The following is a 140,891-nucleotide window of genomic DNA, read 5'->3' on the forward strand; positions in this document are numbered from 1 at the left end:
TCCGGGCAGAGTCTTCCTGTAACTAGAGTTGGGGACGAGGTCCGGCTCCCGTAGGAGTCCGGGCTGAGTCTTCCTGCAATTGGAGTTGTGGGTGAAGTCCGGCTCCCGTAGGAGTCCGGACGAAGTTTACCTGTAAGTGAAGTCATGGGCGGAGTCCGGCTCCCGTAGGAGTCCGGACTAAGTCTGCCTGCAGCCGGAGTCGGGGACGAGGTCCGGCTCCCGTAGGAGTCCAGGCAGAGTCTTCCTGTAACCAGAGTTGGGGACGAGGTCCGGCTCCCGTAGGAGTCCGGGTTGAGTCTTCCTGCAATTGGAGTTATGGGCGAAGTCCGGCTCCCGTAGGAGTCCGGACGAAGTCTGCCTGCAGCTGGAGTCAGGGACGAGGTCTGGCTCCCGTAGGAGTCCGGACTGAGTCTTCCTGCAATTAGAGTTGTGGGTGAAGTCCGGCTCCCGTAGGAGTCCGGACGAAGTTTACTTGTAAGTAAAGTCGTGGGCGGAGTCCGGCTCCCGTAGGAGTCCGGACGAAGTCTGCCTACAGTCAGAGTCGGGGACGAGGTCCGGCTCCCATAGGGGTCCGGGCAGAGTCTTCCTGTAACCAGAGTTGGGGACGAGGTCCGGCTCCCGTAGGAGTCCGGGCTGAGTCTTCCTGCAATTGGAGTTGTGGGTGAAGTCCGGCTCCCGTAGGAGTCCGGACGAAGTCTGCCTGTAGCCGGAGTCAGGGACGAGGTCCGGCTCCCGTAGGAGTCCGGGCTGAGTCTTCCTGCAATTGGAGTTGTGGGTGAAGTCCGGCTCCCGTAGGAGTCTGGACGAAGTTTACCTGTAAGTGAAGTCATGGGCGGAGTCCGGCTCCCGTAGGAGTCCGGACGAAGTCTGCCTGCAGCCGGAGTCAGGGACGAGGTCCGGCTCTCGTAGGAGTCCGGGCAGAGTCTTCCTGTAACCAGAGTTGGGGATGAGGTCCGGCTCCCGTAGGAGTCTGGGCTGAGTCTTCCTGCAATTGGAGTTATGGGCGAAGTCCGGCTCCTGCAGGAGTCCGGACGAAGTCTGTCTGCAGCCGGAGTCAGGGACGAGGTCCGGCTCCCGTAGGAGTCCGGGCTGAGTCTTCCTACAATTGGAGTTGTGGGTGAAGTCCGGCTCCCGTAGGAGTCCGGACGAAGTTTACCAGTAGTTGAGGTCGGGGACGGAGTTCGGCTCCCGTAGGAGTCCGGGCAGAGTCTTCCTGTAACCTGAGTTGGGGACGAAGTTCGGCTCCCATAGGAGTCCGGACTGAGTCTTCCGACGGTCGGTCGACCACCGCCGAACTTGGGTGGAATCCACCCGTCATGGTGAGTCAGGTCGATGTTGGTGGGGGTTCATCCGTCGGCAGAACTTGGGAATGTTGCGGAGGCTCGGCCGCCAGAGAGGTTCGGCGAGGTGTCGTCGGAGGGTCTGACGTCAATAGAATCCCCGGAGGGTCGCCCCTATCACGAACTTCGGCTGGAAGGTATTTTATACCCAACAACAGACATTACGACCGACTGATCCAGGTCGTGAACCTCTAAGGTTGCCACATTAAAATGGCTAACAAAGGCACGGATCGACTCCCCCTCCTTCTGCTTGATGGTGTAGAGATAGTCGGACCACTTCTGCTGTCGCTGGCTACTAACAAAGTGATCGATGAAAGACCGACATAGCTCTTCAAAAAAGTGAATTAAGGCCGATTTCAAACTTGAGTACCACTACCGAGTTGCCCCTTTAAAGATAGTAGAAAATGCTCAACAGAGGATGCCATCTGTCGCTCCTTGAAGGAGCATCGCCGCTTTGAAAGTCTCCAAATAATTGACAGGGTCGGCAGTCCCATCATAGGTCTCAAACTGGGACACCTTAAAGTGCTGAGGGAGTGGCTCCTGTATTATTCTCGACATAAAAGGTGGCTCGCTATTGAACCTTTCGTAGGGCTACACCAAAAAGGTATTATTGAGAGCATTCTCAATCTTTTTATCGAATGCCTGGAACCTTCTCTCTATGGCAAGATTCCGGACGGTGCAGGTTTCAGAGTACTGGGGTGAGTGCTGATCAGGGGTTGAATCATGCCCTAATCACGAGCTGGGAGATCGCCGCCTTGTCGGTTGCTGGACTTTAAGGCGGCTCTGACGAGTCTGTCTACTCTTTAGACTCTAAGGAAGCACTTACGGCTGCTCAGGTTGTAGTGGCGGCTAGAAAATCGGATTCGATGAGGGTGTCGCCATAGGTGGCACTGGCGGCACCATCGAGGAAAGTACTAATGGCACTGCTAAAGGGAGTACAGGAGTAGCCTGATCAGGCTATGGTGCCGTCAGTGGAGGCATAGGAACAATTTGAACCACCTGGATAATGGTTGACAGAGTTTGGACCTACTAGAAGAGCAGGTTGAAATGGTTTGCCATGACTAGTGCTAACTGAGTTGGTGGAGGAGTCTCCGTCACTGGTGGCTATACCTGGCTGTCAGCCTGATCCCCTGTCTGACAGAAGGTGATGACGTTGGAGAGACGAGATGAGACTCACGTTGGTGATATGATGCGAAGATTACACCCTTCTTCTATCTGTTGCTGCTTATTTCGGCTAAGGTCGGAAGGTGAACAACTGGACCTTGCGCAGTGATGCTGGAGTACTGCAAAACAAAATCCAAATCGAAGATTTTGGCTCCGACAAGGACCCTCCGATGCTCAAGTTAGGAATCAGAGAACAATAAAAGCAGCAACTGGTTCTCTAAGAGGGGTTACTTATTTGGATCCTCGGGGCTTTAGTTATTTATAGAGGATATGGTTGAAAAATCGTAAGAACGTGTGGTTCCGAGGTTATTGGGCTATTGGACGTATTGGTAGTGGGTGAGATATTCTAGCCTTTATTTGCTCCTGCGAGATATAAAAAATTAGTTATGTCCAAACTTATCCACTCAGAATGAATAGCTACTGTACGTACTAAGAAATTGGCTGTCTGAGATAATAGAAGAAGCTCACATGCCAGATGGACCACATATCAGACTGGATATAAATAGCTCAGCTCCACATACCTTAGTCCGATGGTTGGGTCGACAATCACGAAGACAGCTCGTTGGCCTGAGGTATCCATGATAATTGTTATGGTGGTATCCGACAACCCGACAACTTCGAAGCTGCACGTTTTTTTGGTTGTTTAGTCATATCCTCTATAAATAACTAGAGTCTCGATGACTTAGATAAGTAACCTCTCTCAAAGAATCAGTTGCTATTTTCATTGTTCTCTGATTTCTGATTTAAACGTTAGAGGTTCTTCGTTGGAGTGAAAACTTTTGATTCAAATTTTTTTTACAGATCACTCCAGCACCATTGCGTAAAATCCAATTATTCGCTTTCTGACCTCAACTGATACAAACAGCAATAATTATCAAAAAATTAAAAATTAAAAAAATAAATATAGTATAGTGAAATAATCAAATTATTAATTGGGAAAGAAAACCGTTAGCAGTTGCAGCCATCCACCTCCAGGATGATGAATATGATAGACAAACAAAATTGTATGCGGGTGCCGTGTTATTTAGCAATCGCCATGCGGCTAAGCATCCTCGAGACGGAGAGAGAGAGAGAGAGGCCATTGAGTTTTCTTGGCGGAGACTGGTCGAGATTTCAGTCAAACCCGGCCGCGCCGACTTCGTTTCTTCCGCCACCCGCGTGGCCGCATAAAAGACAAACCGGAGCCTCTCGGGTCCCAGCGAAACGCGGGGCGCACACGTTGGCGCCCATCTCACCGTCCATCCGCTGCCCCTTCCAAATCCAAAGCAGACCTCTCTTTGGTCTTTGGAGGGGGCCAAGGAGGGCACTTTTTGGTTATTTATATGCCCAGTCGGACCGCTCTTGATGCGCCGCCCTGCTTCTCCTCTCTATTTCTTCGGGTCCCTGCTCTCGTCTTCCCCAAGTAGGCGGTTTGTCGGCCGATCTCCTACCAGGATCGGGATTCGAGGTGTGTAGATCATTTTAGATTGATTCCGTTCCGAAATCCTATTTTTCTGCCTTTGGAATGCAAGAAAAACAAATTATGCCGATGTTGTTTTTTATTTTTCCCGTTCCTCCTCTTTTGTTTTTTTTTAAAAAATATTTCTTGGTTTTTTATCCAAAAATCCGAATTTTGTCCTGGATTGGAGGTCAACAGCTCCATCTGGGTTTCGTCAAAATCTGATTGTGTTCTTGGAATGCACAAAGGTTTCTTGTTGGATTTCTTTTCCCGTCCGTTTCTCTTTATTTTTGTGGAGGAAAAAAAAAATCGCTACTCATTATAGATGCTCTCTGGAATATGTAGACTGTGTGGCATGGTTGCCCGACTGCAAACGAAGCTGTTTCTAGATACTACATTTACGGATCATCTGCCCTTCTGGTTCCCCTGATTTTTTTTAGGATGCATTATTTTAATTTCTCTTTTAGGGTTTTCTTTCCCCGAATTTTGGATTTTGATTATGTTTAGGAAAACTGGAGTTGGCTTGCCTTGGTGTTAGACTTGTAGTTTCATTCTCCCGAATTCGATTTTGTAAAATTTCGTCTTCAAAATTTCCTTCTTTTGAGATGGGTTCCATAGGTTTCTGAGTGTTTTTTTTTTTTTTGATGTTTTTTTTCTTCTGGATCGCTTGACCTGCCTCATCGGTAATTAGGTTGAAAAAAATAAAGAAAACAAAGATATTGAAACGTCGATCGTTCCGTAGTTGGATGCAAAAACAGAGATTTTTGTTATGAATTATAACTTCTCCTTTTTTTTTTTTTTTTTTTTTGAATTTTTCCTGCAGAGTTTTGGGGTGATCTCTAGTCCTTTTCAGAGCAGAGAAGGGGCCATCTTTTTCTCAAAAGACCCCCTTTTCCATCTCTTTCCCTTTCGACCTCTCAAGTTTCTGATTTCTATTGCTTGCTCCTCCCATAGTCCAGTCATGGCCGAACCATTGCTCAATAAAGCGTCCGCGAGCCGGCTTCCCAGCTTCACACAATCGGTGAAGCTCAAGTATGTTAAACTCGGTTACCACTACCTCATCACCCATGCCATGTACCTCTTCCTCACACCACTCCTCGTCCTTGTGGCTGCCCAGCTTTCTACCTTCTCCGTCCAAGACCTCCATGACCTCTGGGATCACCTCCGGTTTAACCTGGTCTCCGTGATCCTCTGCTCCACGCTCCTCGTCTTCCTCTCCACCCTCTACCTCCTCACCCGCCCTCGGCCGGTCTATCTTGTCAACTTCGCATGCTACAAGCCGGAGGAGGCCCGGAGGTGCACCAGGCAAATCTTTATGGAGCGGTCTGCGCTGACGGGCTCCTTCACAGAAGAGAACCTCCAATTCCAGCGTAAGATCCTCGAAAGGTCAGGCCTTGGTGAGAACACGTACCTTCCGGAGGCGGTCCTCAATGTCCCTCCCAATCCCTCCATGGCTGAGGCCAGGAAGGAAGCCAGGGCTGTGATGTTTGGCGCCATCGACGAACTTTTCGCCAAGACCAATGTGAAGCCCAAGGACATCGGGATCTTGGTTGTGAATTGTAGCTTGTTCAATCCGACCCCCTCGCTTTCTGCCATGGTGGTGAACCATTACAAGCTTCGCGGGAACATTCTGAGCTATAACTTAGGTGGGATGGGCTGCAGCGCAGGGCTGCTTTCCATCGATCTCGCCAAGGATCTTCTTCAAGTTCACCCCAGTACCTATGCCTTGGTCATCAGCATGGAGAACATCACCTTGAACTGGTACTTCGGCAACAACCGCTCCATGCTCGTGTCCAACTGCTTGTTCCGAATGGGTGGGGCTGCAATCCTTCTCTCCAACAGGAGTTCCGACCGCGGGCGCTCCAAGTACCAATTGGTTCACACGGTTAGAACGCACAAAGGTGCTGATGATAAGTGCTTCAGCTGTGTCACCCAGGAAGAGGATGCTGATGGGAAAATTGGTGTATCTCTTTCGAAAGACCTGATGGGAGTTGCTGGCGATGCCTTGAAGACCAACATCACGACGTTGGGTCCTCTTGTCTTACCCATGTCCGAACAGTTGCTCTTCTTTGCTACATTGGTGGGGAGGAAGATCCTCAAGATGAAGAAGATTAGGCCCTACATCCCTGACTTCAAGTTGGCCTTCGAACATTTCTGCATTCATGCTGGGGGAAGGGCTGTGTTGGATGAACTGGAGAAGAACTTGCAGCTTTCCGAGTGGCACATGGAGCCTTCGAGGATGACACTCTACAGATTTGGAAACACTTCAAGTAGTTCCCTCTGGTACGAACTGGCATACACTGAAGGGAAAGGAAGGGTTGCCAAAAGGGATAGAATTTGGCAGATCGCATTCGGATCGGGATTCAAGTGTAACAGTGCCGTATGGAAGGCTTTGAAGACGATCGATCCTGCAGAGGAAAAGAACCCCTGGATGGATGAGATCCACAACTTCCCAGTTGAGGTTCCAAGGGTATCAGCAATTTGAATCAATAGTCCTGCCGGGGATGCGAGCTGCAAGTCCCTGACTGACGTCGGGTGATGAATCTGGTCTCATAGCTTGCAATAATTTGTTAGGATGATCCTCTTATTTTTTTTTTGGTGCAGCTATGCAGGATGCGATCACTGATTCAAAAGCCTGGATGAATTTTATCATGTGGTTTAACTTATGCTGGCTTGAGCCATTGACTCTGCTTAAATATTAGTTGTTTGGTCTAGAATTTTAATACTTCGATCAAAACTTGCAGCTGTGAGCATGGTTGGAATTTATTTATCTTATATTTTTCAGCCCACAGTTCTCGGAGTGTTTTTGTTGACGACTAGATTTATGCCAACAATATGAGGTCTATGGCAGGTCGTTCATATAAAAGCTAAATGCTTTGTCAACATACTTTTCTTTGTGATATTGTCATGCTCTTAGATCCTCTAGCTTGTTTGTCTATCCAAATTACAGCTCAAAATATGTGGAAAATTGCGAACATCTGCTCGGCCAAGGCCATGGACAGCCTGATTTTGCTGTGCTGCTGACGCTGCTTCCTTGTTTTTGAAGAAATAAAGACAAAGACTTGGAAGGGGTTCTAACCCCATCCTCTATAAAGAAGCAGAAGCCTCTTGAATCTTCACTGTCAAGCACCTACTTTTCTTTTCTCTGAAGCTGGAGGGAATGAATCGCAAAGCAACGGTACAATAACCACCCTCCCCCAAGCCCAGGTTCCAGACATACAATGTTTGGCGCCGGTAAAGCTTAAATGTCAACACTGAATACGGGAGCCAATTCGAGAGTCGACACCTTTCATAATCGAACCCCTATCTCTTGTCTTAAACTGTAATGAAGTATACCATCCGAACTAATGCTCGATGGTGTAGTCCTTACCTTTGTTGAAAACAGCCTAAGTCACAGCTGTGCTTCCACGGCTACCGTTGTCTCAAGATCTAAAATTTGGAGGCCCAAATATTCCTTACCTATTTCGTGGTAGATTCCGGCTTGGCTTGTATTCGCATCCTAGAATCCTTCTGGGTAACTTTAGAGGGATCGAAAAGGTCAGATTGTACTCTTGTCTAATAAATTGTAAGTCTATCATCAAGGTCAAGGAAGAATTCCTGATGGCAGTAAAAAAACGAACCCTGCCCGATGTCCATACATTTAGGATCTGTGCAAGCCAAGCCAAGGATGATGGCCGCTTCGTGTTTCGACGTATTGCCTTTGCTCCATAACCTTTGGCAGCCTGGCCGGTAGGCTACACAAGTCCCCTGCCATCAACTCTTGATTTCTGTCTAAGCGACGGGTTACATGTAACCACAGCAGGAGCATAGTTCTGCTATCAACCTGTGATGCCTCACATGCATAACTCCGGAGCCCTGATTGCAGCAAACAAAGAGATAGCAGCACGGGATGCAACTCCGGAGCTCTGATTGCAGCAAACAAAGAGATAGCAGCACCAGCATGCTGATGCTGTTACTCACCCCTGTGGCCAACACGTCATAATGCAAAAGCATAACCCAAAGCGTAGTCAAACTGCCATGCATGAGAAGCGATTTAAGGCGATATCCAGACAGATCAAGCACACCTTGAAAGCATACTGCTGATTTCTGAGCGCCAAACGGCTAAGTTTTTGTTGTTAGCCTTAGACATTGAAGTTCATATGCAGCAGTCCAGCATGCGTTATCATACCTATCCAGATTTTGAAGCTAAGGACCATGGCAAGCCAAAATCTTGGCGCTCACATCTTGAGACACGTCTCATGCCATGGATATTATAGTCAAAATTTTATGACAAGCAAAAACTGATATCATAACCGTTCAAATAAGAGAAACCAGGGATCACGGTCATTTCAAATATTAACTTCAACTCAAAGCAAAGAGGTTTTAAATCTAACCTCCCCCGAACCCAAAAAAAAAAAGGATAAAGAAAAACATAAAAAAATTGCTTTGTAGCATGACCCAGCAGGCCCAAACACGAGCCAGCTTACGAGGCGCAGCTCTTTTCATCATCATGACTAATGAATTACCGTTTGATGCATCTCTCTGCCAATATGCCAGCTTCGTTCGAGAATCATCAATTAGCATAAGTTTCTATTGGTGCAGAAATTGATCGACTTGTTAATAAAATCTGACTGATGAGCGTACCCCCCACCCCGTAGCAGCTTTGGCATGTTTCTCGTGGTCAAAAGATTTTATGCTTTGTAATCTGCTGAGAGATGCGTACAAGGTATCCCTTTGGTCAGTTCGAGTACAATTCATGTGCCGGGATAGCAAAATAAACTAACGATCTTTTGTCCTCAGCAGATATTCCTTCCACAAGTTTTTTATCAAAATAATATTAAAAAAATTATAAAAATCAATATATTTTTCAACTTATTTACAAAAATGATGCAAAATCATAAAACAACATTTCAAATGATATTTTTTTTGAGAGCAAATACCATTTCAAATGGCGTTTCTTCGCTCCACGTCTTCTCTCCCCGTCTCCCATGGAATCAAAAGATCAAAAAAAAAAAATCATTATTTGTAACGACATTTTCAAAAGCATCATTTCAAATGATATTTTTAAAGACGCCATAACAAATGGCATTTTTTTGATTACACCCCCTCCATTCAAAAAAATCCATCCAATGGTAAAAAAAAAAAAAAAAATAGAAAACCATTCCATACCATCCCCGTACCATTCCGTATCGATCTATACCAGCCCAAACCGAATTTTTTACTAATTTACTATTAATTTTAAAATAATTTATGAAAATAATATTCTTCAAAAAGTATTTATGAAGATGCTGTTCGAAAGAAAGTCGCCCTATAGTCGCCTTATCATAGGGCGACTTTAGACGCCACCTAATCCGCCCTCACGCCACGTAGGAGTGCTGAATCAGCCAAAAAAATCATGGTGTGGAAGGGCAACTCTAAGAGTCACCATATCAAAGGGCGACTCATAAAACCGCCCTACTACACGGCAACTTTATGAGAATTCTCCCACCTCTCATCCTCCGATCGGATCCGATCGGATCCTCCCAGCTCTTATCCTCTGGTCAGATCGGATCCTTCCAGCTCTCATCCTCCGGTCAGATCCGATCGTCCTCCGATCGAATCCGGATCCTCCCAGCTCTCATTCTCCAATCGAATCCTCCCAGCTCTCATCCTTCGATATCCTCCAGTCGGATCCTCCCAGCTCTCATCCTTCGGTCGGATCTGATCGGATCCTCCCAGCTCTCATCCTTCGGTCGGATCCGATTGTCCTCTGATCGGATCCTCCCAGCTCTCATCCTCCGATCGGATCCGATCAAAGGTCATGGTTCGATGATCATATGTGATCAGATAGAGCCACCCTACTATAGGACGACCTACTATAAAGAGAGGGAGATGATCTCCAAGATGTCCAATCATCATCATGGATGTGCACTGATATGAGCAGATGCCTGTGACCTAATTGGACCGGCGGTCGCTCATCTCCAAGGATGTCGCTAATGTCCAACTAGCACCATTTTGATGTGCACTTACGCTTGCATGTTGCAGGCACTCGTGACTTGCTTGGCACCCATGACTTGCTCGGCATCTGGATGCCGTGACCTGACCTAAAGTTTTCGTGATCTGACCTAAAGTTTTCGTGACCCAACAGGAGTAAGCCAAGATGTAAGCACCTAGAGGGATCAAGATGTAGGCGCCTATATCTGGCTTGTTTTTTGATTTTAGGCGACTACATGTGATCCTATTTTAGGCAGCTTCTTCCATCACTTTTATATATTTCTAAATCATCGAATTAGTTCAGAATATCCACTCCTCAATCTTTTTTCCCTTCCGTTTCTCTCAGAATCCCTAGTTCTCATCTTCACAACCATCTCCACTTACGTCTTGAATCCAAACTAAAAATCTCCTTTTCAAGTTAAAAACCTCCTTCCATCTCCTTCTCGGCCAATGGCTCCAAAGATGCGTCTTCCCCAATGCCAAAGAGTAAGCAGAAGTGAAAAAAGCAGAAGGGGAGAAGAAAGCAGAAGGGGAAGGGGAAGAGAAGCAAGTGAAGCACCATCACCTCCTCTGAGAACTCCTCCTCCTTCAAGATTACCTCCTTCGAGAACTCCAGTAAGTGATAAAAATATTCTCTTTAGCCGTATTGTTGATATGAATTTTTTAGATTCGGAAGGATTTGAGATTGCAAACTTAATTAGAGCCATGGGATGAAAATTTATCTGCACTGCTGAAGTCTCAATATTTATGAAGTTAGTTAGAGAATTTTATGAGAATATTTTATTTGAAGAACATACCGTATCATTTTCAGTTAAAGGAAAAAAAATTATTTAGATGATGAAATATTAGGAGAAATTTTAAAACTTCCAACCATAGGTGAGCTGCGGGACAGTAGAAGAGATAGAACCACAAGAGCAGAAACTGTTATTGGGGTAGAGGATCATGGTCAATTTCAGAAAATTCATGGAAGATACTTAAATATTGAAATGAGACTACTCCATATAATTATTTGGTGGATTATACAACTTGGAGGATTTGATACTGTAACAGAGAGGGATTTAGGAATTATATATCATGTAGTCAAATGTATCCCACTCAACCTTCCAAGAATAATAATCAAGGTTATACAAAAAGCAGTGGGTAGGGCACAGATATTTCTGCCTTATGCCATGATGTTAACCCATGTCTTTAAACATTTAGAGTAAGAATTCAGGATGAACAATCAACAAAATTAGGTAGAGGTAGAAAAATCAATGAAGGAGCCCTGCACAGAATGTATTGGTTTAAAATTGATGGTGAGTGGACTAGAAAGGATGGAAGGAGAAAACATATGGATGAAGATATTTCAGTTGAGGAAGCAAGATCTAGGAGTGAAGCAGGACCTTCTTCCAGGAGGAAGAATGAAGCAGGACCTTCTAGGTCTATGGAGGGTATGGAATCTGTTGAGCAAATGAGGATGACTCTAGATATGGTCAGTGTAATCACTCGGGAGGTTGTATCTATTTTTCAGTCATTGTCTTCAGGAGAGAGCACTGCACATATGGATCCGCTAATAAATAATTTTTCTTCGTTCAAGCAAAAATTAGATAACCTTATTTCAGCAGTGTAGGATATAAGACAGGACATTCGTAATTTAGTTTATCGTATCGAAGAATTAGAGAGATGTTCGCCTCATACAGATATGCAACATCAGCTAGACGAGATTATCTGTACTCTTAGAGTGCTCCAGAGTGCGATACAGAGAGAATCAGGTGGAATAGAAAGATAAAATATTCTCTCTACTGGATTGACTACAGTTTTACAGAATATTGTCCGGATCGGCCAACAGATGAATATTCTTATTTCAAATCTTTCAAGTGATCAATCCAGTCAGCTTTCTCTCAGTCAGCCTCTTCCTAGTCAGCCATCCTCCTCTAGACCATCCTCATCTGCTCGTCATTCTCATCTGCTCGTCGCTATCACCCTGCTGTTCAAGCTGATCCAAAGGATTAGATTATCAGATTTTATATCTTCTGTGGTGTGATGATATCATAGTTTTTAGTTGTATATATTGTGTGGTGTGATGATGTAGTACTGTATTTCTTGTAGCAGTTTTTAATTTATGGTATGAATATATCTTTTTGGTATGAAAGGATGATGTTGAATGGTTAAATAGTGTTAAATGATTAAATATTAGATAATTTTAATAATTAATTTTTTTGTGTAACTAATATAGTATAAATTGTAACATTAATGATTACAAAATTATTTTAGTATGTACAAATATCACAACTATTGAAAGCTGTATATATCAAGATATTGGGGCCTCCTATGCGTCCGTCTCTCGTAAACGCATCTCATCTCTGGCTGTCGATGGTACAGTTTGAAGTCGTCTATCCTCTGAGACAACTCGCATAGTATCAATAAGGTCGTCTATAATATCGATAAGTGCTCGATCCTTACATCCAACAATGATCGAATGGAATCCACTCCTTGCCGTATGATATAGCGATATGATCCTTTAAAACTGTAAAAAAATAAATATTACTCATAAGAATATTAATAACATAACAAAATAAGATAAAAGTAAAATATACTTACCCCAATATCCATCATACCATCCGAAGCACGGAACCTCATCTCGGGACGCTAACTCATCAATGGTGAAATGAATCGTCTGGTGATGCTCCTGTACCATTGCAGATATAGATTATAATAATCCATCATGGGAAGCATGGGTGGACCAGCAACAATCAAATCCTCTCGTCGCTCCCATGCATCAATATGCTCCCGATGCTTTTGAACCCAATCATGAAGATGTCACCCTCATCGATCCAAATGGTGGAGAGCATCTCGAGTGTCATATGATGGGGGAACGTCCTGGTGCATGCCAAACTGTCGCATCAAGTGCTCCGAACAATAAATCTCTACGATGTCGAAACAAATAGAGGTGTGCGTGTCCTCTATACATGCTGATCTGATGGGCATATCTCGGGTAATGTGGCCAATATATCTAGTGTGTAAGGCACCCATAATATCTGATAATCACGCTGCTGATCTAACTGATCCCTATAATATATAACTACGTGCGGCACCGGATTGCCAGCACCAATCAATCGAATCCTCCACCTGTCCAAAATAAAGCCACTATGTTATTATATGAAAATATACAGTCATTTATCATGTAAAATCAATGCTATTAGTTACATACCTGCATCCTAGTGGATCAACCTGATCATGCTGTACACCACTAAATGGACCCTTAAAAGCAGCATCATCCACATCCAATGAAACATGTCCAGCTACATATATAAGTATATCTTGCTACATATATAAGTAGTAAGAGTAGTATTAGATAATGTATATGATTTTAATAAGATTTTTTTTATAAAAATATAAGTAGTAAGAGTAGGATTGGAATGCTTACACCGCATCTAAAATAGTCTGTGACCGATGGTGCTCCTGCAATGTAAGAATACTCCTATCTCGAGGGCCTAGATGCCGTGGATTGTAAGCCATAACCTGCTAATGAACCTAAAATAATGATATATATTCCAAGTGTATTAGAGTATGAGAAATATGATAGCCATTCATTTCATGAGAAATATAATTTTCAATGCATGAAAATGATGATGTCACTAATTCATTATTAGTAAATATCTGGTAGTACAATATTGTCACATCATACAACTTAAACACACAATACAGTTCATCTCTGGATATAAAACAACATTGAAAATACAATCTCATAAAAATATATAAAATAATATTGAAAATATATTTTCGGAGCTTTTAATTTCTTCTACTGATAGTCAGAGTTTAATCTTTGACCAGCACTAACACAACCACCATCATCTAAATTTATGTTGTTAAAAAATTATGGGGGTTCGTGCAAACGAGGTTGAGGTTCTCCCACATAAATATCAGGCTGAACATCTTCATCACTATCTTTATCTTCATCATCATCACTGTTACTGTCATCATCCATCCAATAGTCTTCATCTTCACTGTCATTTGATTCAAAACCTAGATTATCAAAATTTATTCCACCGCCTATCCAGCATCGTCCCCTATATGATTGTCGTATCTCGCATTTACTACTACTTCCACCATAGGAGAAATCACCGTAGCAGAAGACATCACAAAAAAAATTACCATAGGACTTTGAATAATTGGACAACTAGGACCAGCAGTAGTAGAATATTGTTCTGCAAACATGATCTCAACACTATCGGTTTGCATCATAGAAGTTACGAAAGGCGAGGAAAATCCAAGAGTATTGTCCTCTTGGATTAAAAGCCGACTATAGTACCTAAAACTCGGTACATCTTCCTTTTTAATATATAATTTTAAAAATCGACATTCTAAATATTTCAAAGAAAATATCAGCATATTTTGAACATCTTCATCATCATCAATTGAAACTAAAAAGGGACGAAATTACCACCGAACCAAAGAGGGGACAGGTGGGGGTGGGGCGGCTACCGCCAGGCCAAAAGGGGGGCAGGGTTGCTGTCGACCGAAGGCTAGAGGGGTGGGGGGGGCGACCACCGCCGATAGAGGGAGAGAAGAAGGAGAAGAGGGGGAAGAGGAAGAGAAAAAGAAAGAAGAACTTATCGACACAGTGAGTTCGTCGTAGATCGATCGGAGCGAGGATCGACAGTGAACGGATAGAGAAAAGACAAGATTCGATAGTGCACAGATGAAAAACAAAACAAAAAAGAAAAAAAAGACTTAAGTTGTTTGGATCTTTCAAAGTGTTATTTGAAATGATATTTTTAAAAATATAATTACAAATAACAATTTTTTTTTGATACTTTGATTTCATGAAAAACGGAAGTAAAAGATGACGTAGAACGAAGAAAAACTATTTCAAATGATATTTTTTTAAAAAAAATATTATTTAAAATAATATTTGATAATTTTATATCATTTTTATAAATAAATTAAAAGACGTATTAATTTTATAAAAAAAATAATATTATTTAAATAAAAAACTCTTCCTGCCCAGCAAACTCGAGTTCTGGAGCCAATAACTCAGGTACAGTCCAAAACGACAAACACCCTCGGCCAAACGCAAAACCAACTCCAAAACTGGGTTGCACAGGCTCAATTGTTTTCAGCAGCAACGTTACCCACCAACCCAAGTTGTTGTGCTTGACTTTATGCAAATAAAGCTGAACCTTCAAGCCTCCTTGTGCATTAAGAAAAATCTGGTAATAGGACATCACAATACCCCAGGAAGGACATGGTTTAACGCCTGGTACTTGCATCATCTGCTGGCTGCTGGTCTTTCAGTCCTCATGCACAATTTTCTTTCTTTTTTCCCCTCTGGGTTTCTTCTTTTTGGGTTGAGACAAGAAGCCATTTATATAGTACCACCACACTAATATAACTCCACAAAGATCAAAATATTAAATATACAGCACAAGGTTTTTAAGTTTCTTTATAAAGGATTGTTCAATAAAGCACATGGAACCTCGGCTGGTTATTCTTAGAAGACGGCTGCAATTAAGCATGAGAAGGGCACCCATTTAATAGCAACCACACCCTCCAAAGCTTAGAGGGGGTAATTGGATCAATAAGGAATAAGCCTTCTTATACGCTATCGAGCGCAGCATCGGGAATCTAGTGAGGCAGCATCCTACCCCTCGCTAGGTCCATCCTTGCTAATGTGAAAACCCTCGATTTTCCGAGCAACTTCATTTGCACCAACCTTCACTTTTCCAGCAGAACCGTTCGCCCCGGTCACCTCATTCTCATCAGCAGTGGCAGGACTCATCTGCCATATTCTTATGGTCCCATCTTCTGAACCTGAAGCATATGATTCACCTACTGGAGAAAACCGTACACAATGGACAGGTCCATGATGACCCTTATTGCAAGCTGAACGCAGGCAAAAGAACATCCATATCACATTGGAGTAAAGAGCTATGAGGAACCAATGAACCAACTAATCATAACATGAAATTATCTGCATGAATTGCGGTCTAAATAAGACTTTAAACTTACTGATCTGCTCCCCAGTATGAAAATCAAAAACATGAATCCACATATCTTCGCCTCCAGCAATGAATCTGTTGCCAAGTTTTGGTTCAAGCGAAGCTGATTCAACAGTACATGGCATGTTGTAGCTTTTAACAAGTCCAAAACTGATGACCAACAATCAAGAAATCAAAGTAAGTAAGAAGAGAATGCCAGCCAGCCAGCCACAGAGAGAGAGAGAGAGAGAGAGAGGCATAAAAATGTGCTAAGAAAGCTTACTGGTTTGCATCCCAAAACTTGACAGATGATCCATCAGCAGTAGTGATATATCTGCCATCTTGGCTAACTTCAGCACTGGTAACGGGTGACTTGGTCTCAAGAGTTTGGACAATATTTCCACTTCTTACATCCCATAACCTGTGCGGTAGTTGAGTAAAATGTTGAGGAAGAAGGGGAGGGGGGTGGGAGGCTAAATTTCATGCCACTAAGTTTATATAATGGTCAAGACCATGTTACAGCATAACTTATGAGAAATAATGAAAACAACCATACTGGCAAAAATGAATGGACGCTAAGAGTACAGCAATCCATGTATATTTGATGTTTGTGACTGGGCATGGGACTTAAATTATAACAATTCCTGATCGTTTATATGATAACTCAAATTAGCAAGGCATCGGTAATTCTACATTAGCAAAGTCTGTTCACAAATATACATTATGCATTGGCCGCAACCATATGAAAATAGAAAAGTAGGTCAAGGATGATGGAAAAAAGATCGGATTAGAATATCTGTGGAGGAAGAAATAAACACACCTCACACCCCCAATATCGGTGCAAGAACTTAATATTGTCTGATCACTATGAAGCCAAGCAACAGTTCTAATCGAACCAGGTGATTTATCAACTTCTCTTGGAGGTGCATCTGGATGATTCAAATCAAATATCCGTAACATTTTTTCGACTCCTCCAGTGAGCAACAGGTGTGTGTCCTGCAGCCAGTGTTTAACGAGTCAAAGAAAAAGGAAAACAAGTGCCAGCTGAAATGCACCAACAAACGAACATGATGTCCTCCTAGGAAAGCTCCTGGTCCAATATTACCACGACACAAGTGCTTCTTGTCCCTAACTAACAAGGAAATTCAATTAAACTGCTGCTCAAAAAGCATATTTCAACTATAACCTTGGTGCTACAGCCAAAATGTCCAAATTTTTTAAACAAAACTCACCAGTGCGTGTTGCATCACAGTTAGATGATTGAATGTGTGTGTCACTATGGACTCATCCGGTTTGCGTGAAGAATTTTCCCTCATTGGAATGGGAAGCTGATGCTTAAGTATATAATACCTAGGAAAATGACTTTGCATGTTTGGTTGACCATGAAAATGTGACATAGGAAACACACTTCCCAAAATGACTTATGTTTGGTTAAACATTTACTTTCTTTAAAAAGTTGTATAAAATACTTATTATGCCCTTAATAAAGTTGTGCTAAATACCTGTAAAACATCACATGCATAATTTTTAATAGATATTTTTAAATCTAAAAATATTTTAGAATACATTTAGATATTTTAAAATCTTGAAATACTTTAAATATTTAAAAATAGTTATTATAAATATTTTAGTAAGTTGAGCTTTTAGAGTTTAACAATTTTTGATAATTAAACAAGTTTTTTATTATGATAATTATTAATAATTGTTAATATCTTCTCATATTAAAATTACTACAACTTTTTTATGTTATGGTAATTTTCAATAGTCTAAGATTAACTATTAAAAATAGGTATTGAGAAGATCATGATAGCTTAAGGGCATTTTTGGTTAAGAAAAATTATCACAATTCCTAGCCCATGAGAAAGTGGCTTTCCCAAGTCCTACATGAGTTTTTTCCTTATGAAATATAGGAAACTTATTCCCATGGGAAAGCTACTTTTCCATCTCTCTCTTTTGAAACCTCCAACCTAATATAAGGCATTTTTTTCATTTTCTTGGTGACCATACTCCCCCTCTTCCCATGAACCAAATGAATCTTGTACATTTAACTCATTGAAGAAATAAAAATTCAACCTCTTGCATATATGGAATTCCAGATTAAACATCAATCACAAATTACATTAACAATTAAAAGCAATGATATCAAGATAAGCCATGCTGCCAAACCATCAAAAGCATTGCAACTTGCATCATACTTCATCAACATGTAAGAGAATTTGGGAACACAACAATAAACCACTTCATCAAGAACATAAAAGTCAACTTTGAAAGACCCTCTCCACTTGCCCCCCACCCCACAAGCCCCAAAAAAAACCAAAAAAATCACAGCAATACCAATACCAACTACTACAACCACCACAGCAGAACAGAAGGGGAAAAAGGGGAAGAAACAGAAAGGTCACATTCCTCTCACATGGTGTCTAGATACCACAAAATATCTGCAGTAGAACTGTGGGAGGAATAAATGTAAATCCAGTAGAATACCACTAAATGACAAAATTAACACATACAATAAATAGGGGAGTTTTTAAGACCCAAAATCAAATTGTATGAATCAATTAAAAGAAGGCCTCATTTACCTCGGAAAAGGCACATGCGCGAACAATGTGCTTGTGTTCAAACGAGTGTAATTCATCTCCAGTTAATGCATCCCATATTTTCCTGCAAAAAGGTAAACACAATAGAATCCTAGTTACTTTTCCATAAACATAAAGCATACTATATCCAACAGCTTGAATAACCTTTCTCAAAAAAACGAAACAGCTTGAATAACATAATTGACATTCTGCAGGGAAGGTACACCCTTCCAAACAACTAGCCTAAGCAAAACATCCCACTGACCATGAGTTTAAACAAGTACTAAAGACATCAAAGACAATATATTACTGCTAATCTCCTGATTATCAACAGTCTATACATACTTCACATTATAAAATTGATTCTTGAAGGATGTTTTCATGTTGAAAGATGTTTTCATGTAGCAGCAAAAAACTTAGGGTGCGTTTGGTTAGCCATTAAAAAAATATTTTTTTTGCATTTTGATTTCTAAAGAGCAAAAATTAAAAAGTAATGTTTGATAACACCGTGAAAAGCAAAAAGCAAACATCAAAATAATCAAAATAATTACTTTATATGCAAAGCAAAAAATTTTTGCTTTCCAAAACTTGCTTTTCTACTTTTTTTTGCTTCCCCACATCTAAAACGCCAAACCAAAAAGTAAAGAGTCCGAATTCTTTTTCCTCGTCGAGCTCTTCATCTCTTCATCCCCTTCTCCCTCTCTTTCTGAATCTTTCTCTCTCGTCGAGCTCTTCACCTGTCATCTCCAAACGTTGCTTGTTTGCTTTTTGCTTTTACTCAAAAAAAATAAAAAATACTTTTTAAAAATCAAAAAGTGTAACCAAACGCACCCTTAATATTTATGGACATAATCTCCAACACCTAATCAGCAATAATTTTACCCATAGCATATTATTACACATACATGCTAGAGGGCATCACTAGGTAGCTCATATTACACAATAAGATGGCCCCTAATGGTCGATATCTTCTTAACTACAATACAGACAAGGACGCTAGTCCACAGTTATTTGGATTCTCCACTAAGCTACCTCAATAGACAGCTTCATGATCACCAATTGCATTAGTCCACATACAGGCCACATATTGAAATAGATGACGAAGGGTTGGAAAAATGAAAAGCAGCCTGATATTTAGCAATCAAGAGATGTAGATGAATGATTGTAAAAGATTGCATTGTTATTTGGTCAAAATCAATCGTACATATGTTTTATATAGTAATAAACAAGAGAAGGAAAGCACATAAATCTCCTTGATGTGGTAATAAACAAGAGAAGGTTGGTTTATAAAAATCAACAGTAGTCATTCCTGAACTACAAAACAATAAAAGTAAATAAATGACATACTTGGAATAAATTCCCAACAGTCATTGGATGCTTCCATTCTTTTTAAGAACTTAATGAAGCTTATCTTTGAATTCCCTCAAGCTGGAAAAATCTTGATTGCAGCAAGGAAAAAAAAAAAAAAGAAACGGCATATTGTAGGTGACAATGTGCCTTCACCATTTAAGACAGACATAATTGATTAATCATGTGAAACATATGGCTACTCTGTAGATCCCATATAGACTATTAAATAATCATCAGATCATATGTATATATTTGATATGTACACCTCTATCTTTATTACTATAGTAATCCATCCATCCATAACCATCCAGCCTTTTTATATTTTTAGAGCTGTAATCTCTGAAGAATCATATACTAACTATTGTGACCACCGACCAGTCAACCAGAAAGAATGCATATAATGACTCTACATATTAACATAAACTTAACCCTGGAACATATCTCTATCCAAGTCTCTGGCCATGAATCAAAAAATCCTCCTAGCGAAGAATGTGGAGGAAAGGGCAGGATGGGGTTGCTTGCTCTTCTGCCCCGCACCGACACCCACCACCCCTATCAAATGGATAAATAAATTCAATAACCTTAAAGCATGCTTAAGTCAGCTGTCCAAAAACTGACAATTGCTGAATATTTCTACCACACAACTAAAATGCTTTAACACTGAATGGTACTTTCTCATCGTATTAGCAAGGCTAGCAATATAAGGCCCATAATGTCGCTCATTATTGTAAGGATGCTACATTTCATAACTTAAATCATTAATTTGGATCTCATTGTTGGACCAAGGACAAAAGTACCAATGTGCTAAGGTCATGCTAGTCACATGTTGCCATGAAATTGTATGATATTGGGCAATGCTACACAGCCACAAGCATAAGCAAAGCAAATATGGTCTATGTCCTGAATGAAAATTTGACCAGCATGCATCATACAAACATGCATACAACCATAACATGCATGTACCTGGCATTATAAGTACCATGTTGTACCATGTAGTAAGCGGCATACCATATCAATCTATTAGGGATAGCAACGGGTTGGGTTTTGGTCCGATCGACCAATACTCGCACCCGCCCTATTATGAGAAAGCCCATACCCATACCTGTCTAGTACTAGTCGCGGGTTAGGTCAGGTAGAATAAAGGATGCAGGTTGGATCGGGTTGGGTCGAGTATACCCATCTTGCCTCGGGTCAGATCACATTGGGTCAGACCTCATAAAATCCTCAAACCCTACAAACAATCATCGTTCTATCAAGATTAAGATCTCAAAACCCATGGGATCAACTCCCCCCGCCACAACTCACATGAGATCCCCCGGCGATCTCCCTCAAGTGCTCTCCTTCCCCACAGATCTCCCAAGAAGAGAATGAAATGAAAAGAAAAGGAAGCGAAAAGAGAAAAAATCTTAGGTGCCCTCCTTCCCCACAGATCTCCAAAAAAGAGAATGAAATGAAGATAAAATAAGCAAAGAGGAAAAAAATGAGGGCAAAAGTCTTACCTTTTAAATTTTTCTGTCTTTCCTTTGTTTGCATGGATTTTGCTTATGGTTTTCCCCAATTTTTCCTTTATGTTTTCCATCCTCCGGAGTCTCAATTGGGTGGGAGGCTTGGAGCGGCCAAATAGGAGGGTTTTCCTCCGATTTTTCCCTTTTTTTTTCCATCCTCAGGAGTCTTGATTGAGTGGGAGGCTTGGAGCGGCCGAATAGGGAAGCAAGCCTCAATCGAGAGGGAGGTTGGAGTGGCCGAATAGGGAAGCTTACGATGGCTAGGGCTTTGTGTTGGGTCTTTATATATAAGAGTTTAAACAGTAGGTGAGTGAGAGTGCGCGCGCGCGCGCGTGTGTGTAGGGTTGGGTTTGGGGCAGGGCATACTATTATCCGTACTCGATCCGAATCCGCTTCGGATTTTTTTTTCTAGAACCCATATCCACCCCGAATTTTAATTGGATCGAGTCGGACAAAATTGCAAAGCCTACAATCTATACAATGTCAATATGATACAAGGGCTTAACACATCCCCATCCTAACACATGGTACAGATGTGATGCCAACTCGACCAGTATACCATTTGTCGATACAGTGTGCACCACATCATATCAACAAGGTATCATAAAGCCCAATACCAAGACTTAAAATATTGCCTATATTTGTCAAACTTGCATATGATACAATACCTTTGTTGCTTTCATGAAGTGGTGTATTTTGCTCTATTGAGAACATCTGAAATTATTGTTTACTTCCTCTTCTAAACAATATAAAGTGATGATGATATATAAGACTCAACTACATGCAAGGAAGAAAATTCATCTATTCCTTCAAAATCAAAAGAATGAAGGTGGTTCCAGTGGTGATAATTATATTATTTGTCATTTGTACTTGTTCCATCAACCTACCTCTTTATATTTTGTTTTGGTCAAGAATACGAACTCATATGGTAGTAATATAAATATATTAAATAATTTCATATTAAATAACTAGACAGAATGTTTTTATCATTAGACATCTATGCATGGCCTTGTGATGGTGAAAATTAGACTTGATATTTTTGCCCCTCTACATTCATATATACTTTCATTTTTAGCACTTTCTAAATTTTTCAAAAAAACATAAAGAATCTTGTCTAAGATTCAACACAATTTAATCCTCCATGATTTATGACTTGATCCTGAACCTAACAACATTACTATTGTTCTCATCAGCAAGAGCCTGAATGCACATGAAAAGAAAATCATGTTTCACTGATAACAGATGCACACAAATATGTAAAACATCTTGTTATAGAATAAAAATAAATGACATTTAGAGTAATGTATTAAGCTTTGAAAACATTTATTCTGAGAAACATGCCTCTTAAATTTCTAGTCATCAGTAATGTAGTAGTATGAAAGCAGGAGAAAAAAATATTCACAAAATTGTTGCAGAAATTCATAATACTAAACAGCTTTTTTAAATAATTTAGAAGTTATTGCATTCAAAAGTTTCGTAAAGCTTTGATGATCTAACAAATCCCATCTTAAGCATTCTGCTTTCCTTGGCACTGTAATCTCCAATACCAAAATGGAGTTTTTCAGAGAACTATAAATGCTCTCTGCTAACCTAATTTGCTTTTTTCAATTTTCTTTACCCTAATCCATCATCCTTCTATTCTAACAAGCCTCCACTGCTACAAAGTCAGTCAAAGAAACATGTTAATATCAGAAATACTGATCATCCAAAGTAATCTCAATGCATCCAAACCACTATCTATTCTCACTTAATGTTGTTATTCACAATTTCCAGATGTCCCTAATTGGACCAGAGAATTGGTTTGTGTTGTCTAAAATCCTCATCCTAGCTACAAGTTCATATACTGAAGCTCATGAGTGGTACATTGCCCAAACAAATAATACAATAGAAACAAGCTTATGCGGAGAGCTTAATAACTCGTACTTCATAAAATAAGAAGAAATAGGATCATGATTATGTCCTAAACCCTTGATAGGCATATGTAATTCCTGACTATGAGAAAGCAGGTGCAGAGTATTATTTGACTCCTAAGGAAGAATTCCATTGGGTTGAATTGGAATAAGACTACTTAAACACATTTTTTCCACTTAAACCCATCAAACACTGTTTTGCAAGCTACGTCGTTCCAAGCCTCAAACAGGCATGTCAAAAGTTGAAAAGGATTATTTTTTGGGAATAATCTGGAGGAAAACTGCACAGTTCTTTACTCCAAAGCAAAGAGGATTAAGAATAAGTTCACCCATTTATTTTGGGCTAACTCATACCACAACCAAACACAGCATATGGCAGTAATGCTGGATATTGAAAGTTTGGATCCTCGTAGCTTTGAAAGATGTAGATTGTCAAAATGGTACATCAATTCTAACAAGCCAAATAGATCTTGTACAAAGTTGTCACATAGCCCATGTTTTCAGAAGCAAGAAAACACAAAATTGATGAATAAATTAAAGAAAAGGATCATGTCCAGAATAAACTTAAAAATCCCTACGTGAAGATACAGAGAGAGAACCTAGAATATTTCATGGATGAAATTAGACATCAAACTAGTAAAGCAAGCAGAAAATTGCAAGCTTTAAGCAAAAAGCATGAATAAAAAAAACCAGATATTGCAATATTTTCAAAAAGAAAACAAGACAACCATAGAACTTGCAGGTTCCGAAAGCAAAATTCTTTGTGGAAATACATCATCATTGGTCAAGCATCCATAAACATCATCACATTGTATTTAAAAAAAAAAAAAAAAAGAGACAAGCATGATTCATTTGCCATTCTGAATTGTTTGTGACTTTCATTAGCTTTAACAGTAGCCACTAAAATAAATAAGATCACATACGCTGTGAAATCAGCTGAACCAGATGCAGCGCGTAAACCATTGGTATCAAGGCAGCAACTCCAGACGGCACCCTTATGCCCTTCAAAAGTTCCAATCCAGTCTCCTGTCTCACCATTTCTCAGCATAGGACTGGCATCTGAAAATTTTAATAATTACTTTTATTATTACATAACCTAACATGTTCCACTAATCAGTACAATGCATTTGAAAAAGATTTAATATGTAGTTTTAAACACCCTATCCTTCGATTATGTCTAGACATATATTCATTTCATTATTTACTGGCTGTATAAACTATGATGGAAGTTAAAGAAAAGGACATTAACTTTAAACAAAAATTAGAATGGATTTAAAAATGAAAAAGAAAAACCTTAAGCATAACCAACCCTAAACTTCCACATATACAAAGCAACAGTATAAACACTTTCAAAAAAAGGTTCAGATGAATCCAAACTATGAACAATCCATTAAATATAAACCACAGATAGTAGATCCAGGAGAGAATGATGGCAGCCTTTATTCAAACCTGGCACTTTACATTTCAAATCTCACTATTTCATGCACCAAAGTAAAAAATTAGTTTACTTAACATAAATCATCAAGGTGAATACAACTTACTATGGAATAAACACTCAACATATTAATTAATTGTTAATGACTTAAATTACATTTTCACACAAAGAAAAAAATAATGGAGCAAAATATTGCTAATATACTTTACAGTTTACACAATTTTATTATATCAACTTCGATATTTGGAGTTTCTCGCCTGCAAAAGATGAGGGCCCATTAAAAAGGACCACCAGTGATGTGCCATTTAGTATAAATGGCCACTAACCCATGGTTACCTGAAATAGGAGCGGGTGCGGGAGTAATTTAGGTCAGGTTACAGGGAAGCCTACCTCTCAAAAATCAAAAATCAGAACAGGAAGTGCTTAGGAAACTGCTGTGAGAATGTATTTCTTTGGAGATTCCAAAACAGGTGCAGCACGCCAGCACCCCTTATATGAGTTCCCTGCGGCTAAGCATTAACCTTTTAGTTTCCTTAAGTCAATACCAATAGCATTCTTTTTTCTCCAGCAGTGCCAAATGTTCATGTTAATGGAAAGTGGCATTCTTTTTCCTTTTTGACATATCAATATCCTTTTCAGCAAATGATTGTCTAACAATACAGTATCACGTTTCCAGGCATCAACCAAGAATAAGGAGCCTGTTAATTAAAGATTGATTGTTCACTTTTGGCAGGACAATAACCACTGCCCACCAGTAACCAGAGTGTACTGGGGCAAAACTCAATATATTGCTCATCTCACATCCTGCTGCCTGAGATGTTGTCTACTTCACATCATATATGTCACATTAAAGACAACTCTCCATCTACCAATCTTTATTCTCTCAAAAATTTAACCTTGCTCATAAAGCATGCATAGAAAGAGAAATTTAAAAACTTGATCCGACACTTCCAGTAGTACTTTTTAAGTTTTATTAGAGAAAAATAAATCTAAAGTATATATTGGCAAAAGACCGCTTTTCTTGGATCCATCTGTGAACAGAAAAGATACCGAATTAGGAGGGCAAAAGAAGAAATGCGCACCTTTGCTCGCGCTGATGAGAAAGAATCCGTCTGGAGTAACGGGGCTGTAGAACAAATCCACCACCGGCCGCGAATGTCCATGGCAGACGAGAGGAACGGCCACCTTTCTCTTCTCCATCCAAGAATCTAAAAGGCAAGACCCTCAACCCTAAAGAATCCTTTCGGCAAAATCGAAAGGAAGGCGATCGAATACCAACTAAAAAAACTCTCACTATCCAGAAACCCTAGCCCCAAAAACGACCACTAACAATCTCGAGATCCCAACCCTCGTCAGAATGTTTTTTGTTTGAAAAAAAGAAATCGAAGGCAATCGAAGCCCTCTGTAACGATCGAGAAGAACCGTGTGGAGATTGAAATGTATAATTTTTACACTTTTTAAACTAAAATTTTAATTACGCAACAAAAACGAAAAAGAAAAAAAAAAAATGGACAAAACCAGGGAGCGGGGGCGGGGGCTAGGTAGGAGAATGAGAGTAGATGAGCAGGTCCTTACATCGGAGGGTTGACGGAACGTTACCAAGAGGGAGCTACTATGTTGGTCTTCCACATGTAACGCGTTGTTGCGGGTTGTTTCTGATGGAGAGTCCTGACCGTTGGATATAGATTGGCTGCGATGATCTGATCTTCTAGTTTTTGCGCTGTCGTTCATCTGGAGGGAAAATTGGGCTGCTAGGCCCAACTGACTAATGGGCCGATATGTTTGGATTGGACTTGTCCATTAGAGCACATTTCGCGTGAAACTGGAACTAATGGGCCGATATGTTAAGGGCGGCCACCAATATGGGCCCACCTAGTCCTAGTAAAATCCTCCCTTTCTGCCCTACAAAAAGGCCAATGATTAGTGTTGATGAGATTGGGAGATTGAAAAACCCCTTTCAACCCCTTAACATCTCTTGTTCTGTTTTCCATTAATTTTCAATGATCTCTAATTGGATCAGATGGTGAGCAAAAAGAATTTGAGTAGGATTTATCATCATCTGGAAAACTAAATATCCTGCAGTGTTCTGAAAAGGAGCACAGCTTCCCTCTACCAATTTGATCACTATGATTTATTTGTGCAAAGAATGATCCAAATCTTGCTATTTATCATGAGATTTTTTTTTCAGGGTTTATATGCTATTCGAGAGTATAATAGTAATTTTTCATTGCATATTTTGATTTGTCATGCTTTGAGATTGGGATATAAATCCATATTTGAACATATCCAAATTAAGCATCTGAATGTACCCATATCTATATCTATGTCAATAACAAAATATTTTTTTTATAAAAAGGATAATGATATAAATAGACAGTCACCGAATTCATATCTTTCCATTTCCAATCCTATTTAATCTAATATATGGATCTTTAGGAAAATAAGTAATAATATTGGCATATCTTAATACAATTTACGTTCTATTTAAAGATATGATTGATTTGAGAGTTCATAAAACTTGGCCATTCCACATTTGTCCATATTTAAGATAAATATGTGTATAAATAATTGTACCTGATTAATATCCATATTTATATTATATTTAATAAATAAAAATGAAGATATATATGGATACATTGATATCTGACATGCTTGCAACTCAAATGTCAATAATAATGATGATAATAAAAGCATCATGCACGAGCAATGAATTGCTTATGTTTCTACTTTCAAGACAAAAAAAAGAGTGCACCATTTGACTTTCTTATTATATTTATATATCTTCCAAGAAACAAATATAAAATTTTTATCTGACAAGGACATATTTGGATGCAAAAAAATTTATTTAGAATCCTTGATTTTCTCAAAAAAAACTTGATATTCTCTAAAAATCTAATATTTTTTATTTCTTTAGTTCACTTTAAATCTAGTGATATTGAGAAATTTATAACTAGCTTTCTAAAAAAAAAATCCATTCTTACGAAAAGACTTAGTTTTTCTTTTCATTTCTTGTGAATTTTTTTGCAAATAAGAATATCCTTAGTTTCTAGCTATTTATTAGAAGAAAAGATATATTTCAAGCTTTTTAACTTGTTAAAGATGAGATATAAAGAATGCCAATGATTCGAAGGCGATGGCTATTGACCGCTGTATAAAAATGGTTCCTTCTTATCTCTTCTAGATCCCTATTGAAATATAATCATTATGGAGGAGACTATTGCAATCAAAAAAAAAAAAAAAAACAGAAGAACAAACCAAAACATCAATATAGGTAATATAAACTTTGCCTTTCAAAACCTAGTTGGTCAAGTTAAAATCAATCCAATGATCAAACTTAAGTTAGCATAAGTGTTGGGCTAATTTCTAATTAGGTCAAAATAATTCTATAATGGCTTTATCTTAATAAACTCCATCTGTCAAAAATACAAAGAATTAAAGACATCTAAATATTTTGGAAAGAAGGAGAGCTTTTAATTCAATCAATACGATCATAGAAAGAATGAAGTAATTTAAATACAACATAATATCATCTCTCTGAGTCTGTTATATATAAATAATTACTAAAATTATAGATTCAAAAATCAATGGTAAGTTTTGCTTCTGGAAAACTCTTGTAAAAAAAGAGGATTTCTATACACAAAGTATGACCAAGCAATATCCTGAATGGAAAAAATGATTTTGTTTTACTAAAGATTAAGCCATAAACAAGCAAAAATTACTAAAATTGAATCTCGAACAAACAATGCATCAAAATTTTTATATTTTATCTTTAGATGGAAACTTTAGGGGGATATCTTTTAGAACCTATCTGGTCTAAATAACCATTTGTATACAGCTTATGTAATTATATTTTGTTTTAGTAATTCTAGACCATATAAAGATTAGTGCTAGCTGAATTAGCCAAATTGCTTATTTCAGTTATTAGGAAACAAAGAAAATAGTCTTTGGTTTGAACTCTTGATGGGTTAGGAATTGGGTAATTGTACATGTGAAGGATTTCTTGCAAAGAAGGAGCGTAAGGAGTATGTTCAGCGATCCCTAGTAGATCATTTTATAGTTTTGGCTACACATTATGCGACCCAACCCAACTGTTTGCAACTTACTCGATCATGAAAAATATATCCACTCGGATGTTCCATTTACTCATCGAACCCAGCGACATTGGCTCCACCCAGGATTTTATTATTATTATCATAAATATTGTTACATTTAATCATCAAACTTGATAAATCTTAACATTTTTACCTTCCCAAAAACAAAAGAGTACGTGCTAAGTACTCGCGCAGATGGTCTACCCCGTTACACTCCTCTATGACTCACCTTGACCAATCCATCCCTTCCACGTGCAGGGACCAGATATTTTGGACATTGGGCCTGGTTGTAGCTTCGGGATCTGGCCAGGTCGGGCTGGGCTGGGACAGGTGGGTTAGCTTGACGCGAGTCATTGGAGCGGCTCAACCGTAGATTACCGGTCCGCCCGTCCAATTACAACTTGTAAGGGTACTATCGTAATTTTGTTCCATTCGCTTTGCCAGCCGACTGTATTTGGGAATATAAAAGGCCCAGGACAAGCTTTTATCGAGGGATGGGAAGGTAGAAGAAAGAAAGGGATTGGAGATGGCGACGGTGGCGGTCGAGAAGCAGGCGGTGGCGGCGATGGGGGAGAAGCAGGCGGTGGTGGAAGGAGAGATGTTCTCGTCGGCGGCGAAGGTAAGGGGAGGAGGAGGAGGAGAAGGGCTGCGGCAGTACTACCTGCAGCACATCCACGACCTCCAGCTTCAGCTCCGTCAGAAGACGCACAACCTCAACCGCCTCGAGGCCCAGCGCAACGAGCTCAACTCCCGAGGTCAGTGCCCCCCCTTCCCGAAACCGTAACCCTAGCCTCAATTTTGTTCGCCATGGAGGTTTCTTGTTTTTGTCGTAGTCGAAACCCTAATTATGATGCGAAGTGAATGCGGGAATTTTGGCTGGCAATATTGGTCGCATCATCATCATCATCATTATTGTTATTGTGATCGTTTGATTGCTTGTTATTTGATCTGGACATGTTTGAAAGCTTGGAGTTCTTTTGGCGGGCATTCTTTGGAAGAAAACTCCTGATTCTTTTTATACTTTGGGCAGTTAATGAAGGATTTTCCGTTTATAAGTTGGTTTTTCTCTTCAAGCGCAACGTCAGGATCTGGGTTCGGATGGTCTGAGATCAAACTTTAGAGTTTCAATAGAAACAACTAGTGAGACCTTTTTGCGTCTTTGTATGATATTTTGCTTTGATGTCATGATTAGGCATTTTTCTCACCGGATGTAGTATCATAGCATATAGTTTTCTAGAATGTTGTATGTTATTTAATCATTCCATTCATGTTATCTACAGGGCATTTTTAGTTTATGTAATATATATAGGAAAAATTTCTGGAACGTGGTTTTGCTACAATTCACCATCTAAGCTTCCAAGTGTGCTCCGGATCTGCCATCATCTAAATATGATGCTAACATTTTCATTCAATATGTTTGCTGATTCATTTCTTGGTTATGATCCCTTCTCCAAAGAAAAATCCTATCACTTCCTGTTGACTAGTGTCAGTGATGTTGTAAATGGTTATCGCAATTGCAGTAAGAATGCTCCGAGAGGAGCTACAACTACTTCAAGAGCCTGGGTCGTATGTTGGTGAGGTGGTGAAAGTTATGGGGAAATCAAAGGTCTTAGTCAAGGTTAGTTATGGAGTTCGACTGCATATGCTTTCCTTAGTGAGGCAGGATTCATTTTATGATTTATCTGCTAATGCTGTTTAGCTAATTCTAGATGTCAGATGTCTTAGCTTATGTTCTTGTTTTTGGAAATTCTTTTCTTCATTCTATCATATAAAATTTGATAAAAGATAAGGATGTTAAAAGCTTCTGGAATCTCTTGTATGTTCTATTGCTTGCTCTGAAATATGATATTATTTATGCTTCTTTAGCTACTGCTGTTCCACCTATGCTGGAACTTCAGATGTCTTCCCATGTGGTATTGTCTTTAGAAATTCTTTTCTGCATTCAATCAGATGAAATATATTAAAAACAATTCATGTCCAAAGCTTTTAGAACCTCTTGCGGTTACAATGGTGTAAACTTGCAGGCTATTGCTTGCTCCAAAAATATGATATTGTTTCTGATTCATGGTATTGGACTATAGATTAATAGATCACCTAGACACCCAGCCTGATGATATATGATCATAAGTGACGTATAACAGGAGGCACCTTTTTCTCGAGGCTTATGGCTATATGTCTGGTCCAGATGAGTCTTTACAGGTCATTCTCTCAGAGCTTATGGCTGTGCCTAGGAAATTGTGACTTAGCATTTGCCACTGAACTACCTCAAGAATTTAAATTAACTGAATTATGTGCTCACCTAACAAGCCACTGCAAGAAGGTGCCTCTAACAGCTTGATTCATAAAAAACATATGCATACATGTGTATGTATGTATGTCTTGAAGATCCTAAACCTCACATGTTTGAACATACCTTCATTATAAGAGTTGAAGGTCCTAGGACATTTGTTTCCAGTGCGAGACATAAGATGATTCAATTCTTGAGTTTTAAGCTTCAAAGTAACATTTTCAGGTGAATATGACTCTCCCCACAAGTTGCCTGATTGTTGCTGATCTAATTAGTGATTGGAGTCAAGTAAGTTCTGGCAGGACATCCTACGGAACACCAGGATGGGGTGCCATCCTATATATTGGGACAGGACTGTTCTGCCATTGTCCTAGCATCTTGATTGGGGCGTCTTGGGACATTCACCATCCTAAATGTCAGGACGGGGCGGGATGGCTGCACGTCCTATTCCATTGGAAAATCGAGATAGCCTCGTCTTCTGGGATTTAAATCCTTGATTAGAGTTGAATGTAGCTTAATCCAAATGTTTTTAGTCAATCTTGTGTGTTCATCTGTTGTAAGGGCAAGGAAGTAGGTTGGTAGATATGTCCTCTGAGAAGGAATATATCTTCTTGGATGGCGCATTTTAGTATCTTGACAATTGACAACCAAGAATATGTTTTCTTTTAGAGTAACGTACCAAAGTATATCCTAAAGTAACTTATATAAAGCAATATTTTGTTTCCACTATTGTAGGTTGAAATAGGTGACCCGATTACTGAGAACAAGTTGCCTGTTTCACAGTGAACATGTTATAAAAGAATCACCCATTTTCTTTGATTGATGAAATTTGATGAATTATCTGCATTTTATGCAAGTGACATCTGTGACACAGTATCAGTATATTAATTGGATACAATTATGACTGTTATTATTCTGAGATGTCATAGAAGTTGGTTTGAAACTCGCATATTCATAGTCTATTTAGTACTGTTTTGTTTGTTTCTTTGTTTGTTTATTTGATTATTTATTTGCTTATTTATGTTCTACAGTTTCCTTTCAGTCATTTTACATTTTCTGGTGATATGAGCCATGAAATGCCGCTCTATGGTGTTGAACTTTGTCTCAGATCTTTTGCATGCATCTATCTGCATTCCATTATAGGGTATTTACAGTTTACATTGTTACTGATCAACACTTATTTAGTCCTTGTGTTCATCTGAATAGTTATTGTGTTTGAATATAATTCCAAAACCAAGCAAGATTCTAAGAGTGAACCTTAATTTTCTGAATCTGAAGCAAACAGTTGCGGATTCGGGTCTTAATTACTAGAAGAGGAGGTAAATGTGGGAGCCAATGCAGATGTAGGGAAGTAGGTCTGTTAGAAAAACTTAAATAAGAAATGCTTGGGAAGCATGTGCAATCCAAAGTGGGTAGGCCACCCTTAGTGAAGACCTCTTGCTGCTAAGAAACTTTGGATGCTAGAACAAGAAAGTCGAGTCATGAAGATAATTAGGTTATGAAAGTTCATCAGCATAATTTGAGCATAGTTAGTAAATAACATAGTGATAAAAAACTTTGTGAATCGTTATGCATGCAATATGAAGAAAAAATAATGAACAGTGCATTTTATAATTGAGGTAAGTTGGATTTTTTTGGTCAAATGCTATTGGTACATCTATGGTAGTTGATTTAGGATTCAGGACAAGGTGAAAGCATTAGGAAGCAGGTGCGACAGCATAAGTGAGATTTCAGAGAGGCTGTAGCATCGTAAGTAAAAAATCCCAGCTACAATTGGGGTGTGCTTGGTTAGAATTGTTTAAAAGTGAAGGTGGTCACTTTCTCGAAGTGACTACAGGGTCAGTCTGCTGAACCAAACATGCAGAAGTTGCTTAGTTCTCTTGGAACTTGGAACCCACTTCAGGCTTGCCACTTCCCCCAAACCATGCTCCTGTAAGGGAAACTCAACTATGCAACTCAACTTCGCAGTATCTGCACAATAAATATGATGCTTGTGGTGTATCCTCTGGATCTGCTTTTGTTTTGTGTTTTCTTATATCAAGTTATGTTAGCACAATGCTTCAGATTTCAGGAGGTTCTTTTAAATAACTATGAACTATCTTGCTGGGTTTCTTTTTTGGAGCTCATACTTTGAGGTGTGTTCTTATTTCATGCTAGGTAACTCATGAGTAACAATGATGGCTGTATCTTATTCTGTTTACAAAGAAACTTATTTGCATATTATTCTGGTGATATATATTCTTTTCGATAGTGCTTGCTTTTTGTATGCTGTGAAGCAGTTGTAACGAGTGTCTACGATTCAAACACTTGGATATTTCTTTCAGGTTCATCCAGAAGGGAAATACGTTGTGGATATTGATAAGAACATTGATATAACAAAGATCACACCGTCAACCAGAGTTGCTCTTCGTAATGATAGTTATGTGCTTCACCTAATCTTGCCTAGCAAAGTGGATCCTTTAGTTAATCTTATGAAAGTTGAAAAGGTTCCTGATTCTACTTATGACATGATTGGCGGTCTTGACCAGCAAATCAAAGAGATAAAGGAGGTCAGTAAAGTGGAAAAAGCTTTTATATGCAGTGCTTGATTATTGAGCATAGGCTATATGTGTGTCATTGTTTCTCTATGAGGCCTGTGCACTAAACATGTACTACTTCAGGTCATTGAGCTTCCAATCAAACATCCTGAATTATTTGAAAGCCTTGGAATAGCTCAACCAAAGGTATATATCATGACAGCATATCAGTATCATTTGTTTTGCAATCAACTCTATATTCAATGGTGAAGATTCTAATGCTAGATTTTTCCCAGGGAGTGTTGCTTTATGGGCCTCCAGGTACTGGGAAGACTCTGCTAGCAAGAGCTGTTGCCCATCATACTGATTGCACCTTCATTCGAGTTTCTGGATCTGAGTTGGTTCAGAAATACATTGGAGAAGGCTCCAGAATGGTCCGGGAACTCTTTGTTATGGCTAGGTGTGTTAGATTCTTGTCAATATCAGCTTTTTAACATCTTGATATCGTAAATATCATTGTAAAATTCTTCATTGTTAGTACTTTATGATCCTCAATAAAGAAAATGGACATAGTAAATTAATAATGAAGATGAAACCCTTCTTTTGCAATCTGTCCCTTGTGGAGATCTAAGAGTTGATGGCATAGAACCGAGTGCCTACTTCATTACTTCTAAGAATTTATGTTTGTGTCCCTTGATGTTAGAAAGTTATGAAAGATCATGACACAATCATGATTTGTCTCTAGCAGTGCTAATAATTTAAGTACTTTGTGCAATACTTTCCAAAACAGGGAACATGCGCCGTCAATCATCTTCATGGATGAAATCGACAGCATTGGATCTGCTAGAATGGAGTCAGGCACTGGCAATGGTGACAGTGAAGTTCAACGTACCATGCTTGAGCTTCTCAACCAGCTTGATGGATTTGAAGCATCAAACAAGATCAAGGTACATTGCACCTTGTTTATGGAGTTATTTTAATTGGTTCTGGGTATGTCACCCATGAAATACATTTTTTTTAAAAAAGAATGTTCCATACAGGTTCTGATGGCCACAAACCGGATAGACATCTTGGATCAAGCGCTCCTCAGGCCTGGTCGGATAGATAGAAAAATTGAGTTCCCTAACCCAAATGAAGAGGTATGTGATATGGTGACCAACACACAAGACTTAGTTATCCTTCAGAGATTCTTACAAGTGATTGGTAATACTAAGTACTATGCTGTCCAATTATTTCTCAGTCCCGTTTGGATATCTTGAAAATTCACTCAAGAAAGATGAACTTGATGAGGGGTATTGATCTTAAAAAGATTGCAGAAAAGATGAATGGTGCATCTGGAGCAGAACTCAAGGTAATTGTCTGCTCTGTTATATTAACAAGGCTATCTTTTCTTGATTGTTTTTACAAGTGAAACTATAGCTGATAAGCCATGATCACAAAAATCATGATTTGCTCGTACTTTGGCATGAAGTAGCACCCAGCTTGCAGTTTCTGACCAAGTTTAGCCAATGATATTCCCCCCCAAAATGACCAATAAAATAAAAAAGAAAAAGGGGAAAAAACTGGACACATACTCACATAGAGAGAGAGAGAGAGAGAGAGAGAGAGAGAGAGAGAGAGCTCGTGGATGGTGTATGACGTAGATGATTCCTTGAGGTATTTGCTATATATATTAGAATTTAAATGGAGCACTAAATTGTATCATGGAGCATGCCCTATATTCCCTCCTTGAGGGTTTGCTTGTTTGTTAGAATTTGCACGAGCACTGAATACTAATGTGGAACTTCCACTGTATTTTATGTAAGCTTTCCTTTTGTATTATAAGTGATGGAAAATTGCCAATGGTTGTTGGGGCAACCTAATCATGTCACCAGTCATTTAGAAGTTTACTTTGACATGCAACCAATATCAATGAGACATTGTTTGCTGACTTGGCCTGGTTTTAGGCAAAATATTTGCTAATCTGAAGTTGCAGAATATTTGGTAATGTCCTATTGTTCCTGGTTCTGTCATTGGCTTGTTATTGGAAGTCAATATACTTTATAATGGGCTATGTGGTGGAAGAAGCTCGAGTTCAAAAGTAATATTTCTTCCACCATGGCAAATTATGAGATTGAATTCATCTTTTGTGATGCACCAGTACATGTTGAAAAGAAGCCAGAAGCTTTTTCATCACATCAGCATATGATGTTGGAGACCACGGTCCTGGAAATTGAACATATATGTTGTTGTGTGGGATATGCATTTTGATCAAAATATGATCCCTGATATGTGAATGCGAGTTCAAAGACCATATAAATTCATGCTCCTTTTTGCAGGCAGTGTGCACGGAAGCAGGAATGTTTGCACTCAGGGAGCGAAGGGTTCATGTAACACAGGAGGATTTTGAGATGGCAGTTGCCAAGGTCATGAAGAAAGAGACCGAGAAGAATATGTCACTAAGAAAACTGTGGAAGTAGATCTAATTTTCTTGCTTTGATTATCGATATTCTCGAGGGCATATATTATTGTATGCAGTTATCACATATTTTTGGGCTTGGAACTGTTGCCTTTTAAGTTGTAATCCAGTAAAGTTTATGCAGATGCTGTGAACTCTTAATGTTTCTTAAATTTAAGGGTTTAGAAACGAGCTAGCATTTATCTCTTCTTCTTTGTTACTATAATTTGGCAACCTTTTGGAATTAAAAGAGAAACTGGTTAACAGCTAATAGTGAGTTAGATTCATCCTTGGTTGCGTTATGAAATGAAAATTGTATCGATTGGTATACCATGATGTTAGGATTTCGCCCCAACCCCCACCGCCCGTCCGCGGTTGTCCAATTGTAAGTACGAAATATGGGTTAGTCAGGAATCAAAGTTGTTGGGTATAAAATCCCCCCTCCACCCCAGCCGAAGTTCGTGAGGGGAGTAACCCTCCGGGGATCCAACTGACTTCCGATCTCCGGCAACATCTCTTCAAACCTTCCGGACGGTCGAGTCTCCACCACACTCCTAAGTTTTGTCGACGGGCAAGCTCCCGCCAGCGTCGACCGGATTCTTCGCGACGTTCGGACTCTTACGGGAGTCGGATCTCGCCCACGACTTCACCCCTGATTGTGATTACAGGTAGGCCTCGTCCGAGCTCCTACGGAGCCGGATCTCGTCCCCAACTCCGAATGCAGACAGGCTTCGCTCGGACTCCTACGGAAGCTGGACTCCGCCCACGACTCGAGCTGCAGGTAGACTTCGCCCGAGTTCCTACGGGAGCCGGACCTCGCCCACGACTTCACCCCTGACTGTGATTACAGGTAGACTTCGCCCGAGCTCCTACGGGAGCCGGATCTCGTCCCCAACTTCGAATGCAGAAAGGCTCCGTCCGGACTCCTACGGGAGCCGGACTCCGCCCACGACTCGAGCTGCAGGTAAGCTTCGTCCGGACTCCTACGGGAGTCGGACCTCATCCCTGACTCTAATTACAAATAAGCTTCGTCCGGACTCCTACGGGAGCCGGACTTCACCCCTGACTGTGATTACAGGTAGACTTCGTCCGAGCTTCTACGGGAGCCGGATCTCGTCCCCAACTCCGAATGCAGAAAGGCTTCGCCCGAACTCCTACGGGAGCCGGACTCCGCCCACGACTCGAGCTGCAGGTAGACTTTGCCCGAGCTCCTACGGGAGTCGGATCTCATCCCCAACTCTGAATGCAGAAAGGCTTCGTCCAGACTCCTACGGGAGCCGGACTCCGCCCACGACTCGAGCTACAGGTAGACTTCGCCCGAGCTCCTACGGGAGCCGGATCTCATCCCCAACTTCGAATGCAGAAAGGTTCCGTCCGGACTCCTACGGAAGCCGGACTCCGCCCACGACTCAAGCTGCAGGTAAACTTCGTCCGGACTCCTACGGGAGCCGGACCTCATCCCTGACTCTAATTGCAAGTAAGCTTCGTCCGGACTCCTACGGGAGCCGGACTTCACCCCTGACTGTGATTACAGGTAGATTTCGCCCGAGCTCCTGCGGGAGCTGGATCTCGTCCCCAACTTCTAATGCAGAAAGGCTCCGTCCAGACTCCTATGGGAGCCGGACTCCGCCCACGACTCGAGCTGCAGGTAGACTTCGCCCGGGCTCCTACGGGAGCCAGATTTCATCCCCGACTTCAACGGAAAGAAGACTCCATCCGGGCTCCTGCGAGAGCCGCGCTCCAAGCTCCTCTCAGACGGGTAGCCAGTCACATCTCCCCGTCAAACACCCTAGCCGAACTCCGGTCGATAGGCCTGGACCCCCTGGCAGGTCGCAGCAACGGCCACGACTCTGCTCCACCTCCTGCGATGGATTCCATGCGGCCCCATCACTCTCTGGCAGGCCGCAGCAACGGCCACGACTCTGCTCCACCTTCTGCGATGGATTCCACGCGGCCCCATCACTCCCTGACAGGCCGTAATAATGACCACGATCTCGCTCCACTTCCTGCGACGGATACTGCGCGATTCTTCCATTCTCTGGCAAGTCGCGACAACGGACGCCGCTCTGCTCCCCGTGGCAGACTCCACGTGGCACGCCCCGGTGATAGCCACGGGTCCGCTCCACTACTCTCCGCAATAAATTTTTTCTGACTCTGGACGGCCCACTGTCAGACGGTTACAGGCATCGCTATCAGTTTGTTGCCCCCTCCGCCTATAAAAAGGGGGACCCCAGATACGTTATTCTATAAGCTCTCATTTTTACCTAGAAACTCTGCTAAAATTTTCGTTCGAGCACTCCATTCTTGTTGAGGCAGAGAACTGACTTGAGCGTCGGAGGGTCTTGCCGGAGCAATCCCACCTCCGATTTAGACTTCTTTTGCAGGTCCCGGCGGCGACCGCGACTCCAGCTCCTCCGACGTAGGCGGATTTTTGCACCAACAGGATTGGCGCTAGAGGAAGGGGCCTGTGTCTTCGCAGTACCCTTGTTCTTAAAGGAGCGTTCAACGGAACTGCCCCCGGGCATCTTTTCCGGCGCCCTCTCCTCCTTCATCCACTTGGTCTTTGCCCGATGCCTCTCCGCAAGGCGTCCACGCGACGATCCACGGCCTCCACGGTCAGATCTCAGGCTCCGACCTCACCTCCAGTTTTTCAACCTCCTCCTCCTCCGGCAATGGCGGTCGGCACGGAGCAATTTGATCTGCTAGCACAGTAGGTCAGGGGCCTCACTAAAGCTGTGCAGGCCATGCAGCAGCAACAGCCGCAAGCATCAGTACGCCTGGAAAGAGCGTCACCGGAACACCAGAATCCGACGGTGGGGCGGGCCACGTGGGCCAGCCGCCCCATCTTTTCTGGGAAGACGAACCCGAGGGTGGAGAGCCCTCAATCGGATCACGACTCCACCCCTGGAAGATCCCTGCCCCCATTCTGCCAGAGGACCCTCGAGATCCGAAGTCGGGAGGATTTTCTGGACCGTAGACTCCAGGAGATGAACCGGCGGATCGAAGAACTCCGCCACGCTCCCCTCGCCTATGGTGAGGATATTTGCACTGACCCTCCCTTTTCTCAAATGATCATGCAGGAACCGATCCCGCCAAACTTCAAACTCCCCCAGTTCGAAAGCTACGACGGGACTTCGGACCCAGTTGATCATCTGGAGGCCTTCCGGACGATGATGCTGCTTTATAGCGCACCCAACGCCATTCTGTGTCGGGCCTTTCCGTCCACCTTGAAGGGAGCGGTAAGAAACTGGTACTCGGTGCTGAAGCCAGGTACCATCTTTTTCTTCGATCAGATGAGCCACCAATTTGTGGCCCATTTCGTCAGCAGCCGGCGTCCTCGGAAGGGTTCGGAGTCCCTCATTAATATCAAGCAGAGGGAGGGGGAGTCCATCCGGGCCTACATCAACCGTTTCAATGTCGCGGCGCTGGAGGTCCGAAATTTGGACCAATCGGTAGCAATGGCCGCTCTGAAGGGCGGCCTTCAGAAGAATAACCTTTTGTTCTCCCTGGAGAAGAAGTACCCCAGGAATTTTGCTGATTTGTTGGCTCGGGCTGAAGGGTATGCCCGAGCGGAGGAAGCTTTCAAAATGAAGGATGAGGAGACTGCGAGAGAGCGGCAGACGGGAGACTCGAGTAAGCCCGCAATCGAAAAAAGGTCAAGAGAAGCTCGGCCGCATTCTCGATCCCCTCCTGGGCACAAGCGTGTCCATACTCCTCCCTAGGTACGTAGGCAGAGAAGTCCGGACCTCAGAGTCCGACGGGGTTCTCCACTGGAAAGATTCCGCAACTATGCCCCCCTCAATACCTCGAAGACCCAGGTACTGATGGAGGTCAGGGAGTAGCTCCCTAGGCCAGAGAGGATGCGCACACACCCCGGGAAGCGCAACCCCAACAAGTTCTGTCTCTACCATCGCGACCACGGCCACGACACGGAGGAATGCATCCAGCTTCGAGACGAGATCGAGAAGCTCATCCGGCGAGGCCGACTCGACAGGTTCATTCGACGCCGGCCTGAGGGTAGAGAAGATCAGCCAAGGACCCTACCGCAACCTGAACCGCCAAGGAGGGAGGAGTAGCCCGAAGATCGGCCTCCAATCGCGACCATCGACTCCATCACCGGAGGCCCTCAAGGAGAAGCAGACCTTCCACAATCATGGAACTCGGGAAACCTATAAATGTACTACTCACGACTTTACTTTGAATCGAAATTCCTTTCGACTTTGCATGTCTTTCCCTTTCGGCATGGACTTGTTACGATTGGGGGCGACCCCTTCAAACAATTATAATAAGGTCATGTTAGGAACAGGAGGAGAACCTCGTCCTAACATGAGCAAAATGAAAGTCCGATTATTTTAAGGTCGGATCGGGGGAGAGGCCCATATAATGGCCCTTGAGCACCCCCACAGCCATGTTAGGGACAGGAGGAGAACTTCGCCCTAACATGAGCAAAGTCAAAGGTCCGATTCTCCTAGACCGGATGGAGGGAGAGGTCCTTCAACGCCCTTACGCACCCCCATAGCCACGTTAGGGACAGGAGGAGAACCTCACCCTAACGTGAGTAAAGTCAAAGGCCCGGTTCTTTTAGACCGGATGGGGGGAGAGGCCCTACAACACCCTTATGCGCCCCCACGACCACGTCAGGGACAGGAGGAGGACCTCGCCCTAACGTGAGCAAAGTCGAAGGCCCGATTCTTCTTAGACCGGATGGGGGGAGAGGCCAAACAGCGCCCACATGTGCCTCCACAGCCATGTTAGGGACAGGAGGAGAACCTCGCCCTGACATGAGCAAAGTCGAAGGCCCGGTTCTTTTAGACCGGATTGGGGGAGAGGCCCTTGCGACGACCCCTATGTGCCCCCACAGCCCCATTGAGAACAGGATGGGGACCTCGTCCTAACCCGAACCGAGATCGACCATGTCAAGGACAGAGGGGAAACCTCGTCCTATCGACGATAAGGACCCGGCTGCCCAACAAAATTAGATAAAGAGAAAAGTCTCCTCAATGGCACCTCTACACTTCTACGCGACCCCTTAAAAAGCAAGGGGAGGATCCTCACTCGAAAAGAGGAGGAGAATTGAAAAGGAAAGCGACGAATTATGCCGACAGCAGACGGAAAACAAACCACACCAAGGACCTAAGGAACCTCGTCTCAACAAAGACGGAAAGTTCCTACCTAACATCCCCGGCCCCTAAGAAAGCTCTCGAATGCAGGTCAAGAAAACAGCGACACCTTCGAGGCGATGCAGAATTCGGACCACCAAACTCGAGCCTATGGCCACGAACGATAAGAAAAGCAAATCGGCGTGGCAATGATTGGGCACCTCCAGACGACATCGACGTCGGACTAGTCTTAAAGACAAGGAATTCGGCGGACAACAACTTGATACAACACACGGACGAGGTAACACAAAATTCCTTTTTCATCTCATTCACAAAATATACACTACAAAGCTCGGTAGGCTAAAGAAAGAAGAGCAAAACGATAAAAGCAAGACAAAACAACAAAAGAGAAAATGTATGCATGGAAAGACGGAAGGCCAAAAAGAGACCTAGGAAAGCTCTGCTCCTTCCAACCTCGAATTATCCGCTTCACCCTTTATCCAGGACTGCCTCAGATTTTCAACTTCTTCTTCTATCTCTCCCTTTTTCAGCAGCGCATCCTGGAGCGCCCGACGGAGCCGCTGGCTTTCGTTCTCCACCTCTCGATGCCTCTTTCTCAGGATCTCGGACTCCGCCTCCACGTCCTTGATGGCCTGCTGCTCGCACGGCAGCTGGATCTTCGATTGCTACAGCTCAGCCGTCCTCTCCCCAAGGGTGACAGAAAATTCTTCGGCAGTTCTTCTTAGGGACTGGAGTTCATTGGAATCCCGAGAAGAAGCGAGCTGGGCCCTGTCGGTCAGCTGCTTTTGAAGACGGGCGACTTCGTCGGTCGTCACCCTGAGTCTCCCTTTATATTCATCCACCTGCCTGCGCCAACCGGTCCGATGCACGTCATAGCTCACCTCGGCATCCTGAAGCTGCTGCTGAAGGTCGGAGACCTTCTTCGACCACTCCCGGTCGCCGTCGGCCCGAGCCAAGAGCCGGGACAAACTTTCCTCCAGTTGGCCAATCCTCTCCTGCGCAGCTGACAGTTCCATCCTGAGAGAACTGATTTTGGCAGCTTGAGCCCATATTCGATCGCTGGCGCTCTTCTTGTGTTCCTCAAGCTCCCTCGCGAAGTCTGCCTTCCTCCGGCTGTATTCCATGATCCCCTTCGCGTGGAGATTCCGAAAGCGGGTGGCCTCTGAGGTGGCTTCGGAATAACCCTCCCTTAACCTGCGAAGCTCGCCTTCCATCTTTTTCGACCCTTTTGTCAACTGAAGAACTTCCTTCTTCAGCCGCTGGATTGTGGACTTCAGCGGAATCCCCTGGGGCAGGGAAAGTGCTTCGACAGGACACTGCCATCGAGAGACAAAAACGTCAAGGCGCGTCCCATTGCAGAAAGAAAAACAAAAAGGGGGAAGGAAGAAAGGAGAAGCCATCCACGACAAGAAATTCGACTTTATTGAGTGAATATTTCTTAAAGACAAAAAGAAAAGGAAAAATTATAAAAAAAAATAATATATACAAGATCGGAGGTCTCAGACCTTTGCAGTAGGAGTTGGGAAGCTCGGTGTCCCTAGAAGGGGGGCTGCGGCAGCAGTAGCGGCAGGAGAGGGACCGGCCTCATCTTCAGACTCCTCGCCCAAGAAGCTGAGGTCGAGCTCGAAAAATTTTCTAGCCATTTTCTCCTGACAGAGCTCGAACCCCTTGATGAATGCTTCCTGACCGAATCAGACGTTCAGGTCTCTCATCTCCGCAGAGGCCTTGAACTCCTCTACCGCAAGACCCCTGACCTCCGAGACCAGGATCGAAATCTGCTCCACCAAATTGGCGACCTCGGTCTCCGCCTTTCTCACCATCTCCTCCGAGGTCTGCTTCTCTTCCTCCCGGGCCTGTTTTTCTTTCTCCAGGGCCTCCTGGAGGGCAACTACTTCAACGGCCTTCTCTTTGAGGCGAGCGACTTCAGTCCAGCGATGCTCCTCCGCCTGGATGGCGTCCCTCCTCTCCCGGTTCGTTGCCTCGATGTTGGCAAGGAGCTGGTGCCCAATCTGCAAGGATGGTTAGGGGATCAGAATAAGGGTCGGAAAGCCAATTAAACGAAGACTTGTTTACCTCGAGAAAAGACCCTAGGGAGTCCCAAACCCGCTGCTCAGGATCGGTGCAGTCGATCCTCTCGACGACTTCAAGCAGAATGCAGCCGTCGATCAACCGCTTGATCAAGTCCCTGTCATTGAAGGGATTCTCTGGCTCCTCTTCGGAACCAAGGGACTCCTCAACGATGGCTCGGCGGCTACTCCCTCTGCGGGCCACCGACTTCCTCCTCATCCCCCTCTCGACTCCGGGCGTCTCTGTGGAACAGACCCCCAAAACGGGAGCCCCAGTCGGCGGACTCCTTGAAGAGGCCCGGGGGGCCGTTGGTTCGGCGTCCGAATGAACGTCAATCGCGAGAGCCGCCTGGACAGGCGCGGTCGAGCTCGTCTCCTCCACCCTGGCCCTCTTTGCTGATCCAGAGGCCGCGGCACCTTTCCTTTTGTGGGCCTTGAGGCCCCTGGCGAGCATCCGTGCTGCTTCGGCGTCCATTCCTTAAAAAAAAAAATCGAAAATCAGTAGTGGGGTGAAAAAGGAAGAAATGACACGTAAAAAAAAAAAGAGAAAAAGAAAAAAAGAGAGAGAGAAGGAAAGATGGGGGGAGAGAAAGCAAGAAAAAGAAGAAGGACGGAAGAAAAGAAGAGAAAAGAAAAGATGGAATACTCGCAGGATCCTGGGGGCTCAAGCCGATGTTGAACAAAAATTACTCCCTCAGAAGGTTTGGGAGGGAAGGAGCGGAATAGTCAAGAAGCTTCCGGACGGCCTGAAGGTCGTCCTCCCCCAGACTGGGAGCCCAGCGGACAGAGTCCCTCAGAGAGCCCCAAGGGGCAGGCCCAGCCTCAAAGTTGGGCAGTGGACGAAAAGATATTTTTCCTTCCAGTTGTGGATTGAAGAGGGAGCCCCTTTCAGCAAGCCCTTCTTGCCGAACTAAGGAGAGAAATACCACTAATCCTTCGCCGAAGGGTGACGCTTGAAGGTATAGAAGTGCCTAAACAGAGAGAGGGATGGCTGAACCTCGACTATGTGGCAAAGGGAGAGGAACCCTATCAAAAACCTAAAAGAATTCGGAGCAACTGAAGCTAAAGAGATATCTAGGAAGTGAAAAAGGGCGACGACAAAGGACGGGAGCGAAAGCCGGAGTCCGGCACGAAACGCCTCCTGATACAGGCAAAAATGATCGGGTGGGGGAGTGCTAGCCCGGTCGGAGGGGTCAGGAAGCTCTAGGTCATACTCCGGAGGAACTCCATACTGAACCCTTATCAGTAGGAGTTCATCCGGAGTCAAAGAACAGGGAATAGCATCCGACGCAAAAATCGGACGAAGCCCGGTCCCAGGAGTGGGTTCGTCTACAGGATGGGGCTCCTGGGGGGCTGAGGCAGAAGAACTCCCGGAACCGCTAGAGGCGGAGGTGCCGGAAGACATTTCGAACGACTTCAAATAGAAACCCTAAAGATTTCGAAGAAAACAGACGGGACAAGGGGCGAGAGGTTGCGGGAGACCAACTCAGAGGAATGCAACAAAAGAAAATGGAGGAGAAAAGGCCCCTAAGTGGCAAGAAGAAAAGCGAAGATTCTGGGACTAACCTAGATCACCCTGAAGGATGCAGAGGGGCGAGGACAGGGACGACTCGAAGGACGCCTAGGGCAAAGAAGACGCCAAGGAGGGTCAGGACTCTCGGAGAAAAGGCGGATGCCGATAGGATTTTTTGGGTGGAAAGGCGGGTTTAAATAGACCCTGGGATCCGACGCCATAATGATCGCGAATCCTCCAGGCCTACCCGCGCTCGACACGTGTCCCACTCGCCACGGCGGGTGGCTAAAAGCGGCTGACAGCTGACGGGGCCATTACTGCACCGTACCTGGGCCAGCGTACCAGTAGGAATTCCGAAGGGTCCCTTCGAATCGTCCTGATTCGAAAAGACTCCAGCACGCGCGCATTTAATGACAAAATATCTGGGGGCGACCATGCACAGGATTCAAGGGGATAACTTCGGCTGCGAAAATTTCTCTGTACTTCATTCGAAATTCGAACTCGGAAGTAGGGGGACTGGTGTTGGGTATAAAATCTCCCCCCAGCCGAAGTTCGTGAGGGGAGTGACCCTCCGGGGATCCAACTGACTTTCGACCTCCGGCAACATCTTTTCAAACCTCCCGGGCGGCCGAGCCTCCACCACACTCCTAAGTTTTGCCGACGGGCAGGCTCCCGCCAGCGTCGACCGAATTCTTCGCGGCGTCCAGACTCCTACGGGAGCCGGACCTCGCCCACGACTTCACCCCTGACTGTGATTACATATAGGCCTCGCCCGAGCTCCTACGGGAGCCGGATCTCGTCCCCAACTCCGAATGCAGACAGGCTTCGCCCGGACTCCTACGGGAGCCGGACTCCGCCCACGACTCGAGCTGCAGGTAGACTTCGCCCGAGCTCCTACAGGAGCCGGACCACACCCACGACTTCACCCCTGACTGTGATTACAGGTAGGCTTCGCCCGAGCTCCTACGGGAGCCGGATCTCGTCCCCAACTTCGAATGCAGAAAGGCTCCGTCCGGACTCCTACGGGAGCCGGACTCCGCCCACGACTCGAGCTGCAGGTAAGCTTCGTCCGGACTCCTACGGGAGCCGGACCTCATCCCTGACTCTAATTGCAAGTAAGCTTCGTCCGGACTCCTACGGGAGCCGGACTTCACCCCTGACTGTGATTACAGGTAGACTTCGCCCGAGCTCCTACGGGAGCCGGATCTCGTCCCCAACTCCGAATGCAGAAAGGCTTCTCCTAGACTCCTACGGGAGCCGGACTCCACCCACGACTCGAGCTGCAGGTAGACTTCGCCCGAGCTCCTACGGGAGCCGGATCTCGTCTCCAACTCCGAATGCAGAAAGGCTTCGCCCGGACTCTTACGGGAGCCGGACTCCGCCCACGACTCGAGCTACAGGTAGACTTCGCCCGAGCTCCTACGGGAGCCGGATCTCGTCCCCAACTTCGAATGCAGAAAGGCTCCGTCCGGACTCCTACGAAAGCCGGACTCCGCCCACGACTCGAGCTGCAGGTAAACTTCGTCCGGACTCCTACGGGAGCCGGACCTCATCCCTGACTCTAATTGCAAGTAAACTTCGTCCGGACTCCTACAGGAGCCGGACTTCACCCCTGACTGTGATTACAGGTAGATTTCGCCCGAGCTCCTGCGGGAGCCGGATCTCGTCTCCAACTTCGAATGCAGAAAGGCTCCGTCCAGACTCCTACGGGAGCCGGACTCCGCCCACGACTTGAGCTGCAGGTAGACTTCGCTCGGGCTCCTACGGGAGCCAGATTTCGTCCCTGACTTCAACGGAAAGAAGACTCCATCCGGGCTCCTGCGAGAGCCGCGCTCCAAGCTCCTCTCAGACGGGTAGCCAGTCACATCTCCCCGTCAAACACCCCAGCCGAACTCCGGCCGATAGGCCTGGACCCCCTGACAGGTCGCAGCAACGACCACGACTCTGCTCCACCTCCTGCGATGGATTCCACGCGGCCCCATCACTCCCTGGCAGGCCGCAGCAACGGCCACGACTCTGCTCCACCTCCTGCGACGGATTCCACGCGGCCCCATCACTCCCTGACAGGCCGTAATAATGACCACGATCCCGCTCCACTTCTTGCGACGGATACCGCGCGATTCTTCCATTCTCTGGCAAGTCGCGACAACGGACGCCGCTCCGCTCCCCGTGGCAGACTCCACGTGGCACGCCCCGGTGATAGCCACGAGTCCGCTCCACTACTCTCCGCAACAAATTTCCCTTGACTCTGGACGGCCCACTGCCAGACGGTTACAGGCATTGCTATCAGTTTGTTGCCCCTTCCGCCTATAAAAAGGGGGACCCCATATACATTATTCTATAAGCTCTTATTTTTACCTAGAAACTCTGCTAAAATTTTTGTTCGAGCACTCCATTTTTGTTGAGGCAGAGAACTGACTTGAGCGTCGGAGGGTCTTGCCGGAGCAACCCCACCTCCGGTTTAGACTTCTTTTGCAGGTCCCAGCGGCGACCGCGACTCCAGCTCCTCCGGCGTAGGCAGATTTTTGCACCAACAAAAGTCAAACCCGAGAAAGGGAGGTTTTGGTGATTATTTGCTCTACAGCTGCTTTATGTCGTAATCATCAGTTACTCCTAATTCATCATGCGGAGAACTGTTATTGTTCGTGTTGATCACCATGTGACCCCTGAATGCCATCCAAGAAAGGATCCAGCACAAGGCCAAGAATATGCTACTGACATTACTCACTTTTGATACAAAATCATGCAGCAAGCTGCAAATTTCGCTCCTTTGGAAGCCTGGGTGTTGGTCTCCTTTTTTACAAAGAAATTATTTACAATCTATTTGCTTTCAGTGTAGAACAGAAAGAAAACAGAAGGCATACAAACAATTGTTCACATTTATAATCACATGGATTCATATTAATCTTGCGTTCGTTTCAAAACATGTCAAGACACGATGGAGAAGCCGGGGCGACTTCTGACGGCCACGCAGGTCCACAGACATGCTCCTGCAGTGACAAAATCAGAAGATGCCCGAAACAAAACGGAAACTAGATAAGAACGTTAGCCGTCTCATAAACAGGGACCCCTTGTTGGTTCCCTCTAGCTATGGATGTGGTAGCGTCTCTGCCAGATCCTATAGACTACAACGTCAGCAAGGGGGCTAGAATTATCCCTCAGGATGGCAAGACGACAAAAATAATTTCGAGAACCAATGAAGCCTCGATTGAAGCAGGGTCCCCATCCATAGCAGTAGTTCCGGCACCAAGTCATGCATGGATCGTTGTCGCTAGAAGCCATGCTGTGCCGAACTAGTCCAAAACGTCCCAGGATGTTCCTTTATTCATTTTTACTGATGTAGGAACCTATAAGATGGTATCACTACTTGCCCTTGTATAAGGGATGGATGTTTGATGTCGAGTGATGCTCGCTCTGACGCTCGATTAACAGAATCCTCGTTTCGCAAGCTTTGACCGGTTTATTTGGAAGTCTACGCTCCGGCCTAGATGGGATAGGGTCGGTCAGAATAGCGAGTAGTGCTTACTTCCTCTCTCAAAAACCTTTTTCTCAGTCCATAGCTGCTGGGTCGGTGAAATCGGTTGCATGAAGTATCAGGGGTCGTCGACCTCGGCTTTTCGAACCTTGCTTGGAGTGTATTGTAAAACACAAGGAGGAGATGTTTTAAGCTTAATTGCTTGCGTGGAACATGCCTGTTATTGTAGTTTCCTGATCTATTTGAAGGGAATCCAACACAAGAAGCTTTTTAAAAATCTGACCAGAGCTACGTTATTAAAGGTGACTCATCTTCTTCTTGGAAATATGCTGCCGCTACTAAGGTCTCTCCTTCCTACCCTAAACTTGGAATCCCTGTCTCTCCCTTCAGGTGCTGTGAAGTACGTGATCTGTTTTTGAATAAAAAAGTGACCTCTTTGATTTTTGACGTGTGTCCTCCAATTCCATGCAGAGGCATGATCTTGCCAGAAGATGGCTATAATCCAATAAGTTAGCTCGACATTTGTGTTTATCATTGAATCCAATGAGTCCATCAGACTGGCATCCACTTTGGCATTCCGGAAGCTGTTTTGGTCCCTCTCCTGCATTTTGTTTCATCAAGGCAACTCAAATATTCTGGTGTGCATTTGATTTCCGTTCCCACGGTCTAGGAAGAAGGATGGTTGCAAATGAGGAACTCATCGCGGATGCTTGCAATTTGCAAACGCTGCCTGCATGAATATTGTGGATGACTAGCTCTAATATGCCCGAGCAAGCATGTCACATTGTGCTATCCCTGGGTTCTACCTTTTGCAAAGAATGGCAATTAAGGAGGAGATCAGATAGGAGATGATGCGATTTTTCAGATCAAGATGGACCAGGAGCTGGGTGGAGATGACACCTTCTAGCCACCCTCTCCCAGTGAGCTGGTTGCGAAGTAGGAGAACATGGACCTTACTAGAGCTGTGACTGCCGATGAGGTGCGTGGGGTGGTGTGATCCATGATGCAGGACAAAGTCCCGATACCTGATGGCTTTCCTCCATTTTTTTTTCAGACGGTATTGACTTGTCATCCAGACTGAGGCGGTGACTATAGTGCAGGAGTTCTTTGCTACAGGTTTGATGCCAGCTGCCTGAAAGCAGACCTTCCTTGTTTTTCTGATGAATAGATAAGATGCGTCAGATTCAGATCACTTCAGACCCATTAGCTTGTGCACGACCTTGTACAAAGTTTGCACCAAGCTGATGGTGGGTAGAATGAAGCCTATTCTTCCTCGACTGATCTATCCTGAGCAGAAGGCATTTGTTGGTGGTCGGAACATTTCTGATAATGTTTTCATTGTTCAGAAGTTTATGCATGATCTTCATCGCACCACTGTCAGCCGTAGTTTCATAGCGATCCAGCTGGATATGGAGTGGACATATGATCGTATAAGTTGGTGGTTTCTGGAGCGGGCCCTAGAAGAATTTGGATTTCACCCCCACTGTATCGGCCGGATCATGACGTGCATCTATAGTCTTAGCTTTGCAATCCTGATCAATGGGACACCCTTAGAGTTTTTCTCTTCCACAGTTGGATTGCAACAAAGTTGTCTCTTATCCCCATATCTCTTCATTCTATGTACTAATGCTCTCTTGCGAGCCCTTCGTGCTGTATTACGAGGTCCAAATTTGGATTCTTATTTGTCGGCCCCTACAGCCCAGTCGATCTCGCATTTACTTTTTGCAGATGACTGCCTGCTATTGGGCTGGGTCTCTGTTCAGAATATTATCGACTTCAGGATAGTTTTGGAGGAGTATTGCTTAGCATTGGGCCGGAGAGTAAACCTCCTTAAATCTATAATGTACTTTAGTTTGAGGATGCTAATCTAGCAGCGGCATATGATTAGGGACACCCTCAGTATTGCAGAGTACAATGGGCCACTGCGTTACTTAGAGGTCCCTATGTTAGGGCATAGACTCCAGAGATCTAATTGTGTAAAGGTGGAGCAGTCGATTCGGGGGCGTCTTGAGGGATGGCAAGCTAGAGCGCTTTTTATGATGGACAGAGACACTCTTGTGAGGTCAATTCTCAGCTCTATATTTGTTTCTATCCTATTGAACACTGTCCTGCCAAAGATTTTAGTGGGGAAGCTCGAGCAGTACTTTCAGAAATTCATATGGGGATTGAGCCCTGGAGATGGGGGTGTGCACCTAATAGCTTGGGATGCTGTGTGCCAGTCGCTGATGGATGGTGATTTGGAGATTCAGTCCCTGATTGCTAGACGAGAGGCTCTGATTGCCAGGCATGCTGCTCATTTCCTTCTTGACCTCGGCTACTGGTGGAGCAGGATAATGAGTGTGAGGTACAGATCTTGAATGTCTGGAGAGGAGATTTGTGTCTCAAAGTTGTTCTTTCCTGTAGAGAGAGATTTGTGCATGGATCCTCTATATTTTCTTTCAGGTGAGATGGCTCATGGGGGATGGCCATTTAGTGAATGTCCCATTGGATTCATGGACTGTCGATTTGCCACTGAGCTGATAGCCGACCTTCATCAGCATGGAGGTTGGGGACTCAATAAGAATTTGTGAGTTGCTCACTCAAGGTGGTAGATGCTAAGATGTGGAGATAGTTGTCCGTTTGTTTGGCTAGCCCTTGGCTAAGCAAGTGCACTCACTGGTGATTCCAGCCTGCAATACACAAAATGTCAGAGTTTGAAGATTTTTGTGCTCTTCGAGGGTGGTGACTGTCGACCTCTATCGCCTATATTGGAGGGAGCCAACCAAGAACCTAGACATCGGGTGGGTTTGGAGGACTGGTGTGCACCAAAGGATGAGTCTTTTCATCTGGAATGTTGCTTGGGGGTGACTTCCGACTAGATCCCACCTGAGGGAGAGAGGTATGCATCTGCAACCTATTTGCCTGATTTTTGGAATAGATGATGAGACCCCAGAGCATGTGCTTTTTTTGTGTTCGAGAGCATCGCAGATGTGGCATCTGGCAGGGATGCATAGTTTGGCCTCCCAAACTAGAGCCCCAGCCTAGGCCTTCTTGGACTTGTTGAGATGGTGTGCGAGGATTGCTGCATTGCGGATGGTCGGTATCAGAGTTGCTTACATAGCCCATCAAATTTAACTGGCTAGGAATAGCCTGGTGTTTAAAGCGAAGATGTGTTCAGCGAGATTTATCCTCAAGAGAGCTCTATCCTTAACTACTGAGATGACTGATGTGATTTTAAAATCATCAAAAATCTGAAACTTCAACCTTGCTTATACAGCGACCCACCAACTTTTTATTAATTGAGAGCTCCCTCCTTTGATGCATCTTAAGGTCAAAATTTTAATGTATCCGATATCCGACCTGATTGCCACTCCAAAATTGCATACTCCCAGATTTGCCTCCCGTTAAAAATAAAAAGCTCGAATGAAGGATACGATAATCATCTAGCAAGTTTTGGTTCAATACATCTGATAACCCATATTGTTGGAGCTTGTGGACGCTTGCAAAACTATATATATTATATTAAAAAAAGGTGCCGTTTCACTTGCATGTCTCATAATCAATACTTAATTCTCCTCTGCCTCTCGCAACATGCTCTCCTCGTGTTCTTGACGGAAGACAGATAAAATTCCTAAAATATTTGTCTCTAAACAAAATGTAGCCTAACCAAAAAAAAAATGTAGCCTATGTTAAGAACTATTAATTTAACTAATCTCTTGAGGACTGGTCTAAATCATGTCTGCTTGATCACCTTCTTTATGAATTCAGCATGGAGCAAAAAAGGGTCCACCAGCATACCTGACTCACGGAAACTCGTGCATACCATATCCACCTTAAAAACCCAAAAACCTAGACTGTGCCACTACAAAAACATCATTCTTAAGATGGAATCAATCCTTTGGCACAGTCCTTATTCACTGCATTTAGATCAGGAAGCCAAAGATTTTTAAGACCTGGTTTTCCTTTTCGTTAAATAGTGAAAGGCTTACTTACATTGGTAGCATTCAATGAGGCAAAAACATGAACTTGTGTTTATAAAAATTCTCTAAGTTATATGGACCTGCATTTAACAATGCCATCATCACAATTTTGATAACATCTCGTGTTTTGCGAACCAAGTTGCTCGAATCCTTGGAAATTATCTAGTGTCACCAGAATACCAAGCTTTGGCTCGCCAACAGAACCAGATATTCCATTTAACAGTTTCATCTGCTGCCATCTGTCCTGAGACAGCAATGGACAGGTCATCAGATACACTAAGCAAATGCTGAAGTGATCCAAATAATTTATCAACTGGGGGTTAAGAGAACTGCAAAACACTTCAGACTGGCGACCAAGAGGAACCAAGTAACTGGCCGAGTAAATTGGTCACCTGCAAAGGTATCAGACAAATATGTTATTTTAAATAATCACGATGCACACAGAGATATAAAGTAAAGAAACAAAACCATTCCATTCAACTGGCGCATTAGAAATTAGAAAGAAATATAATAATGAACAGAGCACTCCGTAGAAGCAATATTAATAAAGCAAAAACTTAACTGTAGCATTCGTTTTTAGTGCATCAATACAACAGGGCATCAAATAAGAAACATCCAGCCGTAGCAATGGTGTATCGGTACTGTTACTAGAATGGGCAAAAGTTAATACAACAGCTAAGCATGTCAAAAAGGAAACAAGGTCACCTATATGTTTATCTACTTACAAGTACCGCACAATGCCATGAATAATGGGATGACATACTGCTTCACAAAGTCAGCAATATAACTGAGATGCTTTTGGAGCCATTTCATCTTACAATAGACTAGCTCACCAGGACTCCAGACAGGTAAAACAGTGATATCTAACACGTTGAAAATAAACCAGCCACTAATACGTACCATTCAATAAGAGACTGATCAGACCCTCCTACATCCCTCCTCTCCTTTTGACCAACATAAAAGATCATCTTGCTGACATGTCACTCTCGCAGATCACATTTACTTGGAAAGAGCTATAATAGACTAACTGATGAAAGTTCATTTTTATTCAGAACTTGACACCATATTGGTAGAAGAAAATGGAACCAATATTGCATTATAATAGGAACAAATGAAAGAGCCTGATTAGTCTTCTAAAGGCACGGTCATTCACCTCTAATGTCACGTATGAGATGTATGTTTGCCATAGTTACAAGCTCCTCTAGATTACAATCTGGTAGACAATTCCACTTTCAAGACGCATTCATGAACAAAAAGTTGCAACAATGAAAAATAAGCAGAATTTGACACTCGAGACAGAAGAATTGTTACCTAAAAAATACCTTACAAAAAGAATATAGTAGCATATGAAATAAAGGAGAACATGGTGCTATTTTAAGTGATATTTTGAAGGTAAACCAGCTATCAAAATACTTTATAAATAGTATGTCTTCGAAGTATAAAAGGAATTACAAACCCACATTAGCTAAAGTATATAGGACCGCAGAACAAAAACATGCAAACTCATTGGATATTCTAGTTGCATACCTTTCTTTCAGAATCTTGTAGGGCTTGATCATTCATTGCATCATCTATTGTAATTTCCTCATTAATATTGATTGCATCTCGCTGTGCACCTCTACCAGTATTTTTTTCAAAAGCAACAATCTCGGCAAAGGCCTTCTGTAACACATTCTTTGCTGATTTGTATATCTCAATAGAAGTTGCTCCTTTCTCCGCACATTTTAAGGCATCATGACAAAGATCATTATATCGTGATGTAATGGATTCATGACTACTGCACTGAAGCTCAACACTGCATTCATCCAATATAGGACAACTTTTGGCATGTCTTGTCCATCGTTTCAAAAAGTACTCTTCCGGAAGCATACGCAAATCAACCATTAGGAAGACTCCCAAAATGTGTCGACATAAAATGCCAGAAAACTCAAAGTTTTTGCAAGTACAAGTTGCTGTCTTTTTCACAGAATTGTATGTGACAGTGAATGTCTCAAGAGAATCCTCATCTCTAGCCACACTAAATTTGCTAACTGTACCATCCTTTATTCTGTAAACATTATAACCTAAAGACTCAACAAATTCCTCCTGGAATTTATTAAAAACTGCTCTTGTGTAAATAGCTGCAGCTTGTTTTTCAATTGGTGATGCAGTCTTCAAAACAGGTTTGGTCCACACTGTATTGGAGTCTGCTTGGGCTTCATCCTCAAACTGGCTTGCTACGGCTAATTCAAATTGTGTGAGAAAAACTTTTAATGAGGTCTTGGTATTAAAGTATTTCTTATAAAAATCATTCATAGTCTCTAACTTCTGTGTTGGAGACAGTTCTGCAAAGAATGTGCCCTTTAGATACAAAGGAATCCATCGTTCGCGGATATTAAATAATGCTTGAAGCCACGTATTCTTCCTTAAATCATATTTATCGATGATTAATACCCAGGTTGTTTCAAAAGCTCGAACAGTTTCAGATTCAATGACACATTTTTCCAGCTCCCCTCTCAACATAGGATGTGCTGAATATACATGAGCTAACTTCTGTTTGCTTCTACTCAAGATGAGCCACTTGCAAAATCGATGGCAGGTGTTTGGAAACACCTTTGTAATTGCCGCTGTCATGGCCCTATTTTGATCAGTAACTAATGAAACTGGAGGGCGCCCACCCATAGCCGCAAGCCATGTTTCAAATAACCAAATAAATGAGAATTCAGTCTCATCAATGAGCAAAGCACAACCAAAGATAACAGGCTGCAGGTGATGGTTGACTCCTGAGAAAGTTACAAAGGGCATCATGTACTTATTCTTCTTATATGTTGTGTCAAATGTAACAGCATCACCAAAACAACTGTATGCACTCCTAGCCTTAGCATCTGCCCAGAAAGCATTGGTCACACAGCTATTGTTGTCAACTTGTATGGCATAAAAGAATGCTGGATTCTCAGCTTGCATCCTCTTAAAATAATCTAGGAGACCTTGAGCATCTCCTCCTTCCCCAAAGGCATTCTGCCGTAAAAGTGTCATTGCATCTGATGCCACTATGCTTGCCTTTTCGGATGTGTCGATAAAACCTCTTGCTCGAAGATAGCCAACTCTACTACAAGTCCCAAGGTGATGATTGTGAGCCTTCTCAAGTTTAGAAACCACCCATCTGTCAGAATCCCTAATGACCTCCATCATCGCCTTGCAACCTTCTCTCATCGATATCCGCTCACGTTTCCTTGTGCCCTCACTAGAAGGCTTCTTCTGATATATTCCCTCTTTCGAGCACACAAATCTTTTCATAATCAACACCTCCTCCACACCCTTAGAACGCCGTGACCTCCCAACTCGGAAAGGGAAACCCAAACGCCTGGCATAATCATTATAGAAAGTCTTTGCAGCTTCATCAGATTCAAACTCCATTCCCAAGGTCGGTTCATTTGGCTCCTCTGTGCCAACTGAAGCCAACTCTTTTGTTGGAGATTGCTCTGTTGTTCTAACAGGAATGCTTGTTGGTTCTTCAGCAGGGGCTGGAAGTATTGAGTTATCACTCTCACCTGGGCGAGCATTGGTATCCAATGACATGAGGCACTTCACATAGTCTTCCATCAAATCATCGCCTTCTGTCCGAGCACTCTCCATGAATCTGGAGATCAGTAAGCATTCAACTTCTCTTAGCCACAAGCAAACGAGCCAAGGAACACTCTAGGATGTAAGTCGTCAATTTAATTAATTACCAATATTCTTCAACCTAACGAAACCAAAACTGTACAGCATATTTTTGGCAAAGTCTGGTCTTAGCAGAAGACATCTCTTCCCTCACAGCAGCAAGATATTGATCCATCTGAGAGAAGATCAAAAAAATCAGGAGGAGAATTCTGCAACCTTTGATTAAGAGAACTTGCACTAAATCAATGTACAAGCTTATAAATGAAATGTAATCATCCTTCATACAAGGACGTGAAAGGTTTACAACTTTGAATTTATTAACACAAGCATCGGCAAAGAACTGAACTTACTTAAAGAATCAAGAACCTAACATCAAACACATGGCACCATATTATTACAGCAAAAGTTTTACATTTCCAAATATCATAATGGAGGGCTTCTAAAATTAGAAAAGGAATCAGCACCTGCCATGTAGAGCAAACATAAACTCTAATTTGCGCTGTTTAAACATTAATATGAAAGGAAAATAAGATTTTGCCATCAGGTTTCCAAATCAAATACACCTGAAACAGAAACCTTCGATGCCTTGAGAAAAAGAACCCTTTATAGTGTAATTACTTCATGGTCCTTCTTAGACTGCACTTTATTTCTAGACTCTTTTTTGGATAAATTCTTGCCCCTGCAATAGAGAAGATGCATTTCTTCTGCTGGGACCAAACTTTACCAAATATATAATGTTTGGTTTTGGTTTCTCGTTGCAGCTGCGACCAGAGTTCATTAGACTTCTGCTCGATATCTTCTTGTCATCCAATGAATGGAAGACAATTGGCACTTAATAATCACTCTTCCTCTTCATCTGCCGCCAATTATTACCAAAGGTTTCGTGTTTTGTTATAGCAAAAAGTCATCAACTCGGGCAACTTAAAAAGAGGTTCCCATCACTACTTTCGACATAGCTCGAAGCAAAATGTACCAAAGGTTTCGTGTTTTGTTATAGCAAAAAGTCATCAACTCGGGCAACTTAAAAAGAGGTTCCCATCACTACTTTCGACATAGCTCGAAGCAAAATGAGATTTTGATCGAGGTAAGAATCTAAATTCGTTCCCCTGTTTTACGAAATTATATATTCTTGGTAAGTTAAGAGGAATAAAAAAAAAATGCCCCAAACCATAACTCAAAAATAAATTAAAAAACTATTAATTTTTAGTGAACAGAAATAAAAACAAAAACTTTCTTTCACGCGCCAAGGAACACCATCCTCCAAATCCCTTTTCCCTTTTTTGTCCTCGGAAGTCCACAACCACAATCAAGAGACTTATCCGGATCAACAAAAAGCGAGAGAGCTCAGAGCCTCCTCGAAGTGCCTTTCCGGAATCCATTCCGCTTTCTGTTCCCAGATCTCCGGAGGATGCAGCAAAGGAAACGAGAACAGAAAGAGAGGAGGGACTTACTAGGATGGCGTCCTTGAAGAGGAGTGGAGGCCGTGGTGCGGCCGGCGGGCGGCGGAGGCGGAGGGGCGCGGCGGGCGGAGGCGGAGATGAGAGGAGCTTCCTTGCCCTAGAGAAAGAGAAAGAAACGGTGACAGTGCTCGTAGGGATGCAAATGGGTCGGGTCTCGGACGGGCCCAGAAAAAAACCACGTCCAACCTCAATGAGATAATCAAGGCCGTCAGAATTAACCCATATCGGATCCTTTTATTTTAAAATTAATTTAAGATCTGTAACCCGTTACCCAATATAAAGATTACTATTATCATCATTTCCCATCCGCCAACAGAAAACCTCCACTAGCTAGAAAAGTTTTTGACGGCAGAATTAACGCACCCTCCATATTTCCATCCGAAGCACCAACTGTTTGCTCTCTCTATCCATTTTTCTTTTTTTTTTTTTTTAAATAAGGTCGATCTCAAACACAAAATAAATAAATAAATATCTAAATGAGATCAACACTCGTGCAAAAGAGAGAAAATAAATCAATATTCAACTCCAAGTACATAGAAGCCAATGATTTATATTTTAATCCCAAAAAATATTACGTAAAGCATATACGGATCAAAAAGCAGCATCGGCACGTAAAAGATTACTATATTGTGAAACATATTTATATATTTTAGAAAAAAATATTTATATATAATGTATATAAGTTTATTAAATTGTTGATTGAGAATAGCCATATTAAAACCCAACATATTTATGCATGTAAGTTTATTGAATTGTTGATTGAGAATAGCCATATTAAATCCCAAGCCACTAGATTTTTCTTGTTTTTGGATTTAAAAAAACTAGATTTTGGTAACAGTTATCAAATTATGGAGTACCATTTATAGTTATAATTGCAATGGCAAGTATCTATTTGATATTTGTTGCGGCCAATCGCCTCGTCGCCCGATCGCCGGGAAGCGTGCACCTGCAAAAGGAAGTCCGCACTGACCGGAGGCGGCTCCGGCGAGGATCCTCCGACGGTCAAGTCAGAGAGGTGACTGGGCAACAGTGAAATGCAGACAGAGAGCTCTGAGAAAGAGAGAGAGGGAGAGAGGAGCGAGCCTGCGTATGTGGGAGAGACGGGCGGATCGATCCCTTACACTGTTGCCTTCCCCGGTTTATATAGTGGAGCACGGTATGGCGCCGTCATTAATGGCGCGGACAAGTGAGGAACTGTCAACTCACTGTAGACTGTCAGAGTCGCCGTGAAAACGTCATGTCGCCGTGTGGCCGTCTAATCACCAGGGTTGACCACGCTCTCGGCGGGACAATGCCCCTAGGTAACCGCGCCGCATGCGGCTGTCAGGACTGACAAGCTCTGGCGGCTGTACGGCGATCGGAGGAGTCGACCGACCCTAGGTCGGTGGCCAGCTGAGTGGCGTCGGGGCCCTCCGTTGGTCGGCGAGTGAGTCGGCCATCAGACTTCCTGGTCGGTCGGCCAGTCGGTCGGGGTCGGCCAGTCGGCCGGTCGGTCAGTCGGTCGGGGTCGGCCAGTCGGAGTCGTCCGTCGGGGTCGGCCAGTCGGTCGGTCGGCCGTCGGAGTCGGCCAGTCGGTCGGTCGGCCAGTCGGCCCCTTCGACCGTAAGTCGGTCGGTGGGGATTCCCCAACAGTTGCCCCCCTCCACTCCTGAGCCCGATGTCGTGTTGGCTCGCGTGAACACGTGGGCGACGGCTTCGGACGAAAGGAGTGGTGTTTCGTCTTTTCCTGCCCCGACTCTGACGATCACATCAACGAACGATCCAATATCGGTCGTCCCGACTGTAGGTCGAGCATGCACGTCGGGTCGGAGGTCGGGCAACCTCCGAACGTTGCTCGTCGACACGATCATTCTGCAGAATCTGATAGTCGAGTAGCATCCGACGTATTCGGATAGGATGACGATGGCAAGTCGAATATCCATTGTCCAGCCCTTGGTCGGACGTATGCGTCGGGATGTATGATAAACGGTGGCAAGCCGAATATCCTTCGATCGGTCGTGACCAGATCGGTATGTCGCGAATGCGACTGCGGTCATCTTGGCATTTTGCCTTTCTTAGTCGAAGCTAAGTCGGCAAGTTAGCCAGCCGCATTAGTCGAAGCCCTTTGCCTTCAGAGGCCGAGGCCGTCGGTTCGGCGATCGGTGATCGAGCCGTTGATTCGGCGATCGATGATCGGCCGTGTTGGTCGGAGCCTTTTGCCTTCAGAGGCCGAGGCCGTCGGTTCGACGATCGGTGATCGAGCCGTTGATTCGGCGATCGACGATCGGCCGTGTCGGTCGGAGCCTTTTGCCTTCAAAGGCCGAGGCCGTCGGTTCGGCGATCGGTGATCGGCCATGTCGGTCGGAGCCTTTTGCCTTCAGAGGCCAAGGCCGTCGGTTCGGCGATCGATGATCGAGCCGTTGATTCGACGATCGACGATCGGCCGTGTCGGTCGGAGCCTTTTGCCTTCAGAGGCCGAGGTCGTCGGTTCGGCGATCGGTGATCGAGCCGTTGATTCGGCGATCGACGATCGGCCGTGTCGGTCGGAGCCTTTTGCCTTCAGAGGCCGAGGCCGTCGGTTCGGCGATCGGTGATCGAGCCGTTGATTCGGCGATCGACGATCGGCCGTGTTGGTCGAGGCCTTTTGCCTTCAGAGGCCGAGGCCGTCGGTTCGGCGATCGGTGATCGAGCCGTTGATTCGGCGATCGACGATCGGCCATGTTGGTCGAGGCCTTTTGCCTTCAGAGGCCGAGGCCGTCGGTTCGGCGATCGGTGATCGAGCCGTTGATTCGGCGATCGACGATCGGCCGTGTTGGTCGAGGCCTTTTGCCTTCAGAGGCCGAGGCCGTCGGTTCGACGATCGGTGATCGGCCGTGTCGGTCGGAGCCTTTTGCCTTCAGAGGCCGAGGCCGTCGCAGATATTCTTCCCCCTCGATCTCCATTAGGATCTGCGCACGAGGAGCGGAGAGAGGAGTGTAGGAGTCATACCAGGGGCGTGTCAGCCTTGGAGTCTGCTGCCGGGGTGACTTTTGGATACGTCGGGGTGGCGAGACCCGACTATCGGTCGGGGGCCTGCTGGGTTCAGCATGGGCCCGACCTTTCTTCCACTTTTTTTTCAGCCCGTGCCTTAAGTCAGGCGCCGGTCGGAAGCTCCTTCGTCCGCGCGTATGTACTTGTACGCGCGCTCCAGCAATTCGACGTATGTTCGGGGGAGGGTTTTGTCCAGGGAGTAGGTGAATCGGGACGCCCTCAGGCCCCGCTTTATGGCTGAGACAGCCATGTCTTCGTTGAGGTCCCAGACCTCGAGTGTGGCCGCGTTGAATCGCGCCACGAAGTGTCGGAGCGTCTCACTTTCCCCCTGTTTAAGGGAGAAAAGGCTGTCCGACGTTCGCAGCGGCTTCCGGCTGGTGCTGAAATGGACCACGAAGGAACGCTCGAGCTGCCCGAAGGAGTGGATACTTCCCGATCAGAGACCGGAGTACCAAGCCCTGGCAGCCTTGCGAAGTGTGGCGGGGAAGCCGATGCAAAAAAGATAGTCGGTTGCCCCTTGAATCGTCATGAGAGCTTTATAGCTCTCGAGGTGGTCGACTGGGTCGGTGGAGCCGTCGTATGGCTCCACGTTCGGCATTTTGAACCGACTGGGAATCGGCTCGTCGAGGACCAGTCGGGAGAGAGGTTGGGCGGTCTGGAAGTCGACGTCGTTCGAAGACTTCTGGCCGTCCATCTGCAACTGGGCGAGTCGGCGGTCGATTTCCTCGAACCGTCGCTCGTAGTCGTCCGCTCGTCGATGCTGGGAGACCCCAGGAGTGGAGTCTCCGGAGGATTTCGAGAGGGAGGCCGACGGTGTGCGCGGCCGCTTCTCCTTCCTTGCCCGTTCCAACGGAGAGGGAGAGGGCCGCTGGGACCGTCGGTCGTCGCGCCGTAGTCGTCCCTCCTCCTCTCTGTGGGAGCACTGTTGGGAGCGCTCGCATGGAGGTGATAGGGATCGGCGCGGTCGTCGGTGGCTGCTCCTGGAGGGCATAGGTCGGACCGCCGGTTGCTGCTGGAGGCTTTTGACTGCGTCGGTCGGTACGGTCATCTGCCGTACGATGGCCGCAATCTGGACCTCCGTGGTCACCGCGGGGCGCAGAGAGCTAGGCTCCGCCGCCGGTGGGGGCGGGGAGGCCTCTTTCCGGCGGGAAGAGCGCCTGGCCGACCCGGTGACTCTCGATCGTTGAGCTCTTGTCTTTGTCATGCTGTCCCCTACCTGGCGCGCCAATCTGTTGCGGCCAATCGCCTCGTCGCCCGATCGTCGGGAAGCGTGCACCTGCAAAAGGAAGTCCGCACTGACCGGAGGCGGCTCTGGCGGGGACCCTCCGACGGTCAAGTCAGAGAGGTGACTGGACAACAGTGAAATGCAGACAGAGAGCTCTGAGAAAGAGAGAGAGGGAGAGAGGAGCGAGCCTGCGTATGTGGGAGAGACGGGCGGATCGATCCCTTGCACTGTTGCCTTCCCCGGTTTATATAGTGGAGCACGGTATGGCGCCGTCATTAATGGCGCGGACAAGTGAGGAACTGTCAACTCACTGTAGACTGTCAGAGTCGCCGTGAAAACGTCATGTCGCCGTGTGGCCGTCTAATCACCAGGGTTGACCACGCTCTCGACGGGACAATGCCCCTAGGTAACCGCGCCGCATGCGGCTGTCAGGACTGACAAGCTCTGGCGGCTGTACGGCGATCGGAAGAGTCGACCGACCCTAGGTCGGTGGCCAGCTGAGTGGCGTCGGGGCCCTCCGTTGGTCGGCGAGTGAGTCGGCCATCAGACTTCCTGGTCGGTCGGCCAGTCGGTCGGGGTCGGCCAGTCGGTCAGTCGGTCGGGGTCGGCCAGTCGGAGTCGTCCGTCGGGGTCGGCCAGTCGGTCGGTCGGCCGTCGGAGTCGGCCAGTCGGTCGGTCGGCCAGTCGGCCCCTTCGATCGTAAGTCGGTCGGTGGGGATTCCCCAACAATATTAAATGGGGCCACAGAGATGAGATCTATAACTAATATAAAAGGAAACTTAAGATAAAATCAGTATATTGCAGCTGTCTTTACAGTGACATAATGATCAGTCCATGTCATAAAGACTATTATATATATATATATATATATATATATATATATATATATATATATATATATATATATATATATATATATATATATATATATATATATATATATGCATAAGTTTTTTGATTTGATTGCATATTCTCTACTACGTATGCATGACATCATTGGATACAGTATGTTTGTGGATGACCGCTAACAGAGGATGGATGGTCATCTAACAACGCACACACAAAGCGTGCCATATATATGATGTGTGTTGTTTGAGACAGCCATCCATGAGTGCACCATGCGGTGCTGTGTGCGCCCCGCAAAGATCTTGTAGTTCTCTGTTTAGATTGGGTTAAGGTTGATTTTTTCAGTTCAAAATATTGGTTGTATCTTCCAGCTAACGCTTGCCGTGGATGTCAGCCACTGAGCTTCCAGTAATCACCAACAAGCTAGGAACGGCAGCAGCAGAGTAGATATTTTAACAGCTCATAGTTCAAAGCATTCTAAGAAGCGAGGCTCGGATGCCCCAGCATTTATGTTACTATTTAACGTAGACACAAACATAACAGGTTTAGATTTATATCAAGCCCTGCAGGGAAACGTACCATTGCTTCCATCCCCCGCGCCAAAGCTATCATGCTCGCGACGCAAGATGTGAAATCTGAGGACCATCTTTTCGCTTAAGCGTACGCATGAGAGGGCGTCTTCCTGTGAGCCTTATGTGCATGTGTCTGTTCAATTGAAGGAAAAGGTCCTAACAATACTAATAGTCACCATGTGAGAATAAACTATAATTGTTGATGGCGAAAAAACAATTGACCACACGCGCAAAATAAAAAATTCAGAGTAGCCGGGTCAAACGGAGTAATATTGAGGGGAAATGAGTGCGTTAAATTATTCAACCGTTTCACAGGAGTAAAATTTTCCCGGATAAGTGGAGCAAATAGGTGAAAAAAGAAAAGAATTTATGACACACCAATTTTTCTGAAATACCAATTCTCCCTTCTGAAAAAATGGTTTATTCCGCAATGCTCAATGACCCTTTGGCTGAAAAGAGATAGAATAAGTGGGTAACATTCGTTCATCCTTATTCTGCTTCCAAACGCAGCATTAAGGAATTGCTCTCATCTTTAATAGCCAGTGTTACTAGTGATCCCAAATTATGAGTGTAGCATTTTTTAGCAAAATTCAAGCTGTCCTATTGCCATTGTTAGATGTCTGTAAATATTCTTTCCTCGAATAGTCGTATTGCTGAACTGAAAAATTGAACTTGAGACTGCAAGGGGGTCTTTTCTTTTCCATATGTAGTCCCGCCAGTCACATTAAAGGTTAGATTGAGATAAATTTGGTTATTGGTGCAGTGCTTTTGCAGGCGAGTTACCGCACTGCCAGATGTCGGTGATTTCTTCTGGAATAAAGCTTCAACACCCATACCAGATGTGGCTGATTCACCAATTCATTTGAAGAATCTGTCTCTCAGGGCCTTTGAAATCACACGATTGCTTTCTTATGCAACTTGGATTTCAGCTTTTAAAATACCTGATAATAAGGTGACAACTGATATAATTAAAATTCAGGAACTCAAACAATTAGCTAATGAAATCCATTCTGGGATATCTTTCATTATGTCCGAGACACGGACTTTTTAAATCTAGTCTTGCAGTGATTAAGCTAACAATTGCTGCATATCATGTTTCTCATGCCCCTATGGATAAAATACTATTGGATGTCGGTGAATATGGCGGTCAGAAATTCTTTCTTGTTATCTTTAATAAAGAAAAAAATAATTAAATAGTTCAAAATGGCTGATGTTATTAATAGCACTTTTGAATGAAATGACAGTCCAGAGACACAGAAAGCTCTGCTTTCCTTTTCTAAACAGGAACATCTGTACTCGGACAAGTCCAGAGACGGTCATCAATATATGAAGAATCTTCTGGCATCTCTTTTGATCAGATCGCTTTTAATTTCTGATGTTCGTTCTTGTTTGGCTTACAGCTTTGTTTGGCATGTAACCTAGAGCATTGCTGTGTATAGAAGCTTGCAATACTGCTCTGGCTCTGTAACCTTTACTCCTATTCCTCTTGTACATCCCTTTTCCTCTTCAGCATAGCTGGGGGAACCTAACTGCTTCCTCCTTCATCAATTGATGATGAGATTCCACAGGAGGGAAGATCATAAATTTCTTTAGTTATGAAGATTGCTTCACATGCTGAAGGCACGGCTGGACTATTCATGAGTTGGAACGTATCTTTTGGCAACCTAACGGCCCATAATCACTGTCCTGGAACCTCTCCGGCCACCAATCATCATAACACCATGCATCAAGCGGCGGACAGCGCTGCGGGCTGGGAGTCACCACCGGTCCCCACCACTCGGACCGCAGCACATGTTCTTCCCAGAACTGGACTGAGGCGAACGGGATCGCGTTGTCGGGAATTAGCCTGTGTTAACTCATTTTCGTTAGACGTCTCTGAAGAGACCTGGTATTAAGTAACATACAACCTGAGGATATCAGGTGATTAAATACACTCCAATCGACATGTAGTCCAAATCTCTCTTAATTATCTGCAAGAGCCAGTTTTCTGATATATTCCTGTGTTCTCAAACAAGAACGTTCCTATTGAACTTATGCACATGGATTTACTTTAAAAGAAAAAGAAAAAGAAAAAAAAAAAAAACAAACATACGTTACGTTACGTTATAAATGGATTTGATGGTTCTGTTGTAAGGAATCCATTGACAGAACGATCAAATCAACTAACAATCTAACAAAAGCATCCCACCACACATAATTCGGCGTAGATGCCAGCAAGCTCCACCGATTTTTTTCACCACATGACTTGATAAAGAGAGAGAAAAGAAGTATCAGGGAGGTCTTTTCTTTTTATTTTTTAATTTTTTTTTTAATTTTTAATTTTTAGTTTTTGAGGGTTGGGGTGTGAGAGTGTTACAAACCACTCATCTTTGATGCACTATTTTATCCTCTGCAATCATCACCGACCAGAACAAGATGATCACCATCTCTTATAAGGTTTACATTATCGATCTCAGCTCCATCTTTAGTGAGGACTTTAGCAGGCAAGAATCCAAATTTTTTTGCACCAACATCAAGAAGCTCATCTAGCGACCTTGGCAACAGCACCAGCTTTGGGGCAGTGCTGCCCTTCTCCGGGCAGCTGATCGTAACCCTGGGAGTGGCATGGTGGTGTTGAGGGCCGCGAGAACCCCCCACGTACCTTGCGGCGGGTGCAACCGGAAGAGAACAACTGCTCCTACCAGCATGGGCCGCTGAGATGATCCCAAACAGTGAGTTGTGGAAGTTACTGTTTCTCTGTCGATGATCATCCCCCGAGCTTTCCTGAATGAGTTTCGGGACTGGCATCGAAGGATCGCTTCTAAATTTTGCATTTAAATGAACAATTGGCGAGCTGATCTTAGTGGCGACGGCAGGTGTCTTCGATGTGCCGCTGTCGCGTTCTTTTGTCGCTTGGAACAGAGCTGTTATATCTTCATGGCCTTGTTGGTCGGCTAGATCTCTGGGAGTCCAGCCCCGGATGTCTGGTTTGTCAATGTTTGTGCCTTGTTCGATGAGGAACTTAACCATTTGGAGATTTCCTTCACAGACAGCATGGTGGAGGGCAGTAGTTCCATCGCTCTTGGCTAGTGTCACATCTCCACCATAGCGCACAATGTCCTGTAGAAGCTCCAAGCTGTTCTGCTCAGCAGCCATGCATGCAAAATGAGCTACATCACCAGTTGAGATGTCTGCACCGTTGTCTATCAGCAACCTGATCACACCTTCATGCTTTCCACTTATTGCCTCCCAAAGGGGAATGTTTCCTTCCAAATCTGTGGATGACGGTGATAAAAATGAAACATATGCAGGCTTCGACGTAGAGCAACAATTTTATCAAACGTATTTATCATCACATGCACAACATCCAACAGGATACTAAACGGGGACAATTTCATATCACAAGGTCGGTGCTAACTAGCCTGAAGATACAGAAGCCAGACATCATGCGGAAAAAGAAAAAAAAGGAACTATTTTGGAATCACAAATTTAAGCTCCAAATGGATAGGAACGGAAGGGGGGAAAGAATGATCAAGATAAACAGCAAAAGTTTGCATTATGATCATTTCTAATATAAAGAAAGTTTGAGAATTTTCTCTTGGGAACAAAGATTGAAAAAATTGAGAGAATTCTTTTCTACAGACGATCTCATTGGCTATCACTTTGCAGTGTGGTTATTAAAAGATTGGGAAGTAATGAGAATGATGAACTGAAGGTACCATTTAATGAATATAATTGCCAAGTACAACTTATTGCAGGTCTATAAATCCTGACAGTTATGGAGATATTTGCTAAGTTGAAGGACGAAAGAAGATGATCTTTGAATTCTCGCAACTAAGAAACACCACAAAAGATATGAGATGAAAGTTGCGTGGTTCTATGTGCACCAAACATCCACAAGTATATGATAAACTTTGGTAAGGAAACCATCAAAAAAGCATCCTCAGAATCCAACTTGTCTTGCATGCAGTATAGGAGTTTGAGATTGCAGCAATCATACCTCTGCTGTTAGGATCTGCCCCATAATCCAGCAGGAGAGCAACACAATTCTCATTTCCTTTGGATGCTGCTGTGTGCTATTCATGATGTTACATATATATATATATATATATATATATATACACACACACACATATAAGAAAGTCTGATTTAGTGTTCGCTAACAGGAGAAAATTAGTTAACACAGAAAACCGATGTCAGAAAAAATAAAATAAAATAAATAATCACAAACCAGTGCAGTGCGCCCATTGTTAGTTGCTTCATTTGGATCCAGGCCTCGTCTCAGAAGCTGATTCAATAACAAATCATCTCCTCTAATTACAGCAAAACATAGAGTAAGGGGCAGGTTTGATGGGCCACGAGCAAGCATATTCTCTGTCTCTCTTAGGACTCCTTCCATGACAGGGTCCTTTTGCTCCTTCATGTACTGTAACAAAAACACAGACCACCAATGAATATGGCGAATGAGACTACAGGAGTACAGGTGATATGCTCTTGATGCCTTTTCATGAAAAAATGGGTGAAAAGCATTTATTGGCTTTCACCGTCTAATATCACAGACAAAGCATTCAACTCAACCCAACTCATCAAAGCCTTAATCCCAAACTAGTTGGGGCCAGCAACATGAATCCTTTTCCTCCATTCCACTCATCACTGACAATAAAACAATGAAACATTGCTTTTCATAAAACTGCACAAACCTGCATAAGATTGTTCATAATAATTGTTCCATCTCCAACATTGGACTGAACAATGCTAAGGAATGTAGCCCGATTTAAACGCAATAGCTGACACAATTTTTTGGTGCGGACAGTGAATATCTGGGGCCTATAACAAAGTACTCCAAGTTCACCCACAACATCACCTGTCTTTGCCTCTCGAACAATCTGCAAAGTATCCAATAGTTTGTTACCATAATTATCTTTTCAAAATGCTACACTGATTTCTGTAGTTTCCCTAATTTAGATTTAAAGAATTGGATGAATGACAAAGTAATTTTAACTTTCCTGTTCCATTCCATTCTTGTAATCTATTAGATCCTGAAAGAAAACATGGATGCATCAATGTCAGGGCATGCAATACATAGATATTGTTTAGAGAATTACAAAAATTTCCTTGCTTGTCATGCACATGAACGGTAACCCCAGTTAGAGAAACAAAATCTGAATATTATGCTACAACATCCTGTTAGCAAAATATTTGCATGTACCACATTGCCATTCACTAGTATGTAGAAGTCCGTTGGTGCTTCATTCTGCAAGATTACATCTTCCCTGGGAGGGAAATACTCAGCCTTCATCTCAGAAACCTTCCAACATTATAAAGAAGTGAGATCGCAAGATCAGAGATAAAGCAGTACTATAGTGGATGCAGTTGGGAAATAAATACAATATACTTACCAGTTGGAATAGCAGATCACTCGAAACACCTCGGAACAGATAGACATTTTGAACAAGGGAGTAAAACAGGAAATGAGCAACGCTAGATCTGATGGCTTTAGGAAGAGCATCAAGAGTCTCTTGCTGTTGAAGACCCTCCGAGTCTGTCCTGAACTTTAAACACAAGTGCGCGAGCATCTGATCTTGCAGTCGAACTGGAAGTTGGTTTCTTTGTGCAAATCCAGAAGCAGCCTGAAGTGTGTCTCTCTGCAGTTTGAAAAACATAATACCAAAAGTTTAGTAAACAGAAATTTCTGGGCGATCATCAATATGTGCTTATAAAAGCATGCCTACAAACTGAGTAAGAACAACTCACAAACTTTCTAGTTCGGCTAGTCCCATGGACAATTAAATTGGTCATATTTCCAACCAAGTATGATGTCAGTCCAAGGTTGAAGAACATGTACAAGGTATCAAAAAGCATCTCCCTTGTATTTTGAGGATGAAGGTCTCCATATCCGACAGTTGTAAGAGTGGTCATGGACCAATACATTGAGATCATATATCGCGTCCACACACTTTTTTCGTGGAAGTCTGGCAAAGAAGCACCAATCCATGTCATGCTAGGGTCAGGGTACCTTGCTGCAATAAGATAGAAGAAGCATCCGGCACAGTGGACAGCAAACACAGTCACCTATACAGACATTCAAATATGTTTAAGCAGTTAAGGCTGAAAGCTTCAAACATATGAAGAAAAAGCCACTCTGCTGGTGAAGATGCTTACACAAGCAAGTTTTGCACATCGGACCATTAAGTAGTTAAAGTTCCTATCTTTCTCCAGTCTGTCAAGTAAGAAATGCAAGATTCAGCTAGTCACATGATCAAGCTTAGACATAACGGTAGAAAATCAATTATGCATATTACTTTCTAAAGTATTAATTGGGAGGTTAATCTCTGAGTCACTTCTGAGATTTGAAGACATTGTTTTCATTTCATTCAACAACACATCTGAATACAGAAGGCAAAGCCTGTAAGAATTTTAACTGCATCTGGAAAGAAAATTCTGTTTCGAAAGATTAAGAAGGAGAAATATTGCTCTTGTAACATATTATCTTTTGAGCAAAGGTTGTGGACATCATCTTTAAAATGATAAATTCAGAAAGAAACAACAAAGAAAGGGATAAAAAAATCCCAGATCCCCAGTTCCCCGTCCTCAGACCAGTCTGGACAGCTGTGCAAACATTCAAATAAATTAAACTAGTAATCAGTTACTCAAGGACACAAAAGAAAAATAATAATCTTACTGAGCAAAAAGTGCACTGACTCTACGAAGTCGCCAAAGCCGAAGCATGTTGAACAATCCATAAGAATGAAGGCTTGAAGGAAGAATTTTCCAAACAAGTTCTGAAGGGATGGTAGAAATAACATCCAGAATAAACCAGCTGGTTATGTATCTCCAAGCAATCTGCTTTGGGTTGTCTATAAGAAGATAACTAGCTCTATCGAGAAAGGCTACAAAGAATGTCAAGACAATATCAATAGCAAAGAATCCATTAACAACATTGTCTGCTGTAGCTAGAGCTCCAGATGCCTTATCAAGGAAACCAAATTCAAATGGAGAGACCCAAGCAGTATATGCCACTAAAACAACGAGAAAAACCTCCCAAGATCTGCAAAAACAATCATCACTACCATATCAGCATCATCTCGCTTATCAGCATATTAGTGCTTATCAACATACTGTTATCCAACATCAAATAACCAGGCGGTATTGCCCTACTAAAATAATGCGTCGCAAATTAAATCAAATTCTAGAAGTAAAGAAACAGAGGTGGGCGTAGAAATTGTCTTATTCAAAATTACACTAGATTAAAGAAAAGAAACATAATAAATAATTTCCGTTTCTCAAATTCTCATGCGACAACCATAACATTCTCAGAAAAAAAAGAGCACATTGGAGGGGGAAAAAAAAGGAGGAAAATAAAGGAAAGTATGATAATCTATGCTTAACATCAAATTTTGTTAGGATTTGACGTCTCGAGATTCAGCCCACATTGAGCCCACAGCGAGGTTCGCGGTGAAAAACGGAATCCAACAAGATCAAGATCATCCCAAACAGAGCTCGAATGGAGGAGATACGAGCTTTTGAAGTCGGTACAAGATCCGAGGCGGCGGAGGACCGCCGGCGGCGGGCCGACGGAGCGACGGCGGTGCGCGGCTCAGGCGAGGCCAACGCGCAGGACGCGCGACCCAGGCGCGCGGCCCAGGCGAGCATGCGGCCAAGCCCGTGAGCGGGCCAGCGCGTGGGCGCGGCCCAGGCCCGCACGCGGGGGCCGGCCCAGGTCCAGGCACCTTGCCTGGGCTTGTACCTCGGTCCACCGTGGATCGGACGGCCCACGGCTGAGTCTGTAGACCGCTTGGACGTTTTCCACGCGTTTTTTGTGGTCCACGGCACTATTCTGTGGACTGGAACATGATCGGAGGGCATGAGTTGATCTGGCTCTCGATCCAACGATCCAGGGCCTTAATTGGGTTTGATTAGAACTCTTAAACCTAATCTAATTGAGTTTTAGCCCTTTAAAAGGGCCTGTGACGCACAGAGGAAAAGGTGTGGTTCGAGTTTTGCTGAGGGCACCGCATGGAACCCGAAAAGAAAAAAAAAGAGAGGCGTGAGACCACTGAGAGAGAAGGAGCAGGGCTCCTGGATAGCGGACGCCAGACACTTCAGGGGTTCAGGGGGTCTTCCAAGAGAGAGAGCTTTTATGAAGAAAACTTCAGATGAGAGAGAAATTAGGTGTACGAGGATGGAGGATGAGATCTCCTCTTGTAAAATTTTTTTTCATACTGAAGTTTGCATGCCCCGTGGAGGCAAGCCCTTTTGTGGCTGATCTACGTATTTTAATTATTTTATTTTATTTCTTCTTTCTTTCTGCTGCATTGCGTGGTACCGAAAAGGTCTTGGAAGGTGGTATTCTGGCTAGACATCCACCCACCAAGTGGTATCAGAGCAAGGCGGTACAAGGACGCAGATTGCAGCGGTGATGAGCAAGACTGAAGATGGAGAAGACAGGAACAATCAAGATGGAGATCAACAAGTTCGATGATCAGAGCAATTTCTCCTTGTGGCAAGCAAGGGTGAAAGACGTGCTCATCCAACAGGGGTTGATCGATGCTCTCTTGTGCGATGAGAAACCGACCACCATGGAGGTGCGGGATTGAAAATGGCTATAGATGCAGACGGTGAGTACCATCCGCATGTATCTGGCGGATGAGGTGGTGATCCATGTGCTGAGCGAGACTTCTCCGACGGTGCTGTGGTCGAAGCTCGAGGAGTTGTACATGGCAAAGTCTCTCACCAACACTCTTTTCCTCTGGAGGCAGTTTTACCAACTGCGGATGACTGAAGGACAGAGCGTGCAGAAGCATCTGAGCCACTTCCAGAAGATCCTCACCGACCTCCTCAGTGTTGGTGAGAATGTTGAGGAGAAGACCAGAGCGCTGGTTTTGCTGGCGTCGCTTCCCCCTTCGTACGAGTCCTTGGTGACTGCTCTTCTAGTGGGGAAGAGCACCATCAAGATGGACGAGGTCACCGCGGCGATACTCCAGAACGAGATTCTTAGGAGGGAGAACCTAGTTTCAAGCTCAGATAGCGATAGCTCAGCTTTGGTGGCTTCTAGAGGAGCAGGAGGCGGTAGATGGAGCGACAGAAGATCGCAACGAGAGTGGTCCAAGTTCAGGAGGGACTTGAGCAAAATCAGGTGTTATCGGTGTGAGGAGTTGGAGCATCTAGTTAGAGATTGTCCTCAACTCAAAAATCGTACGATGGCTGCTGTAGTGACGGCCGGCAGCGATTCAGATGGAGATGTCCTGGAGATATCTGACGAGGTATCTACTTTTTTCCAGCAATGGATATTAGATTCTGCATGCCCCTATCATATATGTTGCAGAGAGGAGCAGTTTGACTCTCTGGAGAACAGTGAGGGCACTGTATATCTGCCGGATGGATCAAGCTGTACGATCAGAGGCATTGGGACCAATCAACTGGAGGACACATGACGGTGCAATGAGGAGATTGGGGGAGATCCGATACATACCCAATTTCAGGCGGAATCTTATCTCACTTAGCAGACTAAATTCGAGAGGCTACAGGACGGTAGCTAGTGGAGAAATCCTGAGGGTGCTACGCGACGATAGGATTGTGCTGGAGGGGAAGAAGGGGAGTAGAGGATATTATTACCTGGCGGGGAGCCCAATGCGAGGTGGAGCTTTGGGAGCCAGACGGAGTCCAGAGTGAGGTGGAGCTCCAAGAGGCGGATCGAGCACGAGACAGGAGACTCGGGAGGACGAGAGGCGACGTCGCAAGGTGAGATTCCTATTGCCACATGACGATGCCCCGAACAGGTCTCAGGTCAGGAGGAACACAACATACGACGGAGATTGGATCGAGCAGTCTGGCTCGACTCCCATGTTTGTCCATCCATGATCAGCAGACGATTGCCCCAAGGCATGGAGGCGAGGAGATCCAGAAGCTCTCGGAGTTTGGAGGAGGCCGAATATCGAATCGAGGTGGAGATTGTTAGGATTTGACGCCTCGAGATTCAGCCCATATTGAGCCCACAGTGAGGTTCGCGGTGCAAAACAGAGTCCAACAAGATCAAGATCACCCCAAACGGAGCTCGGATGGAGGAGATACGAGCTTTTGAAGTCGACACGAGATTCGAGGCGGCGAAGGACCGCCGGCGGCGGGCCGATGGAGCGGCGGCGCGCGGCCCAGGTGGGGCCAATGTGCGGGACGCGCGACCCAGGCATGCGGCCCAGCCGAGCACACGACCTAGGCGGGCGCGCGGCCCAGCCCGTGCGCGCAGGCGCTGCACAGGCCCGTGCGCGCGGGCCGACCCAGGCCCAAACGCCTTGTCTGGGTCTGTACCTCGGTCCACCGTGGATCGGGCGGTCCACGGCTGGGCCTGTGGACCGCGTGGGCATTTTCCATGCGTTTCTCGCGGTCCATGGTACTATTCCGTGGACCGGAGCACGATCGAAGGGCGTGAGTTGATCTGATTCTCGATCCAACGGTCCAGGACCTTAATTGGATTTGATTAGGACTCTTAAACCTAATCTAATTGAGTTTTAGCCCTTTAAAAGGGCCTGTGATGCACAGAGGAAAAGGTGTGGTTCGGTTTTTGCTGAGGGCGTCGTGCGGAACCTGAGAAAAGAAAAAAGAGAGGCGTGAAGCCGCTGAGAGAGAAGGAGCAGAGTTCTTGGACAGCGGACACCAGGCACTTCAGGGGTTCAGGGAATCTTCCAAGAGAGTTTTTGTGATGGAAACTTCAGATGAGAGAGAAATTGGATGTACGAAGATTGAGAATTAATAATGAGATCTTCTCTTATAATTTTTTTTTTTCATAGTAAAGTTTGCGTGCTCCGTAGAAGCGAGTTCTTTTGTGGCTGATCCACGTATTTTGATTGTTTTGTTTCTTCTTTCTTTTTGCTGTATCGCATGGTACCGAAAAGGTCTTGGAAGGTAGTATCCTGGTAAGACATCCCCCAATAAATTCAAAATAAGAAATTAGGTTTCTTTAGAAATTTATCAGCCATGGCCATCTGCTTAATTTGTAAGATGTCAAATCAGATAGCTGGTATCTACTGCATGCAATGATCAAAAATCAAACAAAATGGTCGCATAGCAAGCAAGGAATAGAAAAAGGGGAGGCAGAGATGGGGAAAAAAAAAAAAGGCACAAATCAACACAATTTTCATTACAATTGCCCTTATCTATACGAAAAATTTTTCCGAAAAACCGAGGCAAAAGTTTTTACTATTAATTTTAGCTCTAGAGGAATCGATGGGTGACCCATCAGCTTCATTCAGAGAGAGATTGAAGCGAACCATACAATAGAGAAACCACCACGCAAAGGGGGAGAAAAAGAAGAAGAAGAAGAAAACGCAAAAGGAAATTAAGTTGAGAGGAAATAACCCATAATTATGCATTGTAGTCTTTCCTATTTCTATGTAATTTTTTTTTTTTCAAAAAAATAAACCAGCCGGCGTAAGGAGTTATGACATATGAAAATAAAACAATAAGCAAATATGTAGCATTCCCGTTTTGCAAGATCATTTAAAGAAAAAAAAAAATCTCTAAAAATAAAAAAGGAAAGAGAAAGAGAAGGGAATAAAAAAAAGGAAACCAAGGAGCTTACCGGTATCTTCGATCATAAGGGGATACAATAAACCACCGGAGCTTGGCCCTGCGGTGATGGCTTCTGGCCCCGAGGGGCGGTAGGATGTTGCTCGATATGCTGTAATGGCTCTCATCCCTCGCCAACTCCTGCTGCTCCTCCCTCGCCTCATACCCGCACATTGCTTTTAAAACTTTCCTTCTCCTCCTCTCCCTCTCCGCCTCCATCTCCCCTTCCTTTCTCTCTTTCTATCTCTCTACTTAAAAACTCCTCGTTCTCTCATTCTAAAGACCTCATAGAGCCGCCATTGCCGGGGGAATGAAGAAAGAAAAAACCAAATTGTCCCCTCCATGCCCCCCAAAAACCCCTTCCCGTTCTTACACGGATCGGCGTACGTACGACTCTTGAAGGAAGAAACTCGGTTCCAGGGAACTTGTTATATATGGGCGAAGAACGCGAGAGATGTGCCCCTTGTCAAGAAATCTTCATAAGAGAGACGAGAGAAGAAGCTGCCCCTCTCTTTCCCTCTCGTGTCTTCCTCCTGCCTCTCTCTTCTCTTTTTGGTTGATGAAAGATAGCTTCTTTATGGCTGGGACGAACACCTGTCCGACCTTCGCGGCCCTGCGCGCCGACCCCCGCCCCCATCGCCCCCGTCAGCATTCGAATCGATGCGTGAAAGGACTAATCTGACCTCCGCGGGCCAAGCTTGTCTAATCAAATTCGAAGTGTATTGGCTGCTGGCCACGTCTTCTTATTTGTTTTGATACATTCTTTTATTAGTTACGTTAGAGAAACGACACGAGATTGGAGAGCCCACAGCATGCTAAATCCCGGACAGTAGTCCATCATGTCAGTCGATCAGACAACAAACGGTTCAGAAAGTCGATGGGTGAAACAGTAACAACCAATTTATCTTCGAAACCGTCTCATGCTTCTGGTTGCCACCAATTTTTCCAAATAGAATTCTTTTTTTCACAGAACGGAGACCTGCAGCTGCATTGCATGCTAGAACAACTCTGAGATTCGCGCAACCCAGGTGGATAGAATAATTGTGGACTTCTAATACGTAATATTACATGTTACAAAACCCCCAAACCAAATTGAGCTAACTAGATATTTAAAAGTACAGCTACAATGAGTTGAAAGTTGGATTTAAACCTGTATGATTCGTAAGTGCAACAACCCAGGCTTCTCCGAAAAAGATCAATTGAAAGATATTATTTGTGTTCCTTTATCTTAGGTATTTACGATCTTTTCGATGAATAATTCATATAAAACTAAATACACAACTATACGGATCCTTACATACTGTCTTTATCAAACAAGGATTTAAATCTATGCATTATCTAGCCCAATGAACCTATGTTGCAATATCTCCCAATCCACATGAATTATGAGCCACATCCGCTCTAATATCATTTATAACAATGTTTGATCTTATCTAAAAAAATTAGTTGGAAGATATTATTTGGATTCTTTAATCTTGTATAAGTATTCAATATTTTTCCAACAAATAATCGATATAGGACTAAATCATTGCATGGATCTCTAAAAAATATTTGGATTAGTATAGTTCTTTTGTGAATCCAACATTTGGCATTGTCAACAAATCGGTTCAAAAGATGAAGGCACCCTTAATAGCAAAATTATAATATAAAATAAAAATGATTGATTAGACTAATCATGGGAGTAGCCGATAATGTGTTAATACTTGATTAGCTGGGGCCAAATCCGATCCTTTTAACATCTTGACCTTGTGAAAGGTTTATGGTTTAATAATTAAGAGATGATGATCCCACCAAATAGGGTATATGGTGGCAATCAGACTAATGAACTCAATGGTAGAGATTCATAAATTGATGTTGACGAGATCCACCATCATTGCATTGGTCTCCATCGTAATCTCTTGCATTACATATTAAGCTGATCGATAATGCCATATTTGGCAGAGCTCGATGTTGAATGGTAGAGATTGAGATTGGTGCTAGAGATTGGAGCTACATTAAGAGAGATTGGTAAGATCGGAGCAACATGAAGAAATCGACAAATGTTAGGTTGCATTGTTGAGATCTTTAAAAATTGGAAATTGGTGGTGGGAATTCAAAGCTACCAATGGAGATTGAGATGGATCAGGGTGGTGAAGATCGGGGTTGGGTGATCAAGATCAGTGGATATTAGGATCGGACAGCAATGGGCGATAGAGAATGGGGTTAGATAGTCTCGAGTAATAGAGACTTGGGCTCGGCATCACAAGTAGTGAAGATCGGAACTAGATGGCAACAGATAGTGAGATTGAGATGGAACTCCATAAGAGATGACGAATCTATGCTATCATTTTCTTCGATCATGTGTGTTGGAATTAGGGACCATCGTGGCCTGACCTTATATTGATCTTAGTAGCAGACTAGTGTTTTGAGCCTAAGCTGTTCTTAGATGATTGTAGGTTTCACATCTACTTGAATTCCTATGTGGATGCCTTGTGATCATCATGCACTAAACTCCTCATTACCAACATTGTCTTCAACCTTTTATGAGCCTATCAGAGATATAGCCAAGGCTCTTTCAAAAGAAAAAGGAAAAAGAACAATAGTGATTAAACCTAGAAACCAAGCAAGAAACTTTAGAAACCACTGATTCTGATGGCACATATCTTGATAAGGATGGATTTGTCCAACACAATGAGAGAGGTGGAGGGTCAGAGCCATTGTTGGAGGGAGAGGAGGAGGTCACAAAGGGACATCGAGGAGGAGGTGGAGAAAAGGTTAATTGGAACTAGAGGGAAGAGAATTTTGGAAATAGCATGGCTATTAATTAAGTTATGTAAGGCTTCCTTATGAAAATGTACAAAACAGAGAACATTCACATAAAAAAGTATTTTGAGTGACTACTCGACACTTTTTTAAAAATCTTAGCATCAAAGTATTTCTCAGGTAAATTTGGAGGGATCTCATGTATTTTTCCCTAAAACTACTCTCTATATTAGGTACTTTGTTTAAAATTAGAAGTTAAAAAAAAAAAAGACTTGTTTGTTATCTCAATTAAACATTTCTTGATCCAAATAAATGGAAATAGGACTTATTCATGCTATTATAACACAAATTCTTCCAAGACTCCATCAGTATTATTCGAATCATGAGCCAATAGTAAATGGACTCCATTGCAAATATTTTTTTTCTTAGAAAAACTGCAAGAGTGTGCCTTCATAATTCTTCTCTATTAAATTTATTAAATATTTCTCCATGACAGCCTGCATGTTCCAAGATATAATCGTAGAATAACCTCATCAAGGAAAATTGTCCTCTTATTCCAACAAATCTGTTATGCAACGAAAGCCGTTCATATGTTTTTTTAACAAAAAAAAAAAAGCGCCACTCATATGATCAAGTGTTCTTACACGATTACGCGTTGTCAAGACGGGTTCAAGACAAAACTAATCTAATTATCATAAAGGAAGAAGAGGGGTAGATTTTTACAGCGCTCCCCGACCTGGTTGCCTTCCACACCGCTCCCTGAAAGCGCGTGGCGGGGGAGGGAAACAAAACTTGAAGACAACGACGTTCGGGTTGGGAGCGTTGAAAAGGCAAAAAGCGAGCAGGGTCCGACCAACCCACCTCTAGTTCATCGCCACGTATACATTGCCCCCTCCAACCTTATCCACTCGTTTGCCTTCCCCTACTTATAACATCCTCCCCTCCTCTCTCTCTCTCTCTCTCTCTCTCTCTCTCTCTGTATTCTTATAATCTTATTTCAGAAAAGAAAGAGGCGAAAAGCAGTGTTAATCCAAATGGCATCTGGTCTAATTCTCTCCTTCCGGCCGGCCGTCATCCGTGCTTGCGCCACACCAGGAGGCGACAGGCGGTCGGAGGGGCGCGGGAGGAGCAGCGGCACCTGGTGGACCCCGCTGTTCGGGTGGCCATCGGAGCCGGACTACATCTCCGGCGGTGGGCCGGCGCCGGTGGAGACCGGTGCGGAAGAGGGGAAGCGGCCTCCAGCGCGGAGGTTCGCGGCGTTCACGGAGGAAAAGGCGAGAGAGCTGCGGATGAAGACCATGGAGATGGAGACCTTCCAAGACGTCATGTACCATTCCGCCATCGCCTCCAGGCTCGCTTCCAATCTCCCACTCCGCCGATGCGCCAGCTAGTTTGGCAAGAGTAAATAATTTCATTTTCTCAGCGTCCGCAAATTCGTCGACCATGATTACGAGAGAAAGCCGATGCACACACTTTCTCTCGCTGCCCCCTCTGTTTTCTTTCTTCTTTTCTAGAAAAAGAATCCTTGTATGCATGAAGGAAGAAATAATGATAATCCTTTGCTTCGAAGGCCGTTATTTTTCTCCAATATAATGGACCTTGAAAGTCTATGTTAGAGTTCGTCGAACTGCTACCAGCTGTCAATCGGTACGATTCGGACATTCAATTAGAAATATGGGCAAAAATAAAACGAGGCAGATAAAAAAAGAGGGAGAGATAGAGAGAAAGGAGAAAAAAAAAAGAAAAGAAAAAAAATCGATGATGGCTAATGGAGGGCCGTTGAGATTGTTAGAGGGCTGCCTAAGGCCTCAACGGCTCCCGACCCTCCGCAAGATGCAAAAAGAAAGAGAGATAGAGAGAAGAAGAAAGAAAAGAGAAGGAAGTGAAACACGATGAGGAGGCGGTAGAAGAAGAACCGTCAAATGGCCATGGTGGCTACGAATAGCCTAAAATTGCCCCTCAATAGTCTACCTCTTCCTCCCTCCCTCCCTCCCTCCTTTTTTTTTTTCCTCCTCTCTTCTCTCCAATTTATCTCTCATTTTCGTATGGAAATCTGATATGACAGTACATCAACTCATACCGTCGTTCCGTTAACATGGAGTCAAATTCCAAATCGATGATCCTTGATCCTTATTTTATATTGCACGTGTTAACATAAGCCATACAAACAGAGGCTCGTCTGTCTTCAAAGACACCTATTGCAACGGTTTTCAGACAACATTAAAATATAACGAGCAGGAACTTCACACCGACTATTATTTTAAAATTGCATTTAATTATTTATCAGATGTAATATTTTCGAAAGAAAGGTTCAAAATTGACATTAATTTAGACAAAATTTACTGTTTTCGTATTATTTGATGCCATCTTTATTATCTTAATAAATTGTTTTTATCTTTCACATTCTTGTTGGTCGCGTTCGTTTACGTCTATTGCACCAGCACATTATAGCTATGAATGTTACTGCTAGAACGAGCTCCATGGAGATGGCACGGATGTTATGAGGGAAGCGTCTTTAGATTTTAGACTGCAGAAGCACCATATGGGTTACATATCTCATTTACGAAAATGCTTCAGCAATTTAAAAATATCACTCAGCTGGTGCACCGTACCCTCATCACCCCGCTTGAATCGGCATACCGAACCAGCTATTCAAAAATTTTAGCGATACGCACCGGACTCACCCCTCCATGCCTGGGTTGAGCACCCCACGGTAGATAGCTTGTGGTGCTCTAAGTTTAAACTTGCTGTATAACGAGAGCACCCCAAACCAGACAACCTTCTCACCCCAAATGTGAGGGATAGCCCCTAGGATTTAAGAATTCCTATTGCCTTCAAGCAACTACCCCTCGCATCTGTACACGATTATATTGGGATCTCTGGAAGTTCCCTCAATGCACAAAATGATTAAAAGTTAATTTTGGTGGGCAAACGGAAGGAGAAATTATATTCTACACGGCTGTGTACCACATGACCGTGCACACTGCCAACCATAACTATTCGTTTTTATGACAGTGCACCAAGAGGAACAGATAGCTATGACTGAAAGCATGCATCTGATGCACACCACGTAGGATATAATTTCTCCAACAGAAGGACATGGTAATTTGTTGCCCCTCACAGTTTTCCCAAATATTGACCAATAGGTGCAAGCCTTTTGCAGCCTGAAAGAGTGCCAAACGGAAGACATCAAGCAATCAACTCCCTAGCAGGGAGCACGGCAACACTCTCTCAAAAGTTTTAAAGCAACCATATGAGTTAACCACCGCTTTGAAAAGCGATCCAAACAGTTATAGAATCTGAATCTGAAAAGCAGAGTGGAGAATCAGGGAAATGTGCCGCACTAGCTATTAACAAATAAATGCCAAATCCCAGGCGATCTTCCTCGCTTAATAGATTGGTTTTTCATACTTCCTTATCTCGATGCAGACATGTCTCTCGAATCAATCTTTTGGATCAAAATCTACCAACAACTCCATATAACATGCATGTGCAAACACCCGAAGAATCACCAAGGAAATATTGTTGCTGAGAGAAACACTGCTGGTCTAACTACTTCAATCTCATATTTCTCCTTTGCTATACCAGAGCATATTTTGCTTGAAACAAGCACTAAATTCCTGCTACAAGTGTTTTCTGTTTCAAGTGAACATTTAAAAGCACCATACGGATGAATCTATTTTTGAAATGAAGTATTCAAAATTGGGACCAAGAAAAGAAAATTTTCTTTTCTGAAAGGACAAAGAACATACTGAAACCGGAGCTATTGTAGTGGAGACCGCAGCTTTCTCACCAATCAAAAGTATATCCTTTCATTATTTCAGTCAAACAAAAACAACTCAAACATTCCAAAGAAAAACCAAGTAGATGGGAAAACAGTATACCAGCAGAAGCTCATGTGAGAACTACTTTTCATACTACCAGAGAATCATGAGGCAGAGCAGAGTCTGCAAATAAAACAGCACTTTGAATTTCACTTGCTCTCGATATCGTATCGATCAGTTCTGAAAGTAAATTAAGGATGAGCAGAAAAACAATGAGTTGACGTGGCCCATTGACTAGGGCAAATTTAGGCACAGCAATACATAAGCAATATAGATAGTAGAATTTTAACATTTAGATTTTTTTTTAAAAAACTTAAAAAGAAAAAAGCTTGAGATAAACAGTTCTAAACTAATGGGGAAAATTAAAATCTACTTGAGAAATTACCTAGAAACTAACTACCCCAATAATCATAATCCTATGAATCATACGACCGGTAACTACTGAAGAAGTCACTGTTAAAACTGCATGTAGTAAAGCTCCCTTCTATATATAGAAAGTACAAGTTCTTTTGAAAGTGCTAATTGAGGCACGTGGCTATTTATATGTTAGTGAGGCAGAATAGAGGCAAGAACTGTAATAAATTTGCAACAATTGTAGAAGCAAAACAAGATCGAGGCAAACAGTATATTAGCAGCATGAAAGGAGATCATAAGTCAGGACAATCAAATCCTAATGTCTTTTTTCAAACAAAGAAGAATGAAGTATAAGAATTATTAGCATGCATAGCAAGGATAATAAAAGATTATGTGTCAGTCAGTCTTCTAGAGAAAGGAAGCTGTTTTTCTCTTATTGTGTTGCAGAAAGGGTTTTCCTTTCTTTCTTGGCATCTTTCTGTATCACCCACCCCACCCCAAAAGAAGACCAAAACCCAAACACCAAGAAGGAATTTGTGAATAGTTGTTAAAGTGAATGAGATCAAACAAGAAAGTGAAAACATGATGTCTACAAGCAACACAAATAAGAATGAAAAGGGTTCAGGAATGGGATGAACTACACAACCATGAACCACATAATAAAGCATGCGAGCACACACAAAATAAAAAAACTTAAATGTTGATTGTGTAAATTAAAAAAGAAGGCCAAGGACACTCCTAAAAGGACGGAAACATACATAGGATTGGATGGCACAGAGGAGACAGATTCCATCGAGCTTATTTTGAACAATCATAAACAGTTGTGAAGACATGGAAAACAATTCATAAAGCAAAACTAGGAAGCTAAGGTGTCAAGAAATGAAGTACAGGTTCAAGTGAAGAACTTATGTTGAGAAATTAATAGAGGAGAACAATTAGCCATCTAGATGCACACACAGAAATGGATTGATTTGGTCTAAGGATCAACCACGCCTAGTATAGATTCAACCATTATAGCAAGTGACATGCACTCCAAACTCCCTAGATTTCAGATTTGAACCAAAACCAATAGGGTATCAGCAAAAAAGCATATTAATTTTTTTTTTAAAAAAATCTAGATTCTTTGCACGTTTCATTCATCAAACTAAACTCATTTATCAGACCCCTAAACTTTTTCCCAAGCAGTAAAATCATAATTTTCTGATTTACTTAAGTTCGTAGTACATGGAAATGCATTTTATCTATCACAGAAAGCCACTCTTTGCCTATAGTTGCTTTGGCCTAAAACTGGGCACTGATTCACCAAGGGTGGTTGACATCATGTTTAGAGCTCATTGCTAGAAGTTCTCCATGCATGATGAATTATGTATCTATTCATGATGCTTTCCCATACAAACAACAAAGGTTGGTGGCCAACATCACCTTAGATCTAACAGTAACGTTGTTCATAACCAAAATTTTTGCAATCAGTAATCATCCTAGGACTACATCATTAATCAGCAATCAACTCTGCTAGGACGGGTGCTGAATTCTCAAATATTCAAATGGCCAGCCCGAAGAATAACAGTACAGCATCTAAACATGATACTAGTAACCAAAGCATTACCTTGTATCCGAACCATTCACATGGACAGCAACTAAATTGGTTGCTCGCTACCAATAAGAAGAGATAAAGAAGACAGAAACAGAGATCCAATCAGATTTCTCAAAAAACGAGCTAAAAACTCGCCCTGTTACTTTAGATTACATATATAGATTCGATAAGAATTTAATGGACAAATCAGAAAATTTGGTGGCAAAGCAGGCACATCAATCACAGCACAATAAAACCAGACAAAACAATATTCGGGCAGGAACAAACACGGATTCCATGCAAACAAGATCAAACTGCCGAAAAATAAAAACAGAAACAAAAGAGACATCAGCAGAGATATTTTCCATCAAGCGACGACAAGGGGGAGTAAATGGCAGACATGGCAAAATATGAGCATGGATTAATTTCAGATCTCGAAATAATAGCACATGAAGGAAGGAAGATGCAAGGATACATCAAGTACGCCCCGTGAGCGAAAGCACCTGCCAAGACCCCGTAAAACAACCGATCTCTCCAAACCGGGTTATGCCTCAACCCAATTCGAACTGCAAAATTTTTTACCTCAAAATGTAAAATAATAATAATAATAACTCAAGAAAACATGAAAATCAAACCCAACAGTTAAGAACGTTAAAAAAAAATTAAAAAAAAAAAAGGTTAGAAGGAGAGAGAAGGTACTGAGGGGAAGAATGGGAGCATAGATCAGAGGCACCAAGAACATGAAAGGGGGTCCCTTTTTTGGTCTCCTCACCGCAGCATCTCTTCGGCACCCAAACATTAAAAAAAAATTAAAACGAGAGAGAAAAGTAATCTACTAAGATTTCGAGTAGAGAAGAAGATCTGATTCCTATGGCTATGAATGAAAAAGAATTGCCGATTGATAGAGAGGATACCCGTCAGGCGCCATGGGTGAAGCGAGCCGTCGAGGCAACCAAACAAAGAAACCCAAAGAAGCGTCGTACTTGTTGGGCGAAACCCATGTGCTGGTTTTCTTCGCTACGTCGGTGAGTCAAAAGGCCGGTTTTGAACCACTGTTTATGCTTGGGCTTGTTGACCTTTCCATCGGACGTTCTTGATTGCGATCTGGCCGTCCAGAATTTTTTTTGCTTTTTTTTTTAATTTATAAACGCATCAGAAATCTGATGGATATCATCCGATAGTGATGTAAGCCGATCGAAGAAAATTTAAAATTCAAATCGATCCAAACTAAATTAGAAGATTGAACCAGATTTTTGAATTTTAATTTTAGAACTGGATTTAATGTTTGAATTTAATATTATAAAATTTAAATTCAATCCAAAGTTTAAACTAAATTCAATCAATTCTTCTAGTTTGGATTTTTGGATTTTACATATTATTGCCGCTAACTCTCTCATCGCATGTTCGTCGGTGAAGAGCACCTGCAAGCACAAGTCCTCACAGATCAGAAGTATATTCGATGAGAATCTTTCGATGCCTAAGTCAGAGAGAGAATTGATGAACAGTAGATTTGAATGTTTAGAGTAGCAGAGCTTTAGCTCAGAATTGTTTTACTGATACTGCTCATTTACCCTCCTTTTATAGATAATGCTGATGTAACCGTCGAGCACGTGATCTCACTTTTTATGACACTAAATTATCCGACCATTATTGTGAAGTTAGTAGATCGTTAATTTTCACTAATTGTCATGACACGTAGTTGATAACCGTTTACAACGGTTAGGATATGTTGGACAGATAAGCCAACTATATGTCGGTCGGTAGCAGTAAGTCGGTAGAAGATCCGAATGACCATCGACTGGTAACTCTGATATGTCGATGGTCTTCGATCGGAGGTTGATCAAGTCATTTGTTGTTGGTCGATAATAGCCGACTATCGATCGGTTGACCGACTATGAGTCGACGTAGCGTGCTTGTGTGACTGATGTAGAGTCGGAGTCGGGAGTCGACTGACTTATCCCAACAGTTGCCCCCCACTCCCAAATCCAAGGTGGCTTGATGTGTATTTCATCACGTGGCCTGTCACATTGGACGAAGAGAGTTGTCATATATCATCTCGAGCTTCGACTTGATTGTTAGTCACTTGAGCATGATAGTTCTTCGATGGTTTTGTCATTTCTATGACTACAAAGTCATTATTGAATTGTTATATTGATAGGACAATTTGATATCGGATGTCAGTATCGGACGTCATTTCAAAAAGATAATTCGACGTCGGATGATATGATTCTAACTAGTAGATCTTAACCACGTGTTTGAATGACATTGGGTCGGAGTTGCTCATGCGGATGATAGTGACGTGGCACGTCAGGAGTAGATACATCGACCGTCCGATCTATAATCGGTCTAGATGTTGTCACGTGTCATCATTTGATAAGACTCCGATTTGATCACTTTCATCCTGACCGTCGGGAGATCCTATATATATAGGGTCGCTTTCGGCCAATCTTTTACTTTTCATTTTGTCTTCTCCACTGCAGAAACTTTATCGAAGGATCATCTTTTCCTTGTCTTCTTCTTTGAGTTTCAGGTTAAGTCTTTTATCTTTCTTGAGTTCTTTTTGTTTCTTCTTCTCTCATGTCTAGGGCTTCTTCCTCTTGGGATGGTCTGTCGAATCCGGCTGACGACTCCTCATCGGGTTCGGAAGTGGAGGCTTCTTCACTTTCTGAGCCGAATGTTGAGCGACTCTGGGAGCAATATCACATCCCGAAGCAGTATCAACTCTTTGCATCTGGTGCCGATGGTCGGATGAACTCCTCTTCTTTGGACCAGGTAGCCTTCTATGTTGAAGACCTTCGGATGGATCTTCGATTTTCGATTCTGAAGTTTGTCCGAAATCCGCTCAACTATTATGGTCCTTGTCCTACTCAGCTGGCACCAAATTCGGTTCGATTTATCATTAGTTTTGCTTTGCTGTGTCGGTTAATACCGACCGAACTTTGTCCTTGAAAGAAGAGTGCCCTATAAGCCAAGCGCAAGTGTGTTGTGATGAAATTTTTCTTTATAATTTTTTAACTCATGAAATGATATTTATTATTTGAGGCATTGATTCATCATATTAGCTGCATCTTATTATGTCTAAGATTATGATGAATCCTAAAGATTAGGGCAATGATTTTAGGAGATATGAATGGATCATGCTAGTGAGACCTAAAATTCTAAAATTCTAACTTTAAATATTTCTGATCGTAGAAATATTGAGTCGGAGATCAATGTTCCGGATAGACTGACACATCCTATGTATACTCGATGGAGAGGGTGGCAGATCTCACTAGCCATTTGTGTGGGACATTAATATAAGAATGTGGGTGCTCATTGAAAAATGAGTCTACTGAATTGACTCAATGAAAGAGAACATCTTATGGAAGTCTTATTTGCATGTCAAAGATAGTTCTCTAAGTGAGAGTTGTGCAAGTGATCCTTAGACCTAAGACCACCATGGAATCTTATGCATATGAATCTATATTTTGGTTCATACCCAAGTATGGTATTAAGACATGTACGGGGTGTTCTGGATATGGTGGAGTATGTATGGAGGTTGTGAGTAGGTCAACATGGAATCGATCACTCCTAGTAAGAGGAGATCGCATCCTGTGTATTCTCAATCCTAGATGACTTGAAAAAAATCTTTTGGTTAAAAGCAGAAAGGAGATTAGAAAGAGTTTCTAATACTTCTTCATTAGAGTTATCATTGGTTAATTGAGAATCGATATGAATATGTGTTTGAGTTTGACATGATTCCATACTCATGAATATATTCAGGGTGTAGGGATGATCGAAGGATTGAATTGTATGGTAACTTGCTACTGAAGAATATATTTAGTATTTTCATCAAAATTTTATATCTTCTGGATAGTCATGATACGTTACTAGATGTCAATATTGACTTGTAGATTTTTGATCAATTTAAAGAGTTTAATTCGATCGTCAATTAGAAAGGATTATAATTGTTGAACTCAGATTAGTCCGATTAGACCTAAATTGATTAAATTAAAATCTAATCAAATTTGGTCAACTTGCATCTGAACTTATTGCCAGCTAGATGTGGAACCCAATGGGTCACACACATATAAAAATTGACCAAGGATTCTTTTGAAAAAGGTTGATTGAAATTTTGGATTCAATCAGGGCTCCGGTAAGCATGTTAGCACGTGTGGAACCCTTGCTCCTTGGAGATCAATTTGGTCTCATCTCTTGCTAATTAGCTAGCCCAATTTAGTGAATATTTGGGTCAGGTCGTGCCACCTGAAAGCAGCCCAAATTGGGATGCCACATCCCATTTTAACGTCAATTATGAAGAGTCCAAGTTGTGAAGGACTCTTGGCGCAAAATAGGTTTTGCATATAAGTGTTGGCGTAGGCAGAAGAAAAGAGTCCTTCTGACATGGGATTAAGATGTATGTGGTAGCCCATATCACCCTCCATCCTCTGGTGCACATCTCAAATTATGAGATGTATTTTTTCTAAAATTTTTAGGGTAGAGAAAAATTGAGAAAATTTGAAAAAAGAAAGGAAGTCTCACACGTGCGCGCAGAAGCGTCGCATCTCTCTGAGATTTGGAGAGTCTTTTTTCTCATTAAATACTTTTAAAATAGATGATTTTTAGTGATAATGTTTCATATTTGACAAGCTATTTTTGATAATTTATTTGAAATTTTTTCAGACTTATCTAAATACCAAACGAACGCCATAAGTTCCTCCTCACGCCTACGCGCGTGGTGATCAGACTTCGTGTGAAAGGATGTGAGAACACATCCATTTGTGGAAATTTTTATCCACTCATTATATGTTCTAGAATTAAGATTGAATTCTCTATCCATGTAAATTTTTGAGAATTTTTTTGATTTGAGAAAGGATGCAAAAATATCCCTTCTCTGGTCACACGCGCAGAGTAGGGTGCTAATCGACGTATCATTGATAAGAGTCCTTTTGTTTGAAGAAACTCTTATCTCTAATAATTAGATCAGATAGGCCTCTTGGATGAGGTGCATCTCTCTCTTTTGGCGTCCCTCTAATGGCTATAAATTGATCAGGACACTGGGTGTCCGATGGATTCAGAAAGAGTTTTCAATTTTGTCTCCATTGCTCTCCTTTCTTTCTTACAACCTATCTTAGTTTTAGGACAAGACTTTGAGATTTAAGATAAAGCCTTATCTGATCCTAACAAGGATTATGAGGGTCCTAAAGAAGGAGGATCAGAAGTTCAGAGGAGATTCTGAGAGGGTAGAGTTAGTTTCTTAGAGAAACATAACCGGCATGAGGCTAGTCGAGTTTTAGTTGCTAGAACTCTTGAAGCAAGGTGAAGAAGGAGCGCTGTCCTTGGTTCAATTTTCGTGTGGATTACTATTGGAGGGCGGACACTTGAATGCCTCGTGAAAATTGAGATTAGGGCTACAGGTATTCTTCTTATCCTAATTTATATTTATTGTACTTTGATTATTATAGTCAAGGGTTTCTGGACATTGGGGTTTTCGGTGCATCGGATGTTTTGAATGAAAATTTTAAACACCTAACCCTTCCGCTATACCATCGGAACCCAACAGTGGTATCAGAGCCTACCTTGATCTTTATAATCAAAAGTTAGAATGTTGTCTTGATTGTGATCAATCATGGATTTTTGGTTTGGTTCAAGTCGGTCAAAGATTGAACCAGATTGAACATCCAAACCCTCACATGTCTTAGAGATATGTTTTTGAATATAAAATGTATGATGCATGTATAAAAATTTTTTTAGTAGCTTAGTACTTTAATTGGGTTCATCACCAAACCGTCTAGTCATAAGAGCAAGTAGGGTTCAGAGACTCTCTCTTTCTATTCAATAGGGTACTCTTATGGCGCGTAGGGTGCCATTGTGATGTCCTAAGAAGAAGAACCGCAAAAAGAATATTTTATATTTATGCATGTTATTAGAACTTCATGCATATGTGATATGCTTGAGATACTTAGTTATAATCATATTAAATGATTATAATTTCATATCTTAGAGATATGAACAGATGCCATGATTAGTTGTTATGATTATTAAGATATAACTATAATAGTGCATCATTGTGAGTGAATTAAGATATGCTTGAGACTATTAAAGTCCTCATAAAAATTATATTAAGTCGTAGTATTATGAATCAGTAGCTGACCTATTTCTTGAATCGATTAATCAATTGATGTCTAAAGAGTGTTTCAAGTGCGGTAGTTATTTAATTAGTTTCGTTGCTGGCCTGATCAATTTTATTGGTATCTAAGAAAAGCAACGGGGGGATCCCCACCAATCTTAACACTTTTCTAGCCAATTGGATTAGTTCGAATCTTGAATGAAGATAGCTCAGTATTTTGAATACTACATATGCCTTCCTTCATGCCTAGTCAATATCCTATTAAAAACTATAGTAGGTTTGTTGTGATATCCATAAGGCTTGCTATGGGGATTGATGTGAATTTGTCTTGATGCATATTATATGCTTTATAGTATATTTGGATATGTTGCTTTGTTATGATATTCACAAGGGCATCATTTTTCAGATATGACTGTATAAAAATGAAGGATCTAACTTAAAAAAAAATACTATAGTTTGTTGTGATATCCATAAAACTATGAGTATTTTTAGAGGTAGATTATGTTGAGAGTTGCATGAGATGTAATTGGATAGATTTTCTTACCTTTGAACTCATTGAAGTTTGTTGTGATATCCACAAGGTTTCATTGAGGGATTAGGACTCAACCCCATTAAGATACCAGATTAGGGTTTCTCGTTTACTATAGGAGCGGGCTATGGTATCCGATAAAATAGTGAGAGACATAACTAGTTTAAAAATCCTCATCTAGTTATGCATGTCTAACATGAGTGGTCAGCTTATACTATTGTTCTTTATTTATGTAGATTTAAGTCTGCATTATGGCTTCTTTATTTTCACTGCATAACATTATAGATAAAAATATATTGACCGATCCCAACTATGTGGATTGGTTGAGGAACTTGCAAATAAGGTTCGTATCGGAGAAGAACTTCGATGTTCTGGATATTTCTGACCTTGGGATGGCCAGTAATAATGAGAAGGCAAGAGATATCCATATAGATATTAGCTATTTATTTTGTGACAAGTTTGGATATTAGGAGTATAATTGCAAGAATAATCTTGCAAGTTTGAAGCAGGGTGCAAGTATAGCACCAAAAAGTGTGTATATGATATAAACATATTTTTTCATTGAGTGGCTTAAACTCTAATACTTGAGTATTAGATACCACTTATGGATTGCATATTTATAATTTATTACAGCGACTACAGAATATCAAAGGTTTGAAAAGAAGTGACCTCGAGCTCTATGGCGTAAGTGGAGAATTTATTAGCGCAGAGACTGTGGAAATCTGTATGTTTGATTTGCCTTCAGATAAATTTTAGAATTAAAAAGCTGTTATTACATGCCAAAGATCATTAGAAATATTATTTCTATATCTTTGTTGTAAAAATAAGGTTATGAAATAAGGCTAATGAAAAATAGATGCTCCATTTTTTTCTAATGAATATTATGGCAGTAGTTATATTGATAACAATCTTTTAATTCGCACACTCAATGAAAATATTTTTCATATGGAAAGAAATATGAAAATGAAAAGAGAAGATGTGAATATCACATATCTCTGACATTATCGTCTTGGTCATCTTAATGAGTCAAGGATAAACAAGTTATACAAAGAAGAATTCTTTGACCCATATGATTATGAATCATTGGGAACTTATAAATCTTATCTCATGGGTAAGATGATCAAGACTCTATTTTCTGGATATGGAGAGAGGATGAATGAGTTGTTAGTCCTAGTACATACAGATATATGTGGACCAATGACAACTCAGGCCAGAGGAGGATACTCCTATTTTATCATCTTTACGGAAGATTTATCAAGGTTTAGATATATGTATCTTATGAAACATAAATTCGAAGCCTTTGATAAGTTCAAAGAGTATCAATGTATAATTGAGAAACAAATTAGAAAAGGTATCGAGATTCTACGATCTGATCGAGGAGGAGAATACTTATCCAGTAAATTTTTTTATTATCTTAAAAGTAAAGGTATTCTCTCTGAATGGATTTCTCCTTATACACCCCAATTAAATGGTGTAGCAGAAAGGAGGAATCGCACTTTGATGGATATGGTGCAGTCCATAATGTGCTTCACTGATCTTTCAATATTTTTTTAGAGATAATGCCCTAGAGACTGCTACATACATATTAAACAGGATGCCTTCAAAGTCTGTTGCAAGCACACCATATGAGATATGGAAGGGAAGAAAGTCTAATCTTAAATATTTTAAGACTTGGGGCTGTCCTGCTTATGTCAGAAATATTTTTTGACATAAGCTTAGTGTTAGATCAAACAAGTGTAGGTTTGTAGGGTATCCTAAAGAACCTAATGGATACTACTTCTATCACCTACTGAACAAAAGGTGTTTGTTGGTAGGCACGCTACTTTCTTGAGAAATAAACTCATCTAAGAAGGAAGCAGTGGGAGAAATATTGAATTTACTAAAGTTCATGATCTATAAATTGATCCAAAAATATCAATGGTTGGACCACAAGAAGATCCTCAATCAGAAGTACCTAAAGATGAGGTACATCCATAATACACACCTCCTCTCCGAAGGTTAGATAGAGTGCATCATGCACCTCTGAGATTTGATGACAATATGATCAATATCATTTAGGATGATGATCTACTGATCCATTCAGAAGCTGTCATGAGTAGAGACTCAGACAGATGGCTGAAAGCCATGAAATCTGAGATGGACTCGATGTATATCAACCAAGTGCGGACCTTGGTTGATGCACCTAAGGGTGTGATCTCAATAGGGTACAAGTAAATCTTTAAAAAAAAGATCGGAGCAGATGGCCAAGTAAAAATCTATAAAGCTAGGTTGGTGGTGAAGGATTTCAGTCAAAGCTAAAAAATTGACTATGATGAAACCTTCTTACCAATGGCTATGCTCAAGTCCATCCAGATTTTGTTTGCTATAGCAGTATACTATGATTATAAGATCTGACAGATGGATGTCAAGACTGTATTCCTCAATGATAATCTAAAGGAAGAAGTCTATATAACTTAGCTAGAGGGATTTGTCTCAAGTGGGAGGGCAAATCAAGTATGCAAGCTAAAGAGATCCATCTATGGATTAAAGCAGGCTTTGAGGAGCTGGAACATCCGATTTGATTTGACAGTCAAAGAGTTTGGCTTTATCAAAAATAAGGATGAATCATGTGTGTATAAGAAGACAAGTGAAAGTGCTGTTCTCTTCTTGATTTTGTATGTCGATGACATACTGCTCATTGAAAATGATATCCCAATAATACAATCGGTCAAGACTTGGCTATCGAATAAGATTTTCATGAAAGACTTAGGTGAAGCATCCTATATACTGGGTATAAAGATCTATAGAGATAAATTTAAAAAGATGTTAGGCTTATTCCAGTCACGGTACATAGATCTCATATTAAAGAGATTTAATATGGAGGCTAGTAAGAGAAGTTACTTGTCTGTAAGTCATGGTATACGTCTCTCCAAAAAAATGTGTCCTAAGATATTAGAGGAGAGAAAGAGGATAAATAAAATCTCTTATGCTTTGGCTATAGGATCAATTATGTATGCCATGCTATATATCAGGCCTGATGTAGCTTATGCTTTAGGCATAGCTATCAGATTTCAAGCTGATTCAAGGGAGGATCATTGGAAAGTGGATGATAGCAAGTCGATATCAGGATATGTGTTTACCCTAAATGATGGGGCAGTGAGTTGGAAGAGTTTCAAGCAGCAGACAGTAGCTGACTCAACTACTAAGGCAGAGTACATCGCTGCTAGTGAAGCCATTAGGAAAGCTATCTGGATGAAGAAATTCATCATAGATTTAGGAGTCATTCCTAAGAATGAAAGATCAGTGTCACTCTATCGTGATAACACTGGGGCCATTATTTAAGCAAAGGAACCTATATCTCATTATAGATCCAAGCACATTCTCAGATGCTTCTATCTTGTTAGAGATAAGATGTTGTCCTTGAATAAGTAGACAGAAAGAACAATATAACAGACCCATTCACTAAGGCCATACCAAAGTAACTATATAATCGTCATCTTGATTGTATGAGATATAAAGATGATTGGCTTTAGTGCAAGTGGGAGATTAAAAAAAGAGTGCCCTATAAGCCAATCGCAAGTGTGTTGCGATAGAACTTTTCTTTATAATTTTTCAACTCATGAAATGATATTTATTATTTGAGGTATTGATTCATCATACTAGCTGCATCTTATTATGTCTAAGATTATGATGAACCCCAAATATTAAGACAATGATTTAAGGAGACATGAATAGGTCATGCTAGTGAGATCTAAAATCTTAAAACTCTAATCTTAAATATTTCTGATTGTAGGAACATTGAGTTGGAGATCAATATTTCGGATAGACTGGCACATCCTATGTATGCTCGATGGAGAGGGTGACAGATCTCACTAGCCATTTGTGTGGGACACTAATACAAGAATGTGGGTGCTCATTGAAAAATGAGTCCATTAAATTGATTCGATGAAAGAGAATATCTTATGGAAGTCTTATTTGCATGTCAAAGATGGTTCTCTAAGTGAAAGTTGTGCAAGTAATCCTTAGACCTGAGACCACCATGGAATCTTGTGCACATGAACCTATATTTTGGTTCATATCCAAGTATGGCATTAAGATATATACAGGATGTTCTGGATATGGTGGAGTGTGTATAGAGGTTGTGAGTAGGTCAACATGAAATCGATCACTCCTAGTAAGAGGAGATCGCATCCTGTGTATTCTCAATCCTAAATGACTTGAAAAAAAATTTTTGCCCAAAAGCAGAAAGAAGATTAGAAAGAGTTTCTAATACTTCTTCATTGGAGTCATCATTAGTTAATTGAGAATCGAAATGAATATGTGTTTGAGTTTGACATGATTCCATACTCATGAACATATTCAGGGTGTAGGGATGATCGAATGATTGAATTGTATGGTAACTTACTACTGAAGGATATATTTGATATTTTTATCAAAATTCTATATCTTTTGAATAGTCATGATAAATTTTGATTTGTAGAATTTTGATCGATTTAAAGAGTTTAATTCGATCACCAATTAGAAAAGATTATAATTATTGAACTCGGATTAGCTCGATTGGACCTAAATCGATTAAATTGAAATCTAATCAAATTTAATCAACTTACATCCAGACCTACTGCTAGCTAGATGTAAAACTCAATGGGTCACACACATATGAAAATTGACCAAGGATCCTTTTGAAAAAGGTTGATTGAAATTTTGGATTCAATCAGGGCTCCGATAAGCATGCTAGCACATGTGGAACCTTTGCTCCTTTGGAGGTCAATTTGGTCTCATCCCTTGCTAATTAGCTAACCCAATTTAGTGGATATTTGGATTAGATTATGTCACCTAGAAGTAGACCAAATTGGGGTGCCATATCCTATTTTAATGCCAATTATGAAGAGTCCAAGTTGTGAAGGATTCTTGGCGCAAAATAGGTTCTGCATACAAGTGTTGGCGTGGGCAGAAGAAAAGAGTCCTTCTGGCATGGGATTAAGATGTATGTAGTAGCCCATATCACTCTCTATCCTCTGGTTCACATCTCAAAGTATGAGATGTATTTTTTTTTTAAATTTTTAGGGTGAAGAAAAATTGAAAAAAAGAAATCTCGCATGCGCGCAGAAGTGTCGCATCTCTCTGAGATTTGGAGAGTCCTCCTTATCAAATACTTTCAAAATAGAATAATTTTTAGTGATAATATTCCATATTTGACAAGTTATTTTTAAAAATTTTTTTAAAATTTTTTTAGACTTATCTGAATGCCAAACGGATGTCATAAGTTTCTCCTCACGCCTGCATGCGCGGTGATCAGACTTCGTGTGAAAGGATGTGAGAACACATCCATTTGTAAGAATTTTTATCCACTCATTATATATTCTGGAATCAAGATTGAATCCTCTATCCATGTGAATTTTTGAAAATTTTTTTGATTTGAGAAAGGATGCGAAAACATCCCTTCTCTAGTCGCACATGCAGTGTAGGGTGTTGATCGATGTATCATTGATAAGAGTCCTTCTGTTTGAAGAAACTCTTATCTCTAATAATCAGATCAGATAGGCCTCTTGGATGAGGTACATCTCTCTCTTTTGGTATTCCTCTAATGGCTATAAATTGATCGAGACACTGAGAGTCTGATGGATTCAAAAAGAGTTTTCAATTTTATCTCTGTTGCTCTCTTTTCTTTCTTACAATCTATCTTAGTTTTAGGACAAGACATTGAGATTTAAGACAAAGCCTTATCTGGTCCTAACAAGAGTTATAAGGGTCTTAAAGAAGGAGGATCAGAAGTTTAGAGGAGGTTTTGAGAGGGTGGAGTCAGTTTCTTGGAGAAATCTGATCAGTATGAGGCTAGTCGAGTTCTAGTGGTTAGAACTATTGAAGCAAGGTGAAGAAAATACGCTGTCCTTAGTTCAGTTTTCGTGTAGATCACCATTGGAGGGCGGACACTTGGACACCTTGTGAAAATTGAGATTAGTTCTACAGGTATTCTTCTTATCTTAATTTATATTTATTGTACTCTGATTATTATAGTCCAGGGTTTCTGGGCAATTGGGATTTTCGGTGCATCGGGTGTTTTGAATGAAAATTTAAAACATCTAACCCTTCCATTACACCATCAGAACCCAACAGCCATTCCCTCTTCTATGCCTTTTTTATTCTCCGACCCCATCCAAAGGTCAAGGATTGGTAGTTCTTCAACCCACGAAAAGGTCTTTCTTTCATTACTGATCTTCCATCGTCCATCCATCGATGGAAGAACTAATTTTTTTTTGTTTCTTCCTCACTTCCTTAGGGCTTTCCTTCATGCTGGGGCGATCCAAGGATTGGCCCCAATGATAACAGTCGGGTGGAGGTCGGCGATCGGAAGGACTTTCATTGGTTGAAGAATATGGTAGTCCCATCGTAGAGAGAGCTTATGGTCGAACAGGCTCTCTACGACACCGGTCTTAGTTCGGTCATCTCTTTAGGTATAGTACAGTCGGTCACTTTCATTTTTATTTTTATTTTGTTTGTTTCTGAATTATACAGACTTCTTTATTCTGATTGCAGCCATGCAACCGAGGGTGCGAGTATCGAGCGCCGACATTCGTCAGCATGCTGTCAAGAAAAGGACAGCGTCCGAGGTTGGACCCTCCCGACCATCGAAGAAGGGTCGGTTTTCTATATTTGCACTGGTGGAAAAATTTGATGTACGACCTACATCAGTTTCTGATCCGATTCTGGAGCTGTCGGCTCAGACAGTGCTCCCGAATGTGCCGTCTGCTGAAGAGGAGACGGTAAGAGAAGATGGAGCTGCTACAGCAACGTCGGTAGCTCCACCAATCAAGGTTCGGGCTGAGGTGCAGGCCGCTGTCGAACCCGAACAGTCTGCAGCTATGCCAGTCGCTCCTTCAATCGGAGTTTCACAGGCGCAGTCGAGTTCCAATTTTTTCGCACTCTCAAATGTGGGGTTACCGACAGGAGATCGAGGGAAGGCACCGATGACTTCGACAGATGATGTGACATATGCAGGCCACACAGTTCACTTCGACATCAGAGTGTCGGAGGATGAGTCGGCCCTAACCGATCCGACATTGGCCAGACGACTCATCCAAGCCGCTCTCCTCTCGGTCGATCGAGAGAGTAGGAGAAATCGAACAGTGGCTGAGATGTTCTCATCCTTCTATCTGATGATACTCGGAGTAAGTTCTCATTCATTTTTTTTTATCTGATCCGACTTATATTCAATTTGCAGTTGGTCCATGACATGTTCGACTTGGAGGCCGGCTATGAAAAAGTTGCCGACTTCTATCGAGTATGGATGAATAAAGTAGCAGCTGTCAATGTTGAGAAAGTGGCTGCCCTTGATCAGCTTCGGTCAGTAGTCGAGCGAGAGGCTAAGCTTCGACAGAAAGTTTCTCGCCTGTCTGACAACCTTCAATCTTCTGGAGCCGAGCTTGAGTCGACTCGTCAAAATGCCTTGACTCTTAAATCAAAGGTCAAGAGCAAGAAACATTCCATTCACCGACTTCGATGGAAAAGAGATGGATGTATCCTCGAGCTTGAAGCTGAACGTGGGCGACATTGGACCAGTCTGAAAAGGTTGGCACTGGCCGATGAAGAATTGGCTTCCATAAAAGCTGATGCAGAATTGGTGAGGACGGAAGCGGAGTCGACAAGGGATGCCTTGAACTGGGCAATCGAGGACTTCAAGAATTCAAAAGAATTCAAAGAAGAGATCCTCGAAGGTGGGTTTTCCTCCTATTGCATCGGGTATGAAGACAGTCGAGATACGATCGAGAAATTATATCCGAATCTTGACCTGAGCAGCATCATCCCTTCAGTACCGAAAGATGAAGCTATTGAGGAAGAAGCCGTGCTGACTCAAGGTGGAGCACCAACCATACCAGAAGTTGTCCAAGTCTCCGATGTTACACCAGAGCAAAGAGATAGGGATGGTAATGAATCATGATCGGTGTAATCTTTTATTTTTCTTTTTGTAATCAATAATTTGTAATCGGACTTCAGTTTAATTTTGTAATCTTCTTTTTGCAATGAATGGAAAATTTTTTTTCTTGTAAGTATAAACTCTCTCTTTTGTATGTCTGCAATGTTATTAACTAACTATTTAATTATCGAATGTCAATCGACAGACCGAATGTTCGATAGTAGTTGTAGGATCATCCGTTAGTCGTATATTCATTTGACGTACTTATAGAAATTAGGATAAATGGTAATAAGCCGAATGCCCTGTGTTCGACTTTTAGTCGGGTTAGTACGTCAAGTTATTTGATAATCGGTAGCAAGCTGAATATCTTTCGACCGACCGTAGTCAGGTCGATATAATTCTAATTCGATCTTGATCATATTGACATAATATTTTGCTTAGTTAGAACTAAGTCGGCATATAGTTATTCGACTATGATCAGCTTTTACAGTAAAAAATCGAAATATATTTGGTATCGAGACATAGTCGGTATTATGGCTTTAACAGTGAGAGCCGAATTGGTGTTGATTTTATAGTAGAAAATCGAGGTAGGTTTTGTGCCGAGATATAGTCGGTAGTTTGGCTTTTACGACGAAAGCCAAAATATGGTCGACAATTGATAGGAATTGATCGTTCACTTATCGATCCAAAATCACTTCATAGTTGATCGAAACTCGCGATTCTGAAATTTTGAAATTCAATATTTTATTCTAAATAATGTATACATCGATAATTTTATTGATGATACATCTTTAAATTATCAGCATTCCATGTTCAGAGAATAGCTGACCCTTCAAGGGTTTCTAGACGATATGCATCCAATCTGAGTGTTTTGGCTATCCTGTAAGGTCCTTTCCAATTCGGAGATAGCTTTTTTTGATCCAGAGATTTGAGATTTCTGCTTTCCTTAGGATCAAGTCTCCTAACCGGAAGATCTTCGATTTGACTCTTGCATTATAATACCGGACTATCCTTTGTCGATATGCAGCTATCCAAATTTGAGCTTACTGTCAGACTTCTGAAAGTAGATTTAGATCGACTCTCCGACATTCGAAATTGCTCAGCTCACTATATTGCTCAATCCTTATTGATGGCAATCCGATCTCGAGTGGGATTATTGTTTCTGTTCTATAAGCCAGATTAAATGATGATTCTCCCGTTGGTATGTGAGAAGTCATCCAATACGCCCATAGGACCAGATATAGTTCTTCCATCCAAAGGTCTTTAGCTTCATTCAGTCAGATTTTGAGTCCATGCAGAATCGTTCGGTTGGTTACCTCTACCTCTCCGTTTGATTGTGGATGGCTGCCTGATGTGAGTTTATGCATAATATAAAATTTCGTACAGAACTCTTTGAAGTTCTGATTGTCGAATTATCGATCATTGTCAGTGATGATGGTGTGTGCTAAACCAAATCTGTATATAATTGATTTTTGAATGAAGTCTTTCATTTTACTTTCAGTGATTTATGCCAGAGGTTCAGCTTCTATCTATTTGGTGAAGTAATCGATAGCGACTATTATAAACTTTCTCTGACCAGATGCTAGAGGGAAAGGATCAAGTATGTCAATTCTCCACTGTGCAAAGGGCAATGATGCAATAATTGATGTCAACTGACTTGCCAGTTGGTGTTGTATATTTGCATATCTCTGACATGGTTCACACCTTCGGATAAATTCGGTTGCATCTTTCTTCATAGTGGGCCAATAGTATCCTTGTTGTAGGATCTTGTAAGCTAGAGATTTGCCCCCAAGTGATTTTCACAAATCTCTTCGTGAACTTCTCTGAATGTATTATCGACATCTATTGGTTCTAAATACTTTAGTAAGAGAAGGGAGAATGACCTCTTATATAGATGATTATTCATTAAAATATATTGAGAGGCCATCCATCTGAGTCATTTGGCTTCTAAGGGATCCACAGGGAGAGTCTCATAAGTCAAGTACTAGATAATCGGATCCATCTAGTTTGGTTCAATAGTAAGTTGTAACACTTTCTCGACTTTGTCAATACTCGGCTGTTCAAGGCATTCGACGAATATCCGACCCAGCGAGTTGAAAGAAGATATTGCGAGTCGTGAAAGTATGTCGGATCGAGTATTTTCGATTTTTGAGATGTGAAAGATCTCAAAGTATTTTAGGGTAGAAGTAAGATCCTTCACCTTTTGAAGATACTTCATCATGATGGGGTCTCGGGCTTCAAATTCATCCTCGACCTGTCCAGCAATCAATTACAAGTCGATGAAGACCTTCAGGCTATTGATATCAAGCTCTTTGGTAATCTTTAAGCTGGCTAAGAATGCTTTATATTCGGCTTGATTATTTGATGCTTTGAAGTTGAATCGAAGAACGTATTCGGTAATCACTCCTTCGGAATTTGTAAGAATGAGACCAGCTCCACTGCTTTATGCATTAGATGCTCCATCAATATGTAGCACCCAAGTTGATGTTAAGTTGGGTTCAAGAGTTATGGCCTGCTTTATTGTGTCACTAGTTTCATCCTCAAATTTATTGTCGGGTATTGTGCATTCGACGACGAAGTCGGCTAGAACTTGGGCCTTCATCGACGGACGTGGGCGGTATTGTATGTCAAATTCGCTAAGCTTTATCACCTACTTTACCATTCGATCCGACGTATCAGGTTGGTGCAAGATTGCCTTCAGCGGCTGGTCTGTCAAGATGATAATAGGATGTGCTTGAAAGTATGGACGAAGCCATTGCGATGATATGATCAGAGCGTAGATCATTTTTTCTACTCTTGAATATCTCACTTCAGCATTATGAAGCACCTTGCTAGTGTAGTAGACTGATCGTTGAATTCGATTTTTATTCTCTTGGATGAGTACCGAGCTGACCGCTTCTGTTGAAGTCACCAAATAGAGATACAGTATTTCTCCCACCTTCGATTTTGTCAGCAGTGGTGGGGATGCAAGGTATTTCTTCAGGTCCTCAAAAGACTGTCGGCATTCATCTGACCTTAAGAAATCTTTTGTCTGCCATAGGGTCTTGAAGAAAGGCAAGTATCTTTCAGCCAACCTAGAAATGAATCGGCTGAGTGCGACGATTCTTCCATTCAGTTGCTGTATCTCTTTCTTTGAGCTCGGATGCTTCATGTTGATAATAGTCTTTATTTTCTCAGGATTGGCCTCAATTCTTCATTCTGACATAAAAAATTTAAAAAATTTCTTGAAAGTCACTTCGAACACACACTTAGTCGGATTTAACTTCATCTGATGTCGTCAAAGTGAGCTAAAGGCTTCTTTCAGATCTCAAACATGATCTGAGGTTTGGATATTTTTTACCAGCATGTCATCTACATACACCTCCATATTTCACCCAATCTGTGCTTTAAAAATTTTGTTGACAAACCGTTGATAAGTAGCTCCAGCATTTTTCAAACCGAAAGGCATCATTTTATAACAGTATATGCCTTTATCAGTTACGAAGGATGTATGCTCCTCATCTTTGGATGCTATTCAAATCTGATTATATCTGACGAAGGCATCCATAAAACTCAAGAATTGATGATCCGAAGTCGCATCAACTAGTTGATCAATCTTCGACAAAGAAAAACTGTCCTTCGAACAAATTTTGTTCATATTTGTATAGTCGATGCAGATTCTCTATTTTTTATTAGCTTTTTTCACCATTACGATATTGGTGAGCAAATCAGGATAAGTAGCTTTTCTAATGAAGTCAGCTGCGAGAAACTTGTCAACTTCTTCGTTGATGACCTTCTGTCTTTCAGGAGCAAAAGACTTTTTTTTTGTCTCATCGACTTTACTTTTGGGTCGATGTTGAGCCGATGAGTTATTACCTCTGAAAAAATATCCGACATATTGGTAGCCGACCAAGCAAAAATATCGACGTTTGTTGTCAGTAGATTTATTAATTACTGTCGTTCTGGATTAGACAACTGTGATCCAATTTGAACTATTTTCTCAGGATCTTCTTCTTTTAATAAGATAGAAATAAGTTGTTCAGCTGGTTCACCCCTCTCCTGATTCTCTTTTTGGTCCAATTTCTCGATGGGCAGAGAGTCTTCAGGTTTATTATTTTGTATGGAGACTAAGAAGCAGCATCGGATGAGCTATTGATCTCCATGCATCTCTCCAACTTCATTTTTATCGAAAATCAAACTAGTAGATGGTATGTTGAGACCACTGCTCTCAATGTATTAAGACTAGATCGTCCGAGTATGACATTATAGGCTCAAGAAACTCGGACAATTGTGAATGTCATAAGAACAGTGCTCTGTTGTGGTTCAGTTTCCATGGTTAAGGGAAGAGAGATTTTTTCTTCCACAGTAATAGTATCCCCAGTGAAACCGACTAATGGCTTCGAGACTCTTCTGAGTCGATCAGTCGATAGTCGCATTCAAAAAAAAATCGAGTAAAATAAAACATCTATTGAATTTCTATTATCTACAAGAATTTTTTTTACATCATAATTGACTATCATTGTCGAAATAATGGCAGCATCATCATGGGGAGTTTGTATTCTTCAAGCATCTTTTTTCGAAAAAGTTATTACATTATTGAGTTGTCGCCTCTTCCCCGACTCTTCTTCGGAAGTTGCCCCCCAGCTTGGTCATCTGGAGATTATGTTGATTACTCCTGCAATCGATCGATTATTGATAGTTTCCTCAGTTTGCAGCTGAGACTGTCGGTTAGCAAGAGATTGAGTCGGTTGATCTCTTCGAAACTTCTCGGATAGCCTCGTCGAATTAGGACTTCTATCTCGTCCCTGAACTGGATGCACTGTTCGGTATCATAACTGTGATTATGATGGAACTGACAATACTTCTTCCTGTCTCAGCTCTTTGATGGTGCTTTCATCGGTGGGAGATATCATAAATATTCTGCTCCTTCGATCTTCATTAGGATCTGTGCACGAGGAGCAGAAAGAGGAGTGTAGGAGTCATACCTGCCATAATTCAGCTTCAGACTTCATCATCGGGGTGAAGCTCACTTATTGAGAGATGGCCGACTTGATTCGGCCAGAGCTTCACTTTTCTTCTGTTTCTTCTTCTGACCCTTATCTTCTATCTGACATCGATCAGAAGTAGCTTTGTCCGCACGAATATACTTATACGTACGCTCAAAAAGTTCAGCATAGGTCCGGAAGAGAGTTTTGTTCAAAGAGTAGGCGAATCTTGATCCCCTCAGACCCCTCTTCATGGCTGATATAGCCATGGTCTTCATTGAAGTCCCTAACCTCAAGCATTACTATATTGAAACGAGCCACAAAGTCTCTCAATATCTCTGTCTCACCTTGTTTGACTAAGAAGAGATTGTCGAATGTTCCTGGAGGCCTTCGACTTGTGCTGAAGTGGACCACGAAAGAATGCTCGAGCTGCTCGAAAAAGTCAATGCTTTCCGACTAAAGCCCAGAATATCAAGTTTGAGCAGCTTTCTGAATAGTTGCTGGGAAGCCAATGCATAAGAGGGCGTCGGTTGCCCCTTAGATCATCATGAGAGTTTTATAACTCTCTAAGTGATCGATTGGGTCGGTGGAGCCATCGTATGGCTCCACTTGCGGCATCTTGAACTGAGACAAAATTGGCTCATCCAAAATGTGCTGAGAGAGAGGCTGTGTAGTGTGAAAGTCGTAGTCACTAGAGGACTTCCGACCTTCCACTTGAAGTCGGACAAGTCGGGGGTCAATTTTTCGAAACTTGCGTTCATAGTCATCTAACCATCATTGCTGAAAAAATTCGGGGGTGGAACCCCCCGACGAGCTCGAAGGAGAGACAGAAAGTATCCGCGATCGTTTCTCCTTCCTAACACTATGTAAATGGGAAGGAGAGGGGGAACGCCGTGAATGATGGGTAGCACGATGAGAGTGTCGAGAATGTGATTGTCCTTCTTGATGGGAGCGTCGAGATGATCGCTCCGAAGAGAAGAAAGGTGATCATCGCAGAGGATGGCGGCTGTGCCTGGATGGCACCAACTGTGTCACCGGTTGCTCTGCTGGCGACTGCTGCTGCTGCTGAGTTTATTGATGTTGGAGCTTTTGACTACCTCCATCAAAACGTTCATCTGGTGCACTAGTGCAGCAATCTCTGTATCCATGGTGACCACAGGATGCGAGGAACTAGACTCTGCTATCGGAGGTGGGGGAGGAGCATCTTTTCGGTGGGAAGAGTGCCTCATCGATCCAGATGAATGCCAGGCTCTGATTTTCGGCATGGTTGATTGTAGTTCTTTGCCCCTACCTGGCGTGTCAATCTGTTGCGGCCAACTTCCTCGTCGTCTGTTCATCGGTGAAGAGCACCTGCAAACATGAATCCTCACAGATCGAAATTATGTTCGACGGAGATCCTCCAATGCTTAAGTCAGAGAGAAAATTAGTGAACAGTAGATTTGAATATTTAGAGTAGCAGAGCTTTGGCTTAGAATTATCTTATCGGTGCTGTTCACCTACCCTCCTTTTATAGATAATTTTGATGTAACTGTCGAACACGTGATCCTGCTTTTTATGGCATTAAATTATCAAGAAATTATTGTGGAGTTAGTGGGTCATTAATTTTTACTAATTATGATAACATGTAGTTGATAACCATTTACAACAGTTAGGATATGTTGGACAGATAAGCTGACTGTATGTTGGTCGGTAGCAATAAGTCGATAGAAGATCTGAATGACCATCGACTGATAACTCTGATATGCTGATGATCTTCGGTTGAAGGTTGATCAAGTCATTTGTTGTTAGTCGATAATAGCTGACTGTCGGTCAGTTGACCGACTATGAGTCGGTGTAGCGTGCTTGTGCGATCGATGTAGAGTCGGAGTCGGGGGTCGGCTGACTTATCCCAACATATATACACACACACACATAGATGGGTGTGTTTTCAAGTTTAGTTTCTTTTAGATGTTATAGAATTTATTATATTTTGGTGATATAGTTTTTTTTGAAAATCTAGAACTTATATTTTCGACATGATATTATTATAGCGTGACTTGTTGAGTCCTTTGGTATTAAAATTTATATATTTTATTTCTTATCTATTGCTATTATAATATTAATTATTAAATGTACGACGATATTGTAGAGTACTTATAAATAGTATATGTTTCAAATTCATATAACTTGCTTTTGAATAATAATTCAAATTACAGTCTAATGTATATAAAAGTCTCAAAATCCAATCCAATCCAATCCGAACTTTTCAAACTGAATTGGATTGGATTAGTAGAATATTTGATTTGATTTTGGAGCCAAGTTTTCAAATCTAAAATATTTCGGATTGGAGTTAGATTTAGGTATAATCCAATCCAATCCAGTCTATTTATGCCTCGATCATTCGATTTGGTTGGCAATTATGGGAAAGGTATGGCCTAAATCATGCATATGAATAAAGAATGACTCCATCGGGCTGCATGTGAAGGGTCAAATAATCATTAAAAGCTTGTTTGGATGATTGGGCCGAAAAATCCTATGGGATTTGCAGCCCAAGCATTAGAAATAATGGATTATAAGCAAGTCAGGTCATTTATTTATGAGTATCCAGAATTACTTTTTGAATGGGCTAGTTTGGATCCCATAAGGAGAAAAAAATGACTTGCTGAGGTTATTTTTTTCCCCTACGGGATTCGGGACAGCCCACTCAAAAATGATCCTAGATACTTATAAATATAGAACCTAGCTTATTTATAATCTAATATTTTTTATAGTTGGATTACGAATCCCATAGAATTTTGAATCCAATCATCCAAACAGATCCTAAACAAATAATTACACGAAAGAGGATTTAGATTCATCACATTCAAAAAAAAATACGCATTGATATTTTGGTAATTAACCAATTAACTCTAAAAACTTCAGCTATTAGACCTAAACATGGATAACCAAATCTGGATGTTTATTCATAAATGCAACAAAACCTAATAATTCTTCTTTATCCAGCTGACACGGCTTATTAATCGAAACAAGCGGGATGAGATCATGTGTTTCTTCCTCTTCGTCTTCTTTTAAATCATAATTTGATCTAGTTGCACCATCTGGGTCAACGTTGAATGACTCCTGCATGGACCAGCATTTGTTGAAGAAGACTGTACATGATCTTTTCATTAGAGCCTACATGTAGATGTCGGGAAATCTTATGGTCCCCGAGGTTTTCTTTTGAAAGTTGCGAGGGAAAAGCGATAGAAAGGAAAGCTATTTAATCAGAAGAGCCTCGTGATGACACTACTAATCTTTCGCAACTGAATATTTATTCTTCAAAACTATATCACCAATAGACCTGTCTTTCCGGACCAAGTATTTTCATCATAGTTTTTCAGAAAACAACCCAGCATACAAGCACGCTCTCATAATATTTATATAAACATAGAACAAAACATGTGAATAAGTAAATTTTATCAAAAAAAAGTGTCCAATACACTATATCATGATCATCTTATTCAACCAATATGTTCATTTTATTTCAGAGATAAAAGGATACATATATATCATCTGTCACAAGAAAGTGGGAATATAAGAGATGGGCCGGTTCTTGACCTAGCGTACCTACATGTCTAAATTGTTGATAAAACGAGTTAGTTCTATGACCGTGATGGTCCTGTATTGTTTGTTTTCACTCGTATACGAGTCATGTATCCAGGCTGCTGCAAGCACAAGCACAGCTACAAACTTTCTGCTACTCGTCAGTATGATGTTAAAGAATCACTGAATTAGTGCCTTTTTTTATGGAATAAAGAGGAAGTCGATCACTTCACCCCAGCGACAGAAGGTCCAGTTAGTTCTACTTTGGGCCAGCGACAGAAGGTGTGGCCGAGACTAAGATCGTGTGCAATTCTTTATGCACCATGTATGTGGTACAGAGAAATACGCATCACGGATCACGCACAGAATCAATAAGATAGTGAAAAAAAAAAAATCAGATCTTATGAGTGATCCAACCATCATATATGGTGCATAATTTTATGCACCACATGCGGTGCATAAAAAATTTTATATAAAAATCTATGCTTATGGTGATATGCATCATCTTGATTTAGACATAAAATTGATGAAAAAAATTATTTTTTGTTGCATCGTGTTCTGATTTCATGCGTGAGCGCACAAAGAATCTCTTCTCGTCCATCTTCAACCGGGCCGGCACACCTGATGCAGCTGACGTCATTAAAATAATCATGCGAACCTTGCATGATTTAATTCTGTACCCCCTCGCGTCTCATCAGGAATATTTCTCAGAGATATTGTACGGCTGGAGTTTGATTTTGGGCGAGAGCGGGATTGGATCAAACGGCGGGGAGAACCGCGACATGCTAAACCGAACGCTTCAGAGGGTAGCGTTAGATTGAAGCGAGGCCCGCCCTGTATATACCTCCCAACCCTCGATCCTTCTTTCTCTTCTTCTCCGACACTCCCGCGCGGTGAACCAGAGCACCGAGAGAAGAAAAACCTCCACCCACCCTTGTTGGAATCCTTCGAAGCCTTCGAGTCTTTGGAGGAGATCAGAAACAAAGATGGTATTTCTCTTTTCTAATCTCTTCTATTACATTCTTTTTCTAGGTTTTAGGGATCTCTCTCGGGTCAGTATGAGGGATTTAGTCGTCATATTGGCGTGCGTGCCATCTCTTTTTCGTGGATGGATTCTTAGGGTCGCTTCCAATCTTTGATCTCTTCTTCTTCTTGCCTTGCGTTCTTATATCCTTTGTGTGTGTTGCAGGTGCTTCCGAAGCAGAAGACGCAGGATTACCCTTACTTCAAGCTCCTAATCGTTGGGGACCGTGGGACAGGTGACGCTTCATTCTTTTTATTTCCTTTTTACTTATTTTTCTTTATTACCTCTTCCTCTACTGCCATCTTCTTTCCATTGATCTATTTATGTGATAAAACTTCTTTGTCTTGACTCTTTCTTAATCCTTTGTCTATATGGTAATGTTTCTTCTTTTTTTCCCGGCTGATTGATCGGACAAGAAGGAACTGTTTTTTAAGAAGCCCCGTAATCTGCCAATATGCTGCAGGGAATACGACCGTCGTCAAGAGGCGTCTTACCGGGAATTTGAGAAGAAATACGAACGTAGATTTATGATACCCCAAGAAATATAAGTTCTTGTTTTATTACTACTAGCACTACTACTAGTGTTATTATCGTTGTCATTATCATTTAATTTGATGGAGTTATTGGCTTCTCTGAAGCTCCTATTGTTGTCGAAGTCCATCCCTTGGATTTCCACACCAACTGCAGGAAGATCCGGTTCTACCGCTGGGATACTGCGGGACAGGCGAAGTTTGGTGGGCTAAGGAATGGATATTGGTCAGTCATTGCTGCTGATCTTGTTTTACTTTTTTATATTTTCTTGTTCTTCCCTGTAGTTTCACTCTAGGTATACTTTGTCTTGTTTTTTTTTTTTTTTTTCTCTATATTTGTTGCCGTGGATGTGGGTTTTGTTAACATTGTAGTTTTTGTGTGAGGGGGTTGTATTCCTTTTCCCCCTAGAGTCTGCTTTACTATGAATGTGCTGCATTCTGGGCTATATTGATTTTTCATATAGAATTTATGTGGTCTCATAATTTAGATATGGTTATTTGTTGGATGCAGTATCAGACATTTTGTGAAATTTGCTTCGTCCGTGGACTGGAGTACTTAGTGGTTAAATTTGGTTCTATACTTTTGCGATTTATGAGTCTGATGTGCTTCATTATCATGAAAAGCATATGTCATGATGTAGGTTTGTCATGAACTTTCATATGCACTGCATGCTGGATCATGACCATTGTCATTGCATCTTGGTGGTGGACCATTTCTGCATTGCACATTTGACCAGATGTCTACTAGCAAGTTATTTGATGCATATATTTCATTCTCTATAATATCAGGCACAGAGATTTTCTTATAATTTCAAATATCACTTAATACCTTAAGTAGTTTAATGTTGGAAATCTGCTGTTGCTAAATCTTAATATGAATTAGAGTCTATTTTGATTATGCATTGATCTTGGGTTTTCATTTGCAAGCACCAATTGTTATTCAGTTTTAGGTTTTCACAGATTTGCAAAACCAGCAATTTCCTATTTGACAAAATGGATGTCCAGTGTCTACCAGCTGTCATTACTCAGTCAACTGACTGTGGCTTTTGCAACCATTTGCTACTTCTAAATGAAAAAGGAAAATGTTATTTTGCTGCTGATGATACAAAATATACTTGATACTTTATGATGGTTGCAACTACCATTTCAAGGTCTGAATTTTATGGATGTTCCTATGAATCATCATGTTAAGTTTATCAATGAGTTGCTGTTGGATGCATTTGTTTGCTTAACTTCCATTTTTAAATAGTTCTTTGAGTGTGTGGCCCATCTGTTCTTGCTAGTTTACTGTTCCCATGCAGTTGTTCAAGTAAAAAGGAGTGTGGTATAATTATGGCATCTAGCTCTTTATCTGGTTCAAAGTCTCTAGCAGTCTTTTTCAATATTACTGCTTTTATTTAAGCATGCCATGCTTGCTATTGCTTACCAGGAATTGCTTGTGTCAGGATGCTTTTAGTGGAACTGGCTTACTAACTGAGATACCAAAATTTTTAGACATATATTGATCTTTGTAATTTTCATCTTGTTTCTTCTTTTAATGCACATATTTTGTAATGTACCGTGCAAACTAGCTTACATAGACAGCATTTTGATTAAAATTAAGAAATGCTAGTGAAAGTAAGAAAAATTGAGAAAGGCGAGTGCCATATATGGCAGCAACCAATGGAAAGCCCATTACATCCACACTACAAGTGTCACTCTCTCTCCATAATTATGATAATGTGCATATTTGTCCAGATGAACCTCAAAGGCTGTGAATTGTCTTCCTTCTAAAATACACATACACATGACTCATATTATGTTATGTTTACAAACTTGGTAAATTTTTTTAAGGATGGCTGTTGGCACCTAATTTGGCCAGTCTGTGTCGGCCAAGCCCACTTAAACATTAAGATTTATTTTCTCCTTTCTTTTCTTATATGAGCCCCATATGGTAATGGGGTAAAGCAGCGAAGATTACCACCGACCCAGATAGGTGTATTCTAAGATTTTCTGTACCGGACTGAACCGGCTGGTACACCCCGTACCGAGCCGGATCGGCGGAGAACCGGCATGGTTCGGCCGGCGAAGACGGTATTCTGAAGGAGGGAGAGGGAAAGAGAGGAAGAGAGAAAGAGTGAGGAGGAGAGGGACAGAGAAGAGACACCTCTGGAGGTCGGCGGTGGCCCGCTGTGGCCATCGAAGGGCCGCGGAAGCCTCCGCGGCTCGACCGTTGTCCGATAGGACTTTAACGAGCAAGAAAGAGAGAGAGGGAGCACTGAAGGGAGGCAGAGCTTACGGAGGGGTCGCCGGACTTTTTGCGGTGGCCGCCGTGGCCACCAAACGGTGAAAACCATGCGAACGGAGCCGCGACTGCAGAATAGGGGCGACTATGTTCCTTCATTGCATTTTTTAAAAACGACGATGAATAGTAAAATCGGCAAACTCATCGCCGGCTTCATTTTTTGATTTTTTTTTTAAAAAAAGTCAGAAATAGTAAAGCCGGCAAATCAATTACCGGATTCACGATTTTCTGACTTTTTTTAGAAAAAGACCGTGAAACAGGGGCATTGTGGAGTGCGTCATGTGCGTGGAGTGTGCCGTCCGGCGGCCACAACGGTCAGCCGGAGGCCATCTGGTGGCCTCTCCGAGGGCTTCCCCTTCCTCCTTTTCTTTCTCTGCCCCCTCTCCTTATTTCTCTCTCTTTCTCTCTTTTCCTCCTCTTGGTTTACTTCTTGGCTTGTGTCGGTTCGCGCGCGGTCCGATACGGTATGGACTAGTACCGATCCGTACCGTCGGCCGGCTGGCATGGATCCCAATTCCGGTTCTGGGAACCTTGGTGTATTCATTTTGGAATAACTTTTTTCTTTCTCCTTTTCTTCCTCTTCTTCCTTCTTCTTCTTCTTCAGACTAGTCTTCATCTTCTTGTTCTCCTCTGATTTTTTCTTCCTCTTCTTTCACTGCTGTTCCTTCTTCCTCTAGCCATGCGGCCCCTGTTTTCCATTTTCCTCCTTTGTTCTGCTTGCTAGCCTCTGTTATGCTTGCCTCCTTCTCTTTTTCCTTCTTTCCTTTTTCTTCAACAGTGTTTGCTGTGTCCCTCCACATTGTTTGGTGCTACTTTCCTGCCCCATAACTCTCATTGTCCTCCTTCTCCTTTCTGGGTGCTGGCTGCTGCAGTGTGAGCAATGCTGTAGCTGCTCTTCTTGTTCTTGTGGAATTTGATCTCTTGAGTTAAGTGTGAAAAATAGGTTTAATGATGCCATAATGATGAAAAAGGAGTATGTATATGCTATATGCACATGCTGATTTATGTGTCATTAAAGGTAGGGAGCCCACCATCTGGCTTCAGTTAGGAAGTACCTTGAATTTATTTTATAGTTCACAATTTTGAGTTTCAGATAGTAACTTGTATGTTATTGTATTAGGAGGTCACCTCATCTGACAACCTTTACCCAATTGAATGTTTTATTCTTACAAAAATAATATCAATAATTTCATGAATGTTCAAAATGTGAATTCAAACATGCAGGCTACTTCTAATATTCTTTTGCTAACTGTTATTTGTGCTTGTACTAATTATTTGCATCCTGCTGTCTGCCCTGTTAATATTGTGCACATGGATGCAATAGCAAATGTTTTGGTTCCTGGATCTTGCTTCTCACAATATCCACAATGTCATATGATTCTATTGTTATGTTAGTAGATGTGAAGAAAACTTGACTTTACATGCATGCCTTTGTGATTTCAGTGTTGATTCGTGGCGTGACAGTCTCTTTCGGCATTTTGCGTCTGAAACAATTTCTGCCTCTTGGAGTGAGATCCTAATAATCATATGAGAGTGGTGGCACCTGCATTGCAATTGCTATTTTGCTGCTTATGTGCTGCTGAACTAGATGTACATTCTACATGGGGGCTTGAAATAAGTAACCTGCCATGTACATGTGCATGTATGCATTTATATTTTTACCAATTTATCTACCTTTATATTATTATTGATTATAGATTAAAGTCTTTGAATTTGCTGATAACAATGTAGAATTTATGGACTTTGTGATCAGTCCTCTGGGAAGCTTTATAATTTTTGTTGTCAGTTAGTCTTTTAAGTGACTTGTCAATCCTCTCTCTGTTTTGTATGTTCAATATCTATCGTGAGATTTTGTTTGACTGGAACGATAGTGACTACATTCTGCTTTGGACATGACATGTTGCTTGTTTTTCTACTCCAGATAATTTGGATGCTTAGAATACAGCAGTTGCTTTGCCTATTTCATCCGAATTATCGGTGTCTTGTTGATTGATATTTTTTGTTTTTTAGTTCCTAGACCTGGTATGTTGTTGAGCTTTTGCTGACAAAACTCTATGTAGTACCTGTGTTTGAGACTCTGGCCTTTTCATTTTCCTCTGTTGGTTTATTGGCTGATCAAGAGAATTACTGCTGCTCTCTACTTCATATGTTGAATTGCATCGACCCCAGGTGTGCTGCTATAACTGTAACTGGCCATCATTCCGTTAACAGCATCCATGACCGGTGTGCAGTTATCATGTTTGATGTCACTGCAAGTTTTACATACAAAAATGTCCCCACATGCCATAGGGACCTCTGTCAGTTAGCTATGAAAAAATCTGCAACTATTTTTCTGTGCTCAGTATTTTTCTACCACTACTCTTGCCATGATTTTGTTGATTGATATATCTGGTTGTATTCATGGTTAGTGAGAATGTTCCTACTGTTCTCTGTGGAAACAAGGTTGATGTAAAAAACAGGCAGGTGAAAGCAAATGTGGTTACATTGCACAGGAAGAAGAATCTCCGGTACCATGAAATTTCTGCTGAGAGCAATTACAATTTTGAGAAGCCTTTTTCGTATCTGGCTAGAAAGCGCGGTAAGTGGTTCTTATTTTCTTACAGAACTTTATTTGAGTTAAATCCTTGGAATTGAGTTTAATATATGATAACTTGCCTTCTGCAGGGATCCAAATATTCATTTTGTCGAGTCACCGGCTCTCGCACCTCATGAAGTTCATATCAACCTTGCTGCACAATAACAGTAAGTGAAACAAAAACTTGACAGCATTGCTGAGATATACGAGTCACCTTGGTATCATATAATTTTTTGTTCTTTGTTCAAGGTATGGAACATAAACAGCTAAGGATGAGTCTTGGCGAAATGGTAAGATTGCTTTACTAGGTATCATGGATATGAAGTACGAAAATGCCTATCCGCATGGGAGGATAAGACTGTATGTATCCAACCATGCCCAGACTCCATAATGGTGGGAGCCTCATGGCATCCACGTGGCAAATGGTGACTGCATATATGGATCTGAAATACGAAAATGCCTCTGCACGGGAGGGTAAGACTGCATATATCCGACCATAACCAGACTCCATAATGGTGGGGCCCTCATGGCATCCACATGGCAAATGGAGATTATATGTTTATGTATGTATATATGTATGTATATGGAGGTAAGATTGTATACATCTGACCATACTCAGACCCGATAACGGTGGAGAGTTTTGTGGCATCCATGTGGTGACCGGTGAATGAAGAGTTTTGTATAAGCTGAGCCTCCATTTTAGATGTATGTAGATGTCAGGCTTTATTTTTATCCTTTGAGACTGGATTATTTCTACGGGTTTATTTTTGTCCCTTGGGACTGGCTTATTTTCGTGCATTAGCTAGGATTAGTCATCCAGATACGTGTTTCTATGCTATGCTGAATTTTTTCTATTCTTTGGATTATAAAATCCTGCTTGGCTGCTACAATGTGTGTGTTGACATTGATCAATTTGGTCCCTACGTGGCCCAAGGAATACAGCAGTAGCTAATCCGGAGGGTTAGCTGGCAGCCCACAATGGCGAGAGACCATTTATGATACCAAACTGGAGGCAATAGGTGAGGCCAACGCCAAGAAGCATACTTGGATGGCTTTTGATTCCTGACGGTCCCCATCAGGCTTTGGAACCGGTCAGGCTGCATAAGGTGAGGCTTCTTGCTTGTAGGCCCTGCAGATATCAGGAATGGCATTTGCTTCACCGCATTATCCGGCACGCCGCAAGGCGCGTCACCCCTGGGGCTTCTTATGCCGTACTCCGATAATGTGACGAGCTAGCCCATGGTCGGCCCTCCATGGCTTCGAATTTTGAATGGTGTCGAGAACTTCCACTAGGTTAGAGACTCCGCTCGTAGCCAGACCTCATCAGGTAAGACAGCTTGTCTATGGCACAGCGGCAGCTCAAAGTAGGGCCAGGCTTTGCAATCTCAGCCTGTCGTGGTTGATGGTACGAGCAAGGCACATGGCTGGTTAGTGCCTTACCACCGATGATGCACAACATAGAAGGAGGTGAGAGGTCCTTGATGGGCCCAAGGTGTGTCCGAGAGACCGTGCGCCAGTACCCATCCAGGATGCTCGGCCCATGCTGGCCTCCTGTATGTCCCCAGAACTATATACGTTTGAGCGGTGAGTGATTCACACCGGCGTCGTTTGAGGAAGACATGAATGCCCTCGCGAATCTGAGTATTGAAAGCTCGTATCTGGACCTCAGACACCGCCATGTCGCTTCTATTCATGTGCGGGTCCTTCGGAACAACGCAGACCGGCATGGTGTCCTTGCCCACATAATCTAGGTTTAAGTGTCGCATAATATTAGGAGCACCATTCCTTCTAAACTTGCTACTTCTCATTAACCTCCAGGTTTTCTATAGCTCATATGCTAGCTTTTATTTTTGAGGACTTGGTGGTTGTTCCCCACCCCACCCTGAGACTTGAGAACTCCTATCTGCAGAAACGGAGATGGACCAGTTGATTGATTACCTTAAGCACTAGCTGGCACTTCTAAACTCTAAAAATTATTTCCTTCCGAATCCTACTTGAGTTAAAAACATATTAATGAGATCTACTGAGTAAACAATTTTTACTGATCCCATATAAAGTAGGTCAGGATTTACCCGTGTGTTAAAAATGTTTCTTCTGCCTTCCATCGTAGATCACTATGGAAAAAACGCGAACGTGTGTCCAAATACACCCGTTCGGTTCAAGTAGCGAGACCTATGTACTTTCTGATGGCAGCTACCTCGGTCGGCCCCCACGCTACTCGGCATGTCGGTCCACCAGTTTTGAGTAGAACAAGTCCAGTGAGTATGAATACCGCTGGAGCTGGAGATACCTACAGAGTGATGATGTGGTTCATTAACCGACCATTTTGGACTTCATATGCTGCTTTAATTCATCAGGTTGGATGCTTCAAATTTGATTGTATATCAACAACACAATAGGTCTAGCTGAACTTTGGATGTGGTTGAAGAGGTTGTAGCTGATCATTTGACGGGCCTCTGGACGCATCTCCTAAATTCACAAGTTTCCAAACATTGAGCTGTCATATTATTGGCTTGCTTTATCTTGGATGCTTGTCGTGCAGCATGTGGTAGATGAATGCTTTAAGGAAAGCATAGCTACTTATGAACGTGAGCTTGTAATTTTAATGAGATTTTGTCATAAATACGTTATTGACTGTACTGGTCTTCTCTTTATAGGTCATTATTGATGAAATTTAGCTTGCTAAGCAAGATTGCAACGAAAATTTAACTGATACTCGTGTGGTGTCCTAATCATTATGCAGTCTGCAGTCTGTGAATGTGGGTTTTCCTTGATGCGGTTAGCATGTTCTTGTTGAAAATGCTGGATTTTTCAATGTTTTTAGAAAAGTGCTGCTAAACCTGCATGCATCTGCAGGTGATTTTTTGGCATGCCCTGCATCATTCCATCAATGTTGCTGTGCAGGTTCCACTTGGTCTTTCTTTTTTTTTTTTTAAAAAAAAAAATATATATAAATAAATTAATTTATTTTTTTTTGGAACTATGTAATTTGTAGACAAAATTGCTCTTCGCAGACCATGCAGGTGAGTACGTCATTCTACGTACATATGCATATTTAAAGGCGTCGCTATTTTTGAGAAATTACCAAGAATGTCTTGCATCCAATCATACGAGGATTAGTTCCTGCTGCTGACTTCATAGATTCTAAATGACCACTTGAGGGTTGACATAAATCTATGGCGTGTAATTTATCAGCTGAACATTTGTTTGCTTCAATATCTTCTCTCTGTTGGCAGCACGCGTAGGATGCTTAGTCAAATGGTCATTAAAAACCTGTGAACAAGTCATCCACCAGCTTAATGGAAGTAAATGCTGAGGGACCTCCATAAGCAAGCCTGATCAAGGAGAAGACCTGGATCTACAACCAAACCCTTAGGTTATTTTAAAACGATGTCTTGAGATGACTCACAGAAAGATCAAAACAAGGGAAATCAATGCCCCTTTGACCTGATACTTCCACCTCTCACCATCTATATGGCGTGCTTCATGAGCTAAGTAAGATGTTGCCATTAGAGATAATGGCTGAAAGTTGCTAGGTCAAAATTTCTGGACTTAGACCTCTGAATGATATGAGATGTGATCAATAGGCGTGGGTAATGAAACCTCTTAAAGTATATGGTAAAAGGGATTTGAAAGTTAGGCTTAAATCTTTCGCTTCATAATTGCTTCCACGACGTGGTCTATGGTCATCTATCCTTTTGATGGGGAATGGAAGAATTGAAATGCTTCCTCCAAATTGGTTTATGGTCATTTGTCAACTTTCAACCATAGGTTGATTGCAATTCTAATCTTGGTGGGTGCAAAGTCTTTCTTATGAAGTATAAAATACGGCATTGCCATTATGTTCGATGTCATCATTATCTTATATCTCCTCCAAGATTGACTGTTTGGATTGCACGCGCAGCCAAGATCAAGGGGCCTATGGACTAGGAACAATAGCTAGGATCAAGACAGCAATCTTGGGTAGCTTTTGCAGGATTGAGGGCAAGATCCTTGGAAATTGAAAATTAATGGAGTGGACCATGAATAGATTAAAGATACTTTTCTTTTCTTCCCCTCATATTGGTGTTTGAACGCAGTGGCATTATTTCACACTGACCACCCTCAATATAAAGATCTAATCTTTCTTTAGGAAAGACTGTTGAGTGTAAAAAGCCGAAGGATGCATCCATCACTTGTTCTCAGCAACTCATATAATGAATAGGGGATGGGAAGAGATGCAAGTAGTACAGAAAGTACGTCTTGGTTGCTTTGTTCTTGGTCTTGACTGGAAAATTCGCAAGTTCATTTAAAACTAAATAAGGATGAAAGACCTTTCAACTACGGGTGCTCAAGCAAATTTTTACGAGCATCAACCTCAGCCAACAAGAAGAGCTTGACTACATACAAAGCAGGCTAGAGCATCTCTTTCTTTATGTTAGGTAATATCGGCCATGCAATTAATAATCTGGTTAGATTCCTAGACAATATATGAAACCTCAAGTGAAATAGGGATGGCGAGAGGACTAGGATGGTGACACTTGCCAACCGGCCTTATCTCAGCTGGTTTGGCACTCCATAACTTGTGAGAGGTTCTAGGTTTCAAACCATGATTGAGGTGCCCCCACCATATCTTTACAAAAAAAAAAAAATAAAAAAAAGATAGAGAGAGAGAGAGAGAGATGATAACTTGTCCTGTTTGAATTGACCAAGCACAACTGAGGTTAAATTGTATACATAGCCTTTATTGCTGCAAAATCGTGACCAACGACATCATGGCTAGTCATCCAGAGTAGTCGCCACATTCAGATCATTCAGGTCACAAAGTCGTCATAGCTTCCAAGAAAACTGAGCTGGCAAGGGAAGGGAATGGATAGATGCCTTCGGTGTCAGGTCCAGGGATGTAGGGGGAACTCCAGTGCCGCGTGGGGACAGGCCCCGCCCCACTCGTATCACGCGGATCTCACTTGGGGATCCAGTTTCCTGTTGCGAAAAGATGGAGCACATGGAAGAGATGATCTGAAGCTTACAGGACATGGCCTTTTGGACACAGAGATGCGGACAAATTTTACCGGTAGCTTCCAAAGCAACAAAACATATGAATAGATTGATTGGCCTCGCCACCCTTTCATTTCGATCTTGTCACATATCATTATCATCAGCATCTGCTCTTCATCTTCATGATCAGAAAAATAGTGGTACCGTTTTTAATTAAAACTATTTTTTAATCTCTCTTTCACATTTCCTTTTCGTTTTTTTTTTTAAAAACAAAAAACAAAAAAAACTTGGGAGCATTAATGGTCAGGGAGAAAAGTTGCATGATGATATTATCTAGAAACAACCCGGCCCCCAGAAACAAAGTCTTCCTTGAAATAGGTGGTTAAGATAGCATCACCTCGATGTAAGCGAGGAATTGGTGATGGTACGACCATCATTTTTGGAACAATATATCCGGGTGCTGCAGAGATTGTTATCTCTGTACTCGCATAACAACTGTCATTCTCTTTCCAGGATTGCCCCTGTAGCGTTGTTTTCAAACGTTGCTGGTCCTGCAAGGAATAATTTAAAGTGCATAGGACGTGGCGAAAAACATGATCAGCCAATAGATTTGATAAAATACGATTGGATCCATAAATTTGATTCATATTTAATTTATTATAAATAAATTTAAATTTAAATTAAATAAATTTGAATCATAAATAGATCGATCTATTTAATATATTTAATAATTAAATTAAATTTAAATTTTAGATATCTGATCCATTTAATCCGTTTAATATTCAGATCAGATTGAATTAGATGATCTATTTAATCTGTTTAACCTATTTTTGATCCATTTAATCCGATCTGTTTAATCTATTTAATCTATTTAAGAGCCATTTAATCTATTTAAAATCTATTTAATCTATTTTTGATCCATTTAATCTGATCTATTTAACATGTTTAACCTGTTTAATCTATTTAATTTAATTTGACCTATTTAATAAATAGATTAAACTGGTCAGATCGGATTACTTGTTTAATAAACAGGTCAGGTTTAGGTTTGAATTTTTGATCCGTTTAATAAACAGATCGGATTTGGATTGATAATTTTCTGATCCGATCCATATTGATCCGTTCCGTTTATGATCCGATCCGATCTGATTGCCATCCTTACCGGTCAGCCAGCCACACTATCATCCCAAGTTCCATCTATGTCCTTCAAAGATCTATAGCAACCGGTTTATGTTAACTTGAATCACTTGATCCAACTCTAGTCTAGCTAAGCCTGTATTTGGACACCGAACAATTAACCTAGTGGTAAATAGTTTTAATTGCATATCCACTCCCTAACCAAATAACCACATATTAGATTTACTCACCATTTGGTTAGCATTCCATGGATTAGTGGGATAAAAAGTTTTGAGAAAAGTAAAAAATTAGAAAGAGAAAAGGAAGAGTTCCAGTAGTTAATTTTATTCTACCCTCTTTATAAAGTAAAATTAACTAGCTAAAAATGCGTTTTGGAGCATTGACCTATTAACATCAACATACCATTATAAGCTCTTGTTTGTCTTGTTAAATTACTAACCCACCCTTATAACAAGCATGCAAACAAGGTCTAAGCATTTCTCATATAGACCTAGGCTCTTTATTATAGTAATATAATTCAGTCTACTTCAAAATCAGTGACTTAGAAAGTGGGAATATTAGGGATGAGTCTTTGATCATTTGTTGGATTTAACTACGATAAAATTAAACAAATACTTATTTATTTTTTATTATACTTGGCAGACTATCATATTTTATTTATCAAGATATGATGCCCTATTCCAATTTGAAAATACGGATGGTGATCATAAATCAAGTTAATTTGTGGTGAAAAGATTTACTAAAAATTGATCTCATATAAAAAAAAATACACATGATGGAAAGAGAAGTTTAATGTACATACGAAGCGTGAATAATAGAGATTAACTAGAAACTAAACTATCGTTGTAACAATTAGCTTCCATCATCTTTTATGTTTAACATGATTTATTTATACCATCTTTGTTAGGAAGAGAAGGTGAGATTTTTTTTTTTAATGAAATTGTAAAACATCTTGATACTTTCAACGAAAAGTACAGATCTCTTGAAGATGGCATTTGATAAGTTCCAGCGACAAACTATGAGCAGTAAACTAGTAGAGGTAATTAAGGTAACTAGCAAGGACTTTTGAGGCCTTGTATAGAAAGAGTGAAAGGCACAGGCAATTGAACAGAGTGCTTTATCTAATTAATATTAAAAAAAAATTATTTACAAAAATAATCTAATTTTTAACTTATTTATCAGATTGATGCAAACAAGATAAAATATTATTTTGAATGGTATTTTATCATCGCCACGTCACCCACCTTTTTATCCATTTTTCACGTAAACGACGCCAAAAAAAAAAATTAAAATCGTCAAATCAAATGATATTTTTTAAAACACCATTTAAAATAATGTTTTTAAAAACATCATTCCAAATGGTATTTTTAAAAATATCATATTATTTGGTGACTTTAATTTTTTCTCAAAAAAATAAAAAAAAATTATAATTTTAAATTTATAAAAAAATTATAATTTTGATAAAAATAAAAATTATCATTTCAAATTAGTATCTCCATTTCAAATTATCTTTTTTAAAAAAATATCTGAATAAAAAATTGGTGTAAAAAAATTTAAAATACCATAAAAAAAGCATTGAAAAAAATAGAAATTATAATTCTAAATTTCAAGAAAATAAAAATTTTAATTTTAATTCAAATAAAAATCATCATTTCAAATTACAATCTTTTTTTCAAATTAATTTTTTAAAAAAATATCATAAAAGAAGAAAAAAATGAGAAGAAAATGAGAAAAAAATGAAAATTTATAATTTTGAATAAATTTTAAAAAATAAAAATTCTAATTTTAATTCAAATAAAAAAATAATTTTAAATTATTTTCACCATTTAAAATTAATTTTTTTAAAAAAATATCTCAGAAAAAATCTTAAAAAATTATAAAAAATAAAAAATACCATAAAAAAGAAAGAAATGAGAAAAAAATAAAAATTATAATTTTGAATTTAAAAAAATAAAAATTTTAATTTTAATTCAAATAAAAAATATCATTTCAAATTACTTTTCCCATTTCAAATTATTTTTTTTTAAAAAATGATGTCAAAAAAATAAAAAAATAAAAAGTGCCATAAAAAAGCAAAAAAATTAAAAAAGTAAAAAAAATAAAAAATTTAATTTTAAATTTAAAAAATAAAATATTTAATTTTAATTAAAATAAAAAACATCATTTCAAATAACTTTCCCCATTTCAAATTAATTTATTTAAAAAATATTCCAAATAAATAAAAAAATACCTAAAAAAATTTTATAAAAATAGAAAGAAAAGGTAAAAATAAGAAAAAATTATAATTATAATTTTAAATTATAAAAAAAATTAAAATTTTAATTTGAATTCAAAAAAAATAAAAGAAATAAAAAATGCCATAAAAAAGTGAAAAATGAAAAAAAAATGGGAAAAAAATAAAAATTGTAAATTGAAATTTAAAAAAAAATAAAAATTTCAACTTTAATTCAAATAAAAAATATCATTTCAAATTAATTTTCCCATTTCAAATTATTTTTTTAAAAAAATATCTGAAAAAAAAAATTGGTATAAAAAAATAAAAAATACCATAAAAAAAGAAAAAAGGGAAAAGAATTGAATTGAAAAAAATAAAAATTCTAATTCTAATTCAAAAATAAAAATTATAATTTTGAATTTAAAAAAATAAAAATTTTAATTATAATTCAAATAAAAAATATCATTTCAAATTACTAAATTAATTTAAATTTAATTTTTTAAAAAATATTTCAAATAAAGGAAAAAATACCTAAAAAATGCCAAAAAGTGTAAAAATGGGAGAAAATTAAAATTAAAATTTTAAATTATATAAATTTTAATTTGAATTCCAAAAAATAAAAAAAAGCTATAAAAGAAGTGAATAAAAGGGGAAAATGGTAAAAAAATAAAAATTATAATTATAAATTTTAAAAAAAATTAAATTTAATTCAAATAAAAAATTATCATTTCAAATTACTATCTCCATTTTAAATTAATTTTTTATTAAAAAATCACATAAAAATAACTAAAAAAATTTTAAAAAATTAAAAATACCATAAAAAAGGGAAAAAAATTGAAGAAAAATGCCAAAGGGGATAGCGTTTTTAAAAATGCCATCCCTTTTGGCATTTTTCAACCATAAAATCCAAAAAAAACCTAAAAAAACTCCTCTCTCCCTCTTCTCTCTCTTCTCCAACAATTCTCCGGTGTTTTCTCCTCTCCGACGGCACGGCGGCGAGCTCCCAACGACGGTGAGCTCTCTCCTCTCTCTTTCCTCTTTCTCTCTCTCTCCATCTTTTTTCTTAGCCCGTCGGCGACAGACGGTCGGTGGCAGGCCCGCGTGCCCCCCCGGTTGGTCCGCTAGTGGGCCACCGACGGTCGCCCCGCCCCTCCCCTTCCCTTGGACGGCCCCCTCTCTTTTTCCTCTTTCTCTCTCTCTCCCTCTTCTCTCCCTCTTCCTCTCTCTCTCTCTCCCTCTTTTTCCTTGGCCCGCCGGCAACAGACGGCCGGCGGCGGGCCCGCGCGTCCCCCTGGTTGGTCCGTCAGTGGGTCGCCGGTGGCCACCCCGCCCCTCCCCTTCCATTGGCCGGCCCCTCTCTCTTTCCTCTTCCTCTCTCTCTCCCTCTTCCTTCTCTCTTCCTCTCTCTCTCCCTCTTTTTCCTTGGCCCCCCGACGACAGCCGGCTGGCGGTCCCCTTCCCTTGGCCGGTGACCGCCCCGCCCCACCCCTTTCCTTCCCTTGGCAGGCGGTGGGCCCCTTCCCTTCCCTTGGCCGGCCGCCCCACCCCATCCCCACCTGCAGCGGCCCTTCCCCGATGGCGGGCCCCGGTGGCGGCCCCGTGGCGGCCCCCCTACGGCGGGCCCCCGACGGTGGCCACGATGGCGGCCCTGCGGTGGCCCCCCAACGACGGCCCCCTGGCGGAGGACCCCCGACGATGGGCCGCGACGGGCCCCGACGGCGGCCCCACGGTGGCCCCCGGTGATACGCCCCCGGCAGCGGTCCCGCAGTGGCCCTCCGGTGGTAGGCCCGTGCAGCCCTACGGCATCCTTCTATTTCAATCTTTTTATTTTTTATTTTTATCTTATTATTTTTTATTTTTATTTTTATCTCATTAAATTCAGATTTATTTTAAAATTTGATTCGATCCTAATTTAAAAATTTTAAAATATATTGTATTTCATGAAAACGTAGACCTGTCAGTTGACCAATGTAGGATATTCTACGATATCCGTATAAAATATATATTTGATTATATATTTCTGTACGGATACCGTAAAATATATACATTGATCAATTGATTATCCAGTTTGGACAGTTTGGGAGTTGTATTTAATTATATAGGTAATTATATTATTCAAATGATATACGGAGGATTCGAAAGAAATTTCGGACAGTATTTTTTTTTAGTTCTCCTCACACATTTTCAGTCGTGTGGGAAGAACTAAGGAAGAATACTGCTGAAATTTATTTCGATCCCTTTTGCGTATCGTTTGATTAATATAATTAACCTATAGAATTAATACAATTCTCGAATGGGATAGGATCTATCTGTACCCATTTGTTGATGATATGATGTATTTATCATGTAAATCTTTTAAAATGATAAAATAATTAGTAATACTAAATATTTTGATTTTGATTTTGTCATAGGTTTCTCTGAGAAAATAGCCAGTACTCGAGTTCGTGTGCTATTGTATTATGATGGCATGATACAGAATGATAAAACTGGTGTGCAGTACAGTCACCCTACAAACTAGATGATTAGAGAATCTTCATCATTATCACGTCAAAAATTATTGGACCATTTATATAGTAGTATTTCTGTAGATAAAAAAAATATAAAATAAAATTGAAATAAAAATCTCCTAATCTGTTGGGACAGTTAATGCAGAGCAAGTATATCTTGGTTCCAATTGATGACGATGAAGATGTCGAAGAAATACCGACCTTTCTTTTGAAATAGTCAGAATATCGATTTTTAGAATTATATATTGAAAAGAAAGATGTACCGAGCTTTGGATATTATAGTCGGCTTTTAACTCAAGCGGACAATAATGTTGAGCCTTCTTCACCTTTCGTAACTCCTATGGTGCAAACCGATAGTATTGAGGCCATATTTGCAGAACAACATTCTACTACTGTCGGTCCTAATTGTCCAATTATTCAGAGTCCTATGGTGACTTCTCCTGTGTCTTCTGCTATGGTGACTTCTCCTTTGCTAGAAATAGTGGTAAGTGCGGGAGATGACACTCATATAGGGAACGATGAATAGGTAGCCGGTGGAATAAATTTTGATAATCTAGGCTTTGAGTCAGATGAAAGCGGAGATGAAGACTATTGGATGGATGAGGACAGTAGCGGTAATGATGATGATGGTGAAGATGAAAATGATGATGAAGATGTTCAGCCTAATATTAATGTGGGAGAACCTCAACCTCGTTTGCACGAACCTTCATAATTTTTTAACGATATAAATTTAGATGATGGTAGTTGTGTTAGTGCTGGTCGAAGATTGAACTCTGACTATCAGTTTTGGGACTCCTCGATGACTGAATTTTCTAAATGTCTAATGTTTGAGAGTAAAGATTATGTAAGGAGAGCTGTTGATCTTTATCACATTATGAAGCATCAGACATACAATGTAGTTCAGTCGCATTCGAAATTATGGTCCATACGATGTGCGTCATCAGATAATGTTCAAAATTGTAAATAGAGGTTTCATGCTGCATTGTTGAAAAAATATGGATATTTTCAAATCATAAAATATGAAGGTCCTCACACTTGTTTGTTTACGAGGTTGAGTCAAGATCACAAACATGTCAGTGAAAGGATGATTGGCATACTAGTTCGATATATTATTGAGAAAGATCTCGGTGTTAAAGTTGAAGCTATTGTGGCAACCATTAATGATCAATTTCAATATACAGTGTCATACAAGAAAGCATGGTATGGAAAGCAAAAGGCATTGGTTGATATTCATGGAGAATGAAAGCCGTCTTATGCTAAATTACCCTATTATATGGCTGCACTTTAATATGCAAATCATGATACAGTTGTTTCATAAATTTTTTTTCAAACTGTGAATTCCAATGTTCGAGTTTTAAATTATATTTTCTGAGCTTTCAAACCATCCATCCAGGATTTTACACACTACCGTCCTGTAATCAGCATTGATGGCACGTATTTGTATGGAAAGTTTAGAGGTAAGACGTTAATTGCAACAGAAATTAATGCAGAGAATGGAATATTTCCATTAGCATATGCAATTGTGAATGAAGAGATGACTGCAAATTGGAGTTGGTTTCTTTTCCAGCTCAGAACACATATCGTCAAAGATAGAAATGGAATATGCTTAATTTCTGACAGACATCCAGGTATATTAAATACCATCACAGATGAATCTATTGGATGGAGTCCGCCATGTGTCTATCACCGATACTACTTAAGACATATCTGCAGTAATTTCAACACTCATTTTAAAAATGTGCAGCTGAAAAAAATAGTATGGCAAGCAGGAAGCACTCATCAAGTTTGCAAGTTCAACTTTATCATGGGTAGGATCAGAACAATGAATGAAGAGGCTTGGAGCTGGTTGTCCGATATAGAAAAAGAGAAGTGGATGTTGGCACTTGATGATGGCCTGCGCTATGGTGTCTTAACTACAAATTTATCAAAGATTTTTAACAATATTTTACGAGGAGCTAGAAATATGCCAATTACAGCTTGTGTTCAAATTATATTTTATCATCTTGTGAAATACTTCAATACGAGGCATGCCCAAGCCTTGAGATATGTAGAGGAGAATTCAAATAATCTTTTTACTCCTATTGCAATTAAGATTGCTGAAGATTATATTAAAGCTAACCAGCACCAAGTAACAACATTCAACCTTCAAAAAGGCATATATGAAGTACTTACGAGGAGAACAAGCACAGGATTACGAGATGGAAGAAATTTTCATACTGTTACTTTAGCTGAAAGAAAATATTTTTGTAAAAAATGGAGCATGTACAAATATCCATGTTCACACGTTTTAGCTGTGTGTTAAGAAATTGCTGTATATTTTAGTGGTTTTGTGGATGATGCATATACAATTACCGCATATATGAATGCTTGGAGCGGTGACTTTAATCCATTACCACATGAAGATTATTGGATGTATACACGTATGTTCAAATGTATTTTTGATCATCATCGTTTGAGACCCAAGCAGAAAGGTAGACTAAAGTCAACAAGACTACGAAATGAGATAGATGATAGGCAAATAAGAAGTAAGAACCACTGTGGCATTTGTAAGGAATAGGGTCATGACCGCCGCCACTGTCCTAGGATACTTCAACACACTTCAACTTCAAGCAGTGGAAGAAATTAAAAGCTCCGAAGATGTATTTTCGTCATTGTTTTATATATTTCTGTGAGATTGTATTTGAATATCGTGTTTAATATCCAGAAATGAACTGAATTTTGTGTTTAAGTTGTATTGTGTGACAATATTATGTTTAAAATATATTTCTTATAAAATGAATGGCTATCATATCATATTTCTTATTTTTTAATATACTTGTGATAATATCATTATTTTAGATTCATTAACGTATTATGGCTTATGATCCACGGTATCTCGATCCTCGAGATAGCAGTATTCTTACATTGCAGGAGCACCATCGATCACAGACTATTTTAGATGGCGGCGTAAGCATTCCAATCTTATTTACTATTTAATTTTTTTTAAAAAAAGTCATATACATTATCTAATTATTATATTTTATTGTAGGAGTCCAGACACCTTCGTCTACGACGATTCGATGCTGACTTTTGGAGGATAGAGAATATCCCACATAGAATGTTGGATTATTTACGATATCTTGGATTTTATGGAGTATATCGGATTGATCGTATACAGATGGACGTTGGTCTTATTACTGCTTTGCTTGAGAGATGGCGTCCAGAGACACACACATTTCATCTTTCATTTGGTGAGACGACCATCACTTTACTGGATGTCAGCATCCTTACTGGACAAGCAGTTGATGGCGATCCAGTTACCGGAGCGCTTACCATTCCGGAGTGGCAGGCTTTGTGCTTGTGATTGCTAGGATTTAAGCCGGATGCCCACTTTTTTGATCATTTACGCTTACCATTTGAATGATCGTTATCGATATTTTCATATTGCGGATGATGCACCAGAGGAGATGGTGCAGTAGTATGTTAGGGATTAGATGCTGCGGTTGTTAGGTAGTGTCCTGTTACCCGATACTTCATCGAATAAGATAAAGTTGATGTTTTTGTCATTATTAGATGATTTAGACTTTGCTCATAGACTCAGTTAGGGCGGTGCAGTACTAGCTTGCCTGTACAGAGCTATGTGTTAGGATTCTTATGTTGATCAGAACGAGATTGATGGTTATCTTGTATTATTACAGGTACGTGAATTAAAAATTTTTATTTTTAATATTCAATTATAGTTCATATTGGGTATATCATGTATGATTTTTTTGAAATTTACAGATTTGGATATGGAAGCGTATGTCGCCTATCAGTCCATTACGATGATTGTTGCTCGAGATGTCATCAGAGCAGCATGATCCTGATGTTCCATTCAGACTAGACGAACTATTGAGATATAGATATAAAAATATTATTATTTTTTATTTGAAACTTACTGTTTTAAATTCAATAAAATTTATTTAACATGAGTAGATTGTGAAATAGATGGAACGTTGCATTCTACGTTAATCACGTATCGATGAGAGTGGCACGGGTTTATAGGTGCCAGTTGGATACATTAGTTGATACATATAGATGGATAAATTTAATTTTTTTACAAATATCATTTTACAGTATTCATAATCTATTAAAATTTTAGCTTACTAATTTTTTTTATTTTAACTCTATCAGTTTTTGTGAGAGCCATATACAGATGAGATATTGGCTATATTACCGCAGATGTGTACAGTTGGACATGACATATGGACTGCTAGGGTGGCACTTATTTATTTTGATGTGGTAGAGTAGTATCTTTTCGATCATGTTCCGCGACAGTTTGGTCAGATTCAGGATATCTCAGAGCAGTTTGATACTAGTCAGAGACTTCATCGTATTGATCGATGAAGAAAAGCTCATATTGACTGGCGTATCAGACATGCAGAATACATCGATATTTGGGATGCACGTCGAGATCACATTATTTATGGTGATCCCATTTTGAAAGGCCGTTCATATACTGAAGACTACATAGCTTGGTTTTTTAGTATTACAGTGCGAGTCATTAGACAGCCTTGGTATGCAGTTTCGGATACGAGGACGAGAGTTCTACTATGCGTCTTTTGGTAAGATTATAAAAATTAATTTATATTATTTGTATTATATTTTTATTTTATATTTTATAGTATATTGACTGTTTTATTTTTATTTTGTAGACTGATTCTATGTCGGATCTTGTGTTGGACGCTTGTCTGCTTTATCTACGACTGATGAGGATGAATGGATTCGAATACTGCGTGAGATAGAGAGAATAAGTTTCGAAACATTGGTGGTGATTGGTGTTAATCCATATAGCTGTGCGCCTTGGTATGGAGCAGCCGATACGCCAGATATGAGATATACGCCGTCACCATATATTCTACATATGCCATCACTGCATATTCCGCAGATGTCATCACTGGATGCTGCACAGATACCACCGCCTTTTGATCCACAGATGGCAGCGCCTTCTTCTTCTTACATTCCCCAGATGACATCATCAGGTACCAGTTGGCCACATAAGTATGATACTTTCTTTTCAGGACCATCCGTGTATCCAGATGAGAGAGTTGAGTGGGTCGTTCAGTCCATAGATGATCCGACAGTATCAGTTATTCCTGAGCAGCATGACCAGCAGACCTCCTTCACTGATATAGGGGAGGAACCATCACAGTAGGAGCAGGAGCAATCGTTGAGGACCTTTCTGAGAAGGTCCAAGCGACCACGGACACCACGATGTCCTTGTGGGACTTAATCTTTTTTAGATTTATACTTAATATTTTTAAAATTTTTATTGTACTATTTTTTGTATACTTGATATTTTTATTTCTTTTAATATTATTAATTATTAATTTTATTTTATATTATTTAATTTTAAGTGATCGGATATTATGCTTTGTGGATATGGATACATATACTCTAATATGTCTCCGAACATTAGGAGAGAAAAATTATGCTAAAAGGACTATAAAAATTATAACATAAATAATAATAATATATCAGATAATTTAATTATGAGATGAATCAGACCGTATTGGTACATCTCGATCTGGTATGGGCATGAATAGCTACGTACGGTGCGGTATGAGAAAAAAAATTAATTAATTTGAAATGAAAAAAATAATTTGAAATGATATTTTTTATTTGAATTAAAAATATAATTTTTATTTTTTTAAATTTAAAATTATAATTTTTATTTTTTTCTTATTTCTTTCTTTTTTATGGTATTTTTATTTTTTTTAATTTTTTAAGATTTTTTTGGGATATTTTTAAAAAAAATTAATTTTAAATGAAGAAAATAATTTAAAATTATATTTTTTATTTGAATTAAAATTAAAATTTTTATTTTTCAAAATTAAAAATTATAATTTTTATTTTTTTCTCATTTTTTTCTTTGTTTAGAATATTTTTTAAAAAAAATAATTTGAAATGGGAAAAATAATTTGAAATGATATTTTTTATTTTAATTAAAATTAAAAATTTTATTTCTTTTAAAATTTTAAATTTAAAATTAATTTTTTATTTTTTTCTCATTTTTTTAATTTTTTTGCTTTTTATGGCACTTTTTATTTTTTTTATTTTTTTATTTTTTTGACATATTTTTTTAAAAAATTAATTTTAAATTGGAAAAGTAATTTGAAATGATATTTTTTATTTGAATTAAAATTAAAATTTTTATTTTTTTAAATTCAAAATTGTAATTTTTATTTTTTTCTCATTTTTTATGGTATTTTTTATTTTTTAATTTTTTAAGATTTTCTTTAGGATATTTTTTTAAAAAAATTAATTTTAAATGTGAAAAATAATTTAAAAATATATTTTTTATTTAAATTAAAATTTTAATTTTTTTTAATTTTAAAATTATAATTTTTATTTTTTTTCTCTTTTTTTATTTTTTTTCTTTGTTTGGAATATTTTTTAAAAAAATTAATTTGAAATGGAGAAAGTAATTTGAAAGGATTTTTTTATTTTAATTAAAATTAAAAATTTTATTTTTTTTATTTAAAATCATAATTTTTATTTTTTTTCTCATTTTTTAAAATTTTTTATTTTTTTATTGCAATTTTTATTTTTTAAATTTTTTATTTTTTTTGACATATTTTTTTAAAAAAATTCATTTGAAATGGGGAAAGTAATTTGAAATGATATTTTTTATTTAAATTAAAATTTAAAATTATAATTTTTATTTTTTTTCATTTCTTTCTCATTTTTTTATGGTATTTTTTATTTTTTTATTTTTTAAATTTTTTTTGAGATATTTTTTTTAAAAAAATTAATTTTAAATGAAGAAAATAATTTAAAATTATTTTTTTCATTTGGATTAAAATTAAAATTTTTATTTTTAAAATTCATTCAAAATTATAATTTTTATTTTTTTCTCATTTTCTTCTCATTTTTTCTTCTTTTATGATATTTTTTTAAAAAAATAATTTAAAAAGGAGATTGTAATTTGAAATGATGATTTTTGTTTGAATTAAAATTAAAATTTTTATTTTTTTAAATTTAAAATTATAATTTTTATTTTTTTTCAATTCTTTTTTTATGGTTTTTTAAATTTTTTTACACTAATTTTTTATTCAGATATTTTTTAAAAAAGATCATTTGAAATGGTGATGCTAATTTGAAATGATAATTTTTATTTTTATTAAAATTATAATTTTTATTTTTTTATAAATTTAAAATTATAATTTTTATTTTTTTATTTTTTTTAAAAAAAATTAAAATCGTCAAATAATATGATGTTTTTAAAAATATCATTTTGAATGACGTTTTTAAAAACGTCATTTGATTTGATGATTTTAATTTTTTTTTTGGTGTCGTCTATGTGAAAAATGAGAGAAAAAGATGGATGATGTGACGATGATAAAATGCTATTCGAAATGATATTTTATTTTTTTTACATCATTCTAATAAATAAGTTAAAAATTAAATTATTTTTATAAATAATTTTTTTTTAAAAATTAATTAAGTAAAGCACTTCAATTGGACATAAGAGGACGAAACGTAGTGTGGGTTGCGTGACTACCGGCCACTCCCTGAGTTGATGGGAGACTGAGGGAGGCCGTTCTAGCTAGGCGCCTGGACAGGAGACATAAAGCGAAAAGGATGCAATGATTGGATGCCACGTGTCCAACAGCGACTTGATGGATGGGGCTGGGAAGGCCCACCACCGGCCGCATGACGATGCGTCACACCGTGCTTTCTGTGGACATGATTGCTTTGCCGGAGCTTCGCTGCATCCCGGCTGTGTTCCTCCGGGCCACCGCAACTATGCGAATTACGAAAAGACCCACCCGATCCTTACCTGCGGCCGTTCCATCGGCGGGGTGGGACGGGGCACACCCACTACGGTCCAGCAATATCTGTTGCGGAGAATATATATCTTTGCTATTAAAAGGAGAATATCTTGGCTAGTCATGGAGTCTTCGCCCTCGCACAGTCTAGATGGAGGTGGTAGGGATGGATTTGGATTGTATCTTTCACGTTGAAGAATGATTGATTTTTGTTGTTTTTTTTTTTTTTTTTATGATGTCAAATCATTGGATCGTATTCCATATATTTCTCAAAATATTTCAAACTTTTTCATTCGCCTCTTGCACCCGGTCCAAAGCCGACGGTGGAACCATACAATCTTTGTCCGTTAGAGGTTTGATGGATGACATTCTTTTGCCTCAAATAGCAAATAACATGATGAACACACGGCGCAAAGGAAACAGTGGATCTATGCCATCAATAATAGATGGATGGATTTAGAGGCCAGTGCCTTGAGCCACTAAAACAAATAAACAAGCGGCATTTATCCGTGCAGGCAGAGTACAAAATTTATACATATGCGTGCATGTAGTATGATACACGTACGTGTCCATGCAACACCAAAACAATCAACCTTTTATGGTAACTGTTGGGTTGGCTTTTATGAGATTCAGATTAAGGAGTCCAGCCTCCTTTATCAAAATAATAATAATAATAATAATAATAATAATAATAATAATAATAATAATAATAATAATAATAATAATAATAATAATAATAATAATAATAATAATAATAATAATAATATCTCAATTTTGTTGAGCATCTACACCGCATTGTCATTATCACCATGGATGTGTGAACAAAAGATTGCTTCGGTGAGCACCTGATAGTTAAGATTTAGATACATGAATACGATGATCTTTTGTTCTAGTAGAACACATGAAAGAAAAAGTCTCTCAAGTTTCAACGGACTTTTGAGGATCTCAAAAGCATCATCCTCTTGGGGGCGGGGGTTATAACTTCCACATGAAAGAATAAATTCTCTTACTTTACGCAACTACACTGTTCAATTGTACAACGATCACTTTGAGATCTATGCATATGAATGAATGAAGCAATTATGATTGCTTTAAGATCTATGTAGGATGCAATCTAACAGTCATCATCGCAAAAGAATATCAATCATCCTTTTGTGCGAAAGATACAACCCAAAACCCTTCTTTCGGTTGGGGTTTTAAACAACGGCAAGATTGAAGTGTTTGTGTGATAGTTTTGGCTTTTTTTCTCTATTTTTCTTATGTTGAGATGTTCTATGCTATCCTTATCTAAGAACATATGTTAATATCAAAATTATGTAAATTATTATACTTTTTTTATTTCAATTTATGTTTATTTTGGTTCAAAGAAAACCCTCATGAATAATCATTCTTTCTTTCCATGATAATTGGCAATTCCGGCACGTGCAATGCGCCTATAAAAAGAATTAAATTTAAATAAATATATACTAATTACAAAATATAAAGTTTTAGATAAAAATTAGAAACATAAAATGCATGTCTCAAAAAAAAAGTAAATATAAAATATATAAAATTTAAGTTCTTGAATTATTTTGTATATGGATCTAACTCAGATAGTGAGAGATAAGGTGCATTTGAGAAATAGACATGAGAAAATGGGGTCCAATTGGGAAGTAGAAAGAGATGGAGGAGTGCACACAAGAAAAAGATAAACATATAACTTTTTATTCTCGTATGCTTGGCTTAAAATGGGAGAGAGAGAGAGAGTGATAAAGAGAGATAGAAGGCATTAAAAAAAAAAACTGAAGGGATTATGGGAGCATCAATATTTTTATTTATTTTTAAATTTTAAATAGAGATGAGGATAAAGATGGATGGATTTTTTTTAAAAAAAAAGAGTCCGATTGATTTGGGATATCCAACATCCATAAAATATCCAAATAAGAAATATGGGTATGGTGCACATAAGAAATATGGGTATGGTGCACATCAATTATATATCTAATTTTTTATAATATTTTTCATAGATATTGTCAAAGAAAGGAATTAAGAATATGTTTGGACATAACAAAATTCATGAAAATAGAAAAAAGAAAAGGAAAAGTTTTTATGAAAAGAAATAAAATTTTTCAAGAAAATAAAAATTTTTGGATACTTTTCAATGCAACCAAACATGTCATAAAAGCATTGTGTTGAGAAAAATTGACGGACAGCATCAAATATGAAATCTATCCACCCATACTTATGGATATACTTTTTTATGGATGAACATATAAAGCTTTTTCCACCGGATAAATAGTGCCTAAACTTAAACAAGATCAGCTAGTTTACCAAAAGGACTAGATGGGCTAAAAAATTAGAATATGAGATTTTGTTGCTCAACACAGTGGTCTAATAAATCAAGAACTAAATGGGATTTTTTTTAAAAAAAAATTTCAGATTTGGGGGAGTTTTTTTAATAACTTCAAAGTGCAAAAGATCATCACCATACACAACTCCATTTTTGGGGAAAGCAAAAGGCATGCCCTCCTCCAAAATTGCCACTGTTGGCAGCTTTATTTACGTTATTCATCAAAAATAATAAAATAAATTTTTAATGAAGAAGAGAAGTACAACTAGATTGAGCGCACACGTTAATGACTTCAAAACTTCAGATGTTGTTTTGACATCGCAATGTTTAAAGATAAACTCAAGTTATTAAACAATATGTACGCAGGAAAGTCAACTTAATAAAGGTTTGCTTGGAAGTTCAAAAATGGAGGTTGTCGACAAAAAATTGCCAAAGGCCTTGTGACTCATATGACGCAAACATGGTACTTAAGGATGATTTGGAAATTAGGATGTGTTGTCAGGGGCTTTAGTGTCTAAAACATCGAGGTGTAGAATGTTAGATAATGTGGCTGTTACACCTACCATTCGCATTGTGTGCAAGATATCTATATATTGACCCAGTCTATAACCTACCGAATAATTGGTAGTTATAGCAAATGCAAACCTAATCTACATTATCTATAATGACACATTTTGCGCATTAGTTCATATAATAACTTACTTCTTTATGTGGACAATGTGCATGGGAGGGTGCAGATAATTCTTATTCAAAGCTTGGCAATGTAAGGGTGCTGAATGTCGGATGGAGTTGATCGACAGCAATACCTACTCTCCACTATTTGTCTCCAAATTCGGGCCCCTTAACGGGACGCCAACTATTTCATGGATCAAAGAAACTATAGATCATCTTCACATAATTTTTTTTTCTTAAAAGAAATTAGGAAAGTATCTCTTTTAATATAATGAGCCTCATGAAAAGGACAAGTGAGCAAATCATTGGAAGGAGTAGGATAGCTATGTCTTTTATGTTCCCCGGACTCATATGTTGCTTGTTGTTCCATAGTTAGAAAAAAAAAAAAAGAATTAATTTATGTAACCAGCCCTACTTTACACTACTTTTTATTAGATGAATTAAAGTATACTTATTATTATATCATAGTTTTAATATTAATAACAGTCAAATAAGTTACCTATCCAAACAACAAGTTATATCATATACTCCTAATGGGAGATACTGAAAAAACATTGTTTCATTTATAGTTGTTGGTCCCAAGATTAAGACATGAGACCAAATCTTAAACTAACTTTACTTAAAAGTACTTAAGAAAAAGAGAGCAATTATCTTAACAATTATTTAGAGAAGAAAATAAGCAATGCACGATACAGTCGGGTAATTTAATACATTAAATTTTTTTGTTTCATATGCTTGGCACTTCATGTGCTGTATATAGGGTCATGATCAAGTTATTCCTTTCTTAAATTAGATGATAGGGCTCGCATGTTGATCACATCGATGATTCAAACTATTGAATATGATTTACTATTTCTAAACTACTCATATATCAAAAATCATATCATTTAGAGATTATTAGTTTATATATCAAATGGTCAAAAGAATATATATTATTTTATATTATACATTAAACTATCTAATTTTTAACCACATAATGTATAAGTAAGAGGTCCCCAAACAATATGATTTTTTAGTCTAGAAATAGTAAATCATATCCAATAGCTCAGATCATTGATATGGGATCTCCACCATCTAATTCGAAAAGATTTAATTATATAAGAGTTATACCATGTGTAACTTGAACTTGACCAATATATATAAATGTGCGTGCGCACAAGCACATGTACAGACAATTGTGCCTTTATGATATCTTTTATCATATATTGTGCGTTTATCCATGTATAGAATAAATGAAAATGGACAATTTTAATGGTATGATACTATTTTTAATTTCGTCTATAGTCTATATGCATTCAAATCAACCTTAATCTGTAAATGTTTTATAATATTAGAGAAATTGTAAATTATATAGTATATGATATATTTTTAAGTCCACTGGCTATATTGTGACCATTTTATATTGTGCTCGTTTGATATGTAGATAAAATATCTTGGAAATAAATGATGTTTAGTTTCTATGCAATTTATGTATCATAAATCATGTTCAATGGCATCAATTTCTATATTAGTAGCTTTATTGTTTATTTTTAGAGGCAACTAATGTATACAAAATGCGTTGAGTACATTCTAGCTCAACTCACTTTAGGTCTCTATATATATAAATTAACTTTCTGTAAACGCCTTCCTCAAAAAATAAAAAAAATAAAAACAGAGAGAGCTCTCTCCCCCTCCTTTCCATGTCCCGCGTCCGAGGTGAGCCCGGACCCGGAAACCGAGCGTTGGGGGTATGGTTGTGCCGTGCGACTCGAGGGAGCGCATGGACCCGGCCTGCCTTGGTTCCATTAGGACACGGCTCCGCTAGGGTGGGCCACTCGCTGGTGGGCCCCTCGGAATGGGGCCTTGGCAAAGGTGTCCTTAGGGGCGGCATAGCGGCCCGGCGGTAGCCGAGGAAAGCGCCTCCCAGATGGACATTGTTTGTTGCCATGTGCCCCAATTTATGTGCATCCTTCCAAAACATCTCTCTCTCTCTCTCTCTCTCCCCCCGCTGCACCTGACCCTGACCCTGACCCTGACCCTTGGATAAAGCTATTATTCCCTTGGCCCCCTCATCTATCATGTTATTTAACACTACTAGATTACTTCTCAAATTTGAATAAAACTTTAGTTTAAAAAGTTTGTGCTTTCGTCGCAGTACGTTTAGCTGTGTACATGTGCATCTGCACCCACGATGCGCCATGCCTATGCGGTATATAATATAATTCCTCCGTATGCGTGTCTGACGCGCCTCCTCCGTTTATTCGTGAGGTCTATGTTATTTCTAGAAAGCCGCAAAATGACCACAACCGTCCTCCCATGCACCCAATCCTGTGACAACCTGTACAATAATAACAATAAAATGATGTAAGGATATTAGGGATGATATCCTATATTGACGCCTAAAATTATAAAATAATTATTTTCAACATTACATATCAAATTTTATTTTTTATATTTTTTTATATTTTTTAAATAAAAAATAAAAATATTTTTTTATTTTTTATATTTTTAAATAAAAAATAAAATTATAAATAATATGATAAAAAAATAAAAAATATTTTAAGTCTATTTGTATCTATATAATAATAGTTAAACGATAGAGAGGTATTAGGGATGGCATTTATGTTGATGCGTAAGAATATAGGATATAATACTATAAGAAAATAAAGATTTAGCGATCGAAAAATCGATTGTTGTAGTAAAAATCGATCGTCAATATTTTTTGCGACCAATTAAAGTTGGTTGTAAAAACTCTAGTCGTAAATATTTTACGACTGATTTAGCGATCGAAAATTAAAAAATTAATTAAAACTTTATGGTCGATTAAAAAAGATATTTAAAATTTTATGACTGATTTAGCGATCGAAAGTAAAATATTATTTTCAGATTTGCAACCAATTTATCGATCCAAAATTAAAAAAAAAATCCATCACTAACCATTTAAAAATATTTTTTATTTAAAAAATTGATCTCAAAAATTATCGTAACATAATTTTTATAATATTTTAATTCTCAAAATCGGTTATAAAATTGATTGCTAAATTTATTAAAATATATTAACTTAAAATCGATCAAAAAATTGATCTCAAAATCGGTCACAAATTTTATTATACTATTTTTATTTTTAATATCGGTAGCAAAATCGATTGCTATGTCTATTAAAAATTATTAAATTAAAATTGAATTGAAAATCAATCGCAAATATTTTTAATTTTTTTAATTAAAATATTGATTGCAAAATTAGTCGCTATATTTATTAAAAATTATTAAATTAAAATCGACTTTAAAATCATTCACAAAATCGATTGCTAATTTTATTAAAATATTTTTATTAATAAAATCGATCACTAACTATTTTCAAATTTTTTAATTAAAATATCGATCGCAAAATCGATCACTAAAGTTTATTAAAAATTGTTGAATTAAAATTGGCTTGATAATTGGTTGCTAATTTTATTAAAAAAAAATTATTAACAAAATTGGTCATAAAATTGATAGCTAATTATTTTCAAATTTTTTTAATTAAAATATTGATTGCAAAATTAAAATCTATTTGAAAATCGATCACAAAATTAGTCACTAATTTTATTAAAATATTTTTTATTAACAAAATTGATCATAAAATCGATCTCTAATTATTTTTAATTAAAATATTGATCTCAAAATCGATCGCTAAAGTTGAATCAACAAAAAAAATTTGAAGATATTAATTTTTTTCTATTACATTATATGTAAATTGATTGAAAGATAATAGAACCAAGCAACGCCATCAAGCATCCATCATACAAAACTAAGCAACATGTTCTAAATAATAGAATCTAATATGAAAAAGACCAAAACATACTCAAATCCCACCATGATGAATGTAAAATAAAAGAGCAACAATCACACAGCCTGCAAATGCTAAAGATAAATAACATAGATCGGAAGCCAAAATGTAGATCATCATCATGAAAAATAAGAAGACAACCATAAGAATATAGTAATTAAAATCCATCAGTACTCATTAGCTTTAAGACATCATATGGAAAGAAGAAAAAGAGGCCATAACAATCAGTGGAGCCAGTCCCTTCAATATTTATTTAGTTTGGATCATCATCAGAAAAAATAAGAAGACAACCATAAAAATATAGCAATCAAAATCTATCGGCATCCATCAACTTTTAGACATCAGATGGGAACAACAAAAAAAGTCCATAGCAATTTATGGAGCCATTCCTTTCAATATCCATTAATTAAATTTGGATCATCATCAAGAAAAATAAGAAGACAACCATAAGAATATAGTAAGCAAAATCCATCGACACCCATCAACTTTAAAACATCATATGAGAACAAGAAAAAAAGTCCATGACATATCTCATGTCAAATATATTACTTGTTAGCATACCTCATGCCAAATAATCATGGGCTACCTTCAAATTTGTTAGGTAACTTAGCTGACATACCTTCCAAAATATTACCTATAGCAATGAAAGTGATATGAACATAATATATAGAGCCAGTGAGGTAATAAGAGAGTGCCATTTTTGCTTTCGATTATAAAAAACTCTACTGCTGTAAGCTAAAAGCAAAATCCAATGGCATCCATCAGCTTTAACATATCATATGGGAATAAAAAAAGAGGCTATAGCAAATTATGGAGCCACTCCTTTCCATATTCATTAATTAAGTTTAGATCATCACCAGATAAAATAAAAAGACAACCATAATTTCTTCATTCTATAAAAATCTTAGAGGGATTACATTATCAGGAGGATGTGCCTCTTTCATAAGTCCCACTATTTGATCAAAAGATCTTTGAAAAATATTTTTCTTTGATTTGATACTTAATAATCTAACAGCAACAGATAACTCAGAGTGATCATTACATCTCGGCCATAATAGTTGTATTCGGAGACTCCTCTATATTTTGTTCATAATGAAATCCAAACTCTGGGCCAATAGCATCAAAAATCATGTCTCGAAATCTATTGTGCTATTCATCATTACCTAATTGTGAACTATTAGAAATACTTGAATGCATATCAAACATTCCACCCACTCAAGGATCACTCTCTCCATATGATGTCCAATACCAATAATTAGATACAAACTATTTTTTATAAACATCAACCTTCACTTCATTAAGACTTAAGTACTTTTGATTTTTGCACTTGGAATAAGGACATCTAATTTTTTCATGGCTCAAAAACTGTGGTTGTTGGCATGCAAAAGAAATAAATTCTTCCATCCCTCTTAAAAAAATATCAGTATACCCCTTTCGATCTGATAAAAGCCTATTGTACATTCAACTACGATGATGATGGATATTCATATTCTGTAATATAACAAAATATAATCATACAACTACAATAATGTTAAATCATCTATAACCTATATGAATGCTAAAATCAATCTACATCATGTAATAAATATACAATAAATCCAACTCAATTGAGATGAATATAGCTTAGATTTTAAAAATATGAAATCCATAGCCACTTGATTCCCAAAATTTAAATTTTTGGGATTAACCAGCAAAAACCAGTTTATAAGACTATCAATTTAATGAAAACCCCAGATCAATAGATAAAAACACCAACTTACATGGACCACTAAGGAAAAATTATGAATTGGAAGCTAGGGAATAGAGGAACCAATCTAATAAGTCCCAAGCCTAGTAAATCTCATGTAGAAAAAATAAAGATCTAACCTTTATGACAGAAAATCCAGCATACAAGATGGTTTTTATGATCCACCATCCGGTAAGTTATTTCAAGCAATTTAGCTGCACAAGTTAATCCCATATTTAGCACTTAAAAAATTAAGTTTTTGCAATAAAAGAATCAAAATACAAAAAAATACATTATAATTCATCCAAACTATCAATTTCATAAAATCACATATGTAAGCATAAAGGCACCAACTTTAACAGATAATTAAAGAAATGAGATGAAAAAAAATAAGATCGAAATGAGGGAGGTGGATCCTACGGGGAGACAGATAAAAAACAAAGATATGACCTTTAAACAGAGAAATCCGAGTTGGCGGGTGGGTGGCGCGGTGGGTCGGGCCGAGGGAGGGGGGAGGGGGCATCGATGTCGTGGAGAGGGAGGAGGGGTAGTTGTCATCGGGGAGGGGAGGGGAGGAAGTCACAGGCGAGCGAGCCAGGGGGGAGGCAAGAGGCAACGCGGTGAGGCAACATGGTACGTGGGGCTTAGGGCCGTGGGAGAAGGGAGGGGGGAGGGGAGAATGCCATCACCGGGGAGGGGAGGGGGGGCCATTGTGGGTGGGCAGGCTGGGGAGGGGGCAAAGGCTAGGATTCGAGCATGGCGGCTAGGGTTAGTGAGGAGAAGAGGGTTTTGGTGGGAGGAGGCTGTTGCGGGCAAGCAGACCAAGGGAGGAGGGGGCGGCACGGTGAAGCGGATAGACAGTGCCGAGGATGGGGAGGAGAGGGGGAGGCAGTATTGTGCTTAGTGCCACGAGAGCGAGGAGGGGAGGAGGGAATGCAATCGTTTAGGAGGGGAGGGGGGGCCGTCGCAGGTGGGCAAGCCAGAGAGGGGACGGCGGCTAGGGTTCAAGCATAACGATTAGAGTTGGTAAGGAGAAGAGGGGATTCGGGCGCGGCAGCTTGGGTTGGGGAGGAGAAGAGAGGGCTTTGGTGTATTTTATAAGTAAGATTTAGCAATCGATATATCGGTTGCTAAATCATTTGCTAAAAAAAATATAACTTACAAATAATTTTTTTAAATTAAAATATTTTTTAAAATTATTCTTAGTTAATTTTATTTATAATAAATAAAGATGGCAATTTTTTTCAGAATTCAAATTTGTGATCGATTGTTCAGTTGTAAAATTGTAAAAAAAATTGCAATCAAGAAATCGATCGCAAATTTATTTATAGATTAAAAAATAATTCAAAAATTTTATGATCAATTTTTTAATCATAAAATTTTT

General features: G+C 40.4%; 8 protein-coding genes and 1 long non-coding RNA gene across 13 annotated transcripts; 4 read left to right on the forward strand and 5 right to left on the reverse strand.

Moving 5' to 3' along the window:
- Positions 1 to 3,775: 3,775 nt before the first annotated feature.
- LOC105047853 (3-ketoacyl-CoA synthase 11) lies at positions 3,776 to 6,825 on the forward strand. The gene is made up of 2 exons (XM_010926961.4): positions 3,776 to 3,951; positions 4,766 to 6,825. The coding sequence occupies exon 2, from the start codon at positions 4,904 to 4,906 to the stop codon at positions 6,425 to 6,427; it is 1,524 nt and encodes a 507-aa protein (XP_010925263.1). The 5' UTR covers positions 3,776 to 3,951; positions 4,766 to 4,903; the 3' UTR covers positions 6,428 to 6,825.
- A 5,332-nt stretch (positions 6,826 to 12,157) lies between these two features.
- On the reverse strand, positions 12,158 to 14,054 carry LOC114914378 (uncharacterized). Its single transcript, XR_003801432.2, has 4 exons — positions 13,301 to 14,054; positions 13,085 to 13,197; positions 12,475 to 13,002; positions 12,158 to 12,400 (listed from the first exon to the last, which is right to left on the reverse strand). It is a non-coding gene; the product is annotated as an uncharacterized lncRNA (long non-coding RNA).
- A 1,206-nt stretch (positions 14,055 to 15,260) lies between these two features.
- LOC105047852 (uncharacterized) lies at positions 15,261 to 26,163 on the reverse strand. The gene is made up of 7 exons (XM_010926960.4): positions 25,713 to 26,163; positions 24,119 to 24,254; positions 18,434 to 18,515; positions 16,675 to 16,850; positions 16,138 to 16,275; positions 15,886 to 16,025; positions 15,261 to 15,759 (listed from the first exon to the last, which is right to left on the reverse strand). The coding sequence occupies exons 1-7, from the start codon at positions 25,828 to 25,830 to the stop codon at positions 15,518 to 15,520; spliced, it is 1,032 nt and encodes a 343-aa protein (XP_010925262.1). The 5' UTR covers positions 25,831 to 26,163; the 3' UTR covers positions 15,261 to 15,517.
- A 3,042-nt stretch (positions 26,164 to 29,205) lies between these two features.
- On the forward strand, positions 29,206 to 36,168 carry LOC105047851 (26S proteasome regulatory subunit 8 homolog A). Its single transcript, XM_010926959.3, has 9 exons — positions 29,206 to 29,476; positions 30,242 to 30,339; positions 33,333 to 33,557; positions 33,669 to 33,731; positions 33,821 to 33,984; positions 34,315 to 34,471; positions 34,565 to 34,663; positions 34,765 to 34,875; positions 35,843 to 36,168. Exons 1-9 carry the CDS (start codon positions 29,248 to 29,250, stop codon positions 35,981 to 35,983), a joined length of 1,287 nt encoding a protein of 428 aa, XP_010925261.1. The 5' UTR covers positions 29,206 to 29,247; the 3' UTR covers positions 35,984 to 36,168.
- Positions 36,169 to 52,122: 15,954 nt separating this feature from the next.
- Positions 52,123 to 57,345, reverse strand: LOC105047850 (protein FAR1-RELATED SEQUENCE 5). 5 transcript variants are annotated; one of them, XM_073260617.1, is made up of 5 exons: positions 57,188 to 57,341; positions 56,300 to 56,842; positions 55,805 to 55,911; positions 53,622 to 55,713; positions 52,123 to 52,486 (listed from the first exon to the last, which is right to left on the reverse strand). In XM_073260617.1, exons 4-5 carry the CDS (start codon positions 55,707 to 55,709, stop codon positions 52,436 to 52,438), a joined length of 2,139 nt encoding a protein of 712 aa, XP_073116718.1. In that variant the 5' UTR covers positions 55,710 to 55,713; positions 55,805 to 55,911; positions 56,300 to 56,842; positions 57,188 to 57,341; the 3' UTR covers positions 52,123 to 52,435. The 5 variants fall into 5 exon arrangements, with proteins under 5 accessions (XP_073116718.1, XP_010925259.1, XP_073116719.1 ...); XM_010926957.4 differs by lacking the exon at positions 56,300 to 56,842 and having other exon boundaries at positions 57,188 to 57,345; XM_073260618.1 differs by having other exon boundaries at positions 53,622 to 55,911.
- Positions 57,346 to 65,127: 7,782 nt separating this feature from the next.
- Positions 65,128 to 74,943, reverse strand: LOC105047848 (potassium channel AKT1). Its single transcript, XM_010926955.4, has 11 exons — positions 74,403 to 74,943; positions 69,510 to 69,875; positions 68,990 to 69,047; positions 68,582 to 68,899; positions 68,227 to 68,472; positions 68,037 to 68,135; positions 67,834 to 67,866; positions 67,528 to 67,713; positions 67,059 to 67,253; positions 66,828 to 66,903; positions 65,128 to 66,102 (listed from the first exon to the last, which is right to left on the reverse strand). The coding sequence occupies exons 1-11, from the start codon at positions 74,606 to 74,608 to the stop codon at positions 65,231 to 65,233; spliced, it is 2,655 nt and encodes an 884-aa protein (XP_010925257.1). The 5' UTR covers positions 74,609 to 74,943; the 3' UTR covers positions 65,128 to 65,230.
- A 3,222-nt stretch (positions 74,944 to 78,165) lies between these two features.
- LOC105047849 (uncharacterized) lies at positions 78,166 to 78,522 on the forward strand. The gene has a single exon (XM_010926956.4). The coding sequence runs from the start codon at positions 78,166 to 78,168 to the stop codon at positions 78,520 to 78,522; it is 357 nt and encodes a 118-aa protein (XP_010925258.3).
- Positions 78,523 to 80,916: 2,394 nt separating this feature from the next.
- On the reverse strand, positions 80,917 to 83,862 carry LOC109506115 (uncharacterized). The gene is made up of 4 exons (XM_019851867.3): positions 83,797 to 83,862; positions 83,582 to 83,664; positions 83,358 to 83,448; positions 80,917 to 81,135 (listed from the first exon to the last, which is right to left on the reverse strand). Exons 1-4 carry the CDS (start codon positions 83,808 to 83,810, stop codon positions 81,105 to 81,107), a joined length of 219 nt encoding a protein of 72 aa, XP_019707426.1. The 5' UTR covers positions 83,811 to 83,862; the 3' UTR covers positions 80,917 to 81,104.
- A 19,512-nt stretch (positions 83,863 to 103,374) lies between these two features.
- On the forward strand, positions 103,375 to 113,137 carry LOC140859389 (uncharacterized). The gene is made up of 8 exons (XM_073261039.1): positions 103,375 to 103,714; positions 106,635 to 106,925; positions 107,126 to 107,195; positions 107,424 to 107,479; positions 107,599 to 107,716; positions 112,183 to 112,352; positions 112,439 to 112,516; positions 112,599 to 113,137. Exons 1-8 carry the CDS (start codon positions 103,375 to 103,377, stop codon positions 112,655 to 112,657), a joined length of 1,182 nt encoding a protein of 393 aa, XP_073117140.1. The 3' UTR covers positions 112,658 to 113,137.
- The last annotated feature ends 27,754 nt before the right edge of the window (positions 113,138 to 140,891 follow it).

Source organism: Elaeis guineensis, chromosome 7, assembly GCF_000442705.2.
Source record: "Elaeis guineensis isolate ETL-2024a chromosome 7, EG11, whole genome shotgun sequence".
NCBI lineage: Eukaryota > Viridiplantae > Streptophyta > Magnoliopsida > Arecales > Arecaceae > Elaeis > Elaeis guineensis.

Coding starts and splice junctions, on each gene's coding strand:
- LOC105047853 (XM_010926961.4), top strand. CDS start 4,904: ATGGCCGAACCATTGCTCAATAAAGCGTCCGCGAGCCGGCTTCCCAGC.
- LOC105047852 (XM_010926960.4), bottom strand. CDS start 25,830: ATGGAGAAGAGAAAGGTGGCCGTTCCTCTCGTCTGCCATGGACATTCG. Junction 16,851..18,433: donor GCGCATGTGCCTTTTCCGAG/GTAAATGAGGCC, acceptor CACTGGCTGCAG/GACACACACCTGTTGCTCAC. Junction 16,276..16,674: donor ACCGATATTGGGGGTGTGAG/GTGTGTTTATTT, acceptor ACTACCGCACAG/GTTATGGGATGTAAGAAGTG.
- LOC105047851 (XM_010926959.3), top strand. CDS start 29,248: ATGGCGACGGTGGCGGTCGAGAAGCAGGCGGTGGCGGCGATGGGGGAG. Junction 34,472..34,564: donor AAGCATCAAACAAGATCAAG/GTACATTGCACC, acceptor TGTTCCATACAG/GTTCTGATGGCCACAAACCG. Junction 34,664..34,764: donor TCCCTAACCCAAATGAAGAG/GTATGTGATATG, acceptor ATTATTTCTCAG/TCCCGTTTGGATATCTTGAA.
- LOC105047850 (XM_010926957.4), bottom strand. CDS start 55,709: ATGGAGAGTGCTCGGACAGAAGGCGATGATTTGATGGAAGACTATGTG. Junction 52,487..53,621: donor TACAAGATTCTGAAAGAAAG/GTATGCAACTAG, acceptor ATACCTTTGCAG/GTGACCAATTTACTCGGCCA.
- LOC105047848 (XM_010926955.4), bottom strand. CDS start 74,608: ATGGAGGCGGAGAGGGAGAGGAGGAGAAGGAAAGTTTTAAAAGCAATG. Junction 69,048..69,509: donor GTCAGTGCACTTTTTGCTCA/GTAAGATTATTA, acceptor CTTACTTGACAG/ACTGGAGAAAGATAGGAACT. Junction 67,714..67,833: donor ACAAGAATGGAATGGAACAG/GAAAGTTAAAAT, acceptor GATACTTTGCAG/ATTGTTCGAGAGGCAAAGAC.
- LOC105047849 (XM_010926956.4), top strand. CDS start 78,166: ATGGCATCTGGTCTAATTCTCTCCTTCCGGCCGGCCGTCATCCGTGCT.
- LOC109506115 (XM_019851867.3), bottom strand. Junction 83,449..83,581: donor TGCTCCCATTCTTCCCCTCA/GTACCTTCTCTC, acceptor AAAATTTTGCAG/TTCGAATTGGGTTGAGGCAT. Junction 81,136..83,357: donor GCTCACGGGGCGTACTTGAT/GTATCCTTGCAT, acceptor ATTTACTTTCAG/AACTGATCGATACGATATCG.
- LOC140859389 (XM_073261039.1), top strand. CDS start 103,375: ATGGCGGCTGTGCCTGGATGGCACCAACTGTGTCACCGGTTGCTCTGC. Junction 107,196..107,423: donor CGTTGGGGACCGTGGGACAG/GTGACGCTTCAT, acceptor AATATGCTGCAG/GGAATACGACCGTCGTCAAG. Junction 107,717..112,182: donor GGGCTAAGGAATGGATATTG/GTCAGTCATTGC, acceptor ATTCATGGTTAG/TGAGAATGTTCCTACTGTTC.